The 103,234-nt window shown below is 36.8% G+C and overlaps 3 protein-coding genes, 1 long non-coding RNA gene and 2 other non-coding genes across 8 annotated transcripts; 1 reads left to right on the forward strand and 5 right to left on the reverse strand.

Annotated features, from left to right (window-relative positions):
- Nucleotides 1-1,708: 1,708 nt before the first annotated feature.
- On the reverse strand, nt 1,709-67,805 carry LOC114365216 (neuronal PAS domain-containing protein 4A-like). Its single transcript, XM_028321751.1, has 6 exons — nt 67,765-67,805; nt 65,973-66,154; nt 40,453-40,514; nt 38,164-38,253; nt 22,771-22,944; nt 1,709-1,897 (listed from the first exon to the last, which is right to left on the reverse strand). Exons 1-6 carry the CDS (start codon nt 67,803-67,805, stop codon nt 1,709-1,711), a joined length of 738 nt encoding a protein of 245 aa, XP_028177552.1.
- A 9,457-nt stretch (nt 67,806-77,262) lies between these two features.
- Nucleotides 77,263-78,229, forward strand: LOC114365218 (uncharacterized). The gene is made up of 2 exons (XR_003656913.1): nt 77,263-77,386; nt 77,998-78,229. It is a non-coding gene; the product is annotated as an uncharacterized LOC114365218 (long non-coding RNA).
- Nucleotides 78,230-78,995: 766 nt separating this feature from the next.
- LOC114365217 (dentin sialophosphoprotein) lies at nt 78,996-82,904 on the reverse strand. 2 transcript variants are annotated; one of them, XM_028321752.1, is made up of 9 exons: nt 82,824-82,904; nt 82,223-82,398; nt 80,927-81,115; nt 80,064-80,450; nt 79,915-79,980; nt 79,774-79,836; nt 79,615-79,695; nt 79,426-79,485; nt 78,996-79,202 (listed from the first exon to the last, which is right to left on the reverse strand). In XM_028321752.1, exons 2-9 carry the CDS (start codon nt 82,376-82,378, stop codon nt 79,011-79,013), a joined length of 1,194 nt encoding a protein of 397 aa, XP_028177553.1. In that variant the 5' UTR covers nt 82,379-82,398; nt 82,824-82,904; the 3' UTR covers nt 78,996-79,010. The 2 variants fall into 2 exon arrangements, with proteins under 2 accessions (XP_028177553.1, XP_028177554.1); XM_028321753.1 differs by having other exon boundaries at nt 82,867-82,883.
- Nucleotides 82,905-83,842: 938 nt separating this feature from the next.
- Nucleotides 83,843-101,841, reverse strand: LOC114365214 (armadillo repeat-containing protein 2). 2 transcript variants are annotated; one of them, XM_028321749.1, is made up of 19 exons: nt 101,705-101,841; nt 100,870-101,011; nt 100,598-100,724; nt 100,281-100,391; nt 99,829-99,982; nt 99,196-99,403; nt 99,011-99,113; nt 97,629-97,801; nt 97,131-97,327; nt 96,657-96,825; nt 96,037-96,148; nt 92,958-93,007; nt 92,361-92,492; nt 91,416-91,569; nt 90,882-91,025; nt 90,145-90,378; nt 87,954-88,036; nt 87,290-87,572; nt 83,843-84,796 (listed from the first exon to the last, which is right to left on the reverse strand). In XM_028321749.1, exons 1-18 carry the CDS (start codon nt 101,839-101,841, stop codon nt 87,291-87,293), a joined length of 2,712 nt encoding a protein of 903 aa, XP_028177550.1. In that variant the 3' UTR covers nt 83,843-84,796; nt 87,290. The 2 variants fall into 2 exon arrangements, with proteins under 2 accessions (XP_028177550.1, XP_028177551.1); XM_028321750.1 differs by lacking the exon at nt 87,290-87,572 and having other exon boundaries at nt 83,843-85,079.
- TRNAW-CCA (transfer RNA tryptophan (anticodon CCA)) lies at nt 85,872-85,943 on the reverse strand. Its single transcript has one exon. It is a non-coding gene; the product is annotated as a tRNA-Trp (tRNA).
- On the reverse strand, nt 88,330-88,401 carry TRNAW-CCA (transfer RNA tryptophan (anticodon CCA)). Its single transcript has one exon. It is a non-coding gene; the product is annotated as a tRNA-Trp (tRNA).
- Nucleotides 101,842-103,234: the final 1,393 nt, after the last annotated feature.

A 103,234-nucleotide genomic window follows, 5' to 3' on the forward strand; every position in this document is an offset into this window, starting at 1 on the left:
TATTAACAGTTTTGTAGTTTCTACGGTTTTTTATTCCTCGCTCTAAGAATAAATAGACAATCCTACCAGAGGTGGAATTGTGTAAAAGCAATCGTAATCATTTGACAGTTCATAACGTACGATAAAGTCAGTTATACAAAGCGTTTGACAGAATAATCGTATGTTATGAACTGTTAAATGATTACGATTGCTTTACACAATTCCACCTCTAATCTGGATTCCATTCCCTTCATTCCTATACCTCTACCAAAGCATATCGATCTTAAAAAAGACACAAAGTAGAAATACACACGTGTAATTCTTTATTTTTCTTCTTAAATTACACGAAAATCAATCTTATTTAAACTAAACATATCGCCTTCCCACATTAACATGGGCGATGTGTAGATTGCCGTGTTATCGGCGTAACGCGGGTGCGGGCCTCGGGCTTCACTTAAAATGCAGCCTCGAAAAAAAACTACAAAAAAACTAACATGAAAAGGAGATGCGAGATTTGATTACGTTGTTCCACTCGGCCTAAGGGGATGCGAATTTTCGCGTTATTAATTTGACTTTACGCGTTTGAGAAATGTTTGTTTTAACGAGTACAAAACAATAATTAAAATGAATGATCTTTGGATCAGAAAGCAATATGCTTTACTTTAGGTTCTTTAAGTAAATGTAATCTTATGTAGGTAATCTTATGTAGATACAAAAACACCGGTTATCATCAAAGTTCGGTCAAAGTTAGGTGCAACTCAGCCTTAGTCTAGTCAAGTGACCAAAATCACTCAATTGACGAGACCGCTTCGTATAAGTTCGTTGGCAACAGTTAAGTTATGTATTCTAGGTGTTACGTCAAATATTGACCGAAAGATGCGTAACGCACGACAATTTTCAGTTAACGTATAGCACTTCATTCAAGTGTTGTTTCATCGTGGAAAATGACTGTTAAAATGATGGACTTTGCATTTGACATACTCGTTCATCACGCATGATTCCTTGAACATTTCTTTTAAAAATGCATTGTCATTTACATGGTTGGGAACCTAATCCAAATTATTCTTCAAGTGGTTAACCCTTCATTTGGCAAGACACAAATTGTTTGATTTTTTCAATAAAATCTATTTAGACCTAATTGTTACTATCAAATAAAGTTAAGAAAAATAATAAAAAAAATATTTGGTTGGTATTTTCGCGAAAAACGATTGTTGCTTATTTATCACATTGCCAAATAGGGGTACTTAAATAAAACATTGAGATATATTATAGAATTAATAAAAAAATCAATCGTATTTCACATTTTATGCATTAAACTATTTTTTGGCCATTTTCGCAAAGTCGACAACGACCTTTTTCTCCAACATTTGATAGATGACGCATGTCATCATACTTCACGATCAATATGCCGAGCCAAGGTTGGCTTTTTATTTTCTCTTTAGCTTCTGAAACTGGTATGTTACCGTTATCTGCTATAGTTGTTGACTTCAACGCAAGAAAAATGTGTTTATCATTTAAATCAGTTNTATGACACGTAGTCCCTCGGAGCAGGACTACCTACAGACATTGTCGATCAAGAGCGACTTACTTGGCGTCGATGTGCAGGATCTTCATGTCCACGACTGGCTTCATGGGCCAGGAACACAGGCTCGTTGCGGCTTCACAGCGGAGGTATGACACGTAGTCCCTCGGAGCAGGACTACCCACAGACATTGTCATCAAGAGCGACTTACTTGGCGTCGATGTGCAGGATCTTCATGTCGACGGCGTGCACGGTGGTGAAGACGTTGGTGGCGCCGTGCACGACGCACTCGCGCGTCTCGGGCATGGCGAGCGGCGTGCACGCGGCCAGGAACACCGGCTCGTTGCGGCTGCACAGCGGCAGGTATGACACGTAGTGCCCTCGGACTAGCACCACCTAAAACAATTATACATAATTTATAACTGTCTTGATATGGACAAAAACGATAACCATTGTGATATGTATTCTCCTTGTTTTTCTTGTCGTGTCGACAGCTAACCTATCTCGTATATACAGTGTCAGCCCAAAACTCCGCTACAAATTTGGCGTTGTTAGTAGATAACATCACTTAACATCAGCTGCGATTGTGGTCAAATATGTAACCTGCCTTATTATGCATAAAAAAAATTGTGCCCTGCGTGCAGTTGTTTGGGCACGCAGGGCACTACATATTAACAAATAAAATAGTGGTTGCTGTAAATCATACCCGCATCGTACATGATGAACTTTTTTAAACGAAATAAAAGCTTAGTTGAGTAATCAGGTAAGAACATTCACATAACTAACTTACTAGGTAGACCTAGTAGACCTACTGACCTAGGTAGATCTTTCTACTATAGTGCATATTAATGTAAATTATACTGATTCGCAGTTTAGTCAGCTAAAACATATCTAAGCAGTTGTCAACCCTAGCTAAAACTGTAGAGCAAAATGCAAATTAACTCAGCATTTGAGGAGCTGCCTCAGTAGAGTTAGTCTATACAAAATAAAGTTATTTAATATTCAAATGAAGCAAAGATAGTTCGCAAGGAATATTATAATGAGGAGAATTAATGCAAATGACTTATTTAGTTTTATTGCGTATAATTACAGAATATACGACGCTGTTTCAGGTTAGTTATGTGTCTAGTGTCCAACAGTTATTTTCGTAATACATCTGAAGTTTGACAAGATATAAATATGATTTTATGCGGCGATAACTTTTACTTTCTTGAAGAGATAGGGATATGAAAATTCATATTTATGTATTTGCCGTGTTCTAAGCTTATAGGTAGGTATCATATACTGGAAAATTTTCACTTCGGAACTTGGTCTGCAAGCTTTTATTTGCATTTAGAGTAACACTTTACGTCATCATAGGCATCATCAGGTAGGTAAATTAAGTATTTGTTCACTTTTACACTCTCAGTGCTGACCAGACGTTGGGGACTTGGGGAGGCCTTAGAAGATATATCTTTGAGATATTCACAAAGTCCCTTAGTCGCCTTTTACGAAATCCACAAAACGAGTAGTTCTATTGTGCTAGGCTGGAACCCACATGGCATTAACGAGTCATACTCCATTATGTGAAATGACATGATAGATTCCAAAAGTGTTCCAGAACCGGAATAACAGTCGTAACTCAACCATTATTTTGTAACACATTTTTGCTCCACCACTTAACACTGGCCCTGGCATGTCACAAACTCCGACCCGAATGAGACAGGCGTGGCCCATTGACATTCTTCGGGTTTTACAATAGAAAGATAAGTTCGACACAATAGTTCACAGTTCGCGCGGGCGCAATCTTCGATCCGGGTCCGTGCGACCTTGGACGATATTTTAACTGTATTGAACGATCGTATTCATAGTACTGATTAAAGCATCGACTCTTGATACTTGGAATGAAAGTCAAAGTTCTAATCCAATTCTAATAATCATTTAAAAAATCTAGCGTAATCAAAGCAGAATCACAAGAACTTTTGCCCCTTCCGAGTAAATTTTGATTGTTATAATCACAAGATATTATGGCGCCGGAAAAAGATTGGAATACTACTAGTATAAACTTTACATATTTTTTCACATTGGAACAAATCTCTTAAGTTTTCAAATTGACAAAATTGGATCGTTTTAAACCTGATATTAAAATATTGTATTTAGATTATTGAGATTTCGATGCCACACACGATCTTACATCTGCATCGTTAATATTGATAATGGCTCACTATAATCATGTAAAACAAAGACGTAAGCGGCTATAAAATTGTGTGAAATCATGTACGTTCTCAACTTAATTCATAAATAAAATACATGTAGATTGGAGACTGGTGCAAAGTGTACTTGTGCTTTAATTCCGAATGGTAATAATAATTTATAGCAGAGTTGCGTGTGATGACGTTCTACTTTGGTCCAATGTGTTGGTCAAATACAAAGTAATGACTCTCACGCCTAAACAGTTAATCATTTTTGACAAAATCTAAGAGAAAAAAGGGACTCTGGATTATAAGTAAAATCTAATATCTAAAAACTTTTTAAATAAAACAAAGGCCTGCATTATACATACGCCCGGAAACATTAAGTTGTATGGAATATAATACAGCAATGTTGCTCGCGTAAAAAAGTTTAATCTACTTAACAAGGCATTCAAATGATGCGATCCGTGTGGGCCATGTCATACAATCTCCTCTAGAACAGCCATACCATAATCTGAGCTTTTTTAAACAACACCTATTTAATATTTATTACTATAAAACATAATCATAATACGTCACATGTCACGAAATAAAAGCCGTCGACCTTTTTGGCAATACTTTATTAGTCATTTATCATTAGGTCTTTGGTCTCAACTGCAAGAGTATGACTCTCTAATTTACCGGGGGCAAATGGAGGATTTGGTCTACACTCCCAACACTGACCAGACGGGTTGATGACGCTGAGGTCACTTAGTTTTTTATTGTCCACTACGAAGAAGCTTTTGGTCTGCATCTCACCTGATGGAAAGTGATGAATAGGCCAAAGGTGGAAGCGAGCTTCACCAACCCGGAATCCTCAGCCACACAGGAACTGGCTATCTTACCTCTAACTGCCGGAACAAAATAATGCTGTTTACATTGTGGTTATGGTGACAGACAGGTTTTTATCATTCAAAAACATTGGCTGATGTCCTTTTGCTTTGATAACTCTTTGTCAGCGGTATAAATAGACCACTAGCGACATCATTTTTTTTTTCATCATTCGTATGACCGCGTTTAAATCCTGGAAGTATAGTATAGTGGTGGTATAGTGACTGTATCGGTTACTTACAAACTTATGCGGTCGGTTCCGCGTGGAAGGTTAAGCTTTGTTTAAATACCAATGCGGTTGTGTTACATATTCAACTTTGATAAGTGGAATTGCTACATTGCGCTTAAACTCATTGCTGAATTGGTTCAAAAGCTGTAAAATGGTTACGAGGGATCGAATGTCTTAATCCTTTATTTTTTCAAAACTTAAATATATTATTGACGACTGATGGGTTATATTCTAGCAAGTTTTGCCTAAAGGATTGAATTATGATTTAACTAGGATAGGTACAGTATAGGATAGGCATAGGTACCTACTCGTGTGTAATTTTGTATCACGGGCTGTTTACGTACAGAGACAACGGTGCATCTAACTCAACACTGTGGTGTTTTATATTTTGGTAATAAAAATTGTTATTGGCATCGTAGGCACATGCAAGATATATCTTTTGCCCAGTTTCGTTTGGAAATTGGAGGATCAACCGAATTTGTCCCAAATGGCAGACAGTGGTGACCGAGATTATTTGCGATGCTTCATCTCAGCACTTGCAGTTGTTCGTTTCAGAGTGTTAGTGCGGCAAAAATTCAAGAGACAATTAGTTCACACAAATACTTATTTATTTGCGCCGGTTCACTTAAATCAATCTCTGTACTTAAACCTACTTAAGTTTAAGTAACAAAACAGTGATCAGCAGATTATAATAATAAATAAATATCGAAACGAGTGCGCCCGCGACCCGCCCACAGCGTAGAGGTAATGACGGTTAATAAACCGGATACGACGATAGATTATCATATTAGACCAATGGTGGATAAGGCAACATATTGCACCGATTGGGATATGGCCCAAGTGTAATGAGTGTACTTACAGAATTTCCTTCCGATTTGAAGTATTTTTATCTATAATATTGTCCATAGATCACGCCCTTAAAGTTTGATCACACCTACTTCCCCGGACACATTGTATAGCATGCTACAATTTGGACAAGAACACGGGTTCTTGAATGGAGACCACCGGTATTCTGTGATGTTAAGGCCTTTTTTCTGCAACTGACTTAGCAAGCTGAAGTGGCAATTGGCAGGGCACATAGTACGCAGAACTGACGGCCGATGGGGCAGCAAGGTTCTGGAATGGAGGCCGCGTACCGGAAAACGCAGCGTGGGACGTCCACCCACAAGGTGGACCGACCACATCATAAAGGTAGCAGGGAAGCGCTGGACGCAAGCTGCTACCAATCGATCAACATGGAAAGCATTGGGGGAGGCCTATGTTCAGCAGTGGACGTCCTATGGCTGAAATGATGATGATGATGATGATGATGATGAAGGCCTTTTTTCTGGACTGATGTGGTATAAAAATGCAGCCGTTGTACAGATAATTCAAATATAGTTACGATTTTACTCTTCTTTTCTTCGCTTAAGGCGGAAAATTTCCACTGATCCAAAGAGTTAACCGTTCGCTTATGACTTGGACCACCGCGTTTACGTTACAGATCCATATGAAAGTACAGGGCGATCAATCGTGACTTATTATCTAAGTTACTCAGTCGCTGATTAAGATACTTTCTCATTTTGGCCTCTATTACCTCCGAATTAAGAGCATTATGTCCTGCAGAAGTGAGCCCGAATCTATCAAACTTGTCATACGTGAAGTCAACAATGGAGTGCTTTCTTAAAATTGGTCGTGACCGATTTGACATGCTCCCGTGTGTCCCGTTGATAGCTGCAGTGGCGCAAGTCAAGCTGTCTCTGTAATTAGAATGTATCGAGATTAGATTTTTGCTACTGAATCTGTCCAAATAGGGATCTAGAAAACTAACTAGAGAAATTTTATATCGGAAATGGATCTATTACTTACACAAATTAATAGTTCTACGACTACTCTGGACCGTATTTTCACGGATTCGGATCGGACGTAGTGCGAAATAATTCTTATTTTATCCAAAGAATAGAATGAAAGGTAGATACGCAACATTAAGTCATTTTATGGTTATAGTATGTTTCATGGAGTGATATGTTAGAACCTATGCGAGAAAATTACTGTGCGTCAATTTAAAGTGGCTACATAACTAGTTAGAATTTAAGAATAGTAGTAACTCTTTCTTATTTGAATGTTCAAAAAGTAGAACAAGGTGAAAAATTGCATGCATCTTGCTTGAATCACGTCTACAAATAACTAGATAGGACTTGCTACTTGACTTTCAGTCATGAATAGATATGATTTTAAAGTGCATCAAAATATTTGCATTACAAACAAGAACTGGCTGTATAGTATCACAATGATGTCATTAGTTGAAATATTCGCATAAATCTATTGATATCAAGCCACAATCAAAATCACGCCGTGTGGTGACGGCAGAGTAGAATATATTTGTCACCAACCCCTACTCTTCCCGCGGGTGTCGTAAGAGGCGACTTAGGGACTGCACATTAAACAGAGAACGGGCAGCAGCGATCTCTGATAAACATTGATATTTTAAACTGCGATCTCCAATCGGTTTGCCAAGCGTGGAGATTATGGCAAAACCCTTCACTAAAGTGGAGGAGGCTCATAGTCCAGCAGTGGGCTGTAAAGGGCTGTTGATGATTGATATCAAGTAAAAGTTTACGGATATCATGTGGAGTTCAACTCAATTGAGGTTTTCTCAAATTATCTCGTCATAAAGTTTAACAATGGCGCTAGTTGTCATATAATAATTACGTCCAAGATTAGTTCCTAATTTCGCCACTGGATTTATCTCAACATGTCATAGCCACGATAAGGAACAATAAGACGTTAACAATAGCATAAATGTACGAGCTAATGCTGTTATTTCTCTAATCAAAAACGCTATAGCGCATAAAGACTGTATTTGATTATTCTCCATGACAACTATGAATGGACTGTTATAATGGTTAAAATATTACAAGCTTTGGAGTGCAGATTTGCTATAAGATATTGTGAAACGCAACAGATTAGTTGCTGGCTTATGTACGGTCCGCAGAGAAAGTTGGAAACTGCTCTGTTTATGGGGAATTTGAATGGTGACAAGCTCTTGTTATGAATTCAGAAATAATTGAGCTGAAATTCTAATCCGACAACATTCGCGTTTCTAACTTAGTATGGGAAGGTATTACTTCTGTCTTCGCATGGAATATGATATTTTATGCTACTGTAGCAAAATATGCATGTGTAAGGACTAACAGTGTTGAGCTATCTTATCATATGTAGCACTGCTGTGCCAATTACTTAGTATATTGGGCAATTGGCCAAGACGGAATAGTATGAACACCATCTCGGTTATTTTCTTCTTCCCCCACCCGTGCGTCGCCCATACTTCAGTGTGCGGGCTAGCGCTTCGACTTGGACAACTTTCCGCATAGTGTACTTGCGGCTTAAAGGTGGCAAATTAGTCCTAAAGCAGTACCTATGCTATGGCAGTACCTAGGTAAATATAAGCTTCTGTCTCAATAGATCTATTTCTTAAAATTTGATGACGTTTCACAATCTATTGTCTTGATGACACATTTGCAATAATATCATAATGGTGTCACCAACTTACGAGTATCACTGTTACACCAATAACCCACAGACGCCCACTTAGACGTTAAGCCTCTGACGTAAGCATCGACCGTCAATCCCCACAGCATTTGGTCAGGAGAGTCACGCTCGTAAGTCACGAGTCGTGACGTCACACAGGACACACCTCTGTTTTTTCACGTATCCCTAACGGCGCGAGCGCCGGTCAATCACGATGTCGTGCCGATTTATAGTTTCACACACGGTTTCTTTTTTTTCACTTATTTTTACTCGGAAGGCTCACGACCTGATTGTGTTGTATCCTTTTTTGTTTTGTTTACTCAATTTAGAGGCTGTTACCCCCAGTTTAGTAGTAATCAAGATTGACTATTATGGGATAAATTGCAACTGGCTTACACGTAAAAATAATTAATTTCGTAGCGTGGGCAGGCCTCCTACTAGGTGGACCGACGATCTGGTGAAGGTCGCGGGAAGAGCCTGGATGCGGGCAGCGCATGACCGTTCATTATGTAAAACCTTGCCTTTGTCCAGCAGTGGACGACATTTGGCTGAAACGACGACGACGACTGTGTAATTTGACTATTTTACCAGTTTTACCACTGTATTTTCTACAAAGTTGGTACTTTGACGGTCCTGCAAAAGAAACGTCCTGGGCTCTAGACTCTTTTCCTAAATATATGTCATTCTCAATGAAAAATAATGCAAAATTTACCCATCCATCAGCAAAACGGTCTTCTCTAACGTCAGAATTGGTATTACACAAGACTAATCCATTACTTATTGTTATCTAATTGTGTAAAAGACAAGATTAAACAAGGCATCTGTTACAGACTAGTCCGGCGCGATGTTGGTCACCGAGCGCACGCGCCGCGGTCACGAAACGTCAAGCAGCCGAATGCACGGGGAAATTAATGATCTTGTTGAAAAACAAACTATATCGTGTTATTACTTTGTTACGCAATATTCGTTGATGAAAAGAAACATGGATAATTTTAACGATATTTGTATAAGTTAAGATTTATTAGACTTGATATGGTAGATTTTGTTCGACAGATTTTTAAAAGACTAGTGCCCGTTTTCACCATCAATCCCTAATTTTTAAGTGACCCCTATGATAACAAAAAACATGAATTTTTATAATTATTTTCATAGGGGTCACTTAAAAACCGTCCATAAGTCAAAAATTCTTTTTTAAAAAGATATTTACTTACTATTGTTAACTCTATGAATTAACGTAATAGGTATTCGTTTCCATTACAAATAACTAATTTTCATTTATAAAAACGTAAGATTATGCTTAGGCTAAGTATGGTCAGCAAAAAAATTAAGTTATAAGAATTTTTTGTGAAAGGTTTGGAAAAAATATTGCACATCTTAGCTAATATCTATCTTTGATCAAAGGAAATGTAGGCAGGTAGTAACAAGAACAATCTGTGTGACGATGTTTCTAAATAACATCTACGTTAAATATTGTTTCTAATAACATTCTTCTGGCGGATTCGGGTAAAAATCTCAAATATTCTAACTCTAACTCTAAAGGTGTAAAGAGTAAGTAAAGGCTACGTTTTGTTTGCCAGTAGTAACACACGGTCACACGTTCTCACAGTTCACGGTATGCAAATAATACATCTTAATATAGAGAGCAGTGGCGCGCAGTTTTGTTATTACAATCAGACGAATTTACATTTCATAAATAAATGCATCCCCAGCACAGGCTAACGACGCCACGCTGTATGTTTTTGCTGAACATAAAGTGTATGAGTGGCTTAATTTAAATAAGCCACCGTGCTCTTACGGCTCGCGCTCCGAGTGTGAATCTTAGATAGGTGCTACCCAGGGTACTCTTCTCGGCCACACATCGTTCCTTGTCAGCAAAACCCATCTGGTGTCCAATACTGCTACTGCATTCTTATAATGAAAGAGTTGGCCTCACAGACCTCTTTAGTGTAATTGAAATATAAATATGCCTCATTTCAAAAACGAATACGAAACTGGAATGTAAAATATTTGCGCAAGTTGTAATCTTCTTTCACGTAACAGCGCAACCTAAAATGATGCAAAATATTCCAATAGCCATACGTAAGTAACATCACACGAGTATTAGAAACAATAAAAAGCCCGATAAAGTTTCACTAGTTGTCTAACTCTAATATCACGGTTATATTATCGGCAATATCAATTACAATCAAAGGGAAATTCGTATTGAATGATATCATAAAACGAATTAACCTATTGAGCAAAAAGTTACATACAGAGACATATCATTTGGTCATGTTCTCACGGACACTATAAAAATCGAGTACCGATCATTATATGGAACCTCTTGAACTGCCACGTAGGTATATTAATTCGAGTAATGACCAGTCGAATAGGCATCTTTCGTCACAGAGCGTATAGAAAACATCAAATACATATAATTAGAGGCATCTATAAACTACGGTAATTGTGAAGCGTCTTCTTTAATTATGAAGGCCGATCGAAGGTTGGGGCTTGTGAAATAACTGCGTGCGTTTTGATCAAAGGTGAGGTTTGTTTGATGCCACTGTGCAGCTATTGATACTCGTAGGTATTCAACTATCGAATTGTGCATTAGCTGATTTAATAATATTGCGAGAATTGTGCTCAGTTTATGAAAGCAGTCAACCAAAGGAATCTCTATATTTACTTCTACATCTCAAACATTATGTTTGAAAATAGATGAGAAATCTGTTTCTTTATTATTTGTTTCATTTTTCGATTTTTCTAGTCTCCATGGTCTAAACTCTACTAAGTTTAGAGGACTGCTCAGTTTTATTTTAAACCTTGTAACATGTAAAAATGTCGAAACAGTGATCAATTACAAATACTGCCTCTAAACTTTACCCACTAAATCGTTTATAGAACTTGATTTTTCCAATGTTTGCTTTTCTACCGTGAGATTTTACGATCCACATAATCATCAACCCATTCAGATTTCTTGGAATTATTCAAAATTGGACACTAATGAGGTAATTATTTCTGATGAGTAATGAGAACCGACTATGCCATCGGTGTTAATGACTGATGATTAGATGATAGTTTTGGTGTATTTATGAGATCGTATAAACACAAAATTATTTTTAAAAGACGCGACTGAATCCATTGATTCAGAATTTATTACAATTGAACCGGAATTTGAGGAATTTTTAAAATTTTTGTACCTACTATACTTGCTAAAGATGGCATAAAAACCACTTTGTAGATGAAGCATTTATTCCAATATAACTACGGAGAAAATTATAAAATATGTTTTTGTTACTATCCGCGAAATAGTAAGTACATCAATTCACCATTCCATGGCCTAGAAGTTTTTTGTCACTCTAGGAAGATTTCTAAGGTTTTCATTGTACCTACAAAAATCAAACTAAACCCTTGACAACAACGCTGTACGTAGGTGCATAATAAAGAAGAAACCAAAAACTACTGATACCAAGTGCTAGGTAATATAGATGACGTTACTCGATACTAAATACCGTAGTACAATATTTAGAAGACGTCGTAATGTCAGTACTATTGCAAGGAATGTTTTGCCGCTAAGAAATGATCTGAGTTATTTGAATATTGCTTGCTACATAGACACTGGAACCGATCAGTACCGTTCGCAAAAACATCTGGAGCAAGCCATTAAAATAATGTAATAGCGGTAAAAAACAGAACGTAATGTGTTTTAAACGTTTTAAAAGGATCTTGCACAGTTTATTAAAAATTACGTCATTCGATTCAGATCCTTAATGCGTTTATAAAAACTGTTTATTGTAATGTTTTTAACCGATGTTCTTTTTTTGTATGTGATGTCACTTCTACACGTTGTTATATTGTTCCTGCTTGATTCTTTTTTTAGACAGCCAGCTTACTTTCAAAATCTTATGTAATTTTTTTTTTCCAAACTGCAAAACTGCCGTGCTAACGATATCAACAGTAATTAATATTTTTAGCAAAACTGACTAATATTATTTGATCGAGAATCAGTATATTAGCTCTTTCAGATCTGACAGGCGTTTTAATAGCAAAAAATTAAGTTGTTACTGCTGAAATCGCAAGCAAAGCAGCTTTGCAGAAAAGTTAAGGCAAAAATTTTGCAGATTGTAAAATTTTCTTCTGTCTCTACATAGTGGTGTACATTTAAAATAGTTGCACAAGCTTCTTTTGTCATTGTAAATGATGCTCAGCTGTGAATGCGATGTTCTGTCGCGGAATGCGAAGCTATTACAGCTATTTGCCATGTGGTAATGGATTAGCATTAAACGTCGTGTTTTACCGTCTCTTCAATCGTCATTCAGTCTTGTCAGCTACAGTACGGGTTTACTTTAATAGGAATAGGTTTAAGTTTTTTAGTTAATGTATAGTATTTTTTGTTTCCAAACTAAAAAGTTTTTCCATGATGACTATTACTGCTAAGCTTGTACTTTATCGACTATGAAAATACTCATAAAAGAACACAGTCCTCTTCTCAATAATGGGTGACTTACTTCACCTCAGAGCCTCTCATTGGATATTGGTGGAGGTTTCAGTATATGGGCGGTGGCCAATTTTACTATCTAAGGCCACTGAAAAGGCAAGTGACATAAGTGGCCTTTTAAACCAAGATGATAAAAATGTTCGGATTGGCCATTCATCAATTCGTTACCGCGGTGTAGTTTTTTTTAGTTCACTTCGGTAATTTGGTGCGCTGAAGTGAAGCATCTGATAAACATCAAGCCTTAATAAAATAAGCAACAGTAATTGCTTTTGACGACGGTAGGGCAAAATACATTATGCACGTCATGGCTTATTGTTTATGTAGTGAAAGTTTCTGATTTGATTTATTGCAATTAGTTGACATTTCAAGTATTTGCGGTAGGTACTTTTGTTTTCTTACTGGTAACAGGATAAGAATAAGGATGAGTTGCACTACTTAACTTTGACCGCAACTTTAACGATAGCCGGTGTTTTTTATATGGAGTTTGACAGATTTTTTAAGTTTGTCAAAGTTAAAGTAAGATAGTGCAACCCAGCCTAATAGTAGTTAAAAGAAGCTGATTACTTGAACGTTCAAATATTACAAATGAATATAGATAGGATATTATCAGGGTCAGTCACAGGGTCAACTGGTTATAGCCATCAGAGGTCATTTTGTTCCATTGCTTTACACCTCTCCTCTTGACGCAAAAATTGGAAATTACACTGAAACGCATGATGACAATATTAACATTAATTTAAGAACGCAACCCGTTGACACAATGACAAATGTCACGGGGTGCCTTGTTTGAATACAATGCGATCCAGCGGCGCGTTTTCGATAATATTTCTCGAATTTCTGTCCGTTACTACATGTACAATCGACATGAATATAGCCGAGTTCGAATACATTGCCAACCATCTGACCTCAGAGGAATGTCGGCTGCTCGTCGCTTCTTTGCATTTCTCCGAGCCACAACAAAAACCAAGTGAAGATGTACCGTGTATTGCACTGCTGATAAAATGGAATGATAAAGAAGAAGGTACGACTCATGAAGTGGTAGCATTTGAGCTTAGACGTTTAGGGAGAAAAGAAGTCGCCGATTGGCTGGGTGCTACTGTTTTTCATAAAATATCCAAAGATCTCAATGACGCATTGACCAAACCGTTTTTTGTCAAAGACATGGACGATAAAGACAAACATTTTGCTGTGTATAAGGACAGTGATAATGTTAATAAAGAAATAGAATGGAATACACTAGATTCAATCTTGCTGATGCTTTTGGTAGGAACTGTTATTGCGATACTACTTACATGCTCGAGACTGCTAGTTTTGAGTTGTACAAAAGTAAACACACCAATAACTGATGAAGAGGAGATGAGCAATTTGATAAGGCATGCAGTTGATAATGAACAAGAGATTTGTGAAGAAGAAAGCGAGTCTATGATTGCCGAGGTGAAGAAATAAAGTGTTGTTTAAAAAGCTTGTTTCATTTCTTCCTTTTGGTTCAGTCAGTTGACATAATTTTTATGAGCTGTGAGAATGCAACTCTTCTATACATTTTGTATGAAAATGGGGACCATTGGTCGATTGGTTAACAACCCAATTCACTTGGTCCACGATCTTGGAGGTCCACTCCGCAATATCAGTCTCGCACGTAATAATTTAGTGAAAGAGATGGACAGATTCGAATAAATAAAGAAATCGTAATACATAGGGTCTGCACCAAGGGTCTGCAGTAGCGCGTATCGTTGATGAAGTTAAGAAGGGCCCTAATGAGGCTTATCGCGCGATGACACGCGCGATGGCTGCGTACGCGCCATATTGCCTACACACGCCTTGTTAGTGGGGAGCCTACTACTGCTACTACTATACTACTACATTTGAATCAGTATGTGGAATTATTGCTGGTTGTGTGTTAAGTGATTCTATCGAAGGGTTTGACGATTTTGCACACCACACAAAATTGACATATATAAAAAACTACCTTTTGCCACGACAATTTCAAAAAACGGAATAAAAACTATTCTTCGTTTTTCCCTGAGTCCAATTATTCCTATTCCAAATTACCTACATCTAAATCGGTTTAGTCACTAAACTTTAGTGGTTTGAACGTGGAACATACAGAAACATAAATTGGGCGGTTTTATTGCTAATGTTTTAATTAATCAACAAGTTTTATTTATCTTAATTTCTATTTTACAACTATCGAAAGTAAATATTAACTTATGTCATACACGTCTACTCCATTAGACCACACAGATTTTATTGACTTTCATAATTCGTGCTATTAAATTCATACACGATGAGCACCGCCGAAGGCTTTACGTGCAACTAAATAAATTGTTTTTTAACTATGTTACTAAATAAATATTAATTTGTTATTAATAAATAAATATTATATGGTCAGTTCCCAATTTCTAATTCTGATTGACGATTTATGGTTTTGATTTATTGAAATAGATGTGCAAAAATACATAAAAAATATTGAGCATATTTTAAAACTATAACAGTACTTATTATTATTCTGTGCTTTAACTTAATAGAACTTAAGATAGTCGTATGGTTGATGCAGAGAAGAATAGAATCTCCCCTTTTTGTACATTTTGTCGTAAGAGGCGACTAAAAGACACTTAATGCGAACATTAGGCTTTCCTAAGTCTCAACCTATCTGGCCAGCTTAGGGAGTGTAAGCAACATCTTTCATTTGCCTTAATTTGTTCCTACAGTAAATACATAAAAAGTTAAAAGTCGTTGCTCTTACTTTTTCTTAAATATAGATGATTCATGAATTAATTTAAATTTAAACATAGTCTGCAGGTCTATCAAAAAACGAAAATAACATGTAACATGTCTGATTTTTAATTTGAAATTCAATTAAAACACCGTATTTTCATTATCACTGCATAATGTAAAACAAGCCTAACATAACGGTGGGTTCACACTGTGACCTTTGGACAATCAATTTAACAGTGAGTTGGAACAAATAATTAACTTTGCTAGCAAGCCACTGGCTTAACCACAAGCTTAACCATTAATTAAGGACGATGACATTTTAACCAAAGGCATTTAGTTGTATTTTTAGATTGACCGATGGAACCTTATTGAGAACGAGTTAATTAAGAAGGATTTACAACTGAATTGAATGTAAGATTGTTTAGACAGTTATAAAAGGTAAAGTTTAAGGCCCGTATAATGAAACGATAATGAAGTATGGATTAATTAATTTTGAAAATGAATCAAGGATAAGGATTGTTATAAATAATGAAGACAAGATCGATCTAGATGCCTATTATTTTGAAGGACGTTTCAAAATTCCAGATTGAGACTAGAGTGATTAATATAAGTTAATTTCTCAATAAGTATGTTTGGTATCTCATCATCATTAACCATCATCGCCTTTCTTGGCATTGTCCTTATTAGACACCAGTTAATAACATAAAAAATCTCTACATCTTTAAAAGAAAAGTCGCCTCCGCTGTCTGTGCGCTTCTGTCTTTTAAACGGCATGTATTTAAATGATCTTTTTAAATTAGCAAAAACGGCAAATAAAAAAATCTAAATGGTCATCTATTTTAATGATTGATCCTCTTTCTTTGAGACATAAAATAAATAAAATCGATCGATATTTTAACCTCTTTTGAACTACGCAAAAACATTTTGAGATTTAAAAATTATATCTGATCGTTACTTGTTGGTCCTCAAAAATAAAAGAAATGAGCACCAAATATTCAATATTGTGATACTTTTTTAAATAATTCGATTTGTATAAATTATTTTTTGTCTATATCAAATAATCTTCAAAATAATTATGTTATGGTACTTATTTTTATTAAGTTGTAGTCAAAGGATGGAAACTATTTAAAGGCACTTGATGTTCAAAGATTTTTTTTTATTAAAAAAGCATACTTAACACGTTCACACTGCGTTATCGGGTCGAATTGACCTTAGGTGCTGGATGCGTTGGTGCGGGATGGATATATTCGGTCTTTTCAGTAGTACGAAAGATAAATATTGTTTTGCAATTGTTTCGTCAAACACAGTAAATATTTGGAAAAAAAAACTTATCAGGTCCTTACGACCCGATGTCGCACTAAAAGTAAACAAATATCGTTTAGTGCTTTTATCGTGTCTAATCGACCCGTTGACAGATGACTTTATGGTCACTGATCACGGTCGAGATCGGTATACTAAGAGAAAATCAACCTTGCGATTTGAAAAAAATAAAGAGGTAAAAATTATGATGTCGGGTTCAGGGATGTCAGAAGTAAGAAATTATTTTACATAGCGCCTCTAGTCCCAAACTAAGCAAAGCTTGTAATTTAAACAAACATGGCAATGTACCATTCTGCTTGCTTATTGGCCGCTAAGCCCTTGGCCAACTCAGTAACCAATGACGGACGATTGTCACTTAACCACAAAGTACCGCGTAAATTAAAAGATATTTTTTAATCAAAAATATTAACCAATAATATTTTTTGTTAGATCAAATATATTTTAAAGTTAAGTTATACATAGATCGAAATGTATTTATTAGGTGATCAATATTAAAAGGCAAACTTGATATAAAAAACATCAAATTAACAAAATTAAAGATCAATAACTAAAAAAGAGGATCAAATATTATTTTTGTTTACCAAATATTAAAAGAGTATGTTAAACATAAATATTATGTTACCTTTAATGAAGATCATTCATAATTTATCCGTAGATCAACTAATATAGACCCAATAATTAATATAAAGATAAAATATAATAAAAAACATCATTTATTTTTAAAAGTGCACATACAAAAAAGATCAATTAGTTTTTAGAGGATCAAATAATATTGTCCCCTTTTAAACTACACAACGGATTTTAATGCAGCTTTAAGTAGTAGATAGACTGATTAATGAGGAAGGCTTATATCTATAAAAATACATTGCATCCATGCAAAACCGGGCCGGGTCGCTAGTCAACTATAAACAGTGTCCCATCTTGACAAATGAAGCTATAGCACGTGCTAGCAATTATTAATGGTTGCCAATGAAACTGCAGATTACTACAATTTGTTGTTTTAGACTGTCTCACGCTGCAATGTATTGGTTAGTATGGTAGCGTGGGCGGTAATAAGGTATCGTCAACATTTTGCTATAATTTAAGTCATGTGCTTTGGTGTGTATCAGCATGCCTTAAAAAATTGCTGCATGTAGCGATGCTAGTTGCGCATAGTGCAATACTTCGGACACATCTTAAGACGGGATGACAACTCCATAGAACGACTGGTCGTCCAAGGAAAAGTCGAAGGAACCCGATCGCGTGGCAGGTCGCCAATGCGCTGGACCGACCAAGTGAAATCAGCAGTGGGAGACGGCTCATGTGACTGCACCAGACAGTCTGCCATAGAGAGAGATGGCGAGTGATCGTGCGGAGATTTGTAGCCGCCTCTACAACGGATGTGAACAACGCCTCAACGTGACCACGACCGCTCTGCCAAGAGCGTAACGAATAAGAAGAAGAAAAAGCGATGTTAGATACTACAGTAAGATAGTCAGCAACGTATAATAGAATATTTTCTGAAAATTGTAACGTAGGCTACAAAGATCGAAAAGTTGAGAACCAGTGACATGGAGTAGAGTAATCTTAATTTATGTACCCTAGTTCAAGACATATGCCCATAAACTATTCGCGAGTGTTTACAGAATGGTCTCTATGTACAACCGACGGCACATTAGGCTTTACATTTTGTTGCAAAGTAACACTTATAACCAGTGTTGTAGATGCCTCATTGTTTAACTTGGTGTGGTCTGTACAAAATGGAGTAAAGTACAAAAGCTTAGTTGAATGTTAAGCTGGACTAAAGCCATATTAAAGGGTTTATTTAGCAACAACTACTTGGTGTGACACCTTAGCTCTTAGCGTAGGATAAAAATAACAGCTTGACATGGTAGTCTCTATCTATAAACATTACAATTTCAAAATTTCAAAATCCTTAACAAAATAATATATTACTTAAGTATATTGATTTTTTTACTATATTTTGATTAAGTGTGTGTGTGTGTGTGTGTAGGTATTTACATAAACCACATCTATAATGTTTAGTACCTACGCTTGAGTATGTATAAAGTTTTAGGTATCGTTTAAGACTACCAGGCTTAGTTTAGCGGTCTAGTTTAGTATTGCTACAAAGTTAATTGCAATTAGTTGTAATTAGGTCAATGATTATAGGTATCAAAATCAAAGGTATGTAGGCACGGCGTACACACCAAAATATTAATATAATCGAAATCCAATGTAAATCGAATTAAACGGCTATTAAACGTGTTTGTTAATACCTATGAAGTTGTCGATATCAATCTTGAAATCTAGATTATTGCTGAATCGAATAAACGAATATTAGCATCATAAATGCGTATAAATAAGTCAATCGCCGAACCCATTTGCGTTTTCTCACGGTCAACCCACGCAATGTTTGAGGCCAATATTGGTCACAATTTAGTCAGCGATTGTCAACATTTGCACGCGTAGCGCCCCTTTCTGTCAATAATATATGAAAAATATTCATAAATTAACATATCCTCCTACCAGTGCTTTCTCGTTCTCTCTCGTTTCAGCCAAATGACGTAAAGATGGTCCTGCCAGTACTAGTCAAAGATTTTCTCCAATGTGTGCCAAAGTGACTCCACTGGGTCTAACGTTTTGCTATCCTTTTGCAACTATTGTTGGCAACATTGTTTCTCAATAGCGCCCATTATTTCTAACATACCATAGCGCAATGGTATGTTAGAAATAATGGCTAACTTATGTCATTTAAATCAATATGATTGCACAAATACTGAGAAGTTATTATCTTCTTCTATACTTATAATAAATCTGTAGAGAGGTCAATTCTGTACACGAAATATATTTTCAAAATAACTATCAGGGGGTGATTAGTGATCGATACTGATGCCAAAAATGCAATCAGTAAAATTTTTGTCTGTCTGTCTGTCTGTCTGTCTGTCTGTCTGTCTGTCTGTATGTTCCTTATAGAAACAAAAACTACTAGACGGATTTTAACGAAATTTGGTACAATTATTCTTCATACTCCTGGGCAGGTTATAGGATACTTAGGAATTCCCATGGGAACGGGAATTAGCGGGAAAATCCTTTTGTATGAAAAATCTAAACCGCTTAAGTTAGACGCTTGAAATTTGGCATGCAGGTACCTTAATAAACTTAAAGCTTAGTTACTACAGGATATTGCAAAATTCCCACGGGAACGGGAGTTAGCGGGAAAAAACATTTGTATGAAAAAATCTAAACCGCGTAAGATAGATGAAGGGGGTAAAACGGGATCCACGCGTACGAAGTCGCGGGCGGCCGCTAGTTTACAATAATGCCAGAAGGCATTATTGTAAATAATCCTCCAGAAGGAGGAGAAAGAAACCTTATCGTCTCCAGGCTATCAGATAACTAATTTACAGCAGGTAAGAACAATAAACATACATTTTAGTTGTAAAATAGCATCTGGAGGGTAAAATGTATAATATAAGTTAAATGGGCTTGCCAATCATCAGGGCGATTCCCTCAAATGTTGGAAACCACCGACCGATCGTTAGATAAAGTCTGATTAGCGCTGATCACCAATTTCTCCATGGGATAATTACACAAACTGGCGGTGAACACACCACACTTTCGAGCGCGTGAGCTTTCAATTACCTATAATAACTCGAGTATATCGAAGCCTATCAATTTGTCAGTCAGTGTAGCCGGCCCCGTGAGGGCGTGTTCACACTTGGGAAAAGATTAATATAAAATTTAATACGTGTTAAAATTATTAACGTTGGAAGTGTTGAGGTCTTAAGTTAGAGAGAATTGATAGGGGATCAGCAAGTAAAGGCGAAACTTTCAAGAAAGGTCGTAGCTTTTTATTTTGTAATAATAAAATGGTGTGAGAGGTTATTTTCCACGAATGCTTAGGAACTTATTAATATCTGTTGGCTAATAGGATTTGCTAAAGAGTGTCGATAGTTTTGTTTTTGTGTTGAGCAGCTATTCTGGTTCTATGGAGTCCCAGTATCGTATTGTAGTCGATTAATCAGTAATTTCCAAATTAAGCTCAATCGTAATATAATGTTTCTTGAAGACTCGTAATACTCTTGAGAGAGCGGACTTAAAAGATGTACAAGTAAATGTATTTTTTGTGTATTTGATAATTGTTTTCTTTTATCATCATCATCATCAACAGCCCTTTACAGTCCACTGCTGGACTATGAGCCTCCTCCACTATAGTGGAGGGTTTTGCCATAATCTCCACGCTTGGCAGGCGGGTTGGAGATCGCAGTTTAAAAGATTGATGTTTTTCAGAGAGCGCTGCTATATATGTATATATATGTTTCTTTTATAATCTTTACTAATTCGTCATTATCATCGGATATTTGCTCATTTCCTCTCTAACTCATCTGTGGCAAGTCAAGACCAACCTTTACACTCCGTTTTATATTCACTTAAATCTTTTGAAAGCAAACTTGTTAATTATGCTCGCATCAATTTCGTTTATGATATTTCAAGATTACTTACGTGTCTGACTGACGTTACAATTTTGATTTTAGTGATCGTATGATTGAAGACAAAAGTTCATGGGTTCATCCGTAATATTGACGAATATTTTTGTCAGCAATTAACTGTGAAGCTTGATGCGACTAGCTAATTATTTTTAGAGGTGTGCCAATGAACATATCGCTTGGTCTAGGTTGTTCCATATGGTATAGACATAATAAAGGAAGGCACAGTACACTCGATCAATACTGCCGCATTCATATCGTCGCAATAAGTACCTAAATGTACAATGATTTTGATGGTTATGGTGCAAGCCTTGGTTTCATTTCAATTTTTATTCAGTCAGGGGTATTTGTATAGGTTCACTGTGGATAGAATTGGGATTCATTTATTTTGTACGATTGACAGCAAACTAAGCTATCTCAATTTAGTTGAAAATCCTATCAGGATTAAGCATAAGATGCCACAGTTTCCTTGTTACAGATATATTTTTTGGGGACTCTATTAAATGCTCTTATCTCTAGCTCATTTCAATTACCTGTGCATAATATAAATTGTTTTAAGCTTTCATGGTCATTAACATAATTACTATTACTAACGGGATTGCTAACATGCTTAATTTTGAGTTTCCGATGATATTTCAGCACTGTTTCACGGTGCCACGGCGCCATGTTCACGGAGTAACTCTAAATTAAGGTACATTGTAGAAATCCCGTCAGTAATAATAATTATTCTTGTACATAATGTCGCTAATGAGAATCTTCTCTTCTTTTCTACACTGTGGTAGTGAAGAAATCCTAATTGAGTTTGTCATAAAGTTGCGCAATTAAGTTTCACTTTTGAACTTTTAAGAATCTCTTTAAAATTGCTTTTATTACATGTTTAAATTAGCTAAAGTGTTACATCTGCGATGGAGTACCGCAATTATTGATAATTTGGATTACTTATATTGTCTAGTCTGAAATATGAAGTGATTATGAACGGGTTCGGTATTCGCGTCTCTAATTAATTGTAAGCTTACCTCGCAATTTATGTACGTAATTTTGGTCTAGTTATTTTAGAGGCAAGTTAATTACCAAATGAACTTAATAAGCAGACATGTTACAGAATCAATTGTCTGCAGTCGGTGGCAAGAGTGGTCGAGTTAATATCTAAAACATTCGCCAATTCAATACTCACTTTTTAAGCATCAAACTTTTTCAATATCTTTTTGCCAATTTAGGATACCTACTAATTTTAGTAGGTAGGTAGGTGTTTAGTATTTATTAAACAAGCTTTGTAAGTAACTTTCATGACTTAAACAATAATTTTTTTTCAAGGTTTTTAATTTTTAGGTCATCCTGTAATTATTTATTATTATTTACTTATTTAGTGACTTGATGAAAAAAACGGGAGATGGTGCTTTGCACAAAACAAGTTTTCTGTGGTACATTTCAGCTTTTCTTGGGAAAAGCAAGCCTATCCTATTCCAATACCGAACTGCCATTAGCTAAAATTATAATTATTCACTTACTTTCTGATCCCCAAACCGCATCTGCCGCCTCGCGTTCCTGGCCACATTCATCCGACAGAGGAACACCCTGTCCTCCCCATCGGTGGGGGCCCTCGCCAGCTCCGTCCTCACAGCCTGCTGGTCTTGCTTGTCGATCACGTCGTATACACTGTCCCCGTGGATGAGGAGGTCCTCCTGTGGGAGAAAGAAGAGTTTGAATAATTATTTTTATATTGAGGCAACATTTTTATTGGGTTTTTATGCCAACCCTGGCTACACGCCATAGTAGTATGAACCCCGTTGCTGTTGGTCGTTGGGAACCAACTCACTTGTAAGACAAGCACGTGTTAGTTTAGCTCGAAGGATTAAATGAAAATGAAATATCTTTATTGCTACTACTATTAACGGGCTAATTAATTGTGGAATATACATTTTTTGCATGTATTTTCTAAGCTATTTTGACAAGACTGTCATGATTGTTTCTTTGTCTAGCTAGAGTGCAGGACCTTAACCAAATTTTAATGCCATTTAGCTCGATATTCAATTTTCGATTGTTATGCCTTGATAAAATCTACAAGAACTAAGAATGGCATTTGGCTGCTTTTGTATTGTTTAGCATTTTTTATGTAAACACACTAACAACAAACTAACTTCAGATTGAAGCAGTGACTTCCCATATATTTAAACACCGCTCGCTTTAAAAGCAGCGGCGATTAGCAAGCGCTAGGGCGCAGGCGCAGTGCTTTGCGACGGCAACAAAAGAAAGGCACAGAATGATAATTGCGGAACTGAGTCGTTCCGTCGCCGCAGAGAGTGGCGTTTACACCTGACGATCTTTGTAAAAGAAGAGATTTAAAGGTCTAAAAAGTAGTTAAATAACTCGATTGAGGTTATTTAAATTATTCACAACAATTGACTGAAGAGTTGAAAGTTTGAACCGTCATGATAAGTAATATTTTAATGTTCAACATCTTCAACAAGAATTCAAGAAGAATTAAAAGATTTGCTTGCTCCAAAACAGTAAAGTTATCCCAGGGACTGGTCTTCCTTCACTGGTTTTGTTTCAATAAAGTTAAGCTGTAGATTTTGGCTATACAGGAGTTGTAGTGATGTGAAAGAGAAGTGGAACTAGTCCCATTCTGGTCCCATTTAAAACTAAAATTTCAGTACGTTTTACGATAACAATTTTTGCTAAAATGTCAAAGTCTTGTAACTCTGTCTCACTCTAGCTAGCTAACACTTGCCTCCCTTCGTAGAGTCGCACAATATAAAGCGCCAGTACAGCGTAGACGCTTTTATTTTTAAAGAGGCGTATACTTAAGGCAGATTACATCGAAATTTTCATCAGTGAGCCGACCGCAGAGTATTATTTTAATCGCGACGCCAGCGCCACCTTGTGCGTACCGTTGCAACTAAACGTTGGCTATTAACGTCTTAGAATTAAGTAGAAATGGCAATGCCAGATTTTGTATGGAAGGTGGCGTCTTTTTTTTTTCGCGCGGCCATCGACCAAACTTTGTTTTTTGATTTCAAAATAGTGTTTTAAACCAAACTTACTATGGCATGTATACCTCTAAACTCAGTCTGAACTGAGTTACGAGCATTAGAAGTTTAATTATTTTCATACTAGATTTGCTTTTTGCGCGCAAGTTTTGTAAGAAATTGCAACAAAATATTGCGCTTTTTTTTTATTGCGCTGATTCTGCTGCATACTGATGTCTGGAGCCTTTAATGGATGGTATCGTTTGTTTACACATAAAATGTCATTATTTTGTTACAATTTCTTACAAAACTTGCGCCCAAACAGCAAATCTAGTATGAAAATCATCAAACTTCTGATGCTCGTAACTCAGTTCAGACTGAGTTTAGAGGTATACATGTCATACTAAGTTTGGTTTATTACACTATTTTGTAATCAAAAAACAAGGTTTGGTCGATGGCCGCGCGAAAAAAAAAAGACGCCAATTTCCGGCATTGTCTTTTGCGTCGATTTTACAGAAGAAATTAGTCTGTTTACACTATAAGTTTTACTCGTGACGAAACACTTAAAATGTATGGAAATGATACTGCATAAAATCTATGTGTACACATTACAATATAAGTTAAAAAGCCCCTGAAAAGAAGGCTTTATTGAGTTTTGTCATATTTTCAGCAAGCTTTCAGCACTGTACTTTCATCATATCGATACCATTGGTCAATTTGGTTTGTTTTAAAACAAATTTCTTTCATAACATTACATAATATGTTTAAAAACTAGTTGAACCTCACAACAATCATGATTTATCAAACTTTCAAAACGATATAATGTATTTACAAATTAACATCAATGGATCGATTCTTCACGAAGAAAAATCTGTCATTGTGGTACACGTACCACAATGACAGATTTTTTCACATCAATGGGCACACCATCCTCTTCCCATCTGATTGGTTTAATTTCCATGCAGCAAAACAAACTATTCCATAATTTTCCCATAGCATTTCACATGTCTCGCCCCCCGCGCGGCGCGTGGGAGGCTGCGCGCGCGCTATTACGTCTTAACGCGGGGTTCGCGACAGGTGGGCGGGGCCTCGTGACGTCACGTCAGGGGTGCCACGAACCTAGTCGGGATCGGTATGCTGGGAATGTTAATAGTGGAGCTAGGTTAATAGTATTGTTTGTGGAATTAATCGCGAATACTTTTTTCTATTGATTGTGTATTCTTTTTGAGTTGGCATTTTATTATAACCCATTAAAGTGGCATTATTATTATGTAGAGCGCGTATAAGTCGCGACTGCTTAGACTACGTAGTTCAAGTTCTTTTATATTGAAGACAGAACTCGACTAATGACGAGAGTGTTCAAGATTCTTGAATCATGTTAAGGTAAATGACTTGACTTTGCTAACCTTGACCCCTGATTACCTACAATAAGATGAGGGCTGGTTTGCTGTAGCAACTAGGTGTAAGATTTTTTATACCATTACCCACTTTTAGAATGGTTTAATCAATCACATGTCAAAAACAATCTGCAAAATATTTTTTTTCTGCAGAACTTCATGAGCTGCTTTTTTACATGCGATAACTTGTCAACCCTACGCCACAAAAGCAAAACATCAAACCAAGAAAACTGCAAAGGATAATTTAATTAAAGTTATTAAAGCAAACGCGGGCTAATTGAAATTTGTTTTAATAGAAAGCAAAGAAAATTACAGCACAATTTTACTGACCTCAGAGGTCAGACGCCCGGGGGTCCGGGCCCGGACCCCACAATTATCTTTAATGTGTGTTTAATTTAGGTCCAACAAGATAATCCGATGTTTTGATATGGATGGACTATGTATGAATGGATTGGAATTACGGTTTGGACTGTTCGCTAGTTGGGGAAGTGTTTTTGGAATGAAATTCTGAGGGGTTTCGAGCCTGGAAGGTACACCAATTTTGTGAGCACGAGTATTTTAGGTAGGCAGCAATGCATGCTAGGTAGACGATTTTTATCGATAAAAAAAAATGAGTGATTTGAAATAAATATTAGCACCAATTAGGCAGGCAGTAAGTCCAACTCCATAAAAACTATTGCCCACCCGCCACTGATTGCAATGTGACGTTTTTTTCCAGATGAACGAGTAACAGAGCCTTTTTAAAATGTCTTTTTCTTGAGTAGAATGGGAGAAAACCAATCCAATTAAGAACAAGATCCAAAACTTCATCAAAACTTAGAAAAGGTTGAATTTTATTTAGCAAGCTTAAGATCTAGTTAAGATTAGAATGGACAAGACTTTGCAATCTAGATTTTGTTATGATTAATTGAATCAGTTAACAAATATATTCAGTCAAATTAAAACTGACTAAAGATAAATGATGTGTGGACGCATATGAGTACATTAATTATTGTAAGTAACCTCAATTAATGTAACTGTCCTTAATTATTTATTTAGTTCCATTTGTCATTCTTGCCGTAGTAAAATTAGGTTTCAAGAGCAAAAAGGTTAAAAAATAAAATTAATTGTTCTGACAGTAGATAGCCTAAAAAAATACACATAATTTATAATGTATGTGAAGTAAGTTCTTATTATTATGAATTAAACTATTATTTTTGACTATTGCAAAATAGTGATGTGTGTAAGTCAAAACATCTGACCGAAGAGCTTTTTCAGCCAAAGCGATTCGTTATTAGTAAATGTAGAAAATTACTTAATAATATTTATACTATTCGTTCCATACTTAAGGGGTTTTAACGTCGAAATCCTTCCAAAAATGTGAATTCGTATCTGCACTTTTAACACCAGGAACCGACGAACGTTTGTACTACAATACGGTAAGGTAACAAGCTGGTATAAATCAAATTCGGCAGGTGTGTAACGGTAAATCCAGCAAATCTCCACGTCACGACTCTTGGAGGCTCTGCCGATATAAATCATACCAACTTGTACATTATAAGAGTACCTAGATCATTTTGACAAATCGCAAAGGCTTTCAGTTGGGTTAGTGCTAATACAAATCGTGTATTGGAATCATATTGATTGTATTAAATAGAAATGTATCACGGAGGTAGGTTTAAAGAGCGTGGATAACTCCTGTGATTATTAGGTTACTTTTACTCCTATTCTCGATCTTTTTTTTTTATTTTTTTTTATTTATTTTTTTATGCATAACAAGGCAGGTATTTGACCACAATCGCACCTGATGTTAAGTGGGATGCAGTCTAGGATGGTACATATCTGCCCTGTAAGTGCTTATTCCATTAGATAGTGTCAGTCTCTAAGAGCAGCCACAGGTATCAAGCATATCTCAAGCAGAAAATCATCATCAACAGGTCATTTATAGTTTTTGCGCGCTGCAGCAGCACGACTTTCTCTAATTTTCCAGAGTCAATGAAGGATTTGGCCTTCACTCCCCACGCTATTCATATGGGTTTGGGAGGCCTGAAGTTCACTTATTTGACTCTTAGTCGCCTTTTACGACATACACAAGAAGAGTGAGAACGTCCTGCGATTTGAACACCAAACTGGAATAACAAAATGGTTTCCCAATTCGTGTGTCCCAATGGAAAATAGAACCTAGGACTTTAGATAAAAAAAAATCGCACTCTTTACCTAAAAGATAAAGTCGTTGAGTTGAGTTATCTTTAGGTACTTACTCTATATACTTAAGTTCTGCATTACGAATCAAAGTTCAAAGCCTTGATAAGCGCCGCTTGGCCAATTCCTTTTAAATCAAACACGGACTGACAGTGACAGACGCTTGCCATGTTACGAAAGTCGTACCATGGTCAAGTTGACTATAGTACGAGCTATGCGATTAACAATATGTAATAACAATAGTTTATTGCTTTATAATAGTAGCAAAACTAATCCAATGTAGCTCTACCTACTAAAATCTCTAATAAAATAATAACTGAGGATTAAAAACAATTGAGGACTAATTTTAACACTAATCTATAACTCTTTATTAAATTCAATGCGTCGCGATTCAAATTAGTTTATTGTAGGAGGTTCTATGTGACTGTAGATATACTATTAAAATTCAAATTGCTTAAAGTAACTAGAATGGCAGATCCTCCACGTTGTGTTTAGAGCCATAAGAGAGCATGAAATCAAAACGCATAGCTTACGAAGTGAATATGTAATCGTAATATCTACATTATTTCTTTCAAATTAAGTAAACAAATACTTTTTACCTATCATTTAATCTACCTACTGCTAGTCCAACTTAGTTCAAATCTATTGATTTCAATTTTCGATCCAAACAAATAAGATCTTAAAAACGGTAAACTGCCAGTAACCAACTGAATCATTTTCTAAAATCTCTACATAACTGGACCGTCCATTTGCTATCACAGCGATCTAACGGTGAATCGATACAAAAATAAAATCGATCGAAGCAAATGTAGCGAATATTTCAATCGATTTCAATTGATTTCAATGGTAGGCCTACCGCGCGGTAATGCTGTAAAATAAACAGTTAGTAAGTAATGAAGGCTCCGGGATATTTATTGTGTTTGCTCATAGAAAGCGAGGGTATTTGTATTACGAATAGCTTTATTGGGTGCGCTGAGGTGAAGTCGCAATAGAACAGCCAGCTCATACTAGAAGTGCCAAGTCATTATTATGTCTACATTAGAAAAGCAAGGTTAATGGTTAACCTTCGGCTTGATCATTACTTTCCATCAGGTGAGATGCAGGCCAAGAGTCTTCAGAAAAGCTATAAACCAACTGAAAAGCCTTTTCCGTTGGTTTATCCACAACAGAGAAGATTTTGATCGGATAGAAAGTGATGATCAAGCCGAGAAGGTTGATACGACTGAAAAACTATAGGAAATAATATTAACATCAAACAATTTGTGTTGGTTTTGAATGGTACTTTATACACACTTAAATACACTGTATACACGACTCTTTATTAATTTTCTAAATGAATGCTAATAAAAGATCTTAAGAAAATCTTTATTATCAGAGAAGTGCTACGCGCTTTGCTTTTTTGAAACTTGAAAGATCAAAAAATACTTCCACAGCTCAGAGCTTTACTTGCAGCATTCATGACTTCATTTCACAGTAGCGTGTTTACTGTTCTATTTTCTCTTCAGCAAAGGTTTACTTGTGTATTTTGCTCGCATACAAGTTATTGTTCGACTCGGAATGAAGCTGAATGCTACAAAATATGGTATTAATCTTAGAACACACAGATATTAATGTATTTTATTTTACAACTTACTTTAATGGATTTGTCTGTCGGTACGCTAAATTTAAGGGAGCTATTAATATTTTATTATGATCAACATTACTTTATTGTATGTTTGTTTGACATTAGGCTGTCGACTAGGTATCAGACTGAATAAGTATGTCTGACATGGTCTGACACGACATAGTAAGTCTGACACCATCCGGGCTAGGATGCGCAAAATGATATATCATATCGGTAATTTTAGACGACAAATGTATGGGCTTATCTAGTAAAATCGATAAAAGTTTATCGTCACGTATCCTAGGCCAACAAAGAAGATTATTAAGTTTGTTCATGATAATGTATTGTATCTCTTCACCCACAAAAGAGTTCTAAAGTAATTTAAAACTACTTCATCAATATAGCTTTTAGGTCTATGTAAATAAAGCTGGTATATTAATATCACATCGCTCATGCAGTCAATCATTCATCCCATTCAAATACACTCTGCCCTGAAGGTAGCATTAGTGTACAGTCAGCTCCATAAAACTTCAGGTGTTTAAAATTAAATAATAAAATTTGGCATTTATACCACCGATTCAAATATACGTGATTTTCATTGACTTTTTGTTAAATTAAAAATTGTAATTCTTAGACCTCTGATTTTTGGTCAATACTGTAACGTTGCATACACATAATAAACTTATTTTTGTGGAAAATACTTATTATTAATATTTAGACAATGTGTGTGTAAGTAAAATGACAAAGTCAAACAAAGTATGATTTACGCTGTAATTATTATTCTAAGCAGAGCGCACATTTTTAATGTCTTTTCAGTGTGAGAAATCTGCACCGCAACTCGGGTGTAGCGACGGCATCAACCGACAGACTAAGCTTTAGTAGTAAAATTGAACTTATCTTTAGTATACTTTTTTGCGTGCGACTGTACCTATCACCCCCAGCAGCGATGCTCCGGTATAAATCTTCGTTACTATTAGAACATGTTGTAATAAACCTCTTTTCACAGGTGATGAATCATTTTAGTAACAACAAGTATTAACTTATTGCGCTTCGTGTCAATTGCAGTTTTAGTTGTTAGAGCTGGGTTTACTGTCCCATTATGAATTGGGACAGTAACTAATATAGCATAGATTTGTTGCAACTAGTTTCATGCATGGCTGGCTACTTGACTTTCCATACTATTAAGGATTATTTGCAGCTTATTGGTAGGGATCTCTTTAAGCCCACTAGTACTATTTTCTTTGGACACAGTGCAATATAGATCGAAACTTAGCAAAGGGGACATTTTGTCAAAATGGTTTCAGTACCTATATCTTGTTGGCAGTCCTATTAAATAAAATAATTATACCTACTTAGAAAACACCCAGAACAATAATGTTTTGAAATTATAATTACTGTATATTTTGTCTTATTGCAAATCAAATCAAATGAAATTGCAATGGTCCACGTATTTAATTCTTCAAAAATCTACAACACTATAAACACTTCGCGCCACATACAAACAAACAAGCACCCGGATACCTATGTAGATTAATGAGTTTGTATACGGCAAGCCTAATTGCATTACAAATGAACGAATGCGTTGTTTGATTAATGTAGCGCAATTTGTAGCAGCACTGATACATGTCAGCGGCTCGGATGGAGCCCGACCGGTTCTTAACATGTTACAGTGTCAAATAGGTTGTGTAACCCACGAATTAACATCAGAGAACAACCGATGATGATGAAGATGCTCCCTATATATTTTGATGATTGTGGCAGCACTTGGAGTCCTGGACAGTATGGCGCTCGAAGATGGCTGATGTATCTTGTAGACTACTAACTCCACAAACTTACATGTTAGTACGTACACATGTAGCATTTGTACCACATACAGCGACTCTGAGCGCCCGATCGGTTCTTAACATGTTACAGTGTCAAATCGGTTGTTTAACACACAAAGAAACAGTCTGATGATGCTTCCGACCTATTTTGGTCTTGGCAACCACTTTGATCGATCATTCAGGGAGGCCTACGAGTTCAGCAGTGGATGTCCTGTGGCTGAAATGATGAACCACTTTGATTCCCAGACGGTATTGCGCTGGTAGCTGGAAGGTTTCTGATGAAAACAATTGGAGAGAAACACATACGCTACGTTCAGTATAACAAGCTCAAGAAGATAGCTGGCAATGGCTGAAAGAATAAGAGATCGTGTAGCTGACGTGTAGTTAAAAGATGATGACAATGTGTCTTAATTGTGTTTACGAACAGTTTTTTGTTAAGAATGGCGAGTGATTTCTTTCCCGACCGTTTTATTGTCAACAGGGTTGCCCTTGTGGAAATATTTTCTCAAGAGTCTACAGTCCTAGGAACGTCAGCTTAGATTGGATAAGTAGATTGTGGCAGAAGTTATCGAAAATCAACTCGCACAAATCTGAACTAAGACCGGATCGAACAACAGATTCTGAAAGAAATATTGCGACTTCATTTGCTTCAAAGATGTCTAATATAAATCATAATCAGATTTGAATACAATGATTATGCCCTTTTCCACTCAAGATCGCAGCCAAGACAACAGGAAAACGTCTTATCTCCAACACAACACAATGACACATCAACACCTAGGTTTCTCTTATTCAGCAAAAGGGCGCAGCCAAAACAATGATAAACACGCCATCGCCGCAGGCGCAGCTTCAATACGAACCTTACAGCACCAATTAATACCGACCTCCCCTGCCTTCCAAACCCTCCACGTTTAATGAACTTCCAGGGGAAATTATTAAACATGAAGAGCTCTTGTTACCCTGGTTGGTTTTATTACAAAGGTATTTAATAATGAACATCAATAAATCGGTACGGTGGTTAGCGACGAAAGCGCATTGTCTATGGATTATCATTACATTGTTCGGTTTGCATATTGAATTGTGCGTCTATTGTTTATGGTCTGGATGTTGGGGCAACGTGTGTGGCGGCATAGTTTCGCCAGCTCGTTGGTGATATAGTGACTTACTTGTGACTGGCAAACTGCGATTTCATACCTATGTGTCCATGCAATTATTAAAAGGTTATAAAAATCTTCAAAATTGAGAACGGAAACAAAAAACTTCTGAAGAGTTCGTAGTCACTCTTTTTCATCCCATGATTAAAGTTATGTAAAAGTAATAAAGTTAGATATTTTTAGCCATGACATGGGGTTCTAATGAAGAAAATAATTGCATAGTGTCAGAGATAAAGGTGTTAAAACAAAAAATTTAAAATTTTATGATAAACTTTTGTATATTCTGTTTTCTAACCTCAAACTGTACTCGTACCGGACTCAAAGGAAAGCGTTTACAGGTTCGAATTCTGCTAGGGGCAAAACTTTCATACGTCCCATCTACATTATTGAACAAAAAATCGAATTAAACAATATGAACTATACAATATAGAGCAATATGGCATCCAATATTGCTCCATAGTCCACACCCATAAGCTGATTTTTCAATAAATTACATCAACAAGGTACTGTTACATCTAATAAGCCACTCCTACGCAGCAATTTGATCTTATAAACGGTTATTAACCACCGCCGCATTGTTTTTAACTAGATATTTGGATTAAGTACTTACCTCCAAAATCTTATCATTAATCTTAATTGCAAAATAACAATAAAATATCGCTTTCGGATCAGCCATCTCATTAAAAACTGGACTTTATTACCTATGTTTATGGTTTGATTTGGCGGTTTAGAGATAATGCTACGTTGGGGTCATTACATGGACGGACTATAAGAACGGTATCGTGGGAATGGGGTATAGATGAGTTATGGACTGATGGTACAAAAATGTCTGGAATTGAGCTATTCGTGTTTGTCTTTGTGATGGATTGGGTTTTCGATTGAGGATCACTTGAGTTCATGCGAATAAACGAGGAAATGTTTTTAATTTATTTATTTAAACACCAACAAGGTTAGCTTCAGATTAGAGTATTCTGGTTAAATTTAGCTGTTTGATTCCAGCCTCTGCTGGAACTACTCTTAGAATAGGACCACTCCATATGTCGAAATGTAAGAGGCGACTAAAGTTGTAAGTACTCGTACGTAGTTGACTCTGCACAGCAGAAACAGACGACGAATCGCCAGCAACGGATGCTATTTCATAGAAATACAAAGAAACCAGTAGTGTTATACTACTAGAGATAAAAATGCCTCTTCCGGCCCGTGGTCGTCACTCGAGAACTTTTCTGCCCCAAAGGCAGTCAGCTCTACGAGCTTGACAATTCTGCGGGCTTTATTTTATTTCAATTTTCAATCTATCTATCCAAAACTTTGCAGTTTATGTAAGTAGCTGTAATAGGTACAGATGTGCTATCGACTGTACTACATCCCTATCTTCAACTTAAACCAAAAATACATTATTCAAAGCAACTTTGTAGCTGACCGCAAGTATCTGGTCTGAATCGCCTGTTGCTAGTAACATTATGCTTTCTATGTTATGGGAGTGTTTTCATGATACAACTTGCACTATATCTTATGTCGGTAATAAATACTTAAATATTCATCGAAAACTGTAGTATCTATTTGTTGTTTAAGAATTGTGGTTGCATCGGATATTCTAAGGTGAAAATTTAGTTAAAGCCTCTCATATAATGCATGCTGCAATTTTAAAATTAAGCATTGACAGGTTAGAGTTTGAACCGGGTTTTGAGCGTAGTTTCAGAATACGGGTCTTACAAAATCAGTAAGATGCAAAAAGTTGAAAATTATAAATATTTTCCATCGTATTAACGTTAAATAAAAACGCTCTAGATAAAATAATCAAAACAACTTAGAAAAACAAAAAAACAATATCAAGTGAGGCTAATCCATTTAAGCACTACGATACCAAAGAAAGAGAAATAGATACGTGTGCATTTTCACACCTATTATGGTTTCCATCTCAAACAGAATATTAAGTGGCTATTATGGCTATTATTGAAATTTTAACACATTTTTTCGCCACATCCTATCAAATCAAAAAAGTACAGGTATCCTAGCAATGGAAGCTGATTCAATACAAAGTTTAATAATCGTGTCAACTCGAATCATTATCTCTAAGGGTCTATAACTAGTAAGTAGGTACTTGTAATAGTCCTCAAATCGATTGTTTATCACTCCAAGCCCCGAACCTGACATTTGGTGCGGCTATCTTTGACATCTGACAAACCGCCCACTCGGCCATCACAACAAAGTCAGCCGAGCGTTTGGCTGGAAACGGGCCGAATCAAGATTGAGCCCGTATTCATGATGCAAACTCCTTTTTTGTACTTTAACATCACTTTCCATCAGGCTCACCTGATGGAAAGTGATGTTAAATCATAAACCTCAGTTCATTTTCCATTGTTAGAAGAATGAAAGGGGTAAGTAATATTTATTTAAGTCATGTTTAATTAATTGCAAACAGACGTTTGTTAAAGCTAAAAATTAATTATCTCCTCCCGTTATTCATTAATTAAAAGCAGCTTAAAAATTAACCGCATTCAGAAAATTATTGTCACATTTCATTAAAGGCAAGGTAGTTGAGCTTTTATTTTACTTGCAATGGACACTTTTAAGATAATAAATCGATGATTTCACAAATCAAAATTACTATCTAGTCTTGACATTCGCTCTCGGTAAAAGAGGTAAATAATAAATTTATTCAGGTACTTTATAGGCATACACAATAACTACTTATAAGCCACTTTCAACTTACATCACAAAAACTGACACTCAAACATTATATCACTAATGCTTGCGATTCTAAAGTGTTATTTATTAATACCGGCCTATGAAAAAGATCAAGATTAGGGCGCGCGCAGACGATCGACGATAAATTCAATCTGTTCGTTTAGCGTGGTGTTCGTTATCCAATATTGACGTACCTATTTGGTCTAAAGATATGATGACCGACAATTGGTTGGCATTTTTGATCCAGTTTGATAGAAAGTCGTCATCATCAACATGTCATTTAGTCTTCATTACAGAAATATAACCCTGTGTAATTATAACAAATTGCAAACTAAAGAGGATTTGGTTTACCAGACGGGTTGGAAAGTTTTGACTTCGCATATTTGTCCCTTAGCAGCTTCTTACGACATCTACGTCTAGAGAAAGTGTGAGAGATCTTATTTGACTCTAAAAGTAAAATAAAACAAAACACTATTTAGTAAAACAAAAAAAATCTAATAATTGAATTAAGAACAACAAAATCAAGCGGTTACAAGTTGGTCCAGTTTTGATCGGAGCATTGTGCCAACACTATGCGGCTATTAATCACAATTTGAACATATTGACTGGTATCATTAGCTACATCGGTGGCAGCGGCGTTCACACGGGCCGACACAACGCCAAAATTGTATGTACAGGTTGTTGTTTAAAGAATTTTAGTATTTTTTATAAATTGCACAAATTACTATTAGTCCCGTTAACGCCTTGTACTAAATATGTAGTGGGTTCATCACAAAAGTCCAGTGGGGTATCAACACAGATCACAGAAACTAAAGGGAGATGTGACAAAGGGGCGGGGCCGGTGTCGCAGCAATATGCCCAAAAACAGAACACATTGCTGCAAATGTCATAATGTAAACAGTTTACATTGCTTGCGTAGTACTAAAGATTATTCGAACGTTGAGTACTGATACCGCAGTGGATAATTTAATATTATTTATTTAAATTACACTTGTTGTAATGAGCACATATTTTGATTACTAATTTGTAAATTAACACTTTGTCAATTTCTAATGCGACACCGAGTTTCAAACTCAGCGCATTAGTTGGCATCTCTCTATATCTCTATAGGTAAACCAGCGTTCCTTGGATCTCGAGTCGGACATTCCGACACCTTCGACTTTCGTCGCTGAAATTCCTAATCCCTCTTAGGCTGGGTTGCACCATCTTACTTCAACTTTGACAAACGTCAGAAATCTGTCAAACTCCATACAAAAAGCACCGTTATCGTCATAGTTACCATTAAAGTTAGGTGGTGCAACTCAGGTCTCGGCCTTAGTGGACTCATAATTCCAGGTGAAAATAACAAGACTGGTTTATGAATACAGCCCGCTTTTACAATGTAACCTTATCTCTGCTGTTCTTGCGTTAAATATTTTGAAGAAAGGCTGAACCAATATGCATCTAAGGATTTAGTAGGACAAGATGTGTATCGTATTTGAGGGAAATAGGCGAAGTATCTATTAAAAGGCAGTTGCCTGCAGGGAAGGCATTTGTAGGAGTTAGATCTATACCACAAACAATGTTTCACCTAACACTGAACGGATGGTTTCTACCAGAGAAGAACAAGAACTCTCGTATTATCTGTTTATGAACACTATCATAACTCATAAACTCATTTATTTCTGCAAATAGGCTTTAAAAAAGCACTACATATTTTGATAAATGATCAGAGCTTTTAGAATCAGTATTTTATGTACTCCAATCAAATGCGTTTAGATTCTGTTGACCTGGAAAGTTAGACCTCTCTCCCTTTCTCTTGTTTTCTCCTCTATCTTATTTTTGTCACTCAGAAGCACAGAGAATTGTCACTTCCACCACGATATGACCACCCAACCAACCACTGGGTTACCTGTTGAAAGTTTTTCAATGTAACGTAACATCGCAGTTACAAGGTATCAATATAACAAGGCGTCGCAGTATAGTAACGTCGCAGAAAGGTTTTTGAACAAACAAAATTCGATGTAACGTTTGTCGCACTGACGTAGGTAACAGAAATGTAGAGTCTAACGCATCTTTATAAATGTGTAATAAACTGCTACTCTATGTGGTTAATGATTACATTAACCACATAGTGGAAAAATGTAAAAAAACATATTTCAATTCACGAACAATTGTGAATAATCAGTTGATTTTCGTAAAACTTGTTAATTCAAGTTTTATCAAAGTTAAGAAAACAGCCTGTAGCCAAGATCTCGCGGCGGCGCACAATAAAACACGGTGATTAATTCGCCTGCGCTCGCGCAGCTAACGAGCGACTATTCGGGGTCAGCCCACCGGGGTGATACTACACTTTTTTGTACACTATACTACTACTAGTACAGATGTGAGTACCTACCTACTATTGGAAAATTGTATGGATTTGATTTGAAACGCTGTCGTTTATCTATGATATCAGTAATACCATTATATCTTTCAAGAAAATGTGGAACGATATAGGTGTATCAGTGTAGGTATGTATTTGGTTTACTGACATATTTGGCGACACAAAATGTGTCGTTTGTTACGCAAAATAGTAATGGCTGCTAGAAAAATGGTTTACAGTTATCCCAAATGTCCCATCAACTGATTTAGCGTAGGTTACCTACTTAAAAATATTGAAACGCTTATATGGACTATGGAGACAGTTCAAATTCAAATTTCTCTTTTTTAAAAGAAAAGTGTAAAGTTACCATTTTGACCGACACACTAAGGCTGGGTTGCACCATCTTACTTTAACTTTGACAAACGCCAAAAACCTGTCAAACTCCATACAAAAATCACCGGTTATCGTTATAGTTACGGTCAAAGTGACGTGGTGCAACTCAGCCTAACAAAACTGGAAGCCATTTATGTATAACTGGATGGTGCCATAATGAATGATACCATCCTATTTTCTACTGTTTTTAAAAATTTATCTATTATTTGGATGCGAACAGGAGACATATCATCCTAGGCAGTTGAACTTTCTCATTTCCTAGTTTAGTTAACGAGTAAATCTTATTGCAAGACCTGAAATACTGAAATAATTTCTACAAGAATGGTGTCATTGATGATCGTTGACTTACCATGGAATGACCGAGGTACTCCGCTGCGTTGTCGGAAATGTAGAGAAGTTTGCCGTTTTGCGTCATCATCATTAGGAATCCGTTGAGAGCCTGTACAAAAAGAGAAACTGTTTTAATTATGTACATTAAAATATTATGATTCAGTTCATAAAAGCTCAGAAAACAAAGAATGACTCGTGCGCCCGTATTGAGAAACATTACTACACAGTAACAGTGCGTGTGGACGCACCGGGTGACAAACAAACCAATCATATAGCTCTATTCAACGCAGTGCGTTCGATTTGCTGCTTCACTTGAGCAAGTAATGTTTGTGAATACGGGCGTAAGAATAGTAAAAGTAGAGTTTTGCCTTTTTTAATTACGATTCTTTAAAACTGTTTAAACTTTAACCTACAATTTGTTTTTTACCTTTTCTTAAACCATATTTATTGGTTCAATATGATAATGATTCATTTAAAATGATGCGGGGCGTCTCAAATATAGTCTCTTATAATTTTTAGTGGAATTTCTGAGATCGTCCTACGTGATTGTTTCAAAAGTTCGTAAATTAATAAAACATAGTTACGCAATTGTCTCTCTAAACAGGACTTAATTAGCACTATGAAAGGTACCTTATTATAAGCTTGAATGCGTAGAATTAACCTAAAGACATGACCGCCATGTTTTATTAGTTCGAGTAGGTGTTCTTGATTGTGTTGCGCGAACGCCTAAGTTATGATGCGAATAAATTAGATCGAACGCCTTATTAGTGTTGCCAGTTAAATAATCCATTTACGGGGGTAAGTAAGTAAGGGGTTACTAATAAAAATTACACATGCGTTGAACAGTAATTTAAAATGTCATTTCCATACTTGACGACACTTTAAACTAGTGTACAACGCGCGTTTAGCTTTTTATTAGTAAGAGGTTAAAGCTCAGATTTAAATACAAAATAAGTTTTAATTTAGTGGTGATTTCACAGACTTATTCGTCTATACGTCAAAATTTACGTCTACCTAACAGAGTGATAAATTTTATCTCTTGAAATCTGAAAATTAATCACAAATTAAGCGACTCACAGCAGTAATTTTGTACTACCAAAATGTCATTATCCCAAAAAATAATTTTAGAAGCAGAACAACTTGAAAATCATAGTTTTCTACGCTTAACTTAGAATAACTATTACAAATTAGGTTACAATACAATAAATCTTCCCTTCAGAATGACCACGATAACCCGACCCCAATAACTCTAAATTACGCGACAACAAACCGAAGGTTCAATTCTCACCAATAAAACAATTATCTACAAATGGACGTCTCATTACTTAAATGCCAGTAAATAAGTTAATACTTGTTTATAAACTGGCAACACCAAGCGAGCGATGCCGCGCTTGTCACATAAAACACCGTTCTGTGTTTTCCGAAAGGGTTAAACAATAATGTTTATGGGCGCTAAGGATAGTGTTGTGAAAAGTAATTAATTAATATTTTTTAGCAATGAAATTAATATTACTTAATCAATTAAGAGCTCATTTGAGAAAGTAAAACATTACTGCTAATCATGAGGCTTTATTTCAAGAATTTCTAGCATTCAAGTAAGCTGTAATATGGAATTCGCGGTCTGTTCTATCGTAAAAAAAAGTTTTTTTAATCGCTACTGGCAATATTTTTAGCAACGTCAAAGAAAGGGGGATATAATTTTGTCATTAAAGACTACACAACTTTCAGTGTTCATAAAAAATGAATAGTTATAAGGTTTCACTCAAAAACTTTCAGTGAAAATATGATTCCTGTTTATAAACAATTCTCACGCTCTTAAAATAAAACCGTGTTTTTACAATTAATTTAGTTGGTGCAAAAGAGATAGATACATTCACTAATTCTGGTGGTTAGTGTGGGTTATATTTAAGGGGGTGTGGTTAGAAGAACCCTCTTATTATCTCCAATCCTGGGGTATTTAATCATAACTTGGGAGCGATTTTTCAAAACAGTATGCGTTCATTATAACTCTTCTATTTGTTAATTGTAAATTAAAATAATTATGACGTTGCATTAATTAAATTTTTGGAGAGAAACCATTAGTTTTTAAGTTGGTAACTTTCATTGGTCTAAAACATTATGCTGAGGCGATTGGATCCGCCGTAATTTTGCGAGGGTACAGTGCATTATAATCGAATAACTAGATGAAAAAAAAAATAACTTGAAATATTCTAATCGCCTAATGTGGGAATCGAACCCACGACCCTTCGCTTGTATAAAATTATAGTAAGTAGAATCAAAACTATTTAATTACAAAATTTGTACTCACTTTAGAAAATCCGATATTTGGTGGCGTCGACGAGTGTTGGTTGATGTCAAATCTTTTGAAAACTGCAAAAGAAAAACATGTCATTAGTAAAAAATTCCTTTCGTTGTTTCCTGTGACCTTCTAGGCCCCGTGTTTCTTTATTTATCCAACTACTTAGCTTTGCCCGTGGCTTCACTCGGATGAATAATTTCAGACAGTTGCAAAATTGCTAACACGTGTGTATCCCCATATTGAAAACCGGGATAAAAACTATTTTTGTTTTTCCTTAGGTCTTAGACCAGTAAATTTAAGCGTGAAAAGGACAGACAGAGACCAACAGACGGAGTTACTTTCTACTTATAAGTAATATTAATACGGGTATTTCTCATAGACTATTCTAGATTCCAGCTGATCACATAGCAGTTAGATCAACTGTATTGTCCATAGATTACGCATGCATTATGTTGTACAAAACAGTTGATGCGAGTGTGTAATGTGTTAGCGGTGCCGACGACAAGAAATCTAGCGTTGTTACAATGAGAAATGCCGACTTGAAGGCTGGGTACACACTGCAAAAATTCTTATTTGATAAACTAGCTTTTGCCCGCGGCTTTGCTCGCTGTTTTGCGCGCGTAAAATTTTGTATGCCACAGAAAAACTTAATGGCGCGCGTCACTCTTTCAAAAACCGGGCTAAAAAGATCCTATGTCATTTCTCGGGATTTATGCCCATTTTCACCACCAATCCCTAATTTTTACGTGACTCCTATGGTAACACATAACTGGACTTTGATTTCAAAGAGGTCACTTAAAAATTAGGGATTGATGGTGAAAACGGGCATTAGACTATCTCCGGGACTCAGACTATCTCCGGGACCAAATTTCAGGGCAGAGTTAAGAGCTTAACCCCTCTCCCTAACAAGCTAGCGTTAGGAGAGTGTAAGCCAAATCCTCCACTTGTTTTTTCTTCTTACAGTAAATTGGAGAGGGTCATGTTCCTGCAATGGAGACTATTGATGATGATGACCAACAACGTAAACAGGCAAAGGAAGGAATGTAAATTCCTTTAGAGTTTTATGAAAAAAGATTTGTTGACAAAGTTAACGTACTTAGTAAGGCAAAACCATTGCTAAAAACTACATTTTTTTTTTCTTTATGTCACTTCTTAACGTGTAAAAAGACCCGTAAGTACCTAATCAATTTCTTTAAATTAATCGATTCAGTCCTTCTCCAGTAGACCTAAGATGCGCGTCGCGATAAGCGGTTATCACGCCATTTTGTCGATTTTGCCCATACATTTTGACATCGATAAAGTATATCACGGTGCGCATCCTAGCTCGGCAGAACAAAAAATTCGTGTTCTTTTTACAAGCTTTTTATTACTTTCACATGTCTGGTGTCTGTCGTCAAATCTTGCAACTTAAAATTGACCCACTTCCCGGTTTCCTATTGAGCTGAAATTTTGCATACATGTGTAAGTCCGATGACAATGCAATATTATGGTACCATTGAGCTGGTCTGATGATGGAGTCGGGAGGTGGCCATAGGAACTCCTAAACAAAACGGCGGAAACTCATCGAGTTTGGGTTCGTTGGATTTGTCTTTTCGAGCACTTTAGTGTTAGATAACGTCCAGGGTCCTGAGATTAAGATATAACTAAAAAGTGTAAAATAAAATTATAATAAAAATAAACTTTTTTAAAAACAAGCTTTTATTCTGAATTTCGAAAGCTTGTAGCGCAAACAGAGAAAAAGAGGAATAAATTCCATGCGCGATACAAACTTTCGAAATTCAGAATAAAAGCTTGTTTTTAAAAAAGTTTATTTTTATTATAATTTTTTATGTCATGCACCCGCCCTAACATCAAATCGCCCGATATTCGAACAATCGATAATTTAGCCCAGCCTCCCGATGCTATCTGCCCAAGTGTTGTCTTGCTCAACTCTCAAAAACGCTCGACGTAATCGCTAGACGTTCTGTCACTCGAATAAGTGTTTGACAATGCTAATCGGTAATCGGAAATCGTTAAAAAAGTCCTACGGCGAAATGTACGGCAATATTTTTAGACTGATAGCACTATTGTGGAAATAATTGAATGTATGTATTGTAATTTTACAAGTGTTAGAGCATTGTGTAATGTTGTTCACGAAAATTATCTATCACATTGTCATTGATTTATGTATGGCCGATTTATGTCTAAACATAACATTATTTTGTGATTGTTATAATGCAAAATAGGTAAAGTCTCTTTTATAGTATTATGATTACGCCCGTATTTACAAACATTAAGTACCTACTATGAGGTCTCACACTGCGCGTGAACGCACAGGGTGGCACACGAACCAATCACAGAGCTCTATTCAACGCTGTGCGTTCGGTTTTCTGCTTCACTTAAGCAAGCATCGTTTGTGAATACGGGCGTTAGAATTTACGGCAGTGTGAAATGGGTCTTGTACTCTTGTAACTTTCGGCGATCAGTTCGATACCTCTTTAACAACACGTCATAAAGTTTAGTTTCTCTAATATATCAGCTGCATAACTGTTGTAGTCGATATTGATCTAATGTAACTAATCCCAACAACAATGACCTTTTTAGCAGTGGACAGGACCAGGCAAATCCGTAGACTAGGGTCGTGGCACCTGTTTGCGTCCACCTACCTAATAGCATCCAAACGACAAGGATCACTTCTTAAAAATTGTGGAAAATACTTCTTGATATTCACAGAAAACTTTTGGCTTTGTGAGTGTGTCAGTTTTGTTATTTCCAGCTGTATTAATTATTTTTTTTCTTTTTTTATTTGAGAAACATACAGCTTATAATTTAACACAGATTAAAGATATTAAAAGAGGATATAATTAATAGTATCAGGCGTTACTTTACGGAAATCCATAATTAGATATTAAAAAGAGGAATCTGTCCTTTGGACCCAAATGGGTGGAGGACACGAACAGGCGGTGTTACCTTAGTCCCCCACAGCGCGGTGCGACACCGTCAGTGCAGCACTTATGGGACAATCGCTCGAGTAATTAATCGATACTATCTATCGATACTTAAGTGAGGTATACACTGAGCGATGGATTAGATATGAAAACCATCAGAAGAATGTCGCAGCGGATTAGAAGCAGAGACGCTGCTTGTTTCTTTTTATAGAAATATAAATGCCTTATTCATTATTTTAATTCGTAAACAATAATACTACCTTTAAGTACTAATTTAGAATGTTAACCTGTATTCTTCACAAATCTAGAGAGCATTTTACGATACAATGTAAGGTACTTGATACAAATAAGGCCTACGTTCTAATAAGGCCTATACATCAGAAAACACAGATAAATAAATCCAACCGGGATAATACTTCAAGGACACGTACTTATATGCCCTACAACCCGGTAGAGTGCAAGAGCGTCCCGATCCACGATCCCAGCACCAATTGGCACGCGTTTTTCTAAGGTGGTGGGTGATTTCGTGCTCTCTTATAAAAATCTGGCGATTTCATCTTAAATTTTCGGTAAAATAACGCTGTTTTAGATTAAGTTTTTCTTAGTAATCGTTTCTAAATGTTTCTTACTAGCTAATAATTACCTTAATTTGTACTACTGGCTATAGATGCATTATTTGTAAATGTTTAAAGACAACAAGAGCGAGATATCTAATAAGGCCTAGGCCTTATTTCAGCATGGTAGGCCATATTGGATACTTATATCAACACCTGATTACGGACAAATTCATTAAACTAAACGAGTCAAAGAGTAACTAAATATTTATTTAATAAGAATGTTACTAACAGCACAGAAAATAAAAAGAAAACAGAGTAAAAAAAAATTACTAAACCTGTAAAAAAATGAAACAAAATACAAAACCAATAAAAACTAAGAAAAAAAAGCCGTATGTATAATTCTAAAGGATAGGAGAATTAAAGCTGGTATAATCATGCCTGTCTCGAAGACAAAGTAGCAGATATGCGACCATAAAGGACTGCTTTTGGTGGTATCATAAAGATTGTGTAGGAGTTTATTTATTTATTTATTTATTTATACTTCAATGCCAAAAATATTAACACTAGGCGAACTTAATGCCATAAGGCATTCTCATCCAGTTTACCTTTGGGTTATGCAGAAAAATTAGTTTGGCGGTATAACAAAAAAAAAAAATATTAAAAAAACAAAGCGACGGCAAAACAAATAAGCTACATATACACATACATAAATAATATATAAAATAATATAACAAATAAATACATACTAAGATGATAGATATAATGATGGATGACGATAGGTTAAAACNCCTTATTTGTATCAAGTACCTTAGTATCATTTTCCTTTAACTTAAAAGTTATTAGGAAAAAATAAGTGCTGGGTTGCACTATCTTACTTTAACTTTGTCAAACGCCAAAAATCTGTCAAACTCCATACAAAAAACCCCGGTTATCGTTATAGTTACGTACGATCAAAGTTAGATGATGCAACTCAACCTTAAAGTCCAACATTGTGCAATCGAACACATAAACAAAAACCCACAAACAACAAAACACGGTGCATATTGTTTTTTCCGCGCAAAGTGCTCCGACTTCCCGATTTATCAGATCCAGTTCCGACTATCCGATTAATCGGAAGGTGTGCATGCACTCTAGGGCGAAGTCGATAAACAATAAGCGGGCGCAGGGTTGCCAGGTCCAAAAACACAAAAGCCGGACTCTGTGCTTGATTTGACCGGACATTGTACCCTAAAAGCCGGACATGTGACCGGAGGGGGCGGGGGGGGGTGGTATTTGTGTCATAGCTCACGAGTGAGTACTATCATATCGGTGCGCTTCATATTATTCTGTGGCTCGACTTTCGGCTGGCGCGACAGCCAAATAAAAAGCCTGACAAAAGCCGGACAGGCCGTACAAGTCAATATTTGGCCGGACAAGACCAAGTAAAAAGCCAAACATGTCCGGCTAAAGCCGGACACCTGGCAACCCTAAGCGGGCGGCTCGATTATCGATAAGTTATCGATGGAATGGCCAGTCTAATGGGCCTACCACTGAGGGATTTACACTTTCTAAACTGACTTAAAGGGCGCGGATCGATTGGGATATCGTTATGCGATTCGATTTGGTATTGCTGATAGTTGGACAATTCGAATAAATTAGTTGGGGTAAGCTGAAAGGCAGTGTCTAGTGTTGTGAGTAATTTATATGTAGGTATCAGCAGCTTACAAAAAATACTAGTATCCACTTAACGATTACCAATTTTCACTTATTTTTCACCATGGGTACTAATGGTTATTAATTACAACAAAATAAACATAGTGATGGTACTTTAAGCATTATAAGGCTAGAAAGCGTTCTTCTGCATGCAAGCAGGAGAGAAAACAATTAAATTGTTTGAAATAAAAAATATTTCGCCATATTCCTTTTTACCAAATAAACTTGACATTGAACAATCAATAAATATTACCATTATTCTCAATATTATTCTCAATATTTTAGAATTTAGCGGTACATTTTTCCTTTATGTACGCACATCCCTATTACCAACAGATATTTCAAGATGTAAACCCACTAGTAAAATACAGTATTAATCTTCAAACGAAAAACAGAAATCTCTCTCCAATTTGTAAACATCGTTATTCCCGCAATCTACCCTATTCGAATCTGTGTACGTCCCGCGAAATTCCCGGTATCCCGATTAACATCACTAGTACGAGGCTAGTACCTACCACTCGGGAACAGATACTGGCAGATATAGCCTATTAATAATGCATTGCTTGCCTTACCAGTCGAATTGGGAGTACTAGATATGACAGTTATCTGATTTTCTAATTGTTGTAAATTGTAGCTGATAGTTTGTTGGTTAAATATCTTAAATCGACCTGAATGTCGACGACCACCCTATAGAATTTAAATGTATGATAAGTAATGGAATGGATTTTTTTTACGAGATTTAGGTACTGATGCCCCGAATTAGATTTTCTGGTAGGTATACCTAAATTTTATCCACAATGAGGAAGCTCTTGACCTGCATCTCACATGATGAAAAGTGATGATCAGACAGAGGTGGAAGCGATCTTCACCCAGAATCCTCACCCACTGTGGAACTGGCTATCTTACCTCCAACTGTCAGAACACGACAAAGCTTTTGACAATGTTCTTATGGCAACAGATTAAGGTAAGATGATGATAGGTACTCACATCTACCTAAGCCTAGGCGAAGACCATCGATTTTTCGTCGGCCGATAGTTTAGTCGGGCAGTCGATCAGTATGGGCATGTATGGAAGTGCGCACATTATACCGATTCGATTTGGCCGATTCTTCATACAATTTAAAATCGGGCACAACTATCGGCCAACTAAAAATCGGTGGTCTGCGCCTAGTCTAAATGTTTATTTTTGTCTTTCATCTCTCATATTATGTGATGAGAGTCATTTCATCACAGATAAATAGTTCTAACTTTCGCATTCACTTAAGTATTTTGTCGACAGCAAACTTATTAAAGCAATAAGAATCGCCTCCCAGGTACGAGTAAGACTCACTTAATATTTCAATTGAGTCTCTAGTAGGGTTTCTGGTTTCTCGACCTATTTTTTTTCTCGAGTTTCGAGAATTCTCGAGGCCAAAGTCTCGAGTTTTCTCGGGTCTCGAGTCTTTTAATAAAAACTGCTGAAATCGGTTGAAATTTAATAAAAACACAGGTTTTTTTAATCTAATATACCTACTTTTATGCACAACAATCAATATTAGAATTTAGTACCACTTATTTTGGTAAGGAAATAAACAAAAAATAAAATCTTCTTTCATAATAATTATTTAATAATAATCATAACAAAAGTCATAAAGTCGCGTGTACTTTAAGGATAAATAACAATAAAAATCTGGAGCTACAATTGAATCACTTGTTTTCTAAAGAACACAAGTCCAAATAGCAAAATTACGATAAATAAATAAATAAATTTTCAATTTTTTTAAACTTTAGTCGATACTACGCTTCCACGCAATCTATGCACATGTCGTGGCAGCTTTTAATTAAGGCTACACTATAAACACGTACTGTTTTCAATGTTTTTTCCAGTTAATTGTGTTTGTCTTATTAGCTGTCCTTAAATAAATAAATAAATAGTATTTTTTATGAACAAAAAAACTTTTTAATTATTTTTTAAATTTCTTACAGATAACGACTTGAATAAACTTTACGAGGAGGCACGAGTACCTAACCTAACGTCTGTTAGGTAAGGTAACTGTCTAGTTAACACATTTTTCAGTCTTTAAATCAGTCAGATTAAACATACATAATAAATATAGCATACTCGTTGGTGAACATTATTACTTAGTTTCGATTGAGATCATTACTTGCAAATCAAATCAGTTAAAAAATGAAAGACTATGCCAGTCTAAAAGCAACGTTGACCTATTAAATAATAAAAAACTTACTTTTGTCTAAGAAAATAGGCTTTCTAGAATATTAAAGCTTCAAAATCGGAACTCGAGAATTCTCGAGCTCCGGTAATTTTTTTCTCGTCTCGAATGAAGCCAAATTTCTCGAGTTTTCTCGAGTTCGAGAAAGCTCGAGCAGAAACCCTAGTCTCTAGCAACACTTAATCGCTCTTACCACAGTTTTCCTTGTAAACATTAACTTTAATGTTACAAAATAATTTTCTGTTAGCCGATAGGTTATAACGAGTGTTAGAGCTAGAATGCTAAAGATTATCCCTGACTAGTACAAATGCTTGGGGCAAACTCGGTATTATATTTGACTTGTACGCCCCGGGGTACAGTTTAGCTTATCTTCGTGCTATTTTAATTGTGGAGAAATTATCAAAGAGGAAAGTGAACATGCGATTGTATTGACCAATGGATACTTTTGAATTAGGTGTTTCTTATCGTTAATATTTTTGTTGGTAATATAAATTACAATATGTGTGATATTAGATGACTTTTGGTGAATTCATGAATTTGCAAGTATGTTCATATAATTCGTAGTCTAAAGGTACAGGCACACTAATCACCCCGGAAAGGGATCAATATATTATCGCCTTTCGATGCGAGGCGTATACGTTACGGTGCGGGTATGTGTGCGTTAGAGTACGAAGTTTCATACAGAGAATAGTCAATATTCTTCGCTCGAGTTGATACGGTTACGATCCTTTTCCGGGTTGATAAGCGTGCTTCGTCCTTAAAGTCGCTATAATAGGTATCTACTTACAACCGACATCGAATATCGGAGTTATCACCACTCTATAAGGTACCTACATTATCTCTGCTTAATTTGGAACTGCCTAACAAACAATTTACATAAATCGTTTATTCTGGCTTACTTCACACAGAACTCCTTACTTTCACCTCATTATCAACAACGTTTGATTATCACTAATCATAAATTCAACCCGTCATCTGCCTACACGTCCAGTCCACATAATCGACGTTAATGCCTCATAAATCCACGATCAGTTAGCGCCGTGTTAACTTAAGCACACTAATAATAATTGATCAACACAACGCCTGGGGGCAACATAAACTGACGTCTCCATCATAAAAATACAAACAATTTGACACCGGGTACTGGTGACGAGAAAAAACAAATAGTAGAGTTATTCAAAAACGCTTGAATTGTTAAGTATTTATCTAAATCCGGTTAACTTTTCTTCATGTAGCTTTATTCTGGGTTAATTACTGATAAATAAAATGGTCTCTACAAAAAACAAATGTCACATTCAGTCATTAAGTTCGATAAAAGGAGTACCTAAAATGAAAACATTTACATCTTTATAGGTACGAGCAACATGTTTAAAAATCAATGTAGATTAAAAGATCTAATAAAATCACAACCTAAAATTATTTTACTTTTACTATTTAATAATAATTATCAATTGAGTGCCTCTAGACAATATGACATTCGTCAGAGACTTCGATTTGAGAGCCTTACTCATCACCAGTTTCATACTTGGGGCAATAATGTCAAATGTTACATCTCCAGTATTCTCCAGGCACATTGAAGATGTCATTTGAAACCAGAAATCGATCCTCATTTTCTTTAAACGTTAAAACGCCTAAATTTATATTTAAACTTGTTTCGCCGACTGTACACAAATAATCGCCGGCGCAGAGCGTCGTTAAACTAATCAATTAGAGAGCGGCGGTCGCTCTGAAATGTGCGCACACGCAGAATCGATTCCAGTGCGCCGCGCATTCGTCTAGTGTAGTTTAGGTCGTTTTTATTTAATCTTATTACTGTCAACCCATGAGTTTAGAGGAAGTATTTGGACGAAAATGTCCCTATCATTATAACTAACTAAACCATAGAGGAATTATTGGTTTAATTCTCTAAGAATTAAACTATAATTAACGGTCGGCTTAAGATAAAAAAAATATTTTCAGGCAATTTTGGTCCTTGGAAAAAGTACATTAAAAATCTAAATCAAGATTTAAAATTAGTTTTGGTATGATTTTTAAAGTCAAAGTCAAAAGTCAAAGTCAAAGTCAAAGTCAAAGTGAAAGTTCAAAACCACCCGTTTAAAGTTACAAAATCACCTGATACCGTGCACGTCCAATTACGCAAGCGAGATACACATCGTTCACTTTTTGCATCCTCGGAGCGACGCTAGCGCCAAATTCCAGAGAAATATCTCTTTATTTAAAAGGTAGCGCAGGTGGCTGGTTAAATTGAGATGTTCGTTAGTTCCTAATGGTATGTATCAGTCAATCTGGGAGCCAGTTATTCTGCCGCCCGCGAACCTAAGCCGGCGACCAATGGCTCGTCATATGTGAGAGACGTGTATATTTCTTGCTCAAAGTATTTATTGGAAACACTACAGAAGATCAGAATCTTGCAGTATACCTTGACAGCTCTGCAGCTGATTTTTTAGTTTAAATTGAATAAGTTAATTCCCAAAATTTCATGTAAATTGCTTAAGGTTTTAAATTGGTGTAGAGTTTAAAGTTAGGTAGCAAATACATGGCAAATGATGCTTTATTAAAACAAAAATTTACATTAAAACCAATATTTTGTTCAGCTGAAGATATTTAATCATTTACTAAAAATAAATTACCGGCATGTAACACCAAAGATGCGTAAACATAAGTGGCCCATGGCTTAAGCCCTAAGTGGTCCAAGGGTCGCTTCACAGTAAATGTAGAAGCAGTAAATGTATAAAACGTTTTAATTATGAGCCTCCAGTCGCGTCTGAAATTAAAAAGACTAATTTACTATGCCTTCCGTAACAGGGTAATCTATTTTTAAATCATTTGAAGACAACAGTATCCTTACTTTTCTTAAGTAAAACCTAAAAAGTGATGTGTCCCAAATAATAAAGCTTTAAACTATAAGTCCATAGAGTCTGCCTCTCTTACCTACGTAAGAGTGACTGACTCTACCAAGTTTTGAAAAAAGTTCCATGTATATAGTCTAGCCCAGATATTCGCTTACGTACAAAGTGGAAACTAGAAGTACTGTTCCCCTACACTGTGCTAGACTGACAGACAATACACTTATTTAAGAGTTAGAACCAAAAAAGGCATTCCACGACCTGAACCTCGTGAGAGCAGAACCGTTTCTTTCGTCCTAATTGCAGGAGGATTTGCATAAGCAGTTTGATGGGATGGTTGGGTAATATGGCTTATTAATTGGACGTAAAATATTGCATGGGTAACTAATCAATTGAAAGTAATGGTAGATATTTGCAATGTTTTGAACAGGCAGTACTCGTGCAATGATTCTAAGGTAATGAGCGAATGTTGGAATGAAGATGTCTAGATTGGTTATCAAAGTAGGTAATGATATTATTAGAACAAAAACGACCGTAATTTTTATCCGACTGATTATATTTTACTTTTATTGCAATATGCCATAATGGCTTAAACTTGATATTCAAGCTTGAATTCATTCAATTCTGTAACAGGTAGAATATAAAAACTATTCTTTAATTTAATTTTCAACCTTGAAAGTAATTCCATGAGGTTTTGTTTTCTTTATATGCCTTCCCATAAAAAAAAATCCTCACACCGTACGACAGTGAAACGATTTCAGTGACATTCACAATGATTGGATACTTTTTTTTTTCTTTTATCAATTACTTTCTTGCAAGGACCTCATAAGTAGGATCTATATAGAGTCTTATCATTTGTAGTGACATCTAAAATGTTATCGGGTACTTAATTTGGCAAAATCAAAGTAGGTACATTACAACCCATCATAGCCAACAAGGCTGTCAGTTTCAACATAGGATGGGCTCATTTGTAAGGTCGCCGATGGGTCTGGCGTACCCGCAATTAACATTTCACACGCGTCTACAAAATTAGCTTGTCATGGTGTGTAGGATGTTAGGCTAGAGGCCAGTTAGCATAGAATAATAATTAAACACATTGTTTATTAAATAATTGTTAATATTATTGTAAGTATGTAAACTATAAACTAAGCACTTTGGTGACTAAATAAAACACAAATAACGGCCATACCTACCTACTTAAATACTAAAATGTACATTGTGTTATTAGTCCCCACGGGAATCGAACTGCCGAGTCGAAGCTCGGTTGACTACAAACAAAGCGACTCTACTTAAATTAAAGGAGTTTCATGCTAGGAGGCCAAATCAACCTGGTGATATTGTACTTAAAAGTTAGACCCCTCCCCCAAATTGCTTCATTCAAGGGCATATAATTTTAAATAAATAATCACACAGTTCAACACACACACTAATCAATATACATTATGTTCTTTTACTGAACCTAGATAAATAAATGTTATAAGTACTATTGAGTAATTTAAAAATTAAATAAGTGATCTTCAATGCCAATGTCACCTTGGCTCCTGGCCTATTGCATTAGCTGACCTTTGGTGTTGATAGGTCCCCGCTAAGTGATGGAGGGATTGGGCTACAAATGTCAAAAAATGTATCTAAACATTAAAAAAACAAAAAAGCTTTGGTAGAGCGCCACGTGATCCAATTAGTCTATGGGCCGATGAGCACATTACTCCTTTTTGCATCACGCAGTCGGGTGAAATATTCCCGAGTGAAGTCATTTCATTAATTACCTACATTTAATTTTGTCCATAGACATGATAGCAAAATAAGTTATTTTTATTTTAAAAAAAAAACCGACTCCAAAAAACCTACACTAAAAAGTAGAAAAATAATTAGGTACTAATTACTTATATTAGGACGAATTAATATTTATGTATACCATGATTGATACTTCTGGAGTCGGTGCCAAGATTATGAAACGTGTAAAGTTTGCCTGCACCGACTCCAAAAGTATCAATCATGGTATACATAAATATTAATTCGTCCTAATGTAAGTAATTAGAACCTAATTATTTTTCTACTTTTTAGTGTAGGTTTTTTGGAGTCGGTTTTTTTTTTAAATAAAAATAACTTATTTCTTGCTTTTTAGTTAACTAATTATTACCTTGATGTTACCACTGAAGGTAGGCAGTACACTGAGACTATATTCTTCATGTGAAGTGTAAAATAATATTCCCTACAAAATACAGGTTACCATATCGGCAACCTAAAAAGACATTAAACCGTTAGCCCACCTTAAAAACATGAAAGAATACAACTGTTGGTCTATTTGTACCTTTAATATTTAAAGAATTATCCTCCAACTCCTAAGCGTTAAGGAGTTGTTCCTACTATGACCACTTCATCATGATGAGATGATGACTATCTGATGCAAATACTTGAATAACTTACGAAACTATACTTATCTATAAAATTAAAAGAATTATCCTCCAACTCCTAAGCATTAAGGAGTTTTACCTTCTATCATCAGCTCATCAATATGAGATGATGATTTCCAGGAGCAAATACTTGAATAACTTAAGAAAAAGTTTGAAAAATGATACACGTGCCTATAAAATTTGAGGGTTGCCCTCGATTTCCGTAGGATCCCATCATCAGATCCTGACTTGGTGACAATGGGACCACCTCGGAAGTGTACCCTATCGAACAAAAAAAGAATTTTGAAAATCGGTCCACAATTGACGGAGTAATCGGTGAACATACATAGAAAAAAAAAAACATACATACAGTCGAACATATAACCTCCTCCTTTTTTGAAGTCGGTTAAAAACCTGAAGATTGAGTTTCCTATCATCGATAAAGATAATTATTCGGTATTGTTCAGGTTGTTTCTTAACATATATGACTATTATGGCTTTATAACGGTTTTTAGTTAGGGACAGTAACATTATAATGATTTTCTATTTGCTTAACATTGAACAACAAGTAAAAAAACGGCCTAAGAAAAAAAATTATGAGGTTATTATTTTTATTTAATTACGTTTGATTCTAATCTTTTAACGATCAAATGTTATTGGAAATCTTTATTTAATAAAAATGCAAAACAAGTCAATGCTAATATCGCACGTAAAACATTAATTTCACAAATTGACCTTAATTATTGCTTATCTCTAATATCTCAGTATAACAACATCTGATTATAAATTAAAATATTAATTTCTAATAGTTATCACTGAACTTCTGCTATTATGAATAAACATCAAATTTTAAACAACATATATTTAAGGTGCATCTTTATTAATTTATTACAGCAATCATTGTAAAGATTTCCTTTAGATCCGGTATTTAATGCATTTAAAAATAATAAATAACTCTTCAATTACCAAATTTTACAAGCTGTAATCTATGAGAATCACCTTGACATTTCACTTTAAGTTAATAATTACACACAACAGCTTAAATAACCACCTGTTTTTAAAAATGAAGATGGAAAACGATAAGCGAGTGTCAAAACAAATCATCAAATAGGAGCGGAAACGTACGTGTTATTTTTAATCGATATAATATATTCGATTCGATCGCCCGCGTAAATACAGGTCATTCGATTTATAAATCAAGTTTCAAATCGATTTCAACAAGTGCCTATTAATTAAGTTGTACTCGGTTGGGAATTAGTTGTAGTGAGGCAGGGCGGCGATCTCTCGTCTGATTTATAGTTTTCTATACGTTAGAAATCTCTAGATAATGCGCTTGATAGAGAATGGGAGGTAAGTTTTCCAGTGGTTATATCATTATCGGTGAAAGAAGCAAATTATAAGATGTACCTTTATGAATTGTGATGCGAAAACGAGAATTTTTTGGCATACCAATCTCAATAGCCCAGTGGAAATAACCTCTTGAATGGAACATCCCAAATTGAGCCATGAGTGTCGCATTACTTGGTCATTTAAAAAGAATACCACGGACAGATTGACTACTACGAGTATGTGATCAGTCCAAAGTTTTATAAGTCGTCAGTCAGTGACTTTGGTCGCGAGTCGAAGACTATCAAAGGCAGTAACGGGATCATTTGTATCAATTTGAAACATCCTAGCTAAATATGATTGAGGCTTCTTCATAACTTTTTAAGGTGGGATATCGTTCGTTTCACTGCTGGACAAAGGCCTCCCTCAAGGCTTTCGCTGCCCGCATCCAGGTTCTTTCCGCGACCTTCACCAGATCTTCGTGGGTCGTCGGTGGGACATACGAGATCCGACCACAGAGATTCAGGACCACAGCACAGAGAGACGCTTAAGACTTCTAAGTTCGCATGACTGTTTGTACCACGTGCCACTAGTTCGGAGACGAGGATGATCGATGTTGAAAGTAATTATTATTGATTTTATCCTTATAAGCCTGTTCACTGATTTCACGGACACATTATGAAATATACACAGCCGTAAATCATATTTCAACGTTGGCTGTCAATATCGACAAATAAAAAAATTACGGAGCGTATACGAATGTTTCTTTTCTCATTCAATCTGTCAATAATTACCAATAGTCAATGATTGAGTCATCAATTTTAATTATGTATTGCCAATGTCAGTGCTGATTCTAAGATTCTAAGTATCAACACAAGTATAATGTTATCAGTAATCAAGGATATGAAACAAAAGGTTAAGATGATTCGGTGAAGACGCCGAAGTAAAGGACATTGTTCTGCAATTGTTGGAGCTAATACCTACATTATAGTAAATATGAGTTTGCGTTCGGATCCGCGTCTGCGCATAGTATTAACCTTTAGGACGATAGTACAATGCAACTTTTTGCAGGAATACAATTACAATTCGACATTTTAGAAGTTGTATGATATCTACTAAATAGCGTTCGTGTCAATAGAACCTACGATCAGGGAGGTGACTTGCCCTCGACAATTTTTTTTATATTCGCATCTCACCCGATGGAAAGTGATAATCTGGCCGAAAGTTGTGTCGACATAGTCATTTTAGTCATACTATATTTTTACTTTTACTCGTATCCTACTTCCTATCCTATTAATATTATAAATGCGAAAGTTTGTGTAAATGTTTGTTACTCTTTCACGCAAAAATTAGGTACTGGACGGATTTTGATGAAACTTTACAATATTATTATTTATAATCCAGAATAACATATAGGCTATAATTTATGACGATCTGTGACAAAATAAATTTCACGCGGGTAAAACCGCGGACAAAAGCTAGTCATACTATATTTTTACTTTTACTCGTATACCAGAATATTAATTTAATCAAAAGACGATAATGCCATGATAATAAGTTAAGCAATAAAGTTTTAAAGAAAAAATAAGTAAAATAGAATACTGTTTCTTCATCAACTCTGCGATGAGTTTGAACAACGGCACACGGCTAAACACTGGAGTATCTTATTCAGTTTCCATTAGGTATTATTTTGCAACAAAATTGTATACCCTGATGTGCTCGTGCCTCGAACAACCACATACAACATTCCATACACATGTTCTCGTACCGCACTTCAACACTTATGGCCGTATGAAATCATCGACACTACCGGTTTCTACGTGACCTTTCGCTTTGTGTTTCATTTTTTACTAAAACAATTGAAAGTGAGAACTTAGTAAGGTCAGATTTGAGTTGAGGTATTGTATGAATTATTTGAATGGGACGTATCGATGAGACAGCAATATATTTGTTTACGTAACGTTATGGCAGAGTGAAGCTTTATGTACGTGACACGGTTTTATTTTGTTGAACTTTGTTTAAGCATTGTTATTGTGGTTAAAACCAATTACAAAGTTAATAATGTTTTGAGAAGCTGTTTACTTTTTTATCTTCGATTTGCAGTTTGGGTTTTAACAACTTAGGTCGCAATGATATGAGTAGACTTTAAAAGCATTCGTAGATGTCTAGGTAAGAATTACGATATCATATTTTTGTATCATTACTTGTTCATTCGAAAAAATTTCTTAATTAATTATGGATGATGAATTTTCCCGCAAAAGAAGTAGGTTTAAGGAATTTCCATCATTATTTCAGTAGCTTGTCCTACAGTACCTATACGTATAAAGCTTCCCCCAAATGCTAAGGCCCGTTTTCACCATCAATCCCTAATTTTTATGAGATCCTTATGGTACCACATAACATGAATTTTGTTTTCATAGGGGTCACAAAAAAATTAGGGATTGATGGTGAAAATGGGCATAAAACTCTGCTGCGCTGCCCGTACCCAGGTGCTTCCTTTACCTACCGCCGAAAAAGATTCGTACGCCATAATTTTACGATAAATTTATATCTCTATTTACGACTGCTTCACTGCTTATTTATACAACTCTAAAATAATATCTATGACTCTATTTATTGGGGTCATCTGTGGGTGGTCGACGTTCAGTAGTTTATATCCATTGCCTAGAGCCATCCAGTTGGTCAATATTGAAATACAGTTATTTTACAAAATTACATGTTTGAATTTGGAGATAGTGTCGTATGTTTGCTGTGAGAGAAATCTGATAGGCGTAGTTTATAAGTATAATTAAATGTGACTTAGGAAATTACATAAAAATAAAGTATCATACAATATAAGTATTCGCTAAGTCGAAATTGCAAGGCTAAAAGAAAGATTGTATGATTTTGAAAAAGAATAATTATTATTGGAGGATGTGTGTTTTTTTTACTTCAAATGAGAGTAGAGAGTTTAACTACAATTTATGAGAGAAACTTTTGCTCCAAGGTACTTTATATGAGCCATATGAGATACCTCTGAAATGGCTCTATCGGAACCCTATCGGAAGTCCTCCAAAAAAAGTTTTTTTAAAAACAGAGAGATTCAAAGCTTTGCGAATTTGCGAAATGCAAACTCAAAACCTTGAGAGCAAGAAAGTTCAACTCTCTATCCACTCAGACGGCGTTTAATAGTTCAATTCTTTTTATTATGAATAATAACGTACATTTAGATCAGTCCGTTGTAAAGCTTAGGTGTTAATCCAAACTTAAAACCTCACAAAAACTATAATGTACGTTTGACAGCATATAAATCTTATCTTTGAGCCAGGAAACAACCTAGTAATGATTGATTGAAACTCTTAGCACTAACAATAGGGCATAATAAACGAAAATAAAGCTGTACGTTAATCGACTAACAGCGCTCATCGAATCGAATCGGTTATTGTATCGAATCGCAATCGCGTGTCTTAATCGATACGAAAAAATAATTATTTCCGACCTTACACAAGGAGATAATTGTTGTTAGAATAGCTCACTGACAATTAATTTAATTAAAAATGTTGTAAAATTGTTGCTAGTTGTATAAAATGCTTAGGACTACCGGGCCCGGAGGTCAATTGGGCCAATAAAATAATAAGAGCCAATAAAATATTATTAAGGCTCTACTGCGACCTCTAGCTTCCACTTATCAACCCTCAAGATGAGCATTTGAGTCAATAAGAATTTTTAATGACAACAATCACAAAATTATACTTAATACTCGTATGCTAGTATTAACATATTGACTACTATCGTACTAGCTGCTGTCTGCGGTTTCGTCTACGCATGGATCTAAATATCATTTATGTCACAGAAATTATCAAGTTTATCGGGATCCATTTCTAATTAAAGGAAAAATACCAAACTTAATACCAAAAGTCAAATTATAATAAGTGAGTATTAGACGGTAAAACTTTTACTTTAATGAGGTTTATTTTATTTAGTTAAGTATCTAACTATTACGGAAACCATAAAACTTCATCTACCTTGTAAAATAAAGTGTAAATCTTCCTTAAACATTATCTTCGATCTATCGGTTTTTAATGATCTTAACAAGCAATATCTGACATTATAGAAAATTATTCGTCCATAATATGATCACCATTTGAATATTTTCCTCATCCGACGTACTTATTTATTTATACTAGGAACTTTATTTATTTCTTCATTAAAAGTGTTGTTAATAGAATCAGAATATTCACAATAACCCACATTAAATCACGTTACTTGTTAATTCAGTTTTACGTAGCAATTATTCTTAGAATCATTAATTCAAGGTTCATAGGTATAACTAGCGTATAGGGTCGGATTTAAATAATACAATAAGTCGAGGTATACACAACAAGACAGTAATAAATCTCTTTGGCGTGTGTGTAGATAAATAAGAGGCCTATTGTCATAGTGTGAAAAGATCAGCCACCAAAAAACAGCAGATATAATCGGTATTTGTTTGTCTACAAGTCTCAAAAATTTTCACTCAAACTGTCCTTATTATTTTTGAAAAGAGTAAATTTTAAGATGCGTGCCCATAAAGCAAATATTATGATTTCAATAATAATAGTAAAACTAAATTAAAAATGCTATGACATTGTGTGATACAATTCATTTGATAGATTTTATCTTATTTTATTTTTACTGCTTACAATTTAGTATTAACTTGAATTAATACTTAGTATAACAAGTGAGGATACTGTTTTCTAAGAGCTGTGCTACCGATCAAGCTAATGGACCTTGACCGACAAGACTTACTTGTAATCCAATACAAGCTGCTATTGCATATTGCATACAATATTGGAAGGCTTAAATAAATTTGCGAATCAACAATTGACCGTTTGACCCCGCATAAGCTTTAGAGTAACTGCATCATGTAAGGGAAGGACTTGTTTAGACTGTTCTTAACAAATTGTGACAGCTGATTGATAGATAAAACAGATATACGCTATGGTCGTTGCGATAAAGTATAATTTGAAATAGATTGAAAGCCTAATTCTTATTTCATAGGATCACACAAGGAACTATTTTGAGTCTCACTTTTTTCCTCATCAACATTTTCGATGATAGATCGTTTATTTAAATGTAATAGATTTAATCGCAGCTATTAGTTAAACGTAGCCATCTGCACCTGTCGCTAGTTCTTGTTACTGGGCGCTAAGTGATTTTCTGCCTATTTTAAAATTCAAATTTATGTAAATGTGACACAGCGCAATGGGTACTAATTGGATTAACGTATACACGCATAAATTACAAGCCGATACTGGAGTGTTAACTGGACGGTGTAGGGGTTAAGGGGATTAGATAAAACGGTAATGTTAACGAAGAAAACACAGTAAAGTAGTAATAGAAAATAGCGCATTTCTGCTACTCGTATTTATTTAAATAGTTTGCTTAGTATATCATGTGGTCATTGATATATTGAGTTTTATTGACATTGTCATAATTATTTTAACCTATTTTTTGACCAATCAAAAGAATTTTAGTTTTGTTTTAGACTGGTTGTCATAGTATTCTTTATAGATTTTTACCATAATATGCCTATCTATACTTTAATGGAATGAATCACAACCAACAAGTACAGATGATGTTGCGACCCAATCACAAAAATTATAGTAATTTACCATACTTTAAACGTGATTGAAAATCTAAAAAGGCTTAATTGCAAACAAACCTAGATCCAGGTCGTCCAATAAACGTTGCGCAACAGGCACATTACGAGGCAATTATTTCTAATTACGATGGATCTCAAACAAACGATTGCGATAGGGCGATAATAGCACGCTAAGTGCGCGCGCGCCGCGGCGCTCCCCGCGTAATGATACGTTGATGCGCCCGCATCACGTTCGCGTATTCTAGGTTATTTGTAAACGGTGTGCGAATGGGACGGACTGTGGTAAATGCCTTGAAGGGGACATAAGTTGATGTACGACGGAACATGGAGGTCTCTGTAACAAATTGTTTACAACTACATTGTAAAGAAAAGGTGCTATTTTGTAATGAAAATGGACTGTACATTCATTGATGAGCCATTCTCAGGATACTAAGCAAGATTTTTGACATTTAAATAAAACTGCCAAATAATAATTTCTTAATCACAAAATACTGATCTATTTTAAAAGAAATGCTCTATTATTCAATAACAACAAAAAATAATAATAAACAGAAATGTATTTACCTACATCGAAATCAATTTTCTCATTATTTATTTATTTACGAGTACTATGCCAATAAACATTAAAGTATCGATTTCTTATTCAAGTGAATTACCTGTTACTTGTCTTACTTGGAATTATTAATTTTGAGTCAAGTTAATCAAGACGAAAAAAATTGAAACAAGGTTTTTATATGACTAAAGACTATGATTCCACATTCTTAAATATTATTATCAGCAGGTAACTTATTAATAGCAATAAAATTACTTTTAATAAATAAATGTCTACAATTAATACACTTCCATCCATATATTTACTTTACAAATGGCTGCAATTTATAATTTCCGTGTCCTGATTTTGTCCCTACATTGATGAATTTGATTCACGCAAAGCAAACAGTAACGCGAACAAATTACTATTAATAACTGATAATTTATTATTAATCTAACGTAATCCCTATCCAGGTTAACACGAGGTATCGCACGAGTTGGTTAAAGGCATAAAGGTGAGTATAGATTAGAAAATTTGGTTCGTTGAAGAGTAAACTGACTCTGGGTTGCACAATCTTACTTTAACTTTAACAAACGTCAAAAATTTGTCAAACTTCATAAAAAAACTCCGGTTTATCGTTATAGAAACGGTTAAAGTTAGGTGGTGCAACTCGGCCTGAAACTTTTTATTGATTTAAAATCTTAATTGCACACGAAAAATGCGGTACAAAAGGCAAACTTAATGCCGTGTGCATTCTCTACCAGTTAACCTTTAGGCCAAACAGAGAATTTGAGTAGGTAAAACATATCCTAAAGTTGCTCGTTGCTCTATCTAGTCTATACTCACCTTAATGTTAATAATGACTGTAAATAGTTTGTAATGGGTATACTGAGTGATATTAAGCTGTGACCATTAGTCATGTGAGCTGAGACGCGTAAGAGATTTTAATTGAACTATTAAGTTAAGATCTTGTGATTATCTTATAATTTTGTAATCACTAGAATGTATATTCATTTAAAATCGTTTATGACACTACGAGTTTTGTAAATATGAATTTTTCTTTTCTTAAGCATCAATTTCCTCAAAAAATTATCAATCAATAATGCCAAGTTAGTTTTTAAATAGCACGACTGGGTTTTAGGACTACCAAAACAACGTCTTCCCACGTATTTTTTCTAATATTTTTTCCAAAAATAATCTCCAGAGTAAACGTAAGTAAATTTCTCTTCTTAAAGAAATAATTTCACAAACGCACTTAGTTTCTTTTGGTGAACTCTGACCCCTGCATTTATTCAACTGCTAGCAAGCAAATAGGTTAAAGCCTCTACAATTTACTGAGAAAACCCTGGATCAAATGCATCATCTTCATTTAAAACCACCAATACTCACTTTAGTTAGACCGATCTGATTCAGCTCCCACTCCTTTTAAATGGTGGTATTACGTACCATGCACGCACGCACGCCGCATGCTTTCTCAGCAATTTCTGCATACCGCCCTGGGAGTGGGGTGGACTTAATTAGGATGAACCTGTATTGTCCGATTTTTAATGCTTGTATGCTTTGTGTTTTTCGTCCCTTTGATTGGAGGTCTTGAGTTTAATACTTTGTAGGTTTTATGGATGGCATTATGTTTATTGCTGATTATTTATTATGTATGGACTTTTTGTTAAACGGTTAATCCCTTGCAATTAATAAAATATGACTATGCAGTACAGTTTCAAGAGTAAAAATTATTGGCTTTTTGTCAATCTTATATCCATTAATATATTTTATTTTAATATTCAGTGTAATAGGACTTTTATAATAATTTGTACGCTGAAAAACGCCGTTTTGTCTCTACATGTCTAGTGTTGAATTTTGACGCGCGGTGTGATAGTGCGTTGCGTTTTACGCGCGTAGTGACATAATTCTGTACAAAAAGCGTACATTGCAATATTATTTCTCACAAATCAGATTAAAACTTTGTAAACTCAAGCCGTTTAACAGTAGTGCGTTCCCCGGCTAGTAACTTCAAAACTATCCCCATCAAAAACCCGTTTGCAGCGAAATAAGACAACAAGGCTTGGAGGCCGTCATCAGATTTGAAATCATATGCAAACGGCGTTTCCCACGATCGGACAATTGAACGTTTATCGACTCCCGCGGCTTATTCTGGAGATTCACGGGAATACTGTGGGGATTCCTTATTAAGTACCACTTTAGTTGGGAGAACGGTTGTGGTTATTGTAACTGTAAGATTTTCTTTCGCCAATTTAAAATTACTTAATCTTTTTTTTTTCATATTTGTTGAATTTATTTTATGTTGATTTAATAGATTGACAATTTGGCTACAATCAGGTGTAATGGCAATTGTATTAAGCAGTAATAGAGTTTTAAGTAGAGTCAAACAAACACATCTCAAACTAAAGTAAATTTTTGAGTTCTGTCAGCTATACATCTATTCTGTAATTTTTATGTGAGACTTTAAAAAACTCTCTTAAAATCACGAAAATAACATGGATTAGGTAAGTATTGTGAAGAAGACTTATAGAGGCCTCAAACATAAATAATAATAAATTGTTTATTATTGTAGATTCGGAATCTAACGTAACTATTTCATGTCAGTGAAATTGAGTTCAAAGTCAAGTCAAAGCTTCAGATCCAACTGAAGATTACTAAAACACAAACAAAACTTGTCAGTCAATTCGAAGGTTAATGTAAGCACCAGAATAGGATCTCAGATGAGAAGTATCGTGCGATACGCGCAAGACTGTCCCCCGGGAATGTTCGCGAAATGTGTGCAGGGTGGGTTCACATGGGGATGGGATGAATCACCGATCGGGCTGGCTAGTTAAGGCCCGGCTTCAACCAAACCGGTGAGGAGATGTATTTATGTTTTCATTAAGTTATGTTTTTAATAAACAGATCAGACTTCGTTATTTACATCTTCGGTTCTGAAAATATGTGATTCAAAAAAATCCCTCTTCTCCTTTCCTCTCCGCTTTGTTGGGAAACTGGGCCTTAGGCAGATTGATGAATTATCGTTGTGCCTTACCTAGGTAGTGCGAAACGCCAGTGTTAAATTACGGAGCGCAGTGTATCGTTTATCTAATTTATGTTCGTAAAATCAATTGGCGTTCGTTAGTGTGGTTAAGATTCAAGAAAGGGGCTTGACCGATTAGAATCATTATTTTTTTCCAGGTTCTTATAAGAAGAAAAGCTGGAAAAGTTTCCCGAAAAATTTTCAAAGGAAAACTAAATGTCCTTTTAATTAAAATTGTTAATTTGAATAAAAAAGGGTCAGTATCCAGCAGTAACTGAAATACTAACGTAAAAGGTTTCAATCGAAACACAGTTCAAAAAACTTTTTAACCCGTTCCATGTAAACCCAGCCGGTAGCGTGCAGCTCCGTGACACGGCCCAAGTTCGATTCCCTGCAGGCACCATTAGGGCCAATAACCATCAGTCGGTAGCACTGCCCGGACCGCTAATTTTCTCTAATTTTCCTATCAAAAACGATACGGCATTTTTTGCAACGGTAGCCACGTCAGATCGTGGGAACGACTTTGTTACGTAATTATGAATTTTTGCACGCTTTTTTGTTCTCAAGGCTGACGTGTTTTGGTAGTATGTGTTGGGTGCATTTTTGTGATATTCGTGTTTTGTATGGAAAGTGGTACCCATTTATAGACAAACTATCAATATGCCTACGTTAGGTACGTACGTACAGGAAAAAGTGAAACATATTCAGATAGCGTGTATCTGAATAAATAAACTTGTTTCAGCATACTTCTGTCGGTTTCTACCGTTAATTAGTGGTTTAATTAGAAGTGTATTCGATATAAATTCGGGAAGAGTATTTTTTATCGCTATTCAAATAGCATAGTCAAAAAATCATTACAAAAAACAATTGTTTTACATAATTTAATGCGAATATAAAAAAATTACAACCAATGACATCCTACCTATCCTACACGAGCCGTTAGCAAAGAATACTCGTAATATTATACTTTAAATCTTTATTTTTACTGTCACATTCAGAGCTTAAACTCTTGAATAACCGTTTTAAATTCAAGATTGATCGTTCAAAACGCAGTTTTTTCTTAAAACGCACACGCGCCGTAATAAAATTACGTTTTAAAATGTTAAAAACATTATATGTTGTACACACGTTCGGTGTGAAATCCGACCTTGCGTTGACGCGGCAAATTGCTCCGCTGATCGAACCATTGTCGTTAGAGCTAGGGATGTGACAGAGTTTTCTCCTACATCGATATATTTTATTTGCAAATCTTTTATTTTATGTTAAAGTTCACACTTTACCAGGGTTGAGACAATAACACTATAAATGACGGATATTTTCAGGTAACAACATTTTTAGCATCACCACCACTTCAAGACAATGTCAAGGGAGATCCAGTAGGCTGAATATGGTAGAATTAAATAAGTGAACCCAACAATATCCGTAGATCATTAAAATGTTGTAGCACGTTCATATGTTTAACTCAAGAACTATAACGTAGGCAAAATTTTAAGTAGGTAGGTATTGTGGACACAAAATATTTGAAGATATGAGGAATCAAACATATAATATTTAAATTGAAATATTAGAACTTATATGATGATCGATTTCTTTGTAATTACAGGAAAACTTACAATTTCGATACGGAAACTATCGACTCACGCGCATCCCTATGAACGTTCGAAGTTGAAGCTATCACCAGTTATGATGGATCAAAGTTGTTGCATCCGCCCTTGACACTGTTGACGACTGACGGCTGCCAAGTGGTTAAGCGCTTGATGTGTTGACGCTCCGAACGTTATTAACCATTTTGTGGTACGTTTCTCAATTGGAAGGTCTAATAAAGACACTGATATGCTGTCTACTAAGTTGAGTATAAGGTCGTTTTCTAAAAGGTCTTATTCGGTTCTCATGTGAAATAAAACTTTAATGCTGTTTATTAACAGAATATAGTAACAAAAAGAATCAGAAAGATATTATAAGGGGGTCACAAAATGCGCACTTCGTAATATGCGCACTTTTGTTGGTTTTGGTATAAGTTCTTAGTCATCATCAGTAGTTTTCACTGCAGGAAGACGATCCTCTCTAATTTACCAGAGGAAAGATGAAGGACTGGGTCTACACTCTTCATGTTGGCCAGACGGGTTGGGGAGGCTTGATGTTCGCATATTCTCCTTTAGTCATCTCTTACGACATCGATGGAAATACTACAAGGATGGTAGTAGGGGTCACCATAATCTATTTTTCCCTACCGAAACCACACAGTTAACTAAGACTTTCTTGGGCTGAGTTGCACCACCTAACTTTGACCGTAACTATAACGATAACCGGTGTTTTTTGTATGGAGTTTGACAGGTTTTTGACGTTTGTCAAATTTAAAATAAGATGGTGAAACCCAATCTTAGTAACTTATAAACACTGACCTTGCTGAAAGTAGTTGGACTTCCTGACGTACACGCAGACTAGAGCCATGAGTTGCAGCTGGGATAGCCTCTGCCTGGTGGAGGGGGGGAGGGGCAGGAGGTCCCGGAGGTTCGCGATCTCTGCGTTGATGAGGTCTCGGCGGAGTTTGCTGGCGCCTTTCGTCGATTTGCCCTGGTCGAACCTGGGAAAGAAAGGGAATTTTAATTTGAAAATTATTAATAACTTGACAAAATAGAACTGCCTAAAGCGGGAATTGAACCCACGACCTTCCTTAAAGGGAATTTTAGTTTTTTATCTGGTTCCTTTTTCAATATCATTCATCTTAAGACATGTGTTTGAGGATTAACTGGATTGTGGGACTGACTATACCTTTCCTACCACTGCACTCTGCGAGGTCTACAGTTTGGCCTCTATTCAAAATCAAAATCAAATCAAAATCAAAAATATTTATTCAGTTTAGACCACGTGGCACTTATGAACGTCAAAATATAGTAAATAATAAAAAAGAAAAGGTAGCCCTTATGGGGCACTTTACTTACATGTCTCCTTATCTTTTGGGCCCTACCAGCGCTTCGAGACAAACATATGGCAAGTGCTGAGAAGAAACGCAGGAACAAACGAACAATTATAAATATAATCCTAGAAGTGAAGATCGAGTAGTAATACGGGGGATAGCTACGAATATACTGTCTGATGAAATAGACAAAAGGTAGGTATTGTGATTGTATCCCTATTTATTTATTTTACTCGTATTCTCCCTAGACTTTTTAAATCTGACCTCTGGATATCGGTATTAAAGAAAGTTTAAAGAAAACTTTTCTTAAACACTGCAGTAGTCAAATTAAAACTATGTTACTAAGGCTGAGTTGCACCACCTTATTTTAACCGTTACAATAACAATAACCGGTGCTTTTTGTATGGAGTTTGACAGATTTTTGACGTTCGTCAAAGTCAAAGTAGGATGGTGCAACTCAGCCTAAGACAAATGCAAAGCAAAACTTCCTACAAAATTAAAAAACGCAAATCTAGATTTGTATCAGCCACGTGTTACTTAATTGAACCAATTTTACACATATTTCGAATTCGCACTTCTTTTAGCCTCAATTTTAGTTCTTACATAAGTAAATTACATCTCAATTTAGTTGTTATGTTCGTATAAAATTAGTTCCACATTTCCGAACAGATTCTCATCGGAACAATTAACACAAATCGTCGATAAAAATGTTAATAACATTTTTAACGCGAATTATTTTCAAAAACTCAATATAACCTTGGTATGAGAACTGTGCCTCGTAATTGTAGCAAAGGTCAGCTAAATTGGTCAAAAGGTAATTCAATAATTTCGGAAGTATAATAAAATTTAAGATGCAATTGCATAGAGGTTTTTCTAATCGGATAGGTAACAAGTCGGGTACATGTTGACTATTAGTTTAGAGGTCTAGTGAAGGTGATTTACCTATAACCTCTTTTATGTAATTTTACGACCTCGGTGTACCTACATCAGTATTATAAAGTTAACCAATAACGGGAAAATTGAAACGATATTTATAAGTGCAAACTTACTAAAAAATTTTACTACAGTCCGTGAAACGTAGGTAATTTTTATTCATTGTAATGTATTAATATTATTGCAAAAAGTAGTCTTTTATTTTTTGAAATAATATAATGATTTCAACCCTGTATAGTTTCTGTAAAGACCTATATTTTTAAAACAGTTTTAAGCAAAGTTAAATAATGATTAATTATGCACTGAAACTAATCAACAAAACTAATTTGTTACGAATTACGTACGAAATATCAAATGTGATACGAATCAAATATTTTTTAGACATTAGGATAGCGAGATTATTATCTGAAGTATTCGAAATACATTAAGTGCATCTACAAATTTATTATTAATATTTAGTTTCTTAGATTCAAAATAAGTTTCTTTTATTTTGCGATTGATTTGTCGCTCCCCACATTGCCATTGACAGGTGTATTATTAATAATGCGAAGTTAGTAATCATTATTAATAACTAATAATAACAACCATAAGGTGTTGATGCGTTCACCGTTGGAAGGTTCCATGCAATTATGTGATTTATTTATTTATTAAAAGCATATAATTTTATATACTGCCCTTTGACATTTGGCAAGCTAAGGATTACTCGCTACCTGAGCATTAGCATCTATTAATATGACAACATAATGCGATTCTGGAAATGTACGATGAATTAATATCGTATACGAATATGCTTCTAACGTGTATTATTTCGATTGTGATTCATTAAACTGTTTTTAACTGGCTAATAAATTTAATGTGCACTGTTCTTTGTTGATTTTTTTTTAAAACAAAGCCTTAAATTTAATTCGATCAATAGATAGAGTAGGAAATAATAGTCTGGTAGGTACCTATACGAATTGCTTAGAAGGAAATACATAATTAAAAGTGTTAAAACAGAATATTTAATTAATATACACAGAAAAACAAGTACAAAAACGAACTGAATGTCATTAACTTTCCATGTGGAATCCTTTACGTCAACCTTTCCGCCATAAAATATTACGTTGGCTAAAAAAGCTAGGTAAAACAACGTATTATAAAAAATGGGATCCTATTTAAAGAAATCCCACAATTTATATTATTATTTATAGTCACGATAATATTAACAGATTTGTAGACTCCTTCAATTTCATCAAACAAGAAATAAGCTTCGACATTATACTGCCTTTATTAAAGTTGAAAGAGCAACAATTTAATCATTTTAAACTGTATCTAGTTTAGCCTAGGCCTTTTGTACTCTGCTTTCTCCAAGACGTGAACTAGTGAACTGTAGCCCAACATAAATAGGTTAGGAGCCAGTGCTCTCCTCTGAGGCGGTAATGCATCTCGTTCCCACGGCGAATATACCTGGGATATATCACTACCTGGCGTGCTCTACTTGGCGCCGTGTGTTTGCACCAGATATAAAAGGTTCGCCTAATAAGGCCCAGTCGAATATTAAGTCACATCTTTTCAAATACTACCTGTATTTATTAACTTGTCACCGGACCCAACTGCCTATATCCGGATGAAAAAAATATTAATTAGTCCAATATACAATAAGGTAGCTTTCATCTTGCATCTCGTTCCCACGGCGAATATACCTGGCGTGCTCTACTTAGCGCTGTGTGTTTTGCACCAAACATAAGGTTCGCCTAATAAGGCCCGGTCGAATAATAAGTCAAGTTTACTACCTCTATTTATTAACTTGCCACCAGATCCAACTGCCTATATTCGGATGAAAAAAATATTGATTAGCCCAACATAAATAGGTTAGGAGCCAGTGCTCTCGTCTGAGGCGGTAATGCATCTCGTTTCCACGGCGAATATACCTGGCGTGCTCTACTTAGCGCCGCGCGTTTTGCACCAGATTATAAGGTTTCGTCTAATAAGGCCCGTTTTTTAACCAGATAGTTTAAGGCCCGGTTGCTAATAATTCACTACTCAAACTTATTCCTAGGGATAGCAATCAAACCTACCTAAATTAGGCACTTATATCCGAATGCACAATTATTGAGAAGTTTTTCATTTATTTTTTTATTCATTTTTACTATTTTTAATTACAAAGTGCCATGTGAAAGTGTTGGGCGAGGCCTATGGCCTATGTTTAGCAATGGACGTCCTGTGGCTGAAATGATGATGATGAAGGACATAAAAAGTGTTTAATTATATCTACTTCAAGACCTTTTAGTGTCTATTAAACTTTTTAAATAAAAATTGTAGAATCATTTTATTCAAATAACCAACTCCACGTTTTCTGAACTTAATGCTGTTTAATTCTGAAATACTATCTTAGGCCTAATTTCAGCGGAGACGTTTATGTGGGAGTGTGAAACGGAACGCAAGGGAGTGAGTGAGACGGAATGAATGAGTGAGGAAGGAAGAACGACGGGATTTAAAGAGAAGACGATTAGTATTAAGACGGTTCTAAGACGTTCCTATTTTTTGTGGTTTATCCTGGAGTAAATACAAATAAAGCTGAAGAAATACAACCTGGGTTTCAATTCCTACAGCTTGGGGGCTCGTCCGGGATAGCCCAAGAAAAGGAAACACGACGATTCACGACGATTACGACGGATTGAGACGTGAGACGTATTTTTATCAATCATGAGACGACGACATAGTAAGCATGATTTCGAAGATGCGGAAGATGCTGGCCCGAGCAAGACCCTGGAGCAGCGCATACCTACTACTTTTGCCTATGCCGAGGAGCTGATCCCAAAATTTAGTGGTCGAGACCAAACTGTCACCGCATCAAGATGGGTCCAAGAGGTGGAGGAGAACGCTGAGATCTTTGGTTGGTCACCATTACACCAACTCATTGTGGGACGCAGATCACTCATTGGAACAGCGGCACTCTGGTTGCGGTCGGAGAAGCCATTCAGGTCGTGGGACGAGTTCAAAACTGGCTTACTCAAAGAGTTCCCGGATTCGTTAGACGTAAAGACAGTCCACGAAATGATGAGTGCGAGAAAGAAGGCCAATAGTGAGAGCTGTACTGATTACCTACTTGTCATGAAGGAGTTGGGAAGGCGCGGGAAAATGCCCGACTACGTCGCAATAAAATATATCATAGACGGCATTGTTGACGTAGAAACCAATAAAATCATGCTGTACGGTGCAACTACATACGGTGAGCTGAAAGAGAAACTGAAAGTATACGAGACAGTAAAGGCGAAAATGGTGGATGAACGACGTAGACCCTCCAGTAGCAGCACGACGGCACCGGTAAATTACAATAAGACGACAAGACCAAGATGTTTTAACTGTGGAGGAAGCAACCATATTTCGGCTCAATGTTTTCACAAGGAAAGAGGGGTTAAATGTTTCCGGTGTAATGAGTTTGGACACAGATCTAGCTCATGACGGAAGACGTGTACAAAACTATCGGCTCCCCAAAATACGACGACGGAAGATGTTTGACGTTGAGTGGACTCGGACGGACCGAAGTTGTCCCGTTGGAAAAAGATGATCAAGTTGTAGTACACGACATAGACGACTCTAGACACATGACTGAAATTGAGAAAATATTAGAAGACTGCAAGCCTACAGATGAAATAAAGAAAAGTAACGACTGTCAGATTGAACACCGACCTGTATCACGTATGAAACAAGCCAACGTCCTAAGCTGTTTAGTACTTACCGAGACGACTGCACGACTGAAGAAAGCACAAGATGAAGACGAACATATTCAGATGCTGAAAGAATCCTACCAGAATGACATGTTGTACCAAGAAAGAGATGAAGATGAATTATTATTTGTAGTACCGGAGAAGACGCAGAACGAAATTATAAGAGAGAATCACGAGGGAGGGAAAGAAGGACTGTTTAACCGAATTAATAAAGGAGATGATGAACTTGTTAAGATGATAGAAGAGGAAAACGTAGAAAGAATGAACGAGACAAGACCAGAGTTAAGAGAAAAGGCAAGAGAATGTGTGGAGACAATTCAAGATAGAAGTGTTAGAGTTTATAACAAGAAAAGAAAGAAAGCTGGAATATACGAGAAAGATGATTATAAGAATTGTATTAAACAAGATTAGTTATAAGACACTTTAATGTAAAGTTTTGAAATGAAACAGTCCGAGGGCGGACTGTACGCAGGATGGCCGAGTGTGGGAGTGTGAAACGGAACGCAAGGGAGTGAGTGAGACGGAATGAATGAGTGAGGAAGGAAGAACGACGGGATTTAAACAGAAGACGATTAGTATTAAGACGGTTCTAAGACGTTCCTATTTTTTGTGGTTTATCCTGGAGTAAATACAAATAAAGCTGAAGAAATACAACCTGGGTTTCAATTCCTACATTTATATAGTTTTAGTTTCTCAAAATTATTTTGAGAAATTCAAATCAGCGGTTGCAAGCGGAGCCTGCGTTTGCGCAGATCGCGTGCTCCACTATATTAGCTAATAAGGGGTTTACTCACTCATTGAATCTCGCCCCTTTGTGCCACTGATTGAAGACTCTTCCCACCAATCCCACGGGATATCGGAATGCGAAGCGTGCGAAAATATTGCATTGTATCAATCCGTGTGAATTTCAGCGAACGTGATCTTTATGTTATTCAAAATGAGTATGAAGTTATTAAATCTGTTAACATGAGTGAGAAGCTATACAGTTTTGAACGGATAAAGAATATTATCCTTTTTGTACTTACTTTCCTTAAGTGCATGGGAATAAAGTAAAGCAACAGCAAAGTCACGTGTAGCTCCTAAGAAAGTCTCGCAAAAGTTTTATCACTATCTATAATCCGTCATAATGAAACGAGAATCCGGTCTGATTTGAGATGCCTTCTATTTGAAATTCGAAGTACCTATATCGGAAGTGTGATGTACCTAATGACTGGGTACTATGATACCAAAAGCTCTTAAGATCCTTTCACAACGACATGTACTTTAAAATCGTGAACTTTTTCATATACCGTATAATGTCCAGAGACTACCTTCAGTTATTTCTGTACCCCCAGTGAAAACGGAGTTAAGTCGAAAATGGTGATTTTTGGGAAATCGCATTTGAAGTTAAAAAAAATCCTGCTTCGTCGCTATTATAGATAACTTGGTGAAATATTTTTTAGGTGAAAGGTAATGTTAGATATAATTAGGCAGTGTGCCAGTTTGGGAAATATAGCATGTAGTTTTTTCGTAAGTAAATAAAAACCCAGTTATATCGCCATGCACGGCAACTTTACATTCGTGTAAAGTGATGTAATGGGACATAAATCATTTTACACCACACTGAATTGACCACCCGCTAACAAGTGTAAAGTGATACATTTTACGCCATTTCTGTTGATATTTTTTTGTTTCTTTAATTTTAGAAAAAGTTGTAAAACAAACATTAGTAATTACACTATGAGGAATCATTATTTCAGGTTATTTAGGGTAAATCGCCCAAAAATGTCTACTTATATCAATATACACCAATTTTGTGATGAGAAAAAAAATGTGTAAACTGATCTAACTAACATAATAGCGATCTAAGTATCCTAATAATTATGTGTAAAGTGATATAAGTGGCGATTGTAAAGGAATAAGGCTAGAATTTTAGAGTGGATTCTAATTATTTACTCCTTAAATGTTTATTCTGATCTGAAACTACTATTTTATTAATTATTACACCATATACCATGAATGATATCGGCCTAAATCACATACATTATCTCCTATTTTAAAGTCTGATAACATTTTACACATGTACGAAACTTTTGTGGTTAATGGTATTAGTCTAATTGAATCATTATACACAAAATAAATAATCATTTGTCTTTTACTTTTTGTGCTATAAATTAAGTTACATTCTTTTTCACCAACCAACAATACATAGTTTTTTTTGTGTATATTAATATGAGTCATCTTATATTGTTAATCACAAATTCAATCTGAACAACTTCAATCGTGTAAAAAGTAGTAACACGAGTCGTACCTCTTGACACAATAAAAAATTGAAAGAAGCCTCCGGTACACTTTGTTAAAAGTAGACATGTATCAATATACACGAAAGAAAACTCAAAATTTGTTCACAAAGCCTTACTTGTATCATTTGGCACAAAATTATTTTCTTTTCTATACGTCGTAGAAACATACCGATTAGATACAAAAATAGCTAATTTTTCAGAGATTCACATTATGTTATAAAGTCAATTTTGATCTAAGTCGAGTTAGATCCCTTTTCACTGGGGGTACAGATTTTATCCCAAATTTCGGAAAGGATACACGTGAGATACAGACATAAATTGACGCGAGCGGAGCCGCTAGCAGAAGCTAACTGTACTATAGATATAGTTTAGTCTAACATAACTCGCATAAAGTTCAAGTAAAAGCTCCTTACATCCATTAAATGAGCAGATTCGAAGTGACAAGTGTGAAAGCACTTGCTAATCCACTCGTGCGTTTCCTCGTCTTCTAATAAGCAGTAAGTGACGCCCCGATGTGGCGGAACTAACCGGGCCATTACTACTGAGGGGGCAGAGGGCGCGTTAACCTTGACACGTGGATTCGAGTAGTACTTATTTGCGGGAGTTGAGTTGAATAATATGAACAGTTTTGAGGAGTTTGAAGAATTTAAAGTTTAGTTAAACTTATTATTCAAACAAATTAAAAGCCAACCAAACTATTACTAAGAGGATTTAAGACACTATTTAAATCAAAGATGTAATGGCTAAATAATGTAATAAATAAATAAATAAAATAAAACATCGGCCGACAAAAAGTTTGTAGTCTACGGGATCGGGGTGTCTAAAATTAAATAATGATCTTAGGCTGGGTTGCACCATCTTATCTTAACCATAACAATAATACTAACCAGTGCTTTTTGTATGTGGTTTGACAGGTTTTTGACGTTTATCAAATCTTTGTTTAGTCTGATGAACGACGATTGGATGGATATTTGCTATTTTTCAGGCATTAGTGCCTACGTAGTTAGCTACGAAATGGAAAAACTAAAACTTTTTACCTGATAATACCTACTCGTATTGTTATGACAAACTGAATTTCAAGCAGGTGAAGCCGCGTTAAAAAGCTTTTATCAATCATCATGATGCAATTGAAAATCAAAATTTCAGATTCTGAATGTAAAGCTTCGTTGAGTGACTTTACATACCACTCATAGCTTATGATTCCGATAATGTTCTACACATCACCACACATGGTAGCGGGTATATTTGGGCTGCGCACTAACAATGTCTTGCTATTATTGCCGGTGGTAGGAAGCCTTGTTTTCCCACGCTGCGAGCCGTTACAAAGGCAACTAATAATTTAGACAATTTTCCAATATCAGGTTCAGGTTGGTGGGATGCATGAGCGCCAGCGATTTTAAAATTGTGGGTAAATGAACCATCCGTAAAAAGAAAGTTCGTCTTATAATGAAAGCGAAAAAAAATCTTTCACTTTAGGTACCTACAAGATTTATAAAAAATTCTAAGGAGTGGTTCTATACATTTATTTATTGTTCAAATGATTTTATGACGAAATCTATAAATCCGAGTTGGAAAAAATTGAGAGGAACTTCAAAAGGACAGCGGGTCCATTCTCCTTGAACAAACTTGGCATTCATTGGTTCATTCATTCATTCATAAATATTTGAATTTGAATTCATTAGTTAGATTTATTAGCGACCAAACCTTAGATCTTGGCTTCACATTAGAAATGGCGACGTAAGTAGATGTAGAAATAGTCCCGCAAACAAGGAAGAGTTAAAATCAATAGTTACAAACATTAACCAAAATCCCACCCAAAAAAATGTGTAAAAAACTAGCCAAGTCTCGATGGAGCTGCTTGTTTATCTCTAAAAAGTAATGAAATCTAGACAAATTCGTGCCAAGTCTATGGTTCCTTACTGCGATTTCTTTATTATTATAGTTAATGTTGTGTGACTTGGCCGAAAGATGACGAAAATTTCTGTGTTCTGGTCTTATCCAGAGGTTCTCAAATAGGGGCCTGAAAATGCGGTGAAATGGTTCCAGTAAAGGATGATACGGCAGTGTTTGCTTCGCGCTCGACTCCAGATAGCAAAAAATACTTTTAACTTTTTCTTAAAAAAATATTAATGATTTGAATTTCACTCCCGTGAACCCCTAGTTCTGGGTGGTAAGCTAAATAAGCTTGTGTTACGAGAAGCTCGCTCTTCACTTGGACTACACCCCAAGGGTAGTCCACAGAAACCGCAAACACCGTATCAGCGTGTGCAGTACACGGACCAAGCATTAGGTACCGGGGAGTTCCTCTATCGCTCTAAGCGCGGTCTATAAATCCCAATACTGTGTTCCAGGAAGGCTTTATTACTACTGCATGTTTATACTGTGCATCTAGATTTCATAGATTTATTTGCGAGGAGATTGTACAGTCGTAAATGTATTGTCTTATAATCTTACTTAGGCTGTTTCATCTGTGGAAATTAGCCGACGTTTTAATGTTATGAAAATAACCAATTGCTGGAGCGGTATTTTTAATGTACCTGCGCGGATGTATGCGCGGCTATGTATGAGTATTTAAAGCATACCTAAGTATCCTGGGTATTTAAGGATTACCAAAAAACCCTTATTTGGTTTTGCAAAGGTCATCTGTCCATCTATTTGTGATTTATCTTCGATACTCTTGACAGTAGGTATCAGTTAAATGGATATTACTTTAGATATTGATGACGCCTGCCTTTCAGTAGAAATAAAGTCTCGAAAAAGCATCTTTCGGTATCTTCCCTGCGTAGTGAAGCAAAATGGTTGACAAAAATGTATCCCGTATCATTGACTGACAGCATTCTTTTATTAAATTGTTAGACCATCATGTCTATATTGGTTAACCATGATTTTTGCCAGTGACTGTACGACGCTACCTTTGTCGTTTTAGACAAATGGCGTTGTGGTCGCTTGTCTACGACGCTAAACGTTCGTGGCGCTTTTGTAACTGCGTATTATTGCACGGTGGTGAAATTATTTAGATTGTTGCTATCTTTGTTATCGCAATACTTGTTAAATTGTACCCAAAGTTTGTAATTTTGGTGCAAAAGTCAACAAGTTTAAAAAAAGTTACGATTACCTAGATCTGCAGAGGGAATATTGTAAGAGTTGCTCAGATGTGATTGTCATACATAGAATAAGTATAGGTATGGATTTTAAGTTTTTGTTGCAAATACCGTTCCTGGAAAATATCATAAAAAGTTTATAAAACTTGTAATTCACACAAGTACGTAAAAAGCAACTGTAGACAAAGTCTTTTTTTCATTATTGAGATTCATGCAAGTAAGTAGGTAAGTAAATAATTCAGATAAGTAGATGCATAATTTATCGAATCGAAGTCTATAGCTATGACGTGACATTGTCTATGTCTAAACTGAACAAAAGTAAAGAGTCACTCACTTTCCTAAATAAACAATAGATAGAGTCTAATCTGCAGTGTGAAAGCTGCAGTCCGCGAGGAATGGCGCCGTATTACGAGAGACATCACTCTGAATCGTGATTCACAATGATGACCACGACTACTCTGACAAGAGTGTACCGACTGAGAAGAAGAAGAATCTAATCTCATACAAACCATCTCTACCAACATACCATTTGAATATCAGAATAATCATGTTTTTGACAAACTTACAGCTTACAGTGATGATATAACTATAGTTAACTATAATAGCCGATAGCGGGAACAATTGGCTGGCCGTGGAAAGTGGTCTAAACGTACGGCCTGCAGGCTGTGCAATTTTACCTCATATCACACGCCTGCATGCTAGTGGTGACGTGTGTGTTGGAGTTTGGATCGTAAGAAGGAANTAGTTCAGAGTATTTCCCCGGGGTTGGTGGACACAGCCATGATCGGCGAAGGGAACCCTCTGCCCAAGATGCGACCAGAAGATGTGGCAGATGCCGTCGCCTATGTGCTGGCCACGCCGCCTTCTGTCAATGTAAGTGGTACTTTTCAGCAAACAAAAGGTGGAAATAGGGTGAAATAGCACTTTTGTCCTAGAAAACGACTTAGAGTAGGCGCACACCGTTGATTTTTCGTCGGCCTATAGTTTAGTCGGGCAGTTGATCAGTATGGGCATGTATGGTAGTGCGCACACTACGCCGATACGATTTAGCCGATTCTTCATACAAATTAATCGGGCACAAACTAAAAATCAACGGTGTGCGCCTACTCTTACCTACATCACTAAAATGTCTCAGTCTACACTATCGCATTAATGCTGGTAATGTGTCATTATTCTGCTTTTGAAAGTGAAACGCTTCACATACATACTTAGTTCCCACGTTCCAATGTAATATGAATTAACTTTATGCGGGTATGCGTATACCTACGCATTACGCGTATCTTTATTGGCGAGTAGAAGAAGTAACTCGCTAAATATCCTGAAAATGATCTTTATTTAGGTAGGAGAAACTTTTTAGTAAGTACCTACCTGTATCTAAATTGAAAACTTTTAGAGTTAATATGGTTCATACACGACTTAAGTGTTATTAGGGCATCGGATACCAATAGAGTACCTATCAAACACTACATAAATGATTTTTTCAGGTCAATGAAATGGTCATCACAACAGTTGGCGAGAAGAGGCTATAGGATTTTAAGTGAAACCACAAACTTTATTTCGATTTTTATTATCTTACATGACATTATGTTTAAGAATAAATTATCTAAATACAAAAATATGGCTGTTTTATTTGATTACCATGGCACTTAGTGGTAGAACAAATCCAACCAGCCATTCTACTAAAATATAAGGGTTCCGTTTTTCCTTTTGAGGTACGGAGCCCTAAAAAGGAGCCAAAGTTTTATTATGGCTTTCTTCACAAATATCGTCCCTCCCAATTTCTATAAGTGGCTATTAATGGTCTGTTCTTAAATATCTATAAGCTTACTAGCTAATATCTTATTTGAAACGACCAGCTTTTATTTATTATTGGTTAGTCTATTTCTATTCCTACGTGGTGATGGCATTGCTAGAGCTTGCTGAGGCTTGCCCCATGATGTTGGTAGCGAACTGGAGGAAGGCGCGCAGGATGTCCATCTTCAGGGTCCAAATCGGAGACGAGGGTGGTTGCTGGTCGTTGCGAGTCTGCTGAAGAAAACACTATTGTTAAAAGCCGTATATTTTTCGTGATATTGGTGCAGAAACTAGATGAAAACGTGCGTGGAAAAAAACTTAAATTCGGAAAATTTAAAAAGAAAGTTAAAGTGGTGGCACAAAATAATAATCTGGTTACGAATTGAAGAGGGATGAATCTGAATAGCTAGAAAGACGGTGTTTTCAAGTACTGAAATAAGAATGAATAAAATAAACAAAATTAAAACACACGTAGAGGAAATAAATTAATCTTACCAACATAAATCCTATGATAAAATCATAAAAGTTATAAACATAAAAGATATTTTGAACATTTTATTTTATGACATCATAACACAAACCTATCTACATTTGTACATTTTACGAAATTAAATCAATGAGCATTATGACACTGGGCACATTTAACCACAAAGCCCCCGTAGTATTTCTCTAAAAAGGTGAAACTAAACTAAAAAGGCGGACTTCAACGTTTCATATTCTGTTCGAATCTCAAGTTCCGCTTATCAAGGTATCTCCTCCAGGGATGGGAGCTGCCCCCCGAGCTACTCTTGGACATGTCTCCGAGCAGAGACATCACGAGACTGAGGAAGAAGCCAGCGGAGTCCGCCATTTGCATGCCGCCTCCTTCTTCGGAACTCGCGTCTGGGTCTCCGGCCTGAAAACTCATATTATTTGAATCTCTGGCGCCGTTGAGAAATATATTATTTACTTAGGTACTATCTTATTACGAGTTTACACTCGTACATACACTTACGTGTATATCAAACTCTGAAATAATAAGTGTATTTAACTACATCGTAAAATTTCTCACATATTTCATCAATTTAATATTTTTGTTAATGTATTTCATAATTATAAACACTAAAAAGCAAACGTACCGCGCTCGTGCCTTTTACTAGTTTTGATACTAGATTTCCGAAGAAAGCTCCATTGTTTTGCTGAAAGTGAAATATGTAAACAATAATGATTTGATCGGATGATGAACGGTTCGAGCATTTTAGAAAGAGCAATCAAAATTATAGAAGCGGTCAAAATTTTTAAAATTATTAAAGAAATAGAAGGCATACAGCTCCACCGCCGGTGAGCGTATCAAGAGATGTCAGGAGATAGCTTGCGATCACAGCTCCGGGGTTTTCTTCACCTTCAGACTGTAAACACATTATTTATAATATTATATTTGTGTTTCAAAATCGCGTTAAAAACGTCGTACTAAACGCTCTACTTACCAGTAATCCAACGAAAAGTCCTAGACCAGATGCAATAAGTGCATTGATGTCAATTCCATCACCCTGAAATCATCAAAGTAAATTGGATTTCCTAAATAATTTAATAGCCTACTTCATTTTCTCCAGTAAAACTTTACTTACGCTGAGGTTTACAACTATACCACTAACTGTAGCCAAAAGAGATCCCAGATCAGACTGACCGTCTTCCTGAAAAAATATTATTATCACGTAAGTAAAGACTGTTTTTTTAACAAATTAACATTAGGTTTAGGCCTTCATAGAAAACTTACATCTCCACTCAAAGACGCCAATAATCCCAAAATACCTCCACCCTGACCGTCTCCTTCAGGAGGTTCGTCTGAGAAATCATCGTCATCAGGCTCTTGGTCCGACGCCTTTGAATTGTCATCACCATTCTCTAAACTCTCTTCCTCTCCTTTATTCCGTTCTTCATCACCATTGTCGTCATCACCGTTGGAATCATCATCACCATTTGAGTCTTCGCTATCCGAACTGTCTTCTTGGCTGTCCTCTTCGGTCTCTTGGCGTTGGAAAGGGGGCGGTTTTAAACCCTTTATTTCGTCAATCTCAATTTCATTGTCTTTAACGCTACGCCGAAGGATTAGGTGGCCTTGGTTGTATGCCAGTATTTCTCGCATTATGTTTCGTAGAAATGGCTGCAATTTAAGAAAAAAGTGTCAAATTTTATAGTACATATCGCTTAATAATAACTTGAAGTAATTAAAAAGTAGTTATTGTTAGTTAATTAAATTGATATGGATTTTACTTACCTCAATTAATGCAGGTGCATGTATTTCTTTACGTGCTCACTCAAAACAATGTGAAGTCTCCAACATTTTCCATTTGCTAGGTGCACTCACACACAAAAACATGTGCATTATTATTTGTGTATTGTGCAATGTGCATTAAAAACCGTAAAATAATTAAAATAAAAATACCGTTTACCGTTTTTGGAAAATATAAGAGCCACCATAGTAATGTGCTGTGTCTGTGTGAAGCTAAGGTGTGAAGGTGAAAGTAGGTAAAAGTACGCGACGAACCTCAAAAAGACCAGAAATAAAAGCGTATTTAATCGGACCCAATCAAAAAAGTTAGAAAATTGGGTTGCTGTTGTAAAGTTTTAAAAACTTACAGTGGCCCCACTAGAACTAGGGAACAGGGCTCCAGCCAGCCGCAGCAGACTCAGAATGTTGCTGCCTCCAGTGGAGGAAGTTTGCATGGGCTCGCTGAACACGGCGTCGTCGTCATCATCGTCGTCGTCGAAGGGATCCAGCGTGCTGGTGGAAGGTGGAGGAGACACGTCCTCGGGTGATTTTGACAACTGGGAAGATAAGTGATCATTGGTTAATAAAAGTAAGGAGTAAGCTGCTTCCACGTGGTGCAAAAAGTTCGACATAGCGGTAGGACCACGGGTCGGGAGTGCTGTTGACTCCTAGATTATTTCAATGACAATTATTAGCATCAATATTTTTCTTCTGATTTCCTCTTGAAAAATATTGTTCTATAACTATTGTAGGTACCTACTCGTACTTTGATTAAAGTCGTGACAGTAACTTTTCTTATTGATATCCTCCCTCGGGAGTCGATACTACTCAATGGTAATGGGTAAAATTTTTAGTCGTACATTATTGTTGGTGTTACAGTGTTTACTTACTTAGGATGATAAAGTCATTTCTACCTATGTAACCTCTACTACTATTACATACGGTTGAGTAGGTATGCCCGCTAAGTATCGTAGCGTATGCATTCGAGCGTACAGTGTCACTGTTAAATTTAATAGCACTTGTTAAGTACTCGTTATGCCAAAGCGAAAAGCGGTTCTTTCGCAATAAAGTTTAACATGCAAAAACTGGTTGCTGCCAAGTACACTTTAATGCAGTCAAATTCCGGGGAAATATCTTCCATGATTACACGCATTACCGAATATGTCTAAAAGTTTCGCATTTGGTCATTGGATTTCCGTTTAATTTCCTTTTGACAGAATAACTGTGTAGGTAATTACCTCTTGACTCTACCACTGCATCTATTGCTAAGTCCAACCAAGTAGTGAGTGTTAAAAGTAGTTCCAGGAAAATTCAAAAAAATATATCGGATCTTCAATGAGATAAGATAAACGACAGAAGTAAGGGATAACCTGAAGTAAGGGATTAAAGGCTTTGACTAACAGGGTTGGCACGAGCGTGGTTGGTGCATTGGAAAGATATCGATTCATAAGTTGAAAACATTCCTGAAAGGTTTTCGTTTGGTTATTTTACTTCAATGGTAATATTTATCTTTCTCTATCGTTTTTATCCGCGTTTGAAATTTATATCCTCATGCTAGACTCTAGCATGAGGATTTAAATAAAATGTTTTACTCACACTGATGTGACTCTAGCAGCTAGAGTCACATCAGTGTGAGTAAAACAATATAAAAAATTAAAACTTACCGAATCACTACTCCCCTCAGGCACGGCTGATTCCTTCGGAAAGTCAAGTTCATTTTCGGCGTAGCCTCGCCTTCTTCTTTCACCAGCTGGCACACAGAACGCGTTCCCTAGCAGGCACAGAACCCAGAGCGTCGCCACGTGTCGTCTGCACTCCATTGTCACTGCCACTGGAATAACTGAGCAGAAATATGCTCTCGAATAAAGAAGGTTCTAAACTAGCACCCATTAGAGGAACAGGAATGCTGTTGAGTTGTAGGTGATTAGGAAATGTGCACATTAGCTGGCGCCTTATGTGATTGCGAAATTGCGCGTTCTTATACTTAAAATCATCATTAATTAGCCTTTATTAAGATCCACCTGTCAATTCCAGTACTTTGGCGCCGGATTAAATTAGTTCATTAATTAAATATTAAGTGATGAATGACTTATCTAAATGACGAATTCCAATGTAAAAAGTGGTTAATTTGAATTAGGTAATTTTAAAAGATCAAAACGTCTGAGAAATAAACTGATTCATCAAAAAATACTTTTGCACTTACGTCAAAAAATCTATAGTAAACTTACGTAAAGGAAAAGAAAGTTTTGTTAATAATTTACTTACCTATATTTTAGATTTCGATATGTTGATAGAGTTTGGATGAGACACCTGTGTGACTAGATGCGGTCCTATCAGTAGGCTGCCACTGATTGGCGCGGTCTAGGCCGCAAGGAGTATCTTATAACAAAACTGGGTTCCGCTCGCAGATACAGGCTGATGCATTTTGTTATTCACACACTCAAAAAAAAACACCTAATTTATAAAATCTAGTTTTCATATCCTTTAATATCAGAATACGAAAAACGGTTAGCAAATCGTGTAGTTTAGTTGGTAGAAGTAGTAGGTACTTCCGAGAAATTCTTGACTTTTTCGTTTCTTATCATCTAAAATCGTCTATGAAAATACCTACCCCAAATTGCTAAAAATATTATTGACCAAATTAACTCGCCACCTACATAAGACCTTTAGGAAGTAGAGTCGCATTATTAGGAAGTAAAACACTCATTCATGTTTTTTGTGATGACTTTATCCAAATTAATATGCTTCTAAAATTATAAAGGGAATTATCCTATTATCATATTAATTTTCGTTTCCTCAGTAAAAAGCCTTATGAGATATTTACCAATGTAAATTTTTAATAAATCACCTCAATAGCTAGAATATGATCAGCCTGTAGAGCCAGGCATGAGGCGCGAAGGTCCGGCGCAGGCTCGTATTAGCCGATACTGCGCTTGCGCCACTCGAGTTGCCAAACCGACGTGTCGTGTCGCTTCATCCGCCAGCCTCCTACTTCCGTCACTTCCACTGCTGAGTAAACATGACATAAGTACACCACCTTTTCGGTGAACGGGATCATAATAGCATAGAAAAAACTTTTAATAGTTATAAGAGAGACTCCTAAAAAGTGCAAACAATTTTTAAACCACCCACGAGTGATATAGTCAGTGCTTAGCCTGCCAAGTGCCATGCTATAGCTAAAATTACGGTCTACCTATTCCATTTTGATTATTTCGCAAAATAGGTAAAATGACTATGAAATAAAAAAATATATCGTAGGTACAAATGTTTATTTCATTACACATGATCATATAATTTTAACAAAGAAAGTATTTGACCATAAATACATATGATTCAACAACAAAAATAATATGTAAATTACCTATTTACAATTAAAATTGCATAATACTAGTAAGGCCTATTAATAAACAGCTCACACAGATAATGTACATGATAATCTTTAATAAGAATTCGATGATTAAATGCATAATTACATAATTATAAATGAAGCAATTAAAGTAGGTACTAATAAGTACAGTTATTTAAAAGAGTGCCAAAGAATTCCTATGACTACTTTTAACCGTACGAAAAATTTAATAAAATTTTATTCATAGGCATGAAAATCTACATTTGCAGACTTACGTCTGTCTGTGTATTATACTTCTCAAGATAAATGTCTCAGTTCTAATCCTACTTGGGGTCATAACTAATCTTAGTCAGTGCCCACAGTCGCTTCAGCTCAGCTTTAGGCAGCCGCAGTTTCTCCAGCAATGGTAATGGGCACGCCAATGAAGTTACAGATAAATATCTCAATTCTAAGCAGCCTACTTAGGGACTTAACAAATGTTAATTTCACAGACGATTCAGCTCTACACGACCGGAGTTTCTCTAGCAGCGGTATGGCCACGCCATCCAACGAGGTTACAAAATATCTCAGTTCTAAAGCAGCCTATTTGGGGTCCCCTGGGGACCTAGGTGGTCGCATGAGACCGCACCGAGACATTTTTATTGTGTATCGATTGGCTGGTACTCGAAGGGCTACCAAATCTTAGTCCGTGCCCACAGACGCGTCAGCTCTAGGCGTCCGCAGTTTCTCTAGCAACGGTATGGGCATTCTAACGAAGTTTTATAAATATCCCAGCTCTAAACAGCCCACTTGGGGTTTTATCTCGTGAAACCCTAGGTGTTCGCATGAGACCGCGGCGGTAACAATTTATTTATATTGTCTCGATTCGCTGGTACTTGAAGGGCTACCAAATCTTAGTCAGTGCCAACAGACGCGTCAGCCCTCGGCGGTCGGAGTTTCTCTAGCAACGGTATGGCCACTCCGACCAGCTCCTCCCAGGCTGACAGCCTCCTGCAAGGATCACAATCACATTCCTCCTCCCCCTCGCCGTCTTCGAAGCCCTGGTCCTCCCCCGAGCAACCGGTCCGGTCGCCGTCTTCATCCTCCGAAGGATTGTTCAAGCTGTAAGCTCGGATGAAGAGTTTTTGATTGGGTTTATCGTCGCCACAGTTATTGTTGTGGACATCGAATTGTACCTGTGGAAGAGAATTGTCAAATTGGTAGGTAAAATCATTTGATTGTGTAGTAAACTTCGCTTTAAGTGTGCTCTGGCCCGTGCTTTACCCTACGTCGACTACGAATCTACGAGCAAAACTTTATTATAAAAGTATGTGGGTAGAGCAAAGTGATAATTTCAATTTATAAATGCATTAAGTATCTGTGGCATAAATGCATTGGTTTTATCGACTCTACAATGCGTGCCCGGTCTGAATTACTGTAAGAACATTTTTTCTTAAAACAAAATACGTTTAGTTTTTAAACACAGTAAAGTTTCTAGAGCTATATTTATTAGTTATTTAACTACTTATGCTACTTTATTACTTTTACTAACGTAAACACATGACAATCACACACAAAATATTACAGAAAAGTAAGTTAATATGATAATTACATGGTGCTTGTATAGAGCGGGATCACTCGAGCGTCGCTCTCCCGAATGAGTCGCCTCACACGCTGCGAACACGGACTCATCGTCTGAAACAAAAGCTATCGTTGTAGAGAAAACAAACTAATTAATACACGTAAAAGTTTTATTTTTTGTTGGTCAAATCCCTTTGCATAAAACCAAGAAGCTCTACTATATGCAGTTTTTTCGCTTAATTTTGGTCTCACAAAGCTTACTTTTCTTTCTCTGCATGAGACTATTTCGGCCTCTTTCAAAAGAGAGACGGAGAATTAACACCAAAATTTTTTGAGAACTTGAAATAATAATATGCACGTTTTTATTCTCTATGTAAAAATAAATTAAAAAACCAAAATGAATATTTTGACCCCGACGTGATTTGAACACGCAACCTTCTGATCTGGAGTCAGACGCGCTACCGTTGCGCCACGGAGTCACATGCTAGTTGCGCCGAAATAGTCGAATAGGATGCGGTGTAATACGAAAGCGCCGCCATTTTTTGACGTAACCGCCCGGTCGATCGATGACGTTTCAAAGATAAACAAATCTTGCAATAGATAAACAAAAATAGATTGCCTTGCAGAAATAATGATACTGAAATAGTATTTTCAGTCGTTTACTTCATAGTATGTAACCTATTTAACGCTTAACATGAATAGTAATTGAGTAATGTAGAGTCTTGTCTTACTTTTGTTTGAAAACCTGGCACAAGTAAATAATGTAAGAAGAACATTTCTGGATCGCTTCGTCAAGGATGTAACGTGTGTTCAATGAGTTGGAAGAGATTGCTTTCTAGCAATAAGAATAACTAGTCGTTTTTTTGTGTTGTTTAACTAATGGCAATGCCAGATTTTGTATGGAAGGTGGCGTCTTTTTATTTTCGCGCGGCCATCGACCAAACTTTGTTTTTTGATTACAAAATAGTGTAATAAACCAAACTTACTATGGCATGTATACCTCTAAACTCAGTCTGAACTGAGTTACGAGCATTAGAAGTTTGATGATTTTTATACTAGATTTGCTTTTTTTTTTTGCGCTTTTTTTTTGCGCGCAAGTTTTGTAAGAAATTGCAACAAAATATTGCGCAATTTTTTTATTGCGCTGATTCTGCTGTATACTGATGTCTGGAGCCTTTAATGGATGGTATTGTTTGTTTTCACATACAATGTCACTATTTTNAGTTCAGTTCAAATTGGTTTTTCATTAAGTATTCGAAAGAATAGTTCAACTCTGCATGCTTAAATTTGTAGCTTAAGAGTCTAGTTTTTACAGCATCCTAACAGAATAAGTTATATTTCATTAGATTTCTCAATATTGAACAATTTCCAAAAAATGGTACTATTGTCCCCGGTCTACCCTACGTAAAATTTAATAAAATTTTATTTATAGGCATGAAAATCTACATTTGCAGACTTACGTCTGTCTATTATAGGTACTTCTCAAGATATAGATATGTCTCAGTTCTAAGCCTACTTGGGGTCTTATTAACAAATCTTAGTCAGTGCCCCCAAACGCGTCAGCTCTAAGCGACCGTATTTCCTCTCGCAGTTGTATGACCACGCCAACGAGGTTAAAGATAAATATCTCACTTCTAAAGTAGCCTATTTGGTCTTAACTAATCTTCAGTCGCAGTTTCTCTAGCAACAGTATGCCCACGCCAACGAGGTTGCAGTTACATGTCTCAGTTCTAACCAGCCTACTTGGGGTCTTAACTCGTGGAACTCTAAAGTGGTTGCATGAGACCGCATTTCTATTGTGTCTTAACTTGAAGGGTTCCCAAATCTTAGTCAGTGCCAACAGACGCGTCAGCCCTCGGCGGTCGGAGTTTCTCTAGCAACGGTATGGCCACTCCGACCAGCTCCTCCCAGGCAGACAGCCTCCTGCAAGGATCACAATCACATTCCTCCTCCCCCTCGCCGTCTTCGAAGCCCTGGTCCTCCCCCGAGCAACCGGTGCGGTCGCCGTCTTCATCCTCCGAAGGATTGTTCAAGCTGTAAGCCCGGATGAAGAGTTTTTCATTGGGTTTATCGTCAGCACAGTTATTGTTGTGGACGTCGAAATGTACCTGTAGAAGACAATGATTAAAATAGGTTGGTAAAATTATTTGGTCGTGTAGTAAACTTCGCTTTACGTCAAACTTTATGGCCCGTGCTCTCTTCACCCTAAAAGTAGTGCAAAGTCAATTTCAATTTAAGCATATCTGTAGCAAAGGCATTGGTTTTGTCGACTCTATATCTCCTCCCCGGTGTGGATTACTTTCATTTAAGAATCTCTTTTCAAAAACATACGAATACTAATGTTTTTATACGAGTACAGAGTACAAAGTTTCTAGAGTTCTAATTAGCTAAATTTTAACTCTGCGTCATTCTTTATTTCTATTACTAACATAAACACATGACAATCACACACAAAATATCACAAAAAAGTAAGTAAATATGATAATTACATGGTGCTTGTATAGAGCGGGATCACTCGAGCGTCGCTCTCCCGAATGAGTCGCCTCACACGCTGCGAACACAGATTCATCGTCTGAAACAAAAGCTATCGTTGTAGAAAAAACAAACTAATTAATACACGTAAAAGTTTTATTTTTTGTTGGTCAAATCCCTTTGCATAAAACCAAGAAGCTCTACTATATGCAGTTTTTTCGCTTAATTTTGGTCTCGCAAAGCTTACTTTTCTTTCTCTACATGAGACTATTTCGGCCTCTTTCAAAAGAGAGACGGAGAATTAACACCAAAATTTTTTGAGAACTTGAAATAATAATATGCACGTTTTTATTCTATATGTAAAAATAAATTAAAAAACCAAAATGAATATTTTGACCCCGACGTGATTTGAACACGCAACCTTCTGATCTGGAGTCAGACGCGCTACCGTTGCGCCACGGAGTCACATGCTAGTTCCGCCGAAATAATCGAATAGGATGCGGTGTAATACGAAAGCGCCGCCATTTTTTGACGTAACCGCCCGGTCGATCGATGACGTTTCAAAGATAAACAAATCTTGCAATAGATAAACAAAAATAGATTGCCTCGCAGAAATAATGATACTGAAATAGTATTTTCAGTCGTTTACTTCATAGTATGTAACCTATTTAACGCTTAAAACATGAATAGTAATTGAGTAACGTAGAGTCTTGTCTTACTTTTGTTTGAAAACCTGGCATTTAAGTAAATAAAGTAAAAATAACATTTCTGGAGCGCTTCGTCAAGGATGTAACGTGTATTCAATAGTTGCTATTGCTATGAGTTGGAAGAGATTGCTTCCTAGCGATAAGTTATAGTCCTTTTTTGTTGTTTCTTTAATTTGTATTAGATTACTTCTCTGAAACAAATTAAACATCAGTAAATTAGTAGGTAATTTGACCCGCGAAGTGCTCTGTCACACACAAGACAATGACCGTTTGTTTTTATCGTGTAAAAAAGATCGTACAAGACCACCGAGTTCGAGTTTAGTGTAGCGTATATTCATATTATGAAGGCAGTGAGTGCAGTGACCGCATCGGTTAAGTCTTGAATCCTTTTAGACGTAACGTGTGTATTTAGTAGTCACCTAAATAATAATTACCTACTTCTCTTTATGAAATCAAGCTTACCAAACTGAAAGTGTGCACTTAGCCGAGCTCTACCTCCTATCTCCTATAGCTACGTACTCAATTCGTAGTAGAATAGTAGCATAGCGAGCGACCATTACTTTGTATAGCGCGCATTTTGCAGTATGTAGTTATCTCTTGTACTGTAGCCCTGCAGTTTGCATTTGCACTTACAATTTGTGTATTTAATTTTTCATTTAGAACTGGGCGTCTTTAACTGACTGACTCACCAATCAAGGCAGTAAGCGCGGCGGCCGCATGTGCCAGTTCCAGTAGCACCGCGCACGCCGAGTTTGCAGAGAGCTTCAGAACGTACCAAAGAAAATATCAGGGGTAAAAGATACATCAACTTACCAATGAAAGCGGCAAGCGCGGCGGCCGCGTGATACGCATGAGCTTCAGCGAGCGGCGCGTGCGTGTGCGCGTTCCATAACACGGCGCGTTATTATGTTGCATGGATAATATAGTGGTGAGCGAATTCCAAAGCTCTTGTACTGGTAGAGCGCGTGCCAAAGCTCTTGGATTGGCAGGTCGCGTTCCAAAGCTCTTGGATTGGCAGCGTCGCGCTAATAAACTAAAATATCAACCATATTTAAGACACGTCATCAACTTACCAATGAAGGCTGCGAGCGCGGCGGCCGCGTGATACGCATGTGCTTGCGCGAGTGGCGCGTGCGTGTGCGCGTTCCACGGAGAGCGCGCGTTCCAATGCTCTTGGATTGGTAGCGCGCGTTCCAAAGGTCTTGGATTGGTACCGCGCGTTCAAAAGCTCTTGGATTGGCACTAATAAACTAAATATCAACCATAAAAGACACGTCATCAACTTACCAATGAAGGCTGCAAGCGCGGCGGCCGCGTGATACGCATGTGCTTGCGCGAGTGGCGCGTGCGTGTGCGCGTTCCACGGAGAGCGCGCGTTCCAATGCTCTTGGATTGGTAGCGCGCGAGCCAAAGCTCTTGGATTGGCAGCACGCGTTTCATAAACTCTTGGATTGGCACTAATAAACTAAATATCAACCAAAAAGACACGTCATCGACTTACCAATGAAGGCTGCGAGCGCGGCGGCCGCGTGATACGCATGTGCTTGCGCAAGCGGCGCGTGCGTGTGCGCGTTCCACAACGCACGTGCAAGTAGCGCTGCGCACGCCGCGTCTCCACAGCCAGCTGCGGCTACCAATGCACGTGCAGCTAGCGCGCCGGCGTCCGCGCATTCGCTGCCGGCGCCGCACACGTTGACTAAAACTCCTGCTGCAGCGCAACGCACGCTGGCTTCGTCTGCGAAGGAATTGATGGAGCAGACTTTTTCATACTACTGGGGGCTTAGTATGAGTTTATATCAAACGTATTCGATATCGACTGCGTAAAAAAATGACATCGATGTAGTTAACATTTTCGACGTGAATTAAATAAACATCATACCCTTGAGATTTAAGATTTAAAATTAAATTGAGGGAGGTTCTATTGGGATAGAGATAGTTGGATTGGCGACTGTACAGCATCTATGACTGCATGCGCACTATCAATACAATTTCAAGGTTTATCGGCGGTTTTTTATTATGGCACTGTTTTCTTCAAATAGCAAAGCCTGAAACTATCGATAGGAATTAGCCTGAGAACAAATAGAACAGGTAGAGAGCCAGAAGGAGCTTTTAGTTATCCCCTTTTTCATTTATAATTTAAAATAAAAAATAAAAAAATAAGTACATGCTCTATGCTCTTCTTCTTTTACAATCAATTCCTTATTCATTCTTACTTCAGTTCAGGTGTAACTTAATTACCATGCTCCAAGAATGGCACGAGCAAGTCTAGCGCGCCCTCGAGCACGATGAGCTGTGCTGAGCGCGTGTCCCGGGATAGATTCCCGAGGGCACGCACCGCCTCGCACGCCGCAGGCCCTGAGCCCGCCAGCCGTCTGCATGTCACTGTTGACAGGAATCCACTGTAAGCATGCATCATACGAACGCAGAGGGCCCGGAGTCAGCTTTCCGCCGATATTTTACTGTTGATATGATACACAGTATGCTATGATGCATCATTGTATTCACCATCATCAGTAGGTCATTAAGTCTTCATTGCAGGATCACGACGTTGCCAGATGCCATTGGTCGGGATTTGGTGGGATTCTCCAGATATATATGCCCACCAGATTCCCGGCGAAGTGCAAAATCTCGAACAAACATCTTAAGGGCATTTAAATTGTTTTCGTCTTTAGTTACGTTACACCTTTCCGATCGTCGTGAACGTAATTTGAATATATTTGACCAAAATTGTTAGCAAAGGCTTTATCTGACTATCCAATGGGATGTACCTACCTTTGCAAAGTTGATCCAGCAAGGTGTCCAGAGGATCAGGCGGGTCAGGTGGCTCTCTGTAGAAGGTAATATTGTTGAGGGTAGCCAGAGATGCGGTGGCCAGCTCCTCGCGCCGCTCTATCCAGCTGGGGCGCTCTTCGTCGTCTTCTTGGGGCTGTATGAAACCGGGTAAAACCTCTAGCATTAAAAAACCTGTATTATTCATATTATTAGTTTAAAATTGGAGTATAAAATAATGTCGGCCGTTTGGTGTAGTGGTTCAGAACGGACTACTATGTCGAGAAGTCCCGGGTTCGATTCCCGGCCGGGCAGAAATTGAAATGATGAATTTTAATTTCTGTGACGGGTCTGGGTGTGACAATGTATAATATTTATGTATTTAAAAAAAAAAGTATATAAGTAGTATATCCGTTAAGCTAGCACCCATAACACAAGCATTAAGTTGCTTACTTTGGGGCTAGCTGGCGCTGTGTGAAATTGTCCAAAGATTTATTATTATTATCTCTTTATCCAATTTCCTTCTTATTTTTAATATTTTTTTTACAATGTAAATTATAAAAAAAAACTAAAAATACATTATAAAAAAAATTCTTAAAAATAGTTAATCCGCTGGTAGCGGAGCAGGGCCCAGCTACCGGTGGTCAGGGTCACAGGCTGAGGAACCTCCGGACAATGCGTGCCGTGCTGAGGATCACCGCCTTTTGAATCTGACCCTTGAGCCAACCATCTAGCGAGAGCTTCTTAAGATGTTGGTCGAAGCTCTTCGCTATTAGCCCGTTCGCCGTTTATTAAATAAAATAAATAACGACCTTACTTTCAATGGCTGCTTTGGACGTGCGTTTACATACGGTGCGCTTTATCTCCCTATCTGTCTAGTGAGGCCATTTGTGCTCTCTTAGAAAAAGTAATTTAACGTCAGATAATAATATGATCATGGTCACTCACCACTTGTTCCATAGGTTTCTCGGCTAGTTCGAGGCAAGCCAGCAAGGCTTTGACGGTGCGTTCAGCGTGTTCCGCCGCGAGGCCCCGACCCGCCCGCTCGCACAGGCACAGGTTGGCTACCACTCGCACTGTCTATCATCAATTAATAAATAAAGAAGTAGGTAAGATGTTTGCTGTCCCTGTACACCACTTTCTTAAAATGTCAAACTTATTCTTATTGAATGAACAAATAGTTAATTATGCTGACACCATCTTACTTTGACTTTAACAAAAGTCATAAATTTGTCAAACTCCATACAAAAAGCATCGGTTATTGCTATAGTTACGGTTGTAGTTGTAGTAAGTTGGTGCATGTGAAAACTTGCTTTTTAAGCAACCAGAACTGGCTGTACGTACATTCTATGTTTTGATAGCTATATTTGAATGTGACTTTTTTACTGTTTGTTTAAATATCTGTCACTTTACTTAATTCTCTCTCTGAAAATACACGGTCTACCTCTCATCACTCTCTTCTTTTTCTTTAAATCTTAATTCTATCAGCACTCTGCACTTCTACTAGTGTTTCTAGTTCCTGTGCAACTCAGCCATATTGCTTACCTTTATTAGAACGTCTTCGTTGGAACCATCTGATCCACCCAAATCAGTGCCTAAAAAATTATTTAAATCATCAATCGAACTTCATACTTTTTAATGAAGTAAGTAAGTAACTACCCAAGTAACATTTTACTCCATTTAAGAGTTCAATAGTCGTTCACATGTACTCCACAAGCTGTGTATGTCAGCTGTATACGAGCTGTATAGCTTGCTATAATGCTTTTATAGAACCAGTTTGGGCACAAATTAGACAGCTTTAAGTTCACTATGGCTGTACATTAGCAGTATAATAGCATTATAATAGCAGTTTAAATAGTAACATCGTACTTAAGGCTGACTTACGGCACTATATGGGACGCAGTGTGAACCATACAACGTACGTGAGGACAATAAAGAGTAACAAGTGGCTAAATGCACAGCTTTCAAAGTTATAAAGTCCGACAAAAGTACTCCAATGCTACATAAAGTTCACGTGTGTCCTAAATTATTTCCACATTTTAATATTAGTTTGGTATTTGTACGTGAGTGCCAAGAGGAAACAACTCGGGCGGATAATATAATCATTTATGCAAATAATAACACGGGTTTTAAATACTTAATAATGTTAATGCCATTGGGAATGCAACTTTATCGTGAAATGTATACATATTTACAGCTAAAATATTTACGCGCCTCTGTAAAAACGCGATATTCATTTTAAAATATTTAAAACTGGCTGAGAGGAAATCTACAATTTTCAGTTTTTGATATTGTATTGGCATTATAATTATACTACGGTAATTAATTATANAGACGTAACGTGTGTATTTAGTAGTCACCTAAATAATAATTACCTACTTCTCTTTATGAAATCAAGCTTACCACACTGAAAGTGTGCACTTAGCCGAGCTCTACCTCCTATCTCCTATAGCTACGTACTCAATTCGTAGTAGAATAGTAGCATAGCGAGCGACCATTACTTTGTATAGCGCGCATTTTGCAGTATGTAGTTATCTCTTGTACTGTAGCCCTGCAGTTTGCATTTGCACTTACAATTTGTGTATTTAATTTTTCATTTAGAACTGGGCGTCTTTAACTGACTGACTCACCAATCAAGGCAGTAAGCGCGGCGGCCGCATGTGCCAGTTCCAGTAGCACCGCGCACGCCGAGTTTGCAGAGAGCTTCAGAACGTACCAAAGAAAATATCAGGGGTAAAAGATACATCAACTTACCAATGAAAGCGGCAAGCGCGGCGGCCGCGTGATACGCATGAGCTTCAGCGAGCGGCGCGTGCGTGTGCGCGTTCCATAACACGGCGCGTTATTATGTTGCATGGATAATATAGTGGTGAGCGAATTCCAAAGCTCTTGTACTGGTAGAGCGCGTTCCAAAGCTCTTGGATTGGCAGGTCGCGTTCCAAAGCTATTGGATTGGCAGCGTCGCGCTAATAAACTAAAATATCAACCATATTTAAGACACGTCATCAACTTACCAATGAAGGCTGCGAGCGCGGCGGCCGCGTGATACGCATGTGCTTGCGCGAGTGGCGCGTGCGTGTGCGCGTTCCACGGAGAGCGCGCGTTCCAATGCTCTTGGATTGGTAGCGCGCGTTCCAAAGGTCTTGGATTGGTAGCGCGCGTTCCAAAGGTCTTGGATTGGTAGCGCGCGTGCCAAAGCTCTTGGATTGGCAGCGTCGCGCTAATAAACTAAATATCAACCAAAAAGACACGTCATCAACTCACCAATGAAAGCGGCAAGCGCGGCGGCCGCATGATACGCATGAGCTTGCGCAAGCGGCGCGTGCGTGTGCGCATTCCATAACACGGCGCGTTATTATGTTGCATGGATAATATAGTGGTGAGCGAATTCCAAAGCTCTTGTACTGGTAGAGCGCGTTCCAAAGCTCTTGGATTGGCAGCGTCGCGCTAATAAACAAAAATATCAACCATAAAACACGTCATCAACTTACCAATGAAGGCTGCGAGCGCGGCGGCCGCGTGATACGCATGAGCTTGCGCGAGTGGCGCGTGCGTGTGCGCGTTCCACGGAGAGCGCGCGTTCCAATGCTCTTGGATTGGTAGCGCGCGTTCCAAAGGTCTTGGATTGGTACCGCGCGTTCAAAAGCTCTTGGATTGGCACTAATAAACTAAATATCAACCATAAAAGACACGTCATCAACTTACCAATGAAGGCTGCAAGCGCGGCGGCCGCGTGATACGCATGTGCTTGCGCGAGTGGCGCGTGCGTGTGCGCGTTCCACGGAGAGCGCGCGTTCCAATGCTCTTGGATTGGTAGCGCGCGTTCCAAAGGTCTTGGATTGGTACCGCGCGTTCAAAAGCTCTTGGATTGGCACTAATAAACTAAATATCAACCATAAAAGACACGTCATCAACTTACCAATGAAGGCTGCAAGCGCGGCGGCCGCGTGATACGCATGTGCTTGCGCGAGTGGCGCGTGCGTGTGCGCGTTCCACGGAGAGCGCGCGTTCCAATGCTCTTGGATTGGTAGCGCGCGTTCAGCTTAAAGCAAATAAGAGTAGTACTTGTGGACAAATAAACTGCTATTGATGTTAATGGACAACACATATAGTCCTTTTAACAGCCTACAGTGCACATGCGAACCATTGAAACACTTTTGTACAGATAGTAAAAAAAGGTTATTTTATTAACACAAACAAGTCCTACTACAGCTACTAGCTGTATAACAGTCTAAAACAAGTAAACATAACAGCCTTTGGCTTTATAAATGACCACGTGTGTTCTATTAAAATGCTAGCTCTATAACATCGTACAAGTAGGCCGTTAAACAGCGGTTGCCGTATCTCTACCCTCCTATAATGCTCTTAGTCAGACGGCTGACTAAAGGATAGTTGTTAGAGTATTATAACACCAACAATCGTATAAAAGTATAACTCTACACTAGTCTACACTCCTATAAGTCCCTTAGACAGGTATAGGTGTAATTAATTGCAATAATACAGCTTATACATCACGAGTGAACTGTACTAATGCTTTAAGTACACATTGGAACTAAATGTGAACTCTTAAATGGAGTAAAATGTTACTTGGGTAGGTACTTAACTTTGGAATCATTTGTGTTACCTATTAGATGTAGATCAGGATCAGAATCAGGGTCTCGCAGATCGTCGTTTCGTTTCGTGTAAAGCTCCAAGATCGTCAGAAGTACGTCCACGCTGCCTTCTTCATTGTAGATCTGAATGGGAATTTAGAATGGAAACATTGCAGTGAATCTTCGACTAATCCCAAAGAATCTCTGTCTGTAAATTCTGCCACACCCAAAACGGTGCAGTCCTGTTGTCCCCCCCCCAAGGGGGGGCCAACCAGGGGAGTTAACAGGACTGCACCCATAAAACAGGTTCAGCTGATTTGAAAATTATAATCATTTCATCCAGTGTCTAAGTAGCTCAGTTGGAATAGCAGTCGCCCGGCAAGCGGAAGGTCGTGGGTTCAATTCCCGCCTTAGGCAGTTCGATTTTTTCAAGTTACTTATTTATAATTTTCAAATTAGTTTGAGATGCGACTCTTAACTCTAAAAATTAAATAACTAAGGTTCAGCTGAGCTAGGATTCACGCCATGGCCCATGATAAAAGCTTATTGTGGTATTAATATCGATTATGACTAAGTACACTATGAAAGTATCGACTAAAATCGATAAAATGATTAAGTATATCGTGGCACGTCCTAGGTCTTGTAAGCTTACATTGATTCTCGCCTGGCGGTCGGCAGCGGCCATGTTTCCTAACGTGTACGCAAGTCTCACGGCCAATGGTGCGCGGGGAGCACACGCCGCTAGTGCGCGCACGCAAGCTCGTGCAGCGACGTGAGAAGCGCACAGCCACGCACAGCACGACTCTTCGGCTGAGAGGACGCTGAAAGAATTAAATCTATAGAGGCAATTGTAGACAAACGCAATGTTGCAGAATTTTTTCTGTCAAACAGCTTCACAAGGACTGCCCTTATGAGCTACTTATAAAGTAACGTGACACGATAAATTTTCAGAATTGTCGATTGCTTTCAATATAATCACGTAAAAAAACACTTAACTCGTGAATACGAATCTGTCACAAATTAATGTTACTTCGTCTAGAGGCCCATTTTGAGATCGACCAATTTCGTCTAATTTATGTAGGTATCCGATCAATAAATAGTTCGACTAAGTATTTAGTCTTATTACCTTAGACACCGGGCGACATTAGTCAGCACATCTCTGTCAGTATGATACATCAGCGCGTTGATCAGCTCTGCGAGGGCGCCACTAGCGACGAACGCCCGTGCCTCCTTTTCAGCTCCAGCTAGGTTGCGTAGAGCACCAGTCAGCTGGTACAGTGCATGTGTTGATTGTTCGGAAACTGCCCGCGGATTTTCAGCTTTCTAAATGGATACAAGGAGAGGATTCCATCAAATCAAAGTTTATTGAAATTCAAATAATACTTCTTTTTCTTAAAATTTTCTTGTTTGTCAATGTTGTAAACAAAATGCGAAAAAGACCATTGGATAACAAAATATTCAGCACCGTTTTATTAGAATATGTTCTGCCATGTGTGAACGACTTTCACTGTTGTATTTATATGGATGATTTCATCATCATTTCACACAATCACAAGCATCATCAATAGCATTTTGAATGAGAGTACTAATTAGGCAGTATTTTTGCTAATTATGTTGTTCTCACCGCATTATTGACGATCTTCAGGTGCAAAGCAGCCAAATGCAAGGCACCAGCTTTATGCGCCAGCGCACAAAGCCCGGGCTCTAACGCTAGAAAGCGCAGTGCTCCCGCGCCGTACACGCAGCATTCGCCTTCTGTCAGAGGATCAGCTCTGCCACAACCCTCGACTAATAATTCTAAAGAGAAACATAAATGAACATAACCTAACTGTAAAAAGGAAAACCGAATTTGTGTGACGTGTTGTAAAGGACAGTGCCAATCCATGTATGGAAGTTGGACCAAGTGCTGCCCAGAATGAAACCATAGTGCATTTTGTTCCTCAGGCCAATACTAATTTATAAACCGGAGCGCACTGAAATCTGTCCCTGGAGTCGAGAGAAAAAAAGAGTTTTGTTTTGAATTATTTACATACAAAATATCATCGATGTATACGTACTACGTATAAGATTTCGCGATTGTGGCATTAAATAACACTCGCTATGTTAAACTAGGTTAAACTTAACCAAACTGCATCCGTACAACTTACTTTAGTACGACTTCGACATTCTTTATAAGCAATCAAGCGCTGTTGCAGTAGTTTGGTTAGTTGACAGAAATTAATTATTTCCAAAATGGAGCAAGAAGTTTTAGCTTACAATAACTTCAATAATCGATTGTAATACACCAATAAATTGACTATTTGCAAGGATAGATAACTAAAACTTCTTACTTCATTTTGGAAAAAAATAATTTTTGTCAACTTACCAAACAATTAAAACAGCGCTAGATCGTTTATAAAGAATGTCTAAATCGCACTAAAGTAATGTGTACGGATGCAGTATGGTTAAGTTCAACATAGCGAGTGTTATTTAATGCCAAAATCGCGAAATCTTATGCGTAGTACGTATACATCGATGATATTTTGTATGTAAATAATTCGAAACTAAACTCTTTTTTTCTCTTAACTCCAGGGATAGATTTGAGTGCGCTTCGGTTTACACATTAGTATAGGCCTGAGGAACAAAATGCCCTATGGGTTGATTCTGGGCAACACTTGGTCCAGACCCTGGCACTGTCCTTTAGGGTTTTGTTGATCCAAATGAGAATTCAACGTTTTATTTAGGTGTATTTATAGCTTTACATAAAGTATACACATATTTTCAGGTAAAATTAAACTCGACTCAGCTAACATATCGCTTTAATTAAAGATTTTATCGGCATTCTGATATCGTTATATCAAAAGCCGTCAATACAGTACAAGGTCGTTGGTGACATTAACTATAAAGTTATTATTATTATGATCAATTTTCAACCCCATTATTATTAGTGGCCTAGTTTATTTTATCGCTCAATAGAATCAGAGTACCTAAGCCATAAAAACATCTTGTATAATTGAGCAGTCTTACCAAGTAAATTCGTGTTCCTAAAGAAATGATCATTCTTATCATTTCTTGCTATTTTGAAAACCAATTTGCTTGCTGCCGCTAAATTGGCTCCTGTCACTCGCATCTGGAGAAACAAAAAAATAATGAATTAAGCTGTTTGTTTTCCTTGAAGCAAATCAATTCTTCTTCTTATTTTAAATACTTACCGTAAGCATAGCTCTTGCAATCGCTACAAGTATTCGTTCGTCCTCAGCATCAATGTGCATGTACAAAGACCTAAGAACCAGTTCTCTAAGACTGCCGGCTGGAGGTGACTTCTCTAGGACGTTCTGCAAGGCTTCCATTATTAAGACTGTTCTTTCAACTGGCTGAGTGCGTTCGGACAGTGCTTCTGCTAGTTCAAGAACGCTGGCGCTGTAAATAGTAACTAAGTATATAGGTTTTATTAATTTCACACATTTCAGTGGCCTTTCAAATCAATCAGTGTTTTTCTTTAACAAACATTTCATCAGATACCTAAGACGTTAAAGATCTCATGACGTGATTGGTCATATTAGAACGACACGCAGAGTCCCATACAAGTTACTATGGGCGGGTGATATTTTTGACGACCATGCGCAGCTATTTCCATACAAAGTTGTAAACTTGTATCTTTTTTGTTTCCAGTCCGATTTAAATACTAGTTTTTCAGAAATTCTATGATTTAACTAAAGTATTTATATAAACATAATTTATTAACTTTTAAAATCGCTATTATGTCCAGAATTTCAGTATTCCAGAAAAGATACACCGAGAGACAAGAGTATTTCATAGATAAGCCACTAAAACAAACTTGTTACCTTTCGAGATCCGTCGCCGATGTATTGGGCAACTGCACAGCTAAATGCTTGACGGCTAAGTCGCCCAATGGGTCAGCTTTATGGCTAGCATCATAAGACACCGATTTGTTGCCGGCAAACTGTTTCCTCTTCACATTACTTTCAGGGCCTAGGGCTGAAACATCTTGCATGTAAGAGACAAAAAATGTCAAACAATATGCCGTGGACACTACACTAAGGTTGGATTCGACCAAACAAGAGTCAATATTAATCTCAGAATAAATCGTCAGTTTTGACATATTTCCCATACTGAAACTGTCAATGTGCCAGTTATACTAGGAGTTATTCTCGGACAAAAGTTTGGTCGAATCGGGCCTAAGAGGCAATACAAAAAAAATATCCAGGATTTTGGAATAAACCAAGTTATCCAATTATAAAGTCTTATTTTAGCAATAAAAGTTTACCAAACTTACATTTATAAGTGTTACTGTCTAGAGCCATAGCGAAATTAAGGTCTCCATCAGTTCCTCCTAATGGACGTGTTACTGAAATGGCATGCGCTAATTCTGTCTCCGCTTTTAATTCTGAAATAAAAGTATCCTACAACATCGCAATATAAAATTTCCTTTCTTAAGTTACTACTTACTCTACTTTATTTTTTGCTGCTATAGCTGTGATAGTTTCGTCAATTAGGCATTCTTTTTCTTTGGCATAGGTATCCACTATCCATTCATAAAAAGATGGTTTATTAAATCGTAAGAATGCCTAAAAAGATTAGTAGAATACTCACCATCATTTACATGCCCTGTGGTGTTCCTGCGGTGCAGTGGTTTGGCCCGCCCACTAAGATGAGGAAGTCTTGTGAAACCACTCCACCCATCGCCAGACTGCATCGTCTTTGCTTGTAAATTCCTCAGCTGCTAATAAGCATTTTTAATTAGTTAGACGATGTTTTTAATTAGGTCCTTTCTTTTCTCTCAATGGAAAATGTAGAGTCTTAAAATCTTTAACGTTCTATCGTGATCTCTTTTAGAAGTTATCGAAGTATTCTGTAGTTCTCACCGTGGTTTTTTTCTTGCCATTGCTCTGTGGTTCAGTAAGTAGGATCCCGTTTAGTCCCTCTTCATCAAGGCTGGCAATGCGGGCTCCCAGCACAGCGGTGGTCATCTCTTCTGTGTTCTCTGACAAGCTGAGGTACTTGAGACTGAGGGCGGGAGGACCGGGGAGTTACAAAAGACATAGTTTTAAATATTCGCGTATATGAGTTGAAAACTAGTTGACGCTATTAAAGCAATTTAGAGCCCAAACCACCTTCGATAAAACCTAAGATGAAAAATGATACGTGCGCAGCGGCCTTATAAGTAGCGCGGCGCGCTTACTACGCTATAAGTATTTGTAGCTTGCGACAAAGTACCCAAAAGTTTGGTTGATACCTATCGCTCACAGGTTTTCAAAAGTACAAATTAGCTGAGATAACGTGTCATGTCGAACGTTTTATCGAACAACAGTTTTCCGCGACAACGCGAACAAAATTCGGATTGCGTGAGCTTACTCTGCGGTTTTCCACAAGGCATTTAGGTAGGGTAAACCGACAGTTATTGGGCGCTGCCAATCATTGGACAAAACGCCCTTTGAATGTCCATAAAATGAATGAATACTTATTCCTTCAAATGCAAATTACAACTTAACGCCCTTTTAACTCCATCAGTCGGAATCTCTTAGATGTTGAAATATAAATCCTATTTTTAATTCAATAAATAACTATCCAATAACTCCTTTAAGTGTCCAATGACTGGCAGTTTACCCTACTTCTAACTAATTTAATTTTGCATAGTTCTTTAGGTGAACATTGGATAGTTCTGTATACGAACATAGTTCGGTAGTTCTTTGCACTTACTCAAACGCGCTGGGCGGGCGCGGGTCCTTCGTACGCGCGCGCTCGGCAAACAGCGTGCGCTGCGGCTCGCGCGGCGTGAACGGTCGCCGCGTGCGTAGAGGCCGCAGCGCGCCGCCCGACCCGCTGCCGCCGCTCATCTCTGAGGGACAGCAATAAAATCGGACCCGGTTTCGGAATTGAGATTTTTTGCTTGCGTCAATGGCAATTCAGAAACATGGGAGAAATATTCGAAAAGATAATTACTCTATGTTTTACTGACAGAAAGAATAAGGGTCTCTGCACACCCCTTTTTTCAGGCGCCGTCGACACGCGTTATATGCTTTCGAGACAAAAAATACGATGTTTATTTTATTGCATAATTTTAGATCAGTACTAGTTAGTGCATGTGACGCCTGAAAAAAGCGTGATGTAAGTGTACATGGAAATCAATATAAATGACGTTATTTTAAAATATACATAGAAAAAAAGGATATCAACCACTTAGAAGAGACGAAGACGACCATACCATACTATACCTTATTTGAAACACCGTAAAAAAGTCAAAAGTCAAAAGTCAAAATTTTCTTTATTTGTTTAGACTAATAAATAGTTCTTACAAATCGTCATTTTGCTCTTAAGGAGCCTCTACATGTCTCATAATCTTTTTACCCTACCAGCGCTTCGAGACCAACATTTGGCAAGTGCTGAGAAGAAGCGCCGCAACAAACTCAGTCACCACTGTCTGCCGGTTAATATAAATAAATAGAAATAGCAGTAGTAGGTACATTCGATTCAGGAGCAGTTCACTGAATTTACCATGCAATCTTGTATAGTGTATCTTATAAGAATGGGTATACAAAATTGCGTGGTTTATTAAACAAGGTAGTGACGTGCTAATATCTAGACTTACAGATAACACACTTAAATACTAGTAGAAATGACTCGCATACATAAATTGGAATAACTTGGATTGACCAGTCCCCGAAAGCAGCGCCTGTTCACAGACATGACGAGTGAACCAGCCATCGCTTCACTCGACCATATTAGAGGGAATGTAACGAAATTAATTGTGAATAAGATGATTTCATTTCATACTTAATTTATTAATTTGTAAAAATAGGGTACAATGTTGTATATTAATTGAAACCCTATTAATTATTACGTATTTTTGACGGTCCTAAGCCCGTAAAGTAGAAAGGAAAATCTGAAATCAACTGAAGAGTATTTTAAAATAGTTATTATGACTGGATAAAAAGGCTGGTACCCAGAGCCATAAAATTAAGAACTAGGCCACGCCCACTAGGTTTATTCCACTTGCATCTGTAGAACGTGCAAGACAAAATTGGTTTATTCCAATTTGTACTGAAAAACCAAATTTACTAAAATCTTAGTGTACTTTCTTTATGGGAGTCTCTTGTTTATCTTAAATAATAGGTATTGTTCCCTACTTTTATCTCTGTGAATATGGCAAGAATGCAAAGTAACACGGTGTATAACAAATCGACGATCTGTTCATCATCATCATCTCAGCCATAGGACGTCCACTGCTGA

The sequence above is a fragment of the Ostrinia furnacalis genome, unplaced genomic scaffold (assembly GCF_004193835.3).
Source record: "Ostrinia furnacalis isolate ACB-3 unplaced genomic scaffold, ASM419383v2 OfSCF7574, whole genome shotgun sequence".
NCBI lineage: Eukaryota > Metazoa > Arthropoda > Insecta > Lepidoptera > Crambidae > Ostrinia > Ostrinia furnacalis.

Excerpts from the sequence above, each read along its gene's own strand:
- LOC114365216 (XM_028321751.1), bottom strand. The coding sequence starts at position 67,805 with ATGTCTAAAAAATATTTGATTCGTATCACATTTGATATTTC. Across the intron at positions 66,155-67,764 it reads CGTATCACATTTGATATTTC|GTTCGACCAGGGCAAATCGA; the intron begins GTACGTAATTCG and ends TTTCTTTCCCAG. Across the intron at positions 40,515-65,972 it reads GTCCAACTACTTTCAGCAAG|TTTTCAAAAGATTTGACATC; the intron begins GTCAGTGTTTAT and ends TTTCTTTTGCAG.
- LOC114365217 (XM_028321752.1), bottom strand. The coding sequence starts at position 82,378 with ATGGAGTGCAGACGACACGTGGCGACGCTCTGGGTTCTGTGCCTGCTA. Across the intron at positions 79,981-80,063 it reads TGGCGTCTTTGAGTGGAGAT|GAAGACGGTCAGTCTGATCT; the intron begins GTAAGTTTTCTA and ends ATATTTTTTCAG. Across the intron at positions 79,837-79,914 it reads GTATAGTTGTAAACCTCAGC|GGTGATGGAATTGACATCAA; the intron begins GTAAGTAAAGTT and ends TGATGATTTCAG.
- LOC114365214 (XM_028321750.1), bottom strand. The coding sequence starts at position 101,841 with ATGAGCGGCGGCAGCGGGTCGGGCGGCGCGCTGCGGCCTCTACGCACG. Across the intron at positions 100,392-100,597 it reads CACAGGGCATGTAAATGATG|AATTAAAAGCGGAGACAGAA; the intron begins GTGAGTATTCTA and ends CTTTTATTTCAG. Across the intron at positions 96,826-97,130 it reads AATGTCGCCCGGTGTCTAAG|CGTCCTCTCAGCCGAAGAGT; the intron begins GTAATAAGACTA and ends TAATTCTTTCAG.